Below are 144,179 nucleotides of genomic sequence, written 5' to 3'. Positions count from 1 at the left end.
GGAGAGTGTCCCGCTCAGATCGGAGAGTATTACGCTCGGACTGGAGGGCGTTGTGCTCAGACTGGAGGGCATCGTGCTCAGACCGGAGGGCGTCAAGTTTGGATTGCAGGGAGCCGTTCTCATCTTCGAGAGCCTCTCCCACATACTGGAGTGCGTCTCGTTGTTGTAGGAGGCTTTTTCTTTCTGCTAGGAGACTCTTTTTCTCAGCTAGGAGACTCTCTTTCTCAGCATTAAGACTCTCTCTCTCAGCTTCCAAAACTTTTTCCCTCTCTGCCTTTTCAGCTCTGAGACTCTCTCTCTCAGCTTCCAAAACTTTTTCCCTCTCTGCCTTTTCAGCTCTGAGACTCTCTCTCTCAGTTTTGAGATTCTCTCTCTCAGCTTTGAGATTCTCTCTCTCAGCTTTGAGATTCTCTCTCTCAGCTCTGAGACTCTTCGGAATGGTATTGAATAAGGCCTGATAAGCTTTAGCCAGGCCCCAAAACATTTGTGCCTCCTGAGATCTGTCTGAGCCACAACATTCCTGTCTCAAATATGCAATCAAACTTTCGGGATTCTTCAAGTGTTCAGGAGTAAAGCTCCATGACACTGAAGATGTCTTTCCCTTAAAAATCTCTCCAAAACCTCTCCACACTCCCTGCCATTCAGTATTCTCTGGTTCTGGGGAAGACTTCCTCAGAATGTAATAAATCCAGAAACTGATAAGTAAAATAATCAACAGCAAGTTCAGGGAGATTGACACGATTGACACCATTGACAGTGTGGTCAACTGGGCTTTCCAAAACTGCATAAAAGATTCAAAAAAGGAACGAGGAGCATGCTCGAAAACCACCATTTCTGTAATATTAGTTGCTCCTTCTGGAGCTTCTGGAGCTGTATGCAGGTACCAGGTAAGCATTTCCATAAATGTTTTCAATCGATTGTATATGCCTATAGCCCCATAGATAAAAGTGGCGAGCTTAATTATGGCCCAATAGGTTTGGATCATTACGAAGGAAGAACCAATAGCATGCAATGCTTTGCAAAATAATTCAATTAGAGGCCACATTTTTATTTATTTATTTATCTATTTTCTTCAACAGCGGGGAAAAAAAAAAAAAAAAAAAAAGTAGAGCTCAAGTTTACAAAATATACCGGGCTGTTGGCAGTCTGCCTGGATTTCAAAGTTTACAAAATATTCCTGGGTATTGGCGGTCCGCCCAGACTTTCAAGGTCAAGCTCCCAGGTGCAGAAACGTAAACTTAGATAGCTCCTTAACGAGAAAAAACTCTGTAAAAACTCTGCAGTTCTGTAAGAAGCTAAAAGAACAGCAGAAAAAAACAACGGCAACTTGCCACAGCAGAAAAAAAAAAAACGGCAACTTGCCCGATTCTCCACCAAAATCCTGTCGTGGGTTAGCCTAAAATCTACCTGCACCCAAGACAGGGGGGCAGTCGGCCCGCAGGCCGCTGGCCCAGAAGGAAAAGAAAACAGGGAAAGAGAAAATAAATACAGCGGCAGCGATCTAAGGAGGCACACTATTTTACTAAATACTATATCGAAATACAGAATAGCACAATATAATACAATATAATTGGAATTAAGGCTAACAAATCAAAGTAAAATAAGAGAGAGTGAGTCCCGAAACCGAGAGGCCTACTGTAACTCTAGGCGAAACGGCTGGAACGCTCCCACACGGCTCTCCCCCTGGCTGGCAGGATCCAAGAGAGTGAGTCCAGCACTGAAGTGAGATTATATAGTCCTGGTCATATGACTGACCGTGGTGCTCCCTGGGACATGTAGTCTTCTTTCTGTGAGCAGCAGATTCGTCAAAATTATCTATGCTTAACATGATGTTATGATGTGGAATACTGATAGCAAAATTACAAAGTTGCAAAACCATGACATCTACTGATATCATTAAATGAATTACTTGAGGGTTATAAAACAAATGATGTTATTCACTGGGCCTATGGTGATGAAGTAAAAAAAAAACAGTGCTAGCAATTCTAACAATATCACTGATATGATAACGAAGCAAGACTTACAAGAGGTTTTTAGTGAATTCTACTGCCATAATTATAGAATTAGAAATGGCAATTTAAGGATCATAGAATCATAGAATCATAGAGTGGCTTCGGTTGGAAGGGACCACAAGGATCACTGAGTTCCAACACCTCTGCCACAGTCAGGGACATCAACCTCCAGATTTGGTACTAGATCAGGTTGCTCAGGGCCCCATTCAACCTCATGTTGAACCCCTCCAGGAAGGTGCCTGGGGATTTCTAGGGACAAGATCTGCTGGTGTGGCAAAAGTATGATCTACAGGGGTGTAAGGGAGTCCCAGACAGCTGTTAGTGTTGGCAAATTAGAGGGTGGGAGGAGCATATTAGGGTAGAAAGGCAGGTGGGTGGGTGTTTGAGTGAGTGAACCAGATGCACAGTACAGGAGACCTGAATAGGGCTATGGACTCAAGGGTTCATATGCCCAGATCCCAGCATCTGGGATGAGTTGGATCCAGAAGTAGCAGCTAGGAAGAGTAACTGATGGAGGGATCCACCACGTACATATGTACATACATGAGAGGGAAGCAGGATGAGGATGTTTGTTTTTATGTGATTGCTCTGCGTGTCTGTAATCTGTGTGACTGGCCACATTTAAACGTATTGATGTGGTTTATACCTGTGCTCTTCATGTATGCGCCTGCTGGGAATACATGCTCAGTTTTGCTACTTGCTGAAGCATTAATTTGCAGCAGCCTTTTAAATTTGAATAAATTTAATTAATGTTTTAATCAGTGACAATTTGTTTCACTTTGTTGCCACTGATTTCATGTGTTAGTATATGGGCACAGTATTGAAGTCTGGTAAATTTACTTCGTAACATAAAATGATTGAACCTTTACCCCAGAAGTATCAAATTACTTTTAAAACATTCAGGGTAGGTACTGACATCTCAGCTCACTTATCACTTACAAAGATTAATATCCAAAATTGATTGAGAGTACCCAAATAACAAAGTTACCAGCATTATATTAACTTGACCATCTGATGAGATAAATCTATCAAATTAAGTTTCTTAGCATGTAGAAGGTCTCCATCTCTGGAGATATTCAACATCTGTCTAAACGCCCACCTGTGCAACATGCTGTAGGGAGCCTGCTACGGTAGGGAGATAGGACTTGATGATCTCTGGCAGTCCCTTCCAACCCCTACAATTCTGTGATTCTCTGATTCCGTGAAAGTTCATAAGACAAGATATTTTTTCAAGGAGTTAATTTTCTGGGTAAGTACCTGAAAGTTCACTGCAAAATAAAAGTACCTCTGCCCAATGCTTTGTCTATAATCTATATATTACGGTAGAGCAAACTCCCAACTACAAGACATTATTTTTCAACATAGACATCAACGTTACCTATGTGTTTTCAACAAGAGCATGCATACCACATTTGTAAAAATGAATCAGTGGAGATGACATTGCCACCATCAACTCTGCTGAAACACTGCTCACTGCCTCACTATGCTCACATCCACTGCTTGGTCACCATAAATATTCAGGAAATGTTGATGAATGTCTGTTGTTGCCTGTTTTTCTACATGGAGGAATTCAATTGCACATCTTTGCCTCATATGCATGTAATTATTATTACTGTTTTTCCTTTCTTCTTCTTTACCTTTTCTTCTTCTGACTCAGTAAACAATCTTCATCTCGTTTCACAAGTTTTATGTTCTTTATTGAAGCCTTTTTTTTTTTTAAAAAAAATTTATTTATTTATTTATTTATTTATTTTTGCTTGTCAGGTTAAACCACCACATGTGGATAGGTGGATGGGTGGAGAATGCTTTCAGTTTGCTTTTAGTTTATCACTACTCTAGTTTTTCTCTAGTTTTTTATTACCAGGAAATAAATTAAGCTCCCTACACTAAATCACTTTTGCACTTGTCAGTAATGGGTGAGCAGTGTCACTGTTCTTAACCCAACTCATAAGCTTTTTTAATCATATTTTCTCCTCCTGTACTTCTGAGGAGTGGTAAAGAGAGTAGAATGGTGGTGCTTCAAAGTATTAAACCACAACTACTTTGATCCTAATGGTTGTCTTCATATATATTCAGCAACACCAAAAAACATCAAATAAAGCAGATGGTAAGTTTTCCTCTGAAAACTCACCAAATACCTTGCTCACAGTGAAGACACCCTAATCCCAGTGGCAATAGTGACAGGAAACCAAATCCAAATTCTATGGTAGTAATTGAGCCTTAGAGGTGTTTTCACTAAGTTGATAAAAAATTAGATTTTTTTCCCTGATTTTTGCATAGCTCATGGGAAGTCCTTTATTCCCGAGTCCAGGAAAAATCAAACAAAAAGAAAGAATTTGTTTCTCAGAGATTCAGGACCTCACTCTTTATTTCAGTCAAAAATGCACTTTTGATCACTGTATTTTTATTAAGGAAAATGATCATTTGTCTTTTCTTCCCCTATAGTTTTTCACTTTATTTGTCACTGATTCCCTTATATTTAGAATCACCAGAGAAGCATTTTGTATTTCATACCCTGATCTAACTCCTGACATAACTATTTTTCAACTAGGAAATTTATTTTTACTACTAATATGTTTTTGTATTTTGGGTAAGCACAGTTTTACTTTGGTCTCATTAAAGGTGGGAAATTTAAGTAGCAGAGATGAATAGAATAGAATAGAATAGAATAGAATAGAATAGAATAGAATAGAATAGAATAGAATAGAATAGAATAGAATAGAACAGAAGTAGTTGGAAGAGACCCTAAATCATCTTCTACAACCGCCTGACAATTTTAGGTTTAATTAAAAATTAAAGCATATCAGTGAGGTCATTTTCCAAATGCCTCTTGAACACTGACAGGCATGGAGCATCAATCACCTCCCTAGGAAGATTGTTGCTGTGTCTTATCAATCTCATAGTGATTACATCTTTCCTAAAGTCCAGTCTTTCCTTGTGCTGCTCCTGCATGACTTGTCATCAGTTGCTGGAGAAAAAAGACTGGCACCTCCCTTTCTATTTCCCCACTTCAGAAAGCTGCAGAAAACAATTTGATTGCCTTTTAACCTCCTTTTATTCAAACTAGAAAATCCAAGTATTCACAGTCTCTCAGATCTTAAATGAAGAGCAGTAGATACTCATACAAGCTGAAGGTGTTTCTTCTAGTACAAAATAGTTTAGATAACTTAGATCCTGACCAGTAGATAAACCAACTTTCTTTTAGCATGTTGTTTCTATTGCTATGGTCAAGATGATGGCACTGTGATATCTGCAAGCAAATGATAAGGCTGTCGATGGGGTTTAAGGTAACTGAACAGTATGTGTCAGACATGACAAAAGAAACTGCTAGAAATGACAAATAAAAGTGCAGGAACCTGCAACAAAAGTTGCATATATATTTGTCAGTGATGCCGGGATTGAATAGATGGTCCAGAAAGAGGTATGCAAGAGACAAACAGTCTTTGAGGGAAGCTCAAAGACATCTGCACCTCTTTAATACCACTAGTCTTATCATATTTGATTATCACAGAACTGCCAACAGAAAAAAAAAAAAAAAAAAAAAGATTATGGATGTATAAAACTGGGTCAAATGGGGAAGGAGCAATTAGAGATGGGTTGCTTACATGAGAGCTCTTTGCTTTTCAACCTCATCCTGGATTAGGTGAAAAAGCCAAACCTGTTTTTCTGTTCAAACAATTCAACCAATCTACTTCAGTAGTCAGGAGGACAGAGATGAGGAAGAGCTAATGGTACTAACCCCAGTTAACAAAACAACTGAACAGATAGATCAACCCTAGTATCACCATGTCAGTGGAAGTTCCAGATCTGATGACACTGTCATCTTCCTAAACACTTCCTAGCTGAAACAAAGCATTATCTTTTTTTGTTGGTGAATAGAAAAAAATGTCACAGGAAACTCCTACAGATAATCACTATTATTACTTGCTCATGTTCCTTAGGAAAGAATAATTGGATAAGTATCAGATGAACTATGATAAACTTCTTCTTTAGTCAAATGGATATGAATTAAAACTGTTGGAAATCAATAGTATATTTCTTCTACTTAATACCAACAAGAATGCATACATGCTATTGATTTGGACCTATTAGAAATACGTAATTGAATTCAATAGTATAGTAGACAGAAATACTTTTTATAACATCAGAGTGTCTTGGGTAATTTTCGGTGACTCCTTCTTTTGTAGTACTGTACTGTTTTACAAGAGAAGAAATGATAAATGGAAATATATATATAGAACTTCTGTTTATTTAAACAAATTTCTTAATCAAATTAATTTTCTTATGAGAGAGACGAAGGGAGACAGACTGATTCCAAAAAGCCAACTGTTAATGGATGACTGCTTTAAGCAGGGATGTGGAAGATGCCTTGAAACTATATTAACCACTTAGCAAAAGAAGCAAATTCCTGTACATTTTTAGATTCAGTGAATAATTTATATGAGCATAAGGGCATCAGAAACTCTATAATGTTTCTAAAAGACTATAGTTTGAAGGTCAAGCCATTCAGTTAGGATATAACATTTCATGAGATCTCTATTTTAGGTAGAACAGAATTTCAATCATTGTCTCCTCAAGTGTAGTTAAGACTGCTAAATAGAGTCCAAGGACTGATCCATGCCCCAAGAACAACTGTCACTAATTGGATAAGATAATTGCTGCTTAGGGCCTTTTGAATATTTTCTCCCTTTATCCTGAAGAGAGAAAGGCAAGGGCTGTTCAAAACAGTGGGGGGTGTGAGCCAACATTGAAGCAGTGTAGTCAAACAGCAGTCTTTTGCTTCAGCTCGCTCTCTGCATTTAATAAATATGTTTTGTCAGCCAAAGGAACCTATGTCTTTTGTACTATTGATTCCTAAGTTTTGCCTGTTCTTGAGGAGCTTCCTCTTTACATTAAAAATAAATAAACAAATAAAATTAGTTCTTTGTTTCCTTTTTTTTTTTTTTTTTTTTGGGTGAGAAAAAAAAAAAAACAACTACAAAAACTAGTTATTAATCCAACCCTCTCCTTTCTTTTTGTATATGCAGGAGACAACAAACACAATTAAGTATTTTTTGTGTGCACAGATAAGTGCGCAGGGAGGTGGAGGAGTCTTTGTACCTAGAAGTGTTCAAGAAAAGTTGGTGATTTGAGAATGGTTGGACTGTATGATCTTTTCCAACCATGGTGATACTACAGTTCTATGATTTATACGTAAAAATACAACCATATCTAGAAATTAATTACTATTTCTCTTCATTATCTGAAGAGAAGTTTGACTTCTATTTCTATTGCTTATCTTTTATGTCACGTAATAATAAATAAATATCACATTTAGTAGCTTAATCATTTGACCTTTCTGTTTGTGTATTAATCAATATTTGAAACTGGATCCAAGAAATAAGAAGTTGGTAGAAGAGAAGCTTATTGATTTTCCTCTTGCTATGTTCACAACTGGGCAGACCAGCAAGATCTCTTGTGTTATTTCTCTTCATAACACACCAACTTCACAAATAGCTGATCTCCTTCTAGTAAGAAATCTATTTGTGGCTTAGCACAAACTGTTGTGAGTTGTGACGTATGTGTGATAAAACAATAATTTAATCTTAGTAGCAACATAGCTATCTACTTAGGTCACTCTGACAGTGATGACTCATTTATTTCCATGGAAACTACAGCTGATACAAAAAGCACAATAACATTGTTTGATAGAGCAAATTCTCAACTACAAAACAGCCTTTTTCAACATAGTCACCACCATTAACTAGGCTTTTTTGCCAGTGATTAATAAGGGCACACATCTTGCATTTGTAAAAACGTGCATCAGAGGAAGTGACTCATTCTCACTGTTGCCACTGGTGAAAAGCACCACTCACTGCTTCAGTGCTGACTGTTCAGTCCCATCAATATTCAGGAAATATAGAAGAATATTAAAGGATGCCATCTTTTTTCTACATGGAGGAATTCTGTCACACACCTTTGCTTCATATGTGCTTCCATGTCAGATAGCATATTGTCAGACTTTACCTCTGCAGCCATTTGTTGCATAGAACCTTCACTGAGAAAGTTGAACCTCTGCTACCATATCACCAAAATCCATTTCCAATGTTGCAGGCCAGTTTAATAAAATAGGAGACATTCCTTTTTGAGCAGCCCCCACATATCTTTTATTTCTCAGTCTGAACAAGCCAGATTGTTAAAGAAGCATCTTTTCACTGAAATTGATCTTATTCTGAGAGAACCTCCTAAAATGTGACACGTAAGTTGTGCTGTGGGGGTGCCTGTTTCTCTGCACAGAATATGACGGAAATGTAGGGTGACTAATATGCAGATAAACATTTTTAGAATTCAAGTTTGGTGAGATTAATCCCAGCTAGAATTTCAGAAGTAAGTTTTTACTAGTGAAAAAGCCTATCTACCCTCACATGTACACACTTTAAATATATCACGCTGTGAAATGTTTAGAGTTCTCATCTGGCTGTATATAGTACCAGTGTCCAAAAAAAAAAAAAAAAAAAAAAAAAGTTTCCACAGTGTAAAATGTTTTACTAGAATAAAAAGTAAATATTAAATATATATATATATAGGTAATTTATGACATAACATTGACTTTACAGAGACACCATGCCATCCCAAATAAAATACAAGATCACAAAGTCCCTTATATATCATACTCATATTGTGAAACTATAACTTCTAGGGTTTTCTGGGGATTAGTAACAGATTTATTACTATCAGAAAGGAGTATGACTAAGTGCAAATATATAATTTCAGCACTAAAAATTGACCTCTTCAATATTTATCTAGGATTTAGATCACAAATTTCAGTGTAGTAGATTCATGCCATACTGCAGTCATATCACTTTGGCTGCATCTACATTACTTCAGTTTCTTTCTTAGAGATGTTTGTTTGAAAGTTCAGATGATCTTATACAGCTCATATCAGAATGGTCTTGAGTATGTTTGACTATCACAGAGCATTTTTCCTTCTCCCACAGCTTTACTCTAACAATCAGTAAATGGAATTTTTAAAGTAAATATGGTAATATTTCCCATATTTACTAGCAGACTACCATATTTAATTATATCTTACCAACTGACTTAATATGCTAGATATATTCTTTGAATTTAAATGAGATGCCAAGTATCTGCTCAATGACTAATAAGCTATTTACCTGTCAAATAGTAGGAGAGAAATATTATATTTAATATTTAAACACCCATAATTTAAAGAAGATACATTAAAAATATAAAGAATAAAATTGGACCTACAGACCAATTTAAAAGTAAAATAAATACATAAAATAAAACAAAACCCCCACAAACATACTTTTCCTTTAGCAATTCTTAAAAATCTATTTCAGAAATTTTGTCTAATTTCTTACTTATGCTTGATACTTATTTTTTTCTTAATAATGCTTGAAACTCATTGAATCATAGAATACTTGTTGAAAAGAATATTTAGAATATTTAAAAAGAATAATATTAAAAAAATAAATAAAAAGAATATATACAATATTTAAAAACCATCTAGTGCAACTCCCCTAAAATGAACAGGGACACCACAGGTAGATCAGTTTGCCCAGGGCCTAATCCAGCCTTGCTTGAAAGTCCAGGGATGAGGTATCAACCACATATCTGAACAACCTGCTCCACTGCCTCACTCTAAAGGGCTTTTTTCCTTATATCCAGCCTAAATCTACCATCACTGAGCTTGAAGCCATTTCCCCTTGTTCTGTTACCACATACCCTGCTAAAGAGTCTGTATACTTCTTTCCTGTAGCTCCCCTTCAGATATTGAAAGACCACTATCAGGTCACATAGGAGCCTTCTCTTCTCCAGGCTGAACAGCCCCAGCTCTCTCAGCCTGTCTTCGTAGGAGAGGGGTTCCATTCCACAAATCAGTTTTGTGGACCTCCTCTGGGAGTGCTCAAACAGATACATATTTCTCCTGTAATGAGGACTCTATATATGGGTACAGTACTGGAGGTGAGGACTTTCCAGTGAAGAGCAGAGGGACAGGATCACTACACTTGACATGCTGGCCATGCTTCTTTTGATACAGCCCAGAATATGGTTGGCTTTTTCAGTTGCAAGGGCACATTGCTGACTCATGTCCAGCTTGCCATCCACCAATATCCCTAGGTCCTTTTTGGCAGAGCTGCTCACAATCCTTTCATCCTCTAGCTTGCATTTGTAGTAGATGTTGCCTTGACACAGATGCAAGCTCTTGCATTTGGATTTGTTGAACCTCACGAGGTTCACCTGGACCCTCGTGTTGGAGGTGTTCAAGACCAGGTTGGACGGGGCTCTGGGCAACCTGATCTAGTAAAGACGTATGTTTGGTGGCCCTGCTAGGCAGGGGGGTTGGAACTACATGATCCTTGAGGTCCCTTCCAACCCGGGTCATTCTGTGATTCTGTGATTCTGTGATTCTGTGACCCACTGCTCAAGCCTGTTCAGATCAAGCCTTTCTAAGATGGCATCTTGCTCGTCTGGTGTGTCAACCACACCCTACAGCTTGGTGTCATAAGCAAACTTGCTGAGTGTGCACTTGATTCTATTGTCAGTATCACTGATGAAGATATTAAGAAGTTAGGTTTAAACAGTTATTGAACTGTTAGGCTTAATGGAATATGGGCAAGTTATTAAGTGTTAAGTTCAGTAGGTGATTATAAATTTATTTTATGTTCTAAAATGATATTAAACCCTCAGGGAAATACGCTGAACTCTGAAAATGCTGATCATAGAGCAAGAAATATTATCCAAATATTATTAACAAATGTGAAGCAGTCAAAAACTTAATCTAGAATGCATGAATCATAACAGCTAAAACAAAATAATGAAAATATGCAATGACTACTTTGTTGATTTTGATGCAAACATTCTCTACTATGCTTCATGCTGTATTAAGTACTTTATACAGTTAATAATTATAATAGCTAGATTAATTTCAATTTTAAGGAAAAACATATATATATATATATAAATTGAGTTGGTATGTTACTGAACTGTCAAAAAACTGCTAATGTGACTATGAGTATAGCTGTTTAGACTGAAAAGCACAAAGGAATTCAATTTCAGAAGTGTTCAGAAAAGGCTATGTAAGTAAATGACACATGTAAAATTCCTGTCTCAACTAAGTTCACAGTAAGGAATCCACAAAATTAATTGAACTATTAGTTAAGCTTTACTGTGCAGTTGAAGCAGTCAGTGAAAAAGTTGAGGTTTTTTAGCCTGGACAGGAAAAAGCAGGAAGACCTTATTATAGCCTTTCAGTAATTAAAAGAGGCTCATAAGAAAGACAAAGAAATACTTTTTACCAGAGATTTAGTTTAAACATAAAAAATAAACATTCTGCTATAAAGGGTGATGAGGTACTGCAGCAGATTGCTCAAAAAATCTGTGGATACTCCATCCCTGGAAGTGTTCAGTGCCAGGCTGGAGGGGGATTTGAACCTTTCAAGAGAGAGGTTTTCCTGTTCACAGCAGGGAGTATTATTCTGTTATTCTAAAATGAGTAGGAAGATGTGCACTGTCATCTACATTTACAAGCAGTTGTGCTGGCTTCTTATCCTACATCTGTGTTGTGTTCTTCTAGTGCAGAGGAGGGATGATAAATTTGCAAATCCTCCCCAGGAAAATGAAGATAAAACAATACTTGAAGTCCAAGTGAAATCATCAATTTTAATGAGAATCTCTATGCTACAATTATTATAAAAGTTTTTGCACTCTTACAGTTATATCTATCTCAGCTGTGTGACTGAACTATTAGAAATCATGACTATTAGAAATTGTGACTGAACTATTAGAAATTAGTTCACCCACTAATAGTTAATGTGAGCTGGGTAGACTGTCATGAGACAGGTTAGTTTTACCCTACTGATGATGTGTCGTTGCACTAGTAATCCTGTTAGAAATCAAAATAAGTTGTTCATTAATTAACAACTTTACAAGAGAGAGATGGAGGAGGGGAAGGGAAGGAAAGAGAGAGAGAGCGACGTGGACAGAGAAAGAGATTACCAGTCTGGGGTCCAGCATTAGTCCAGCCAATGGGGGTCCTTCAGTCTGTGAGCACACTTGTTGAGAAGTTTCAAAATACCAAAATATTGAAGACCCCCGATCTTCAAGCAGGCATGCTTTTATGCCTGCTAGATTTAGGATGTTCACCATCACAAGTTTGTCAGTACGTTTGCAACAAGCCAATTTGCCATAAACAAGTTTGCAGTCAAAAGTTCTGCAGCAAACAAGGGAGTTTTGAACAGAAAGTGCTGTCCTGTCTTCTTAGAGTTCCCTCCTCTGTAACAACTTTTCAGCCTTCAGTTTGTTGTCATGGCAATGGTCTTATCTTGCAAGTGCCTGAGACAATTCCAGGCATAGCACAGATGAAATATTTTCCCTTGGTCTGCTACAACCTCTCTGCAACTTATGTAATACATTCTAAGATTCTGACACCTATCTTTCTGAAGCACAAACTTTTCAAGTAAACTGTAAGTCACTTTATCATAAATATGAGTCATAAAACCAGGCATATTAGGGAAAATAGAATCCCTATATTTAGGCTTTCTTTTAACAATATTACAAACAATGGCAATGCTTATGCTTTAATTGTGATTGCTTAAAACTGACAACATATGTTCTTTAGTCCAACTAGTATATTCTAGCTACAATTTTTATATTTAGTTCTTTCAAGTGCAAATTGATCACATCCACATTTAGAGTGAATTGTCACTGACTGGAAAAGATTTTACTCAAAAGGATTTTACATATAATTCACAAGATTTCTGTATTGCAAGAGCACTTTATTGATCTACTGGTCTGAGTTCTTTGCAGCACGACAGTCGGGATTCATGTTATATGTGTGCAAAGGTGGGACAAAAGGAGATGTCAGAAATAGCAAAACTTTATCAGACATATTTGGAGATCTCAGCCAAATAGTGGAACATTTTTATGTCTATTGCCTTCTGGAGCAGTCACTAGATGTACCACACAAATACCTATCATGTCCAGGGAATGACCTCGTGATTTGACAGTGTTTGGAATTTTTCTCAACATTGTAATCATCAGTATGACAGTATTATGTTCTGCATGTTCTTATAAGGTTCACAGGATGGGGAGAAAGTATTTGACGTTTTGTGAGATTATAAGTGAAGAAAATCAAGAAGATAGATTAAATATATTGATTCGTATTGAGACAGGAAGACCTGAAATACATACTACTAGTTTCAGCGTGTATCTAAAGAGATTAGATTTTTTTGTGTACAAAAACAAAATAAAACCTTTTTTCTCTTTATTCTCTTACTGTTCACTATTATGCGTCAGACACTATTTTGTGTTTATCACTGTGTTCTTTTTACCAAACTGTCTTCCTTCAAGTAAAAATTATTCTCAACATTTTTCTTGATCATTGTCCTAAATTATTATTTTCAATAACGTCATATTGTAATTCAACTAGTTAATTCCCCCTCTTCCCTCCCTCCCTCAGATATCATACTTTTATCTTCTATAGTTTCTCACTATTTCTTAGAATATGAAGATGCAAATCTTATAAAGTGATTTTATCAGTATTTTGAACAACTATTTATCATTCACAGCACTGGTTTCCAAATCTAGATTCACAAGTGTTTTTTTGGTACCAAAAGAGTTTGTTAAGGAAAAATGATATTGCCTCAGCTTACTTAGAGTAAGACCTTTAATTTATGTACACTCTCATTTTATTTGATTTATTATCTTCAATTCTAATTATATTGAATTATACTGTATGCATTATTGTATGGTGTGTTATCTTGCATTCTGTTATCTTACTTAGTAAAGTAGTTTTTATTTCATTATTGCTGCTATTTTGTTTTTGGCCTATCACTCAACCCTTTCCCTTACTCCTCTTTTCTCTTTCTTCGGTTATGGTTCTGTGCCCACTCACCCTGCTAGTTATGAAATCAGGCCCAAACAGACCACAAACTGTTCATAAATACCCATTTATTTATATATATGTATATTACACCCTCTTCTTAATACATAAGTTCAGAAAACATTTCCATAGATGGGAATTGCCAGGGGGGATAAATAAATAAATAAATAAATATTAATAAATAAATATTTATTTTCAGTTACGGAAAGCTTTTTCAAATAATGGCCTGAAGATCTGATCACAGAGTTAAAGAACTGCACAATAAATAAATAAATAAATGGCAGTTGTATCCTTGGAAGGATTGGGCTGCAAGTGCACATTGCCAGCTCTTATTCAGCTTTTTGCCTACCAGGACTCTTACATCCTTCTTAGAAGGGCTACTTTCAAAGAGTTCCCCTAGCTTGTGTACATATCTGGGATTATGCTGATCCAATTGCAAGACCTTGCACTTTGCTATCTTGAATCTCATTACGTTCACAAGGACCCACCTTTTGGTTTTATCAAGGTTCCTCTGTATGACATCCCCTCCTTCCACTGCACTGACCACACTGTTCACCTTAGTCATGAGCAAACTTGCTGAGGATGCAGTCAATTTCACTGTCTACATCACTGATAAAGATGTTAAATGACTCAGGACAGATCCCTGGGGACTGCTCAATAGCAGTCTTTACCTGGACATAGAAGCACTGACAAAAGCCTTTTGATTGTGAACTTTCAACCAGTTCCTTATCCCACCCCCACACATATTTCAACTTCTTGTTCTGTACAGTGTTAATGTATTCTCTTTCTGGGGAAACAAGAACAACAAAACAAAACAAAACAAAACAAAAAAGCAAAAGGAAACAAAACAAAAAACCTCTTTTCATTATGGTGAATCACTAGAATTTGTGTTCTGTCACATATCATTTTCAAAACATAGAACTGTAATCTATTCTTTACCATTATTTACTTCTAAAGCAAAACATCATATCTTTAATCTTAGAAGTAGAAAATTCACCTTCTTATTTTTGGAGGATCATTCAAATAATTCATAATCTCTTGACAGATATATATGAGGCTCAGTTTGTACTGGAATTAATCTCCATTAATGTTACTATAGACTTCATCAAGCAAACAAAGTAGCATCTAACTCACTTAACTTGCAATTGTTCACTAATGGACCAAAAATTAATTCACAGAACTGTTAAATCAATGTGTAAGAGCTATGTAGATTGAGAATAAAGTTTCTGTAAGACATGAGTATCTACATACAATCTGAATAATTGTCTCAAGTTAAACTGTTAAATCAAACTCAGATATTTTACTCTTGTATTTCTTTTTAAAAAGGTCAGTTTCGTATTTCTGATAAGGTAGAAGGATTTCAAACAGAATTGGTGAAATACACTAGAAAAGATATCCTTAAAACTCATCAGTATTATGCTGTTTCCACTTAAACAAGATACATGGTGTGGGGGAAAAAAAAAAAAAAAAAAAGAAAAATCATGAACCACGCTTTACGTTACCCACAGGTCAAGAACTGTCAAATTAGTATTAGCAACCAAAATGAAGTACAAGTAGGCATGACTCACTTCCAGCAACTATCAGTGCCAAAAGGCATCTCAAAAAGAAGTCCATGATAACACTATGGCAGTTGCTTTTTTCACTGACCTTGACAAAGTATACTAAGCTATTTGCACTGTCTGCCACAAGAGTATCATTTCAGAAAGTCAGAAAGGATTACTTGTGGCTGTCAGTACTGCAAATCAGGCAGAAAGAATACTGTTAAAAATTTTCATTGCATTACGATATTTGAAGTCTGTGGAAACGTTTATTAATTTTAATATGCTGTTCAGTACTTTGACTTTCCTTATGTCTCATGAATATCAGTGGGGAGAGAGGCAATTAAATTCTGTATTCACAATTGAAAACGTTTTATTTTAGATAAAAATGCACTTCATCCTGTACAAAATTCTGAATGTTTAACTCAAAATAAATTGACCCCATGGAAATTACAATGCACATTACACATAAACCACTACATTGGTATGTATTTTAAGTTTTGGTAAACAGTGATTGACAGTGTTGGACAACAGCGATTAAATCAACATTGCTCAATTGCCACATCTGTCTTTCATGCCATATTAGCTACAAGTGTAAGAGACAGATATTTTCAAAGGAATAAATCTTAATGTGTAATGCTTTAATATGTAAACACTTTAATAAATAAACAAATAGAACAAGCCATCTTACCAAACAAGTTATCTATATATGCTAATCATATGGTTTTCCAGTACTCTCCTTTCAAATCAAAAGCAGAAAATAAGAGCTGTTAAGAACTTTATTTTCATGCTCAAAGACAAATATTCTTCATTTTGTTCTGTGGGAATTTTCCTACATAGATTATTGCAGCTCTGAGGGTTAAATTTATACAACTGAATATTTAGCAATATGATTCTCCTACAGTTGATAAAACACTTGATACTGAAATGAACAAACAGCAATAATTGTTTCCATCTTGCAAGAAAGGAAAATCAAAATCCAATTTTAAGTTTATTTTGAGGCTATGCTTTAGGAATTATAAGGGCATTATCTGACATATTAAACAACATAAAATGAATGTAATCTGTACAGAACTTTTTGTTTTTATTTTTTTCCTGAGAAATCAAAAATCAAAGAAACTTCTGCTCTTACTGAAGTGCTTGAAATATGGTATAGCTATTAACAAATAAATTTACAATGAAAAAACTGCTTTCCCAATACATCTGTGTAAGCTTAAACAAAAATTTTAGAATCAGAGATTAAAATTAACAATGAAAAAGTATTAATTTATTTCTGTAAAAACAGCATTTCTAATATAGAAACAGATGCTTTACAATTTCATATTTTCAAATAATTTATTTTTGAACTTTATAAATATTTTGAGAAATGCTTCACTACAAACCAATTGTATGTTCTCCAGTACCTAACTTGATTTGAAGACTGTTAAGTTCACAATATATTTCTAATGCTAATACTGACATAGTCTGCATTTCTATTACATTTCAGAATATTTCTGTCAAATACTACTTCATTATTTTGTTTCCAGTTCTGGGCTCTCCAGTTCAAAAAAGACAGGGATTTCCTGGAAAGAGTATGGTGAGGGGCCACAAAGATGATTACAGGTCTTAAGAATCTTCCATATGAGGGAAAGCTGAGTAACCTGGGTCATTTCAGCAAGGGAAAAAAAAAATGGAAAGGGAATCTGATAAATGCATATAAATATCTAAAGGGAGTTAGGAGGCAAATGTATGAGGCCAGGCTCTTATTGGTGATATTTAGCAATAGGACTAGGATTAATGGCTTAAACGTGAACGTAGGAAATTCTGCATTAACATGCAGAAGTACTTCTTTACAGTAAGGGTGATGGAGCACTGGAACATTTTGTGCAGAGAGGTTGTGGAGTCTTCTTCTATGGATCTTTTCACAATCGGTGTGGATGCCCACCTGCATGACGTTTTGTAGGGTACCTACTTTAACAGAGATATTGGACTGTATGATCTCTTGAGGCCCCTTTCAATCCCCTACAATTCTGTGATTCAGTGACTTTAAGTAATTCCTATGGATGTTTATACATTTATGTTTTTACTCTGATTTATTGAGTTACCTAGTATCTTTATAGATTAAAAAATTGCCAAAGGAATTGTCTAAAAGCAGAGAAAAGAACAGATAAATGAAGAATTACAGGCAAGAAACATCAAAGTCTGATACATTTTGTAAGGAAATTGTGTAGAAAGGGAAGACAAGAATAAACTTAAGCTGTTGACCATGGTACTCACAACATGTTTGAGCGCTGGTAATCATTAAGAAAGAAACACTGCCAATGTCAATGTCTTCTAATGAAAACCACAGTTATCTCTGAGGAACAACAACAACAACAACAAAAACAAAAAACTTGAAACATACTGAACTGTTAAAAAAAAAAGAAAATCTATCTAAATAGTTTTCACCAGAATATCCGTCTGATAACAATTACTTCCTGAGATATTAACTGTAATGTGCCGCCTTCCACATCATCTAAACCACTTTATTTCACTGTTTTTATTTGTTGTTCTTGTTATTATTATCAGTAAGCCTTAGCTACAAAACAGAGCAAAGAAATTTTCATTTAGGTAGGTTCTCCAAACTACTCTTAGTTCCCTCCTTACATGAGAGTGCAACTTCATGTCACGGTTTAACCAAAAATCTACCTGCGCCTGTGATAGGGGGCAGCTGGCCCGCAGGGCCACTGGCCCAAAAAGGAAAGGGAAAAAGGAAAAAAGGAAAAGAAAACAGCGGCAACGATCTAAGGAGGCACACTTATTTACTAAATACTATATCAAAATGCAGGATAACACAATATAATGCAATATAATTGAAATTAAGGCTAACAAATCAAGTAAAATAGGAGAGTGAGTCCCAAACCCAAGAGGCCTACTGTAACTCTAGGCTAAATGACTGGAATGCTCCCACACATTCCCCCCTGGCTCACAGGATCCAAGAGAGCGAGTCCAGCCCCAAAGTCAGATTATATAGTGTCCTTGTCACATGACTTATCCCTGACCGTGATGTTCTCTGGGATATGTAGTCTTCTTCTGTGAGCTGCACATTCAGTAAAATTATCCATACTTTACATGATGTTATGATGTGGAATACTGATAGCAAAAAAACCATGACATTTCATTCTTTTTTCTTTCACATTACTCAAAATCAATCTTTGTCACTGGAACATAAGGAAAAAGAAAGTTCAGTTGCATTTCACTAATTATGGGAATTTGTAACTCAAATCCTTCCTCCGCATACTTTTACATTTCCTTACTAGTGTCTACTTTTCCATCATTTGTAATTAATATGCATGAACTTATATATTATTTAAATTGAGAGTAATATAAATATGATTGTGAAACTGTAATAAATTTTATACATTTTCCATATATATTAAATTTCATATATATGTATACATACATATATTTATATATATACTTGGGATACATTCAGCTACAAAGTTCACATGGCTTCTTTGATTCTGTATAATTCTTTTTTGCTAGTGTGGAATTTAGTCTGCACAAGAAACATTTAATTTTCTAATATTATAAAACATTTATAAGAACATCTGCTTTAGACCATGAACATGATAATTTCAAATAGGAAATTTTGATTATGTCTTAGTACAGAGCTATCAAGAGGTATATTTTCCAGTTGCTAAACCAACAAAAACAAGCAAGAAAACAAACAAACAAACAAGAAAAACAAAAACAGACAACAACAACAACAACAAAGTGCTTGTGCTGGCTTTTGTTTTAAAAATGTAGCTCACTGGTAATAGATAATACAGAACAGAATAATGTTGCATAAAATTTTTTTGAACATTTTATAATGTATCACAGATTTGAATTAAACTTTAGTTCAAGCTAATTAGTTGTCTATGTTTTAGCCTGCAGAAAAATTGCAAAGCTGTTGAAAAAAAATTAGAGATATTGTTATGAGAAAAAGGAGAAGTATGACTGGGACAAGTTTCTTTTGATTCACTAATAAAAAGCAGAGAAGATTCATCAGAGGTTATACAATACACCATTTCTTCATTTCATAACATACTTATGTTTTCACAGAGACCTCACTCATGATGCTTCTCTACTGTTAGATGCTAATTTAGAGGTGTGCCAGGAAAATAAAAAAAAAAAAAAAAAAATTATCACATATATTATACAAACATTTAATTATATATATATAAATTTTACAAGGAAAATACTTCAGATTTGTATATTTTGCACTGAACCACACAGAAAAGTACTTAATTTTATTTCTCTGAAGAAGTAGGAATAAACCCACTATTAACACAGTGGTAATGATAATCTGACATTAATAACAAACTAAATTTTGTCTGAATTTTCTCGGCTGTAGTACCATTGAGAAGTTAGTACTGTTTCTAGCTACATGTGCTCCTTGAGAGGGATCCTTGTTTTGCTATTTTCTCTTCATTCTAATAATGTAGCTACTTCTAAACATAACCAGAAGCTTTAAAAAATTATAATACTAAGCAGATTTTTGTTTTGTTTTGTTTTGTTTTAAATATATTGTGGTTAAGAGACAATCTCATTAACTGTCTAACTGCAGACACCAAATTTCTAACTCAAATCAAATTCAGGCATGTTTCTGGCTCATATAACACCCTTCTGTTCTAATTATCTTGTAGTGATTCAAATGGAAATACATGTGTGTGATTACTATAAACAAGTATTCATACAGTTTTACATCAAATAAATGAATTCCATAATAGCTTTTCTTGCATCGGTATTTTCTTTGTCCTTCATTTTTTACTCTTGTTTCATATTGTATACTGCACTTGAGCTTTGCTGGCTGAGACTCGTGATATTCATACAGTGTATAAATGTTAAAATTCAGCTTAAGCTTATGCATGAATAATACAAAAATACTAAAAGAGGAGCCTCTGGACACAGCTGAACAGATGAAGTAATAAATTGAATTCAGGAGAGGAAAAAAAAAATAAAAAATAAAACAAAATAAACCTTGAGGGGAAGCTATCAACTACTTTTTTTTCCTAGCTTTATGGCTGAACGTGGCTTTACAATTTTTTCTATAAGCAGAAGCAGCTGTCTGCATATTTTCTGCAAACTTTGCTGAAAAGAAGAAAGAAAGGTATAGAATCATAGAATAGCTAAGATAGGAAGTGTTTGGTAACCACTAGCTCAAGCTATCTAGAGCCCCACACAACATGGCCTTGAATGCATTCAGGAATGGGTTATCCACAAGATTTTTTTCCTAACATCTAACCTAGATCTTCCCTTGTTTAGTATAAAGCCATTCCCCCTTGTCCTATCACAATTAGTCTGTGAAAAGGTTGATTACCCTCTTGCTTATAAGCTCCCTTCAAAACTGCTATCATCTCTCCACAGAGCCTTCTCTAAGCTGAATAAGGTCCAGGTCCCTGTGGATGGTATTCTTTCTTCTTGTTGTGCCAGCTGCACCACTCAACTTGATATCACCTGTGAACTTGCTGAAGGTACACGCATACTCTCTGTTTAGGACATTGATACATATGTTGAAGAGCACAAGTCCCAAGATGGATCCCCTGAGGGACAAGAAATAATGAAATCCTTTATGATTTTCTGATTTTGAAGCCACGTTACACACTCAGCAAATTGTTCTAGAGAACAAACTCTGCACACCTATCTGAAGGGTTACCAAGATATGACTTTAAAGGCATTATCTTCTATACTTCATGAGATATGACAACTTATAATGTAGCATCTTTTTTTTTATTTTATTTTATTTTATTTTTTTTATTTCTTTGCAACTGAATGTCTGATGTATTCAGGATTAATAATTTTTCATTTATAATAGGCTTTGGGACAGTCTTATTAGTGACTAGTAAAAGACAGCAGTTTTACAGACGCAGACTGCACACACTGGTCCTCCATACTTACTCTGGAAAAAGCTCTGTTGTTTTTAACACGTATTAATATATTAATAAAAAAATATTCTACACAATATAATTCATGTCAGGTAATAAACAAGGATTTTATCAGCCTTAAATTATGTGTTATTATTAGTTAATGTAACTCAAAACTTGAATTTTAGCTTTGATTATAAAGTACAGCTAAAGTGTGACCAGCTGAAATAAGTAAACTGGAATAAATAAATAAATAAATCCTAATTTCTGAAATAATTCCTTTCAGAAATTATTTTTTTAATATAAATGTAACACTCAACCTACATTGTCCAGATAACATTAGTACTATGTCCCACTAAAATTCTCTAAGAATAGTTGCTTATTTAAAGAAGTAAAGTTAGTCATCATAATAGGGTTCTCACATGCATATTTATGACAAGACCTTACTGTCAAGTATTTGACAACAAAATCCCATATTTTAGAGGTATAAAACATTGGATAGTCTTATTTCACTGGAATAAAAAACAAACAAGGAAAAAAGAAGTACTGTTTCAGACACGAACTATAGCTAGTCCCACAAAATAAACAAACAAACAAATAAATATTTCTTCTAATTTAGAATTTGAAACCTGGTTCCTTGATAATGTCAAGAAATTTCTCAGATATTGGAAAAATCCTTGCAGTGATTCCAGTATATAATACTTGAAATGTCTGGCAATCTCTATGCCTTTCAAACTGTTTTTTCTTAGGGAGTGTTTTTTTGTTTGTTTGTTTGGTTTGTTTGTTTTTATATTATTATTATTATTATTTAGTAAAAACAGAATGGTAAATAATAAATGTGGCATACAAATGTTAAATATAGTTGCATCTTCACCTCATACTGGGTAAACAATTTTACATAAATCACCATATGCTTTGGCTGGATAGTTTGTTCCTCTGGATATCATAAGTTACTAAATGAACTCACCTTTGCTATTTTTTGTATACTAGGTATTAGGCTCATCAGAGGACCTAGATGCATAGAGTGCATGTTAGCAGAGGTTTTCATCAAACCACAGTTTTTCTTTTAGCTTTTGCCCAAACTGAAGCATCTGTATGCTGTAAGAATGTTCATTTCATTATTCACCTAGTATATCAATGTTTCCTAAATATGTGGATTACACATGTCAAAATGTAAATGTTAGGTCACCTTATTATTCTGCATAAAATCTCCTAAACAATTACTAAATTAAGAAAATTATTTAAAATAAAAAGAAAATTATTTACCAGAAAACATAAAATACATATTTGATGTAGTTTATCATAGTCTTTTATTATTATTATTATTATTATTTTTAATAAGAAAAAGTAGTATTTAGAAGTTTGAAAGGAGTTGTTTTCCAAATTACAAGATCTCCTCAGCTATTATGTCTAGAACACGTTCTACAACCTTAGGATATAAGGTTGCTGTCTATAAGAAATGAATATCAAGGCCAGAATCAGTCATATTTTTATTTTACCTCCAGACAGGGAATTCTTCAGGAATTCAGAATGAGTTTCTGTTGAGCAAATCTGTTTGTCAGCCTGAGGAAGCAGAAATAACATGTTTCTTCCAAAATGAAACTTTTGTCAGGTGGAATCCTGATGAAAGACGCTAAAGCTTTAACAATGTCTCTAATAACAGTCATTTTTCACAGATACTAGGAGTTGACAAGCCCAGAATTTTCAACAATGAAAAAGGTCCTGTAATCACCACTGCTGAATTTAGTGTTTTTAAGACTATCACAACAGAAAAGTAGATCTTCGAGCCTACTATTTAAGAAAAAGATATTTATTGCATCACAGCCTTGTTACAAAGTTTCACTTGCAAAATCAAATTTTTGGCACACCCAATGTAGTAATTTTGTTTTTAAAACAGTGCTGTCCATATAACAGTTATGAGGAATAAATAGTTTCTTAGGCTCTCTGTTTTCTTTTGGGCAGTACAAAAAAGATACAGTGCTACAGTTATGGCGTATCACTCTGAGATATATTTTCAGTAGTTCCAGTTAAGATATAGATGCTGTTCTCCTTTCTATGCTGTTTCTATCTGCTTTCTCAGCAGTCTAACATATTCTTCTTCTTTTTGTTTGTTTCTTTCATAGTGTGTTGTTCTTGTATATTACTATTGGCTCTCCCATGATAATCATGGGAAGTCTTTCCTACAAGGACAACACTTAACCAGTTGATAATAAACTGTACTGCTTATCTTAATCAAAGAGGATAATGAACCAGTTCAAAATTAACAAAATATTTTGGATGAAAATTCATTTTTGTGTCATTATTATTCCATCTTTTTTTTTTTTTTTTTTTTTTTTTTTTTTTTCTTTCCTTCCACTTTCCTGTGGTTGATGTTGAACTATTAAAAAGGAGAAACTGGAAAAAGAAATCCAAACATAGTAGAAGAAAGTAATATAAACATATGATGTTGTGGTTTTGCAGTTTGTTATTGATATTCCACATCATAACGTCATGTGGTATACTGGGAAGTAAAGAGTCAGTGCTATAGCTCTATAGATTATCAGTATTTCTGGAAATATGTAGTGAACATAAAATTTGATTCATTTTGTCAGAAAATAAAAATGTGTGAAACATTTGCTCTCTTTTAAGTATTCTTAAGCAATTGAACCTCCAAAAAAAATATTTCAGTTAACTTTAAAATTACAACTGTTCATGTTGTGTTAATTAAGAATTCTATAATATTTTTTTTAGAACTCTTGTGGCGGCAAAGGAACAAATAGTTTGAACTAAAGACTTCAGTGATCATACCAAAGACTGTGAAAATCTCCTATTGTTTGATTTCACTTTAGCTCATTTTATTTGAATTTTTTTAATGGTTTATCATTAAGATTTGGAAAAAATTGGGGGAAATGTGCCAAAAATATTTCATCCTATGAAGAAAATACAAATGAATCTATCATGATTAACTTGTTCAGCATCAAAATTAATTTAAAGTAAACTTCATATAGTTGAGATTACTACTTCAGTTTGAAGAATTAATGCTTTTTTTTTTTTTTTTTTTTTTTTTTTTTTTTTTTTTTTTCTGTCCTGGAAGTATAGAAATGGCTTTAATTTATGAAAGTGCAAATCATTTATTGATTAAGAACTTGAAATTTGTTCAGAGATATACTAAAGTGAGGAACACATTAACCCAAGTATATTTTGACACAGCAACCTTAACTGTGTGGATGCAGAACAATAAAAAAGCTACAACAGGAAGTATTTTTTCTCATTCTCTCTTCAAATTCTCCAGTTAAAGAACAGGGAACATAAGATCTTGAGATTAGAAAGACTATGAAAGCATGGCTCCAATCCATTTGTTAGGCCACTTATATGGTGGGAGAGCACTTTTCTGTAACCCTGGAGGTGCTCACCAATTATTCTTCATGTTTCTAACCCCGGGAACAGCATTTTATTTTCCTTCCTTTTTTTTTTTTTTTTTTTTTTTTTTTTTTTCCGTCCTTTCAATCTTAAAACATCTTCAGTCTAATCACATTTGCTTTTAATAAATTGGATTATTAAATGTAATAACAACACTACTATGTTTCTCGCTGCATTTGAATAATATAGATGGATTTGTGTGGGAGGATGGTGTCTGTTTCTCTCACTCACTTACTACTCTGTTAATTTCCTAACTTAAAATTTATTTTATCTAATTATCAATTGAAGAATTCACAAGTGAAAAGCATGTTACTTCAGTGTGGAGGAAACATTATACAGATAGTACAAATTGTACAACATTGTACAATCCGAATAAATTTGGGAAATAAGGGGGGAGGGGGGGGAAAGGGGGCTGGGGGAAGAGAGAAGGAGAGAATAACTACTTGAGATAATTGTATTGATGAAAGGTCCATAAATATATAATACTTTTTGCATCTATGCCTGTATCATTTACTCTATCAACAATGTATCTGTAATTTTGTTTTTGGAGTAATAGCATGTTCTTGATATGAATCTTAACTGTCATTTAGAATTTACAGATCCAGTTCACAGTGCACACTCTGCTCTCATAAACTAGTCTGAGTTTGGAGAAATTGAGCCAGAAGATTTACTCTAGTTATTCACTGAGTGCAGTTCAATGCCCAATAAAATAATAAGTAAATGAACAACATTTACAGGAGAAATTCATGCCAGAGCACTAGACAAAACTGCCTAAAACAAAACATCTGATCTTCACATTATATGGATGTGGGTCACTGGCAAAATGTGATTAAATCAAATTAAACAAACTGCTATGATTGATTTTTCTGACAGCATAATTTTAAATGATCAAAAGGTATTTCCTTATGAATGCCTTAAGAATACAACTGCTTTATTGAGAAGCCTGTGTTTTAGTATCTGACTCAAAGTATCTGTATATACAAAATATATACAGCAAAGTACCACATAAATACATGGAGCAGAAATCACTAGAATTGTAAATATACCAATATATACTTTAACATGAGAAATGGATTTAATGTATAATGATGAGAAAAGTAGTGAATAAACAAATAATGTGCTTTATAAATTCTTAGAACTTCAATTATCTTTCTGAATTTCCTGTAAAATAACTAAACCCTTCTGACTTGGAGATCTTTTTATCACATTTCTTTATGTAGGGTTTCAAACTTTATTTCTTGTCACGACTGTGGAACTAGCCTATACAACCAATGGATTTTAACACCTTGACCTGTACATGAAATAAGCTGTACACCAAAGTTATTGCTGCTCTTGACTGACTGCAAATACAGAGTAATTCAATGAAGTCTTACAATCCTATGTACTCCCAAGATCCTCCTATAAGAGGAGATGCAGCTGTGAAAAACCAGTAAAATAAGACTCTCTTATTTACAGTTTTAGTTGATTGTTTCTCATGCCATTTACACATTATTGTTTTTCTTCCAAAATCTTCTGTAATATGGAAGCCAAGTAGAAGAAATTATCCCTGAGTATGAAAACAGTAACAAGTCCATAATTGCAAAGAGATATGTCATCCCCAGATATAAGTAGTCATACTCTAACCATAAAAACTCATATGGTTACTTCTGTTTTATCTCTCTCTGATGCCTCTCTACATCTCTACCTCACATCAGTACCAGCAGGCTAGGAATAGGCACTGCTGTGATGATAGGAGAATGGAATCTCTTGGGCTGTTTCTTCACAAGGGAAAGAAAGCAACCTGTATGTGCATCCTGGTCCTTAAGGCCACAGAAGGAAATTTGACTCCTGGTATTGTCAGTCATAGATTTATAGAATCATAGAAAGATAGAATGGCTTGGATTGGAAGGGACCTCAAGGATCATCAAGTCTCACTCTCCCTGTCACAGGCAGAGTTGCCAACCACTAGATGAAAACTAGATCAGATTGCCCAGGATCACATCCAGCCTGGCCTTAAACTCCCCTAGGGACAGGGCATCCTCATCATCACCAGGCAACCTGTTCCAGAACCTCACCACTCTCTCAGTAAAATACTTAACCCTGACTTCTAACCTAAATCTCCCTTTCTTCAGGCTATCTTCATAGGAGAGATGCTCCAGCTCTTGTATCATCTTCATGGCACTCCTTTCAAAATGCTCCAGATCTTTCCTCTGCTGGGGGCCCCAGACTTGGATCCAGTGCTCTAGTTGGGTCCTCATGAGGGCAGAGTAGAGGGGGAAAATTACCTCCCTTCTTCTCCTTCTTCTACCAGAAGAACTGGTACAATTTATCATTCTCTTGTAGCCACGTTGATGAAACACAAGGCCACCAATCAGCTATAGTTACATTATTTGATTATTACCATTTCCTGATTATTCTTTTTGCTTTCCTTTCTTCACCCTAATATAATTTCCCAGAAATGATCTGTCCTAATGAGCTTTTTTTTTTTTTTTTTTTTTTTTTTTTTTTTTTTTTTTCCTAATTCATACCAGTTTTGATCACACCCAAGTTTACTATTTCCCATATGTTGTCCCAGGGGAATCTCAGCCTTTCAGGTTTTGCTGAGTTTACCTACCAACTACGAACCTTACAAGACTACCTCTCTAGTGCTCCCCTGTGCTCCCCTCCATTTTTTTGTGAAGTCCATTTGCTTCTCACATACCTAATCCTTAATCATCTGTGAGATTCACTGATCATTCAAATAATTAATCATTAATTTGTCAGCTTCTTACTGCTCTGTCACACCCATGAATTTCTCATTACTGGTTCAGTAGTTACTTATTATCTGTTCTGCATTAACCCATATCTTGTTTACAGTGTTTTGCTTCAGGTCAACCCCTTTGCCATTCCTTACTACCTTAGAAAAGAACTGAAAATGAACTGAAAAGAGTAGAAAACTGACATGAACTCATGTCCAAAACCTCAGTCACATAACAAAGACTGGAGAGTTGAGCAGGGAGGACCCTGATAAGTTTTAACAAGAGCAAGTATAGAGTCTTGTATTTGGGGAGGAATAACTATGTGCATGAGTGTAGGTTAGGAGATGACCTGTTGGAGATGAGCTCTGAGGAGGACCTGGGAGCCCTGGTGGACAACAGGTTGGCCATGAGCCAGTATCAGTACCTATGGCAAAGAAAGTCAATGGTATTTCAGGGTGCATGAAAAAGAGCATGGACAGCAGGTCCAGGAAGGTGGGCTTCCCCCTGTACTCTGCCCTGGTGAGGCCACATTTAGGCTAGTGCCCACTTCGGGACTACTCCATTCAGAAAGGGAGGGAAGGGCTCCAGCAGAGGGTAACAAAGATGATAAGGGGCTTGGAGAATCTCCCATATGAGGAAAAGCTGAGTAATCTGGGTCTGTCCAGCCAGGGAAAAAGAAGATGGAAAGGGGATCTTATCAGTGCTCCTCTAAAGGGAGGTGGGAGGAAAATGGATGAAGCCATGATCTTTATGGTGACATGTATCAATAGGACAAGGATTAATGGCTTAAACTTGGACACAGGAAATTCTGTATTAACATGCAGAAGTACTTCTTTACAGTAAGGATGATGGAGCACTGGAACATTTTGTATAGAGATGTTATGGAGTCTTCTTCTATGGAGCTTTTCATGATCTAACTGGATGCATACCTGTGTGAACTATCGTAGGGTACCTAATTTAGCAGGGACATTGGACTGTATGATCTCTTGAGGTCCCTTCTAACCACTGTAATTCTGTGATTCTGTAATAACACTGTTTGATAAAGTCTAATCTACAAAGCACTATTTATGAAAATTGTCACCACTGTTAACTATGTATTTTTTGCCAGTGGTGAACAAGAGCCTGCATTTAGCATTGTTAAAGTATGTACCAGTGGAGGTGACCCACCATCACTGTGACCAGTGCTGAAATGCTTGGTCCCCATAAATTGAGACACTTTTCTGCACTGAGGAATTCAATTACACATCTTTGTTTCATATACACTTTCATGTCAGACACCAGTTTATTAGTCTGCCCTTCTACTGTCATCTGTCACACAACAACAAAATGTAACAGAATATTTGAGGAAAGTTTCAGTTTCTTCTGCTGTACTAACATCTGCCTTTGATGTTGTAGGACAATATATGAAAATAGAAAGCATTATTTTCAGAACAGGTCTTGAACAAACACTTTTTGAAAACCAAGATTATGAACAGTTTTTTAAGCAAGATGGGATTTAGAATTCAGATATCTCAAACATTCTTAATTCAGTTCAACATCAGCATATAGCATAACCTGATACTGCCAGTTTTATTTCAGAAGTACATTTTCCTTAAAGTCTTCATGCACATCCTAAACTACAAATAAGCTGTGATATGTAAGTCAAATCCCTGTGGTAAATTAGAGGATAGTGAATGATTTCCCTAATAATTTTCTGTCAAAACATTTTTTTCATTTTTTCCAGTCAAAACTGGAAAGCTGCGCCTAGCTGGAATATAGCCAGTTTCAATGAGTTCCAAAATGGATCTTCTGTTGGCCAGAGCATAGCAAACCATCAATGACAGTAGTATATCCATGATAAAATATTTAAGAATGACTAAGAAAATACTGAGAAGATGCTGTAAGAGACAGGACTGAGAAAAATGTGAAAGAAAGAAACCTGCAGAGAGCAAGGTCAGAAAAGAAGAAGGGCAGGAGATGTTACACACACCAGAACATTAGATTCTCATGCAACCTGTGGAAAGGCCAATGTTATAGCAGGTGGCTGCACTGCAGCCTGTGGAGAGCACCACAACTGCAGGAGATGTACACACTGCAGCCCATGGAGTGGAGGATGCTATGCTGCAGCAGGAAAACGTACAGCCTGAAAGAAGTTACATTTCATCTATGGGAAGGAGTAAGTTATCTTTCAGGGGCAACTACTTGTGTGGGACCTGCACTGGAGCATTTTGTTCCTGAAGGACTGCCTAGCATGGCACATATCGGTAGGAGCTCTTGAAGAACTGCAGTATTTGTGTATGAAATCTAGAAATCATGCAGTTAAGGAAAGAAATAATCCCATGGGAGGGACCCCATCCAGGAAGAGGGAAAGAGTGAAGGTGTGGAGTGGCAGCCAAATTATTATGAGCTAATCACAGTCCTCATTCCCCATGGACCTGTACTGCTCAGAGGGAAGAGTTAGAAGAGCCCTGAATAAAGTTAATGCTGGGAAGAAACAGAGTGGAGGTAAACTTACTTTTGCTTTTGATTTGTTTCTGTCTTAGTCCCCTCTCCCCTTCCTTTCCCTTCTCTTGAAGGCCTGACAGGAAGAAGTGAAAAAATCACTTTTCACTCAGTAATTTTCAAAGTGACACTGGAAAACAGCAATTCGTAAAAGGAATTTTGTTTAAAAAGTTTGCCACCTGCTAGTGTAGTGGATTCTGTCTATAACCAATTGCAGTCACATTCTTTTGCATCACGCAAAATATCTAGTATACATTATGCTAGATATTCTGTCCTTTTCAAAGGTTTTTACATTCATTTTTAGATCCTCAACTGCCACCAATTTGGAATTAGTCTTCTCTAAGTTTACTCTCTGACTGGTTTTTCATTTGTTTGTATGTTTTGTGTGGGGGAGGGTGGGGGGGTTGTTTTTGGTGTTTTTTATTTTTGTTTTGTTTTGTTTTTCATTTTCTCTACAATTATTCAAATACATAAACCGATTCAATATTACATTACCACAATTAATTTGGGATTCAGGTATGTTTAAGGCCTTTGACATGGTGCCTCAGTGCACACTTTTCTCCAAATTGGAAAGATTTTGATTTGACAGGTACACCATTAGATGGATGAGGAATTAATTGTGAGATTGTACACATAGAGTAGTGGTGCAGGGTTCAATGTCTGGATGGAGATCAGTGATAAGTGGTGTGCCACAAAGGTCAGTATTGGGACAAATGCTCTTTAATGTGCTTATCAGTGACACTGAAAGGAAGTTTGAGTGCACCCTCAGCATATTTGCAGATGACACCAAGCTGAGTGGTACAGTTTACGCACCTGAGAGATAGGTTGTCATCCAGAACCTACACAGGCTCGGGTAGTGGACCCAGGAGAACACCATAAGGTTCAACAGAACAAGTGCAAGATCTTGTACCAGAGTGACAGCAACCCCCACCATCATTAGAAGCTGGGGTGTGAAAGGATAGAGTATAGCCCTTTGAAAGGAACTTGGGGTGTTGTTGTATGGCAAGTTGGACATGAGCCTGCAATGTGCCCTCACAGCCCAGAAAATCAATCTCATCCTGGGCTGCACTAAAAGAATTTTTGTCAGCAGGTCAAGAGAGGTGATCTTTCCCCTTTACTCAACAGTGGTGAGACCTCACCTGGTGTACTATGTCAAGATAAAGAGTCCTCAGTGCAGGAGAGACATGTACCTATTACAGTGCATCCAGAGAAGGGCCAAAAATGATCTAATGGTTGGAATATCTCTTCTATGAGGACAGACTGAGAGAGCTGGAGCAGCTCAGCCTGGAGAAGAAAAGGCTCTGGGAAGGCCTGGTGGCAGCATTTCAACTTCTAAAGGAGGAATACAAGAAAGAAGGTGAAAGACTAGCAGGATCTGTTGTGATAGGAAAAGGGAAATTATTACAAACTAAGAAGTGGGACTCAGATTAGATATGAGGATAAAGTGAGACTGGACAAGACTCCAAACAACTTGATCTAGCTGGAGATGTCCCTGTTCATTGTAAAGGAGTTGGACTAGATGATTCTGTGATTCTACCTAACACTGAACTAAGTTCTTTTACAGTCATTAACCTAAAACATCACACACAGTAATAAGCTGTAGGCCAAATATATAACTGTACAATTATACATTGATAAAAAACACAGTGTAGATTCTAGATGGAGAGGTAAAGGGTAAGGAATATTAAGACAATTTTATGTCACTCCAGAAAAATAAATAAAAAAATAAAAAAGAAATAAAAAATTGGACACTCACAGTGGGAAAATTATTTCTACACCACTAAACAGAAGAGCCTAGAATTGTAAAGCATTAAGATGCAGCTCATCTGTAAGCTATTGTCAACTACACCTTTGAAATCTAGCTATAATGAAAGTTTGTGGATTTTTTTACCCTTTTTATTACCATTCCTCTAGACTAAAGATAAGTTATTCTGTTCCCTGAACTGCTTATGCAAACCCATTTATCTGCTGATAATCCTCACTGAAAATTCAAGCTTGTTAAGTATGTGCTGTGGACAAATACTGACACCTTCACTAGAATATCTACCATGATTTTCTATCCTGCCCCAGAAATCTGCAGCATCCCTTTCCAATTTTGCTCTTAAATTGCTTCAACATGAGATATCTAAAACACTGAAAATGTCCATTTAAAAAATTCAATTGTTTTTCACTGTTCCTATCTCTTTCACTCATTCACTCATATATATATATATTCCCCCTCCCTTTTTATTTATTTATTTATTTATTTATTTATTTATTTATTTATTTATTATTATATCATTCAAATGCTTTCAGGACCCAACATTTCAATATCAGTACATATCATTTTTTAATCAGGCCTATTTGCCTGTGTGTCATGCATGAGATGATGTTACATACAGAGTCAAAATGTCCTTTAAGAATATATTCCATCAACTGTTTCACTCTCCTGTGAAAATGAAAAGCATGAAAAATATTTTAAAATTCTCCTTTAAAAAATTGTTCTCATATGACATAAATATTATAGAAATAAATATTATAGAATAATAATATAATATATAAATAATATAATATAAATATTATAGATATATTATATATCTATATATCTATCTATATATATATAGATATATAATATAGATATATATAGATAAATATTATAGAAATGGATAAGTGATTACAAATAATGATGGTATTTACAACAGTAATCAATAACCAGCAATTTCCATTTTTTTCAGAAAGGATTCATAAACATTCAGTAAAATTTCTTAAAGCATCTGTTTTAGGTTAGATGGGGCCTTGGGCAGCCTGGCATTAGACATGGAGGTTGGTGGCCCTGTATAAGGCAGGAGGGTTGCAGCCTGATAGTCCTTGAGGTCCCTTCCAAACCAAGCCATTCTATGATTATGATTCTTTTTTTTTTTTTTCTTAGTAACTTTCACGTTAGAAGAACAGAGCATTTCCTACCTCTAAGATAGTGTACATATTTTAACTTAATTCTACCTCTGGAACTGAAATTTATTTCTTCACTTAGCTTTCTACCACATGCTGTGGAACCTTGCCTTAATTACCACCTCCTCTAGTTTCATTTTTACCAGAGGGAAATCTTGTACAACAATACAAGAGACTTGTTACTGTGGAAATGTATTTGTCAGCCATACAAAATATGTATTTGTACTTAAGTCTAATTCTGAAATGCAGCAAGCTTCACGTGTAAGTTACATTTAGTCAATCTTTGTTGCAGGTATCTTAGCTGAGCATGTGCAACCCAGCATGTTACTCCTTTTGTATTCATACATTTTTCAATTTCCCACAGTACTTACAGAAGAGTATCTTGTCTAGATACACCTTGTCAGCTTGTAGAAAAATGAAATACGGTTTCCTACAGAGATGGCTTTGTGAGTGTTTCTGAGATTCTGCAGGAAAATAAGTGGCATTGTTATAGTTGAAGACCAGTTCATGCTGAGTCAATGTGACAGAATAGTACCTAAGATGCTTTGCAAGGGAGTTTCGTTTTTGACAGAGTACTACTTTACAGTCTGCAGATATTATTTTAAAACTAAACCTTAACATGCTGTATAGGAAAATCTTAATTTATTTTTCTTTTCATTTTCAGAGCACAATTGAATGCTAAGTTTTTTGATGTATTTGGCCTCACTCTTCATCTCAAATGAAAAAGAAAGGAGAGTAGCTTTTCTAGAACGTCTGTTTTCTCATACATATAATGTATAACATATGAACATATACATATAGTGTATAATATATGAACATATGAACATGTATGTGTATGTTTATTTATTTATCTTTAAATTTGCTTGCTTATTTGTACCAGATGTCAAGCAATAAGCTAAGACTTAAAAGTACAAGATAACCTGTCCACGTCTACACACATCTTCACATCTACTTCCAATATAGTTGCTTTTGCTAGTCAAAGGAAAAAAAAAAAAAAAAATAGTCAGCCTTTAAGCTATCACCATGCATCTGACCTGAATAGGAGTCTGCTTTAAATTGAGGTGAATTGTAATTTTTTTTCCCACTTCTTAAGAAAAAAATATTAATATAATCTAATGAAGGAAAAATATGTTACAAAGTTAAAAAGTAGAAAACTTTTGAGTAAGTAAAGATGTAGGAAACATCTGGAGGCCTGGAACTTCATTTTCTAGGGTCCTAATTATGAACAGGAAATAGTAGATTCCTAAGATGAATTTGGTGATATATATATAGATGGAATGGTGATAAAATTAGGTTAGCAAATATTATCACCTACAAGTCTTATTATTCTTGTAAAATTTGGGAGAACTTTATGTACGTACATTTGTGCATACAGCTTTTCCATAACAAAAAAGCAATTGCATTTTTCACATTGTTCACAGTGCAATGAAGCATGCATATAAACATCTGCTCTGTGAAAGAACAGCACTGAATGTTAATGTGGTTAATGATTTTTTGTCTTAAGAAAAAAATCCAGAAGACAAACTGATTTAAGTATGTGCAGTGACAACAGAGTCTATTCTGACCTATGCTTTATTTCCAGAGAAATCAAAAGAATCAAGATATTCCTTCCCCCTTCTTTGTTTTGTAATTAACAAGAAATATCAAAATATTTATTTGTCCAGATTTTCTATAGTATAAATGGATTTTAAAAGGGTAAAAACAACTATGATTTCATTTCATGATTTTCACAAATTGTCTGGAAGGGATGATCAAATCCTATACTATTAAACAGTATTTGTCATAAATTTATGTTTTTTTTTCTTTGTTACCAGTATCCCCCATCATAACATCATGTAGTGCACTGGGAGTTAAAGACTTAATGCTCCAGTTCTGTGGATCGTGGATAGATCAGGGTTTCTGTCTCAGAAGAGAAGACAAACTACATTTCCCAGAGGACCACTTGCTGATCTGTTACCATTTTCCTCTCAGGGAAAATACAAAAGCAGTTCACAAATCACAAGACTCCCCTTTAGATCTTCTGATTTGTCTCTGTTGTGGGCTCCATACTGCCTCAGCTTATTTAGAGTAAGGCCTTTGGTTCTGAGACACCCTCTCTCATTTTATTTGATTTATTATCTTCAATTGTATTATACTGTATTATAGAGTGTTATCTTGCATTCCAATATCTTATTTAGTAAATTAGTTTGTTTCTCCTCAGATCATTGCTGCTGTTTTGTTTCAGGCCCTTCTCTCTACCCTTTTCCCTTTTCACCTTTTCTCTTTCCTGGGGTTGTGGGTCTATAGGTTCCCCCACCCCACTAGTCATAGGACGGGGCCTAACAAGCCAGTAAACAGTTGACAGTATTGTACTATAGTTTAGAACCTAAATCATGGTAAAAGTAAGGTAGTGTATCTTCCATTCCTTCACCTTTCCACCATTCATTTCTATTTCCCCTGTTTCATTCCTTTAATGACATTTAAATTAATATGTTATAATGGAGAGAGTAATTTATTTAAATTATAAAATACTATTTATTCACTTATTTCATGCTATATTCTAAGCTGTTTTCTTTATATTTCTACTTCTAGGGAAAAAGAAAGAAAATATTTGACAAGGATTAAACTATTTGTTTGAAAAATCATAGTCACCTTTTTATGAAAACCTAGTAGACAATTGTATTATTGGTCCTTGATATTTTATATTTGGAATTTATTCAGTAAATTAACAAGCAATATGAAAACTGTGAAACACACTGAAATGTATTATTAATTGTCTTCTGGATACTAGTTCACAATTTCTTCGGACTGCACTGTTGCTTCCCAGCTATAGCAATCGAGGCTAACATTAGAATTCAGCTCAAAATGAGAAAAGTGAGAAATGCATCTGCAGTTAATTTGAGATTACCTAAGAAAATAAATGTAAAATGTTTTGCTCAACCATGAGATCTTACAAATTTGCAGATGCTATTTCTGGAGTACTGCATAGCTGATGCATTGTGATAGCTGAGTGGTTTCAAAAAAAGTTTGTATTGAAAATGTTACCTATACCACAGCTTTCTGTCATGAAAACCAACATGATCATGTGACTTACATGTTCATTGTATCTACAGAAACTTTTAGACTAAAATCTTCAGCAAAATAAACATCACAACATACTTCCCTTGTGTAATTGCAGTATATAGCTCTTTTGCATTCTTTATTTTCAGTCATTCACCTTAGAAGAATGAAGGAGCAGGACAAAACATATACAGCTACGTAACATTAATTTGTCTTTGTCTTTTCTTCCAAACAAAGACAATGTTGGTACAGTTACATATATCTATAGGGGTTTTTTTGATTGTTTGTTTGTTTTGTTGTTGTTGTTCTGTGTTGTTGTTGTTGTTGTTTTTTAATTTGTTTGTATTTTGTTAGTTGTAGTCAGTTTGTTCCTTGGGTTCCTCACTGTATTAATGCTGCATTCAGATTTTGTTTATTTTTATTCCTAGATTCTTACTTCATTCATATAATGAAGATCACTTCTCTGATTTTGTCTTTATCTCTTTCCTGACTCTTTTCGCCTCCTCTTGAATATTTATGCAGAAATTCCCTTAGTCTACCTTATGATTTGTCAAGTCCCTCATAATTATTGAGGATGCAGTAAGTTTAAATGCTTGGTGTCTCTAAGTGTGATTTTCAGTGACCTACTGCAATCAATATACTTCTATAGAATGTACCACTATATTTCATATTTCATTTTAGAATTTCTTCCCTTCCCTTTTTTTTTTTTTTTTTTTTTTTTTTTACTTAACATTGTGAACCACCCTATTAAAGAATGTCAAATACATGGTCTAAGCATAGGCTACAAAAACAAAGAGGAACCTTTCTCAGAATGCCTAAAGTGTTGTGGGATTATATGCAGATTCTTGTACTGAAAATAAATATTTATATTACAAGTGATATTAGTGTCTGCTGAAGTTCATGATTCAGCTGTTTTGTTTCTTGCTTTATGATTATATAATAGTTCTATGCAAACCGCAGCTACTCTTGTTATTTCTTCTAAGTGTCCTGGATAAGAAAACATAGATTATTGTTGTTGGCTAAGATGAAAGCATAAAGAATATTTTCCCACTAGCTTCTTCTTAAGGGCCTCAGCCCAATAAATAGACAGATATTTTAAAACTGTTGAATGTGTTAGCTTGTTTCCCTCACCTAAGATGTACTCATGTCAGTGATGCATTGAATATTTCTGCCTTGTTTTACCTTACCATCTCACAGTTGACTTAACTGGCTCCATGGAGAAACTGTGAACATGGGACAGTGTCCAGCTGATGAAAAGTCCATATGAAAACCTGTATTTATGAAACCTTTCCTTGATGTGTCCATTTGAAAGTCATCACAAGTAATAAACACTGTAGCAAATACGTGGTTATTCTAAAAATGCAAATGCTGTGCAGAAAATGCTGTATATTTATTCAGTACAGAATGTTTTTATGGCATAAAAAAAAAATGATTAAAAAATAAGTATCATCCATTATCTCAAAGAAAAAAAAAAAAAAAAAAAAAAAGGATAAATAAAATTTTGTCTTGAATGAATCTCAAGAAGAACTATGCAATTTAAAGATTTTTTTTGTATGAATTAAAGAATATAGTGTCTGTACCTTTAATTCTGTAAAAAATATAATTCAGTTTTATAAGATTTCAGTTTCCGCTGATCTGAGTGGAAAGTTAAATTAATTAAATAAAATAAAAAGGCAGCTGTACAGCATAAACTAAACACAGAAAGATTTAAGCACAGCCTCTACTTTATCAGTAGTAAATGTGAAATTCAATTTTGCACAGTGATATGATGATAGAGGCACTGATTTTATTTTACAGAAGTATTTAAAGAAAACATTTAGTTTGCTAGGATAAAAAAATAAGAAGTCTCATATTCACACAGAGGGTGTTGTCACACTGGAACAGGTTGCCCAAGGATGTTGTGGATGTCCCATCCCTGAAAGCATTTAAGGCCAGGCTGGATGCGACTCTGGGCAGCCTGGTGTAGTGATTGGTGACCCTGCAAGTAGCAGGGGGATTGAAACTAGGTGATCACTATGGTCCTTGTCAAGGTCTATGATTCTATTATTCATATAAACTGGAAGAGGAAGTATTTTCTTCCACGGAAATCTCAAGTGTGTTATTCTAATTAAAAAGGGAGTGAATTAGAGAATTCATCCTATCTCCATTCACTAAGGCATTGGAAGATTCTTGTAGATGTTAAACTGTACTTGAACAATTAAGGAAGAAAATGAGCAGATGTGCCAGGCCTTTAGATTATTCTCTCTCATAGCTCTTCAAATCAGTCAGAAAATTGCCTCTCTGTTTCTGGCAGTAAGTACAGAGTGTTACTCTGTAGCAGCAATTTAGTGAAAGTTTTGGTGGGTGCTGTGTTGCTAAACCAAGCTCAGAATCATAGTCAGTTCATTACAAGATGATATGCCAGTTCAGTGGTGTGGAAAACTATACTACCAACCTGAAAGGATCAGATACTGGATACAATATAGAGGGATCTGGGCTGTGAAGCCTGTGTGAGAAGAGAAACTTAGAAATGACAAAAGATACATTGACATAAATGCATCTCATCCTCTGAACTAACCACAGCAAATGGCACTGGCAATAGTTCTAGAGAAGTCAGTTTGTGAATACAGTAATTTTCAAGGATGGGGTTGTACAAGAATTACTAAGAACCTTCTCCATAAATAATCAAGCACTGTTTAACTGCATGGCACTGGTATGGACAGATTCTGATCATGCTAAATGTCCTTTGTTTGACTCCATTGAGTTTTGTTAACTCTTTTATAGTCTATTACAGTACATAGACCAACAGGAAATATTAATTCAAGCTTTTGGGTTAAACCTAAAGGAATATTCACTTGGGGTTCAGCACAGTATAAATTTCATCTTGATTACATAGTGATTCTGATGTTTGTCTTGACATTTCTATGCCTCTGGCACTCGTTTTGTTTGTAAAAGGATAGGATTAGGAATAATAACTATTAAAGTAAATTTGTAGGCATTGAAAATGTGAGATTAGTCTACTTAAGTCAAAATTCAGACATGCAGTTGAAAGAAGAGTTTATGAGGCAAATCCAGTGTTTAATAACAATAATAATAATAATAATAATAATTTTAAAAAAATTAAAAAAAATCACTATCATTTAGTCATCAGTGCAGTGCTGTCTTTTGGATGACCCTCAGAATTTTCCACTCTATCTCCTGTTTTTCTTTCAGGAAAACTGTTCAAGCAACACACTTACTCATCTTAACTAAACTGAAAACAGGCAAACAAACAAAAAAACAATCAAACAAAACCAACAACAACAACAAAAACAACAACAAACAGTTTTCTACTGAGTAGGTGAGTAGCCTTTTGTTCTAGCAGCTCCTACAGTTAACATCTTTGTAAGTGACATGGAATTGAGTTCATCCTCAGCAAGTCTGCAGATGACATCAAGTTGAGTGTTGCAGTTGCAAAGGGATATTATCCAGAAGCAACAGGAGAGGCTTGAGAGGTGGTCCCATGCCAACCTCATGAACTTCAACAAGGCCAACTGCAAGGTCCTGCAACTGTGTTGGGGCAGTCTCAAGCACAGATACAGGTTGGGTGGAGAATGGCTTGAGAGAAGCCCTGAGGAGAAGGATCTGGGAGTGTTGACTGACGTAAGATTTAACATGAGCTGGCAATGTGCACTTGCAGCCCAGGCAGACAACCACAGCCTGGGTTGCATCAAGATAAGAGTCACAAGCAGGAGGTGATTCTGCCCCTCTACTCTGCTCTTGTGAGACTACACTTGGAGTACGGCATCCAATTCTGGAGCCCCTAACACAAGGACATGGAGCTGTTGGAGCAGGTCCAGAGGAGGGCCACAAAGACGATCATAGAGCTGAAGCACCTCCCTATGAGGGCAGGATGAGAAAGCACAGGCTCTTCAGCCTGAAGAAGAGAAGTCTCTGAGGAGATCTTATAGAGGCCTTCCAGAAGCTGAAAGAGGCTGACAGGAAAGCTGGGGAGGGACTGACTATTTGTAAGGGCATGTAGTGACAGGATGAGGTAAAATGGCTTTAAATTGAAAGAGGGTTGACTGAGACTAGATATTAGGAAGAAATTATTTACTGTGGGGGTAGCAGGGGTGTTGGAAATACACGATCTAAAAGGTCCCATCCAACTCAAACTATTCTACAGTTCCATGATTCTAAACCTCATCAGAATCAGTGACAAGCTACCTGAGGAAGGTAGGAATACCTGGTCCTTGTCACTGCAGGATTTGGAGAGAAATATTTATACTTAGTGGGAATAAAATTTATGTTATTGTAAAGCATACTAAGTGCAGCTTGGGCATTGTACATATCCCAATTCCATCTTAAAGGATAATCATATATCATTGTAAATACAACTAAGTTTTGATACAGAAAAAATTCCAGGAACGGTGTTTGGAAATATACGAGTTAGCAATGTTCTGATATGTACTCGTGCTTCAAAGTAGCATTTAAAATTTAGTCCTTCCATTTAGGTCAAGAGGAAGAAAGCTATTTCCATTAAAAAAACAAACAAACAAAAAAAAACCAAATATATTTTACCTTTAAAAGGAGATTCTGTAGAGTTTCTTTTTTACTGAGTTTCCCTTTGTACTCAGCTCTGGTGAGACCACACCTCAAGTACTGTGTTCATTTTTGGGCACCTCACTATACAAAAGGGATTGAGGCCCTGGAGCATGTCCAGGGGTGAACAATGAAGCTGATAAAGAGTCTGGAGCACAAATCTTCCAAGGAGCATCTGTGGGGACTGAGATTGTTCAGACTGGAAGAGGTTCAGAGGAGACCTGATTGCTTACTACAACTACACGAAAGAAGGTTGTGGCAAGATGGAGGTTGGTCATAACTCCTGCATGACTGGACTAGAGGGAATGGCCTCAAACTGCACTAGGAGAAAATGAGGTGGGATTATAGGAAAAAATTGTTTGAAAGAGAGGCTAGGCACTGCAACAGGCTGCCCAGGGAGGTACTTGGGTCACCATCACTGTTCAAGAAATGTTTTGATGTTTTCAAAATTTAGGATGCGTAGGAATATGGTTTACTGCAGAAATATTGGTGGTAGGTGGATGGTTGGACTGGATGATCTTGGAGGTCTTTTCCAACCTTGTCTCTGATTTTCTATTTTTGATTAATCCTTGATATAAATTCACTAGATGATTTGAAATCTTTTAACTGTTAGTGAAGTGAAATCCACAGAAAGCTTATATTTGTTTTATTTGGCAATTAATTACATGATTTAGAGGGACAGAATTTTCTTCTTAGTGTTACTTCTAACCATTTGTTTTCATATAATCTGCCAAAAGACTTAATATGGAGATGAAGTTTTTTTGTTTGTTTATTTGTTGTTGTTGTTGTTTTTCCAATTTTTAAGGAAAGAAGAATCATATATATATATATATATAAATATATATATATATTAGTTTTTCAGCCAGCACTTGTTATATCTGAAGTACATCAATTGTAAAAGTTGAAGTTCTGAGAGTAACCATTAATATAATATATCTGCAAGTGACAATAAAGTCTTTCTAGTACCTTATTAATCACAGAATCACAGAATCACAGAATGACCTGGGTTAGAAGGGACCTCAAGGATCATGAAGTTCCAATCCCCTTGCCTGGCAGGGCTACCAAACTTCCACAATTACTAGATCAGGTTGCCCAGGGCCCTATCCAACCTGGCTTTGAACACCTCCAAGGACAGGGCATCCACAACCTCCCTCACCTTCCTTTTGTCAGCCATTACTCCATCATAGAAGGCCATAAGATTAGTTAAGCATGACCTTCCCTTGGTGAAGCCATGCTGGCTGTCTCGGATCACATGCTCATTCTTCATGTGATCCAGCATGTCACTGAGGAGGATCTGTTCCATGATCTGCCCGGGTACTGAGGTGAGACTCACTGGCCTGTAGTTACCCGGGCCCTCCCTGCTCCCCTTCTTGTATATGGGAATGTCGTGACCCTTCTTCCAGTCATCTGGGTTCTCACCTGACATTCACAAACTCTCAAATATGATGGGGAGCAGCTTGGCAACCACCTCATCCAGCTCCTTCAGGACCCTGGGATGCACACCATCCGGCCCCATAGACTTGTACCCATTCAGTCTCAAGAGGTGCTCTTGGACTTGCTCAGCCCTTACAGTGGGGAAGGATTTACCTCCCCAGTCCCCACGAAGAGGGTTGCAGATGCAGGGCTCAGGGATGTGAGAAAGACTAAAATCCTGGCTGCCAGTGAAGACCGAGGCAAAGAACTCATTCAGTACCTCAGCTTTCTCTTCATCTGTTGAAGCCAGTTCTCCTTTAAAATTTACCAAAGAAGGTACACCCATTTTGGTCTGTCTCTTCTGGCCAATGTACCTGTAGAAAGTCTTCTTATTGTTTTTCACATCCCTCTCCAAGTTCAGTTCTGCCCGCGCCTTGGCTTTCCTGATCCCACGTCTGCAAGTCCAGACAACATCCCTGTATTCTTCCCAGGTGACACAGTCTTGTTTCCAGAGTTTGTGAATCCCTTTATTCACCCTCAGTTCTCTCAGCAGTTCCTTGCCGAGCCATGCCAGTTTCCTACCTCGTCTGCCTACTTTCTTATTCAGAGGGATGGAGACCTCTTGTGCTTTCAGGAGGGCATCCTTGAAGAGCAGTCAGCTCTCCTCAGCATCCTTGTCTTTAAGGACAGCGTGCCAGGGGATCTTGGCCAACAATCTCTCGAGCAGCTTGAAGTTTGCTCTTCTGAAGTTCAGCATCCTGACCCGGCTCTTTGCCAGGTCCACATCCCACGAGATTACAAACTCAACCAGGGCATGGTCGCTGCAGCCCAGACTGCCTCCAACCTTGACACCTTTGATGATCTCCTCCGCAATGGTGAGCAGCAGGTCCAGCAACGCTTTACCTCTGGTCAGTCTGTCCAATACCTGGACCAGAAAGTTATTGTCAGTGGGTTCCACAAGCCTTCTGGACCCCTTGCAGCTCACCGTGTGGTCTTTCCAACAGATGTCCGGATGGCTGAAGTCTCCCACCAGGACGAGAGCCCATGAGCATGACACCTCATGCATATTAATATTCTGTGTTTCATTATGTCTCATTTTTGTTCTTTGGTTGAATATGTATTTAGTCTTTTTGTACTACCTGCCCCTCTGAGATAAATTATGCTATGAAACTCATGTTATAGATACGGATGAAGCATGCTGGTGCCAACTGGTGAAACATGCTGATACAAAATCTGCTTAAATGAAATTTGAAATGTATACTCCAGAAAACAACAAACAAACAAACAAACAAACAAAATAAAATTATAAAAAATTAGTTAACACTGTAAACTCCAGAATCTGTACAACTACTATAAAGAAAAATAAAATCAAATTAGCAATGTGTATTTTTGTAAAGGTAAGCATTTTTAGTTAGAAATCGGCCTAAAGATTATGCAAGCTTCTAGAGAAAATTACTGAAAGGTACATATGCAATTTATTAAAGTAGATTGAAATAAAAGCAATCACATATTCAACCCTAGAAGATCTGGATTTCATCCCTGCTGTTGATGTGTAGTGATAATCACAATGCTTGATCAAATGCTGCAAAGAGATTAAGATTTTGTAGGCTATAAAGATCTTAAGTCTTATAGCACTTAAAGTCAGGAGTAGATGGCTTAAAGAACAAGGAGGAAAAGGAAACATCTCAGGGTTAGACTAATATTTCGTGAAGTGAGGTTATCCATCAAGACAAATCTTGAATACTTCCAGTGAGACTCTTGCTTCTTTTAGGCATTCTACTTTCTGACCAGGGTTGAATTTCTTGTTCTGGATACAGACAAGACAGTAATCTTGACTTTGCTCTGTAGTATGGAGAAGATATAATTCTTTTGGTTGGTTGGTTGATTTGACCTATCACCTCCTCTTCTCTCTAATCCACATAAGAAAACCATCACAAATTCAAAATTTGTATCCAGTTTTTCAACCTCAATCAATTTTTACAGAATTAATTTTGAACACAAAATTACCATCATTTGTTACAAGATTAGGACCTCATCATACTTTAAATTTTATTTTTTACATTAAAATTCTACAGGAGTGCAAATGATATTATAATTACATGTACATTAATCAGTTGAGTTGTCTCTTTAATTGCAAATAATCACATAATATACACTGTTATGTGTAAGGTATTTTAAAATACATTTGCAGTATACTTTTCACCAGCTGGTTATATGTAAAGAAAAAAAAAAAAAAAAAAAAAAAAAAAAAAGTACCAGTGTAACGGTACTTTCTTTCAAGAAGATCAGAACATATGCAGAGTAAATAAGTCAGCCTCTATCTGGCTAATTGTAGGTAGCAATAAAATATATTTATCCTTTCATTTTTATTTTTTTTTTCCTTGTTCTTAAGCCCTGAATAATGGGACTGTATTTCCCACTTACTACTTAAAACACTGTCTGCATTCTTCATTTTTCAAATATCTCACATACTCCTTGTTCTTGGCCAGATGGTAAAAAATGCACATTTGGCCATTCTCCTATTTTTTGTTTTTGCCTGCATTACTTCATATTTTGTTTCCCTTCTACTTATTTGTTTCTGAATGTGTTCCCCTGTGCTCCATCTTTGCCATTAGACTGCCTTTTCTCAAAGTAACAGCAAGCTGTGTGTTCATATTGCATAAGTTTGACACTCTGTTTTCTCTCAGTGGGCTTCCTAGCACCTGCTGTAATATCCATAATCTTAGACTCCTTTTCTTCCAATGTTAGAGTATTCTTTATTTTTGGAATGTAAATGTCAACAGATGTGATTGAAGATAATGAGATGTGGTACTACTGAGAGATTACTGTCACAAGGGAGGAACTGGGTGGAACAGATAGCCCATTCAGGTGTATGTTGTTTGTCTACTGTAATCAGGATGGTTCAGTATACTTTAAATTGACCAGATTGGTTAATTTATTAGATGTTAACACAAATACTCAGATATTAGCTATAACAGACACTAGAGAGAAGACTCATAATTTTCTTAAACTACCATGATGCAATATACATTCACTAAACTAAATTGAAGCATTTGTTCAGAAAGGCTTATGTTGCTTTGAAAACTGAAGCTCAAATTCTACCCATTAAGCTTAGGCACTAACGTGGTGTCTAAATCAGTAGCTTTGTTGTTATAGTTTCTTTTCATAGTTAAGAAAGTAAGCACTTTCAAGTAGCTATCTATGTCTCTTAAGATCTGAATCTGAATGCAAAACTGAAATGGAATACATATAAAGAGAAGGAAAAAGAAACAAGGATTGTGCAGAGGTTCCCAGGGACTACAGTTAGTCTTTGGAATATCTCCTGTCAAAAAGCACAGAACAAGATGAAAATCATTAGAAAACTCAGCTTTACCTTAGATAAACTACTGGATGATTTGGGAACATTAAGTGAGAAGAAAGGATTTGTGTCATTAAGCTTTAAGAGCTTATTCAGCTTATTTTAGATGGAAGTGCTAAATAAAGTGTCCACAACGGCAACATTGTATTTTAGTCAACAGAGAAGTAAATCAGTGCTGCAAATGGAGCCTAGTGTTAGCTAAATAACTCTCTAGATGCCACGGATTATATTCAGAAGTTTTATGGAGTATAATCTGTTCATAGTCTTAGGTTATTTGAATACAGACACACTGCAAACAGCTTCATTTGCAAACTCTATCACACCCAAGGAGTGAATTTTGGATCTTATTAGTGGATATCAACTATTTAAACTAAAGGGTATTAGGGAACATAGTAGATATGATATTAAGTACTGTTTTTCTCATGAACGCTGATGAAAAATAAATGCATTGAACTATTTGATAATCACAGAATCACAGAATCATAGGGGTTGGAAGGGACTTCCAGAGATCAAGTTCAACCCCCCTGCCAAAGCAGGTTCCCTACACCGGGTCTCACAGGTAGGTGTCCAGGTGGGTCTTGAATATCTCCACAGAAGGAGACTCCACAATCTCCCTGGGCAGCCTGTTCCAGTGCTCCGTCACCGTTACTGTGAAGAAGTTCTTTTGCACATTCATGCAGAATGTCTTATACTCCCATTTCTGGCCATTTCCCCTTGTCCTGTCTCCACACACTGCTGAAAAGAGTCTGGCCTCGCCACTTTGCCCTTCACACCTTAAATATTTATAGACTTGTATTAGGTCCCCTCTCAGTCTTCTTTTTTCAAGGCTAAACCTAGTTCATGTAGCCTCTCAAATGTTACAAACAATTACAATTTATTGGGTTATCACAGGGTACTTCAGAGTTTTTATAGCTCAGTGGTTCAAGGCTAAAGTAAATTTCCTAGTTTTCATTGCTATTACATGCATCACACAACTGCAGAGTTCTTGCATTGACAAAGACGGTCCTACTCAAAACAAACTGAAAGTACTGATTAAAAATAGGCATACAATGTGATGCCAGCCTTTATTTCTGTGGAATGTTTATTCTCAAAGTTCCAGTTCATTGTAAATTTGAGCCTTGACATCTATCCTTAAGAAATAATAAAACCATTTTAGACTATGAGCAGTAGAAAATAATAATAGAAAAAAAAACTTTTTCAGATATGTTTTGATTGTGTTTTTTTTTTTTTTCTGTAAGATGTTAAGAAAACTTTCTGGTTTGCTCTGAAGTGTTTGTATTTTTCTCAGAGATATTAATCTAGAGGAAATTCCTTTGGAAACCATTTTCCATGTCTGAAATATAGTCAGAAGAATATGGATATGCTAAAAATACCTTTCAAGTATAAGCTTAGTGCAGTGTCCCTCTCCCCTCAGTGCACACACTCACACATACACACACACTCTCTTTGAAATATTTCACATTTTTAGGAGGAATGGGCTAAAAGAGAAAGACCATCAAGGAGGATGGTCTAGGAACAGAAAACTGGTGTGGAAGACTGTGAATACAATCAAGTGAACTTACAGCTGGGAGTATGCAAACTCTGGAGAGTATAATATAGGAAAAAAATCCAGATCATACATACTGCTGTTTTTCCCCTGTTTCGCAAGCAGAACTTCTGTGTATAGACAACACAAATATTTGGTACACTTTGAAGTGACCTATTGGAAATGCTCTATCCCTCTGCCTTCGTATGGAGGAGATCAGAGCACGGTGAAAACCACAGCATGATGGCATGTTACAGCAGCGTGAACTATTGATAAATGTGTAAAGAGCAGACTGTTGATTCCGTAGTGTGGACTGAGGTTAGTGGTACTTGTATCTCTGCTTCTGTGTCTGTGCTCAGGTTTTGCTTCAGGAATCTCCTGGTAGGTGAGGTAACAAAAATGCTTTTTTTTTTTTTTTTTTTTTTTTTTTTTTTTTTTTTTTTTTTTTTTTTGTTTTGTTTTGTTTGTTTTTCTGCCATGCGTCTGTGGTTATTCTGTTTGTGGTTATTCTGTTGCCTTCCTATGCTGTCTTACACACACATTCACTTTGAACAACACAAGTATTATTATTAATAAAAACTTTTTTTTTTTCTTTTTTTTTTTTTTTAAATTTAATTATGCTTTTGCCTTCTCACATTTTAAACAAATGGAAAATTTTTTGATTGGGACTGATGGTGTTTAAAGTTCATTATGCCAGTTTTCTAATTTTATATTTGAACAAGCCTAATGCACTGGTTTTAGAGTTCTGCAAATGTCCAGTAGGTAAATGCTAGTTGGTAAAAACCTACTGGTAGAAGAACCTCACATTTTAGGTCATATAGGAAAGTAAGGAGATTTTTTCATTCACACTATTTATATTTGTTCCTGTGTATGATTATTGTAATTTATTGTAAAACATCATTCCTTAAAAAGAAAAGGAAGTTATTTATTCCATACACATCACTGCATTAGAACACACTGACATGAAATTTAACTCACGATTCTTCAGAAAAACTTGTGCCATAACATCATTATCATCACACACATATTTAAAGATAGAATCTATAGTAGAAACTCTGTGGAAAATTTTCTCACTTCACACTGTTCCAGACTTCAGACACAAAATGGCTGGAATAACTGGAATTTCTTAATTCATTTTACTTTACCAGGAGCAATAAGCAGAGTTTTTAAAGTATTTATTTAGCATCTGCTGTCAATATTTCTTCCCCTGAAATTAATCTGCTTCTTCTATATTTTGTAAAATTTAATAAATTTTAAGTGTTCACATTAATTATAGCTCTCCATTTGTAGTTATTTATTTTTATCTTGTTTGCTTCTGTATAAGAATCCAAACTGCGTTTTCTAAAATAAGGACACTTTCATATTATCTTATCCTTTCATAATCTTCCAAATATCAGAATAAAAATTGTCCCAACAGAAAATATCCAATGCTGACTATGTTGGAAGGACTGTACCAACATTCAACCCATCACATTTCATTTTTTTTTTTGTGCTCCCTGTCTTACTTTCCTGTGAAGGAGCAGAAGAGGGATCACAGAATCATAGCTCTATGCACCATTTAAAGAGTTTCCCAAGAGTAGGTAGCACAGGAAAGTATCCAGTCAGGTTTTGAATACATTCAGAGAAAGAAGTCAGGAAAAGAAGGCAAGAGTCTGGCATGTCTGACCCAGGACTTTCTGGCCAAACCAGAGAGCAAGAAGAAACTGCACAGTCATAGGAAGCAGTAACATGTACCCTGGGAGTTATAATAGGGACGCTGCTAACCTGTGTAGGGATGGGATCAGGAAGGTCAAGGCTCAAGTGGAATGAGTGGGTGCAAAGAAGAACAAGAAAGGATTCTCAGATACAGCAACAGGAAAAGGAAAGTCCAAGAGGGATTACCCTGACTAGGGCCACACACTTTTTAATGCTCCCCAGGAAACCATCGGCCTTCTTCACCACAAGGGCACACTGCTAGAAAGTAGTCAAATTGTTGTCCACCAGTACAACCAAGTCGTTCTCCAAACAGCTAATTTCCAGCAGGTGAATCCATGTTAACTGATAACCTTTTCTTCCACAGACCTATCAGTCTCATCTTGGTCCCAAGGAAGGTTATGGAATGGAAGAAGGTCAGTGGCATCCTGGCTTGTATCAGGAATGGTATGGTGAACGGGACTAGGGAATTAATCCTGCCTCTGTACTCGGTGAGGACTCACCTCGAGTACTGTGTTCAGTTTTGGGCACCACAGTACAGAAAGGACACTGAAGTGCTGGAGCAGGTCCAAAGAAGGGCAACAAGGCTTGTGAAGGACTTGAAGAATATGTCTATGAAAAGTGACTAAAGGAACTGAGGCTGCTCAGTCTGGGGAAGAGAAGGCTGAGGTGACTCTTACTGCTATCTTCAAACACTTAATAGGTGATTGCAGCAAGTCTTTTCTCAATGGTGACAGATAACGAGACCAGGGGAAACAGGCTCAAATTGAGCCAGGGGAGGTTTGGGTTGGATATCAAGAAAAACTTCTTTATAGAAAGAGTTGTTCAGCACTGGAACAGGCTCCCCATGGAGGTGGTGGAGTCACCATCCCTGAATGTATTTAAGAACCTCTTGGATGTGGTGCTCAGGGACAGAGCAGAGAGTGTAGTATGGTTATGTTGCCATTGGACTTGATGACCTTTAAGGTCTTTTCCAACCTGAGCTATTCTATGACTCTATGATTCTATCATAGCAGCTGTGACAGTAGTTGATCTCTACTGGTGCGGATTTTTACAAGCACAGCATATAGGCATACATTTTATTGCTGCTGACAGTGTGTTGCTAATGGTGGTGACTATGCTGAAAAATTGTGTTCTGTAGCTGAGAATTTTCTTTAAAAAATAGTGTTATTGTGCTCTTTGTTTCTGTTGTAGTTTCCATGGAAATAAGTAAATAAGTAGCTGGCATTACATCCAGAGTGGTGTACATATAAATGTATTGTAGGAGTTCAAAATAATTTATGTATACTTAAAGTTTAAAAGAAAAAAGAAAAAAACAACAACAACAAAAACAAAAAACAAAAAACAAAAAAAGAACAAGGTCTGAAAGGCAGGAAAAGAATGAAAACAAGAAAAAGGGAATGAAAAAAAAAATCTTTTTCAAATTTGGGAAACAGTGGCATGGGGATCAGAATTGGAAAACAACAACAACAACAACAATAGCAACAACAACAACAACAAAAAGTTTGAATTAAGATAAAGACAGTTTGGTAAGGCAGATAAAAATTAGAAATAAATCATGATATAGGAATACTCAAAACAAATGATACACAATGTGATTGCTCACAGCCTTCCAAGCTCATCCCCAGGCAACAAAAACTCTCCCTGTTTTACTGTTCAGCATAGCATATGTTGTGAGATATCCCCTTGGCCAATCTGAGTCCTGATTCTGTCCCACTCCCGCATCTTGTACACTCCCCGTACCATGCTGGGAGGGCAGTGTGAGAAACTGAAAAGTCCTTGACTTAGTGTAAGCATTCCTCAGCAATAACTAAAACATCAGTGCTATCAACATTATTCTCATCTCAAATCCAAAATGCAGCACCATATCAGCTACTAGGAAGGGAATTAGCTCTGTCAGCTCAAGCCAGGACAGTTTATCTTGAAACAACAAAGTTATTTAACAAAATCCTTAGATTTTTCTGTTTCTGTGACAGAGTATTTTTTGCTACCTTTATAAATTACACAGTAATTGACAATGTCTTTTGTCTTTTCTAAGACAACTTGTGAAATTGATGAAGGAAAACAAACAAACAAACAAACAAACAAAAAACAGCCATAAAACAGAGCAGTTTCCAAAGCAGAGATTACCAAAAGGATGCAATACTAAGGTTCTGATGAAATTCTAATCTACTTGGTCACAGAGACTTGTTCAAATATAAGTTATCAAGAGAACAATTCAGAAAAAGTATGATGTATAGTATTTCTAGGTATTTCACATCAAGTACCATGCTTATCTCTTTCTAAAACCGAGATAGATAGATAGATAGATAGATAGATAGATAGATAGATAGATAGATAGATAGATATCATATATATATATGTTTGGTTTTTTTTTTTTCACTCAAAATCAGGCAATGTTTTTAGTTTTATTTTATTTTATTCCATAGCATTCTTCCAATTGCAACTGGCAGCTGTCTATGTGTTAACTTGCATATGGGAGATCTGTTGTGTCAATTGTGAAAAAAAAACATGCTAAGAAAAAGTTTTGTTTTGGAATGGAAGTGAACTCCAGCATTTAATGATAAGCAGCTGAAGGCTGAAAAGGAAAAAACAAAAACAAAAACAAAACAAAACAAAACAAAACAAAACAAAAATCAAACAACACTTCTGTGTAGGGATTTTTGTCCTAGAAAACAGGAAGACCAGCAGAGATTCAAGGTAATTTGAATAACTTCAAGAGTCAATATACAGACACAGATGGGTTGACCACAAAGAACTCTGCCCTCCTCATTCAGTAAGCCTCACATAATAAGGAATTACAGCACATCTGCTATGAGAAAAGGCTGAGAGCTAGGACTCCTGCCTAGAGAAGAGAAGGCTTAGGTGTAATGAACTAGCAATGTGCCTTGTGGCCAAGAAGGCCAAAGGTGTCCTGGGGTTAATTAAAAAAAGCGTGCCCAGCAGACGAAAGGAGGTGATCCTCCCTCTCTGCTCTGCCCTGGTGAGGCCACAGCTGGTAATCAAGTAATGACTTGAATGAGTAAATCAAAGAGTTAAATTGATTTTTCAGGAATAAACTGACAGAAAACACTATTCATAGAGAGAACTTTGAATGCTTTTTTCCACGTTCAGGTGTCAATATATCTTTCTGCATTGTTGTCATGAACTTATATAATAAAACAACAAAACAAAACAACAAAAAAGTTGTTTCTAATACCATTGCATAATAAGAATAAGCATATACAAAAAGAGTAGCAGTAGGTCACCTACAGTTTATTTCAGGCTAGTACCAATCTTATGTAAAAAAACTAAATTGTTCACCTTAAAGATACAGAGAAAAAAAACTTGTGAGCATGATCATTATTTTATAGTTTTTGTCTCAAAAATCATGTGGTAGGAAAATGCTGTGTAGGATAGAACTGATCATGCTGGGAAGGTGATTTGGTTTGTGCTGTGATGGCTCAAGGCTATGTTATCCTAAAACAAACTTGACTGTCTTTTCCAAGAACACGTCTCAATCTGCCAATTTAGCAAGTGATATGGGACATAATTTTCCTGTCCACTTTCTTCTGGTACTTACTCTTCCTTTCATTCTCCTCTCCAGGATGGGACATTCTCTTCCCGCAGTTTATTCTTTCATGCACTCATCAAGGCCATACATACATATTCTTTCCTAGTTTCATGCCTCCCTATTTCTCTGCCCTAACTGAGGGTATAAAAGTCAGTAAAGAGCAGGGCCGAGGTAGTACCTAATACCTCCAGCACCTGTTTCTTGGTAAGAAAAAGATTCAAAAGATTCAAACAACCTACAACTTCCCACTTCTGTTGTTGTCTTGGAAGAACTGTTACAAGAAGTAAATGGTGTTGTGTCACCCCCCTCCACCTCTCAACAGAGCCTGTATCTGAAATCAGTAAACCTTTATGAGCATCCCCAGATTCAAAGAAATCATCAGATGTGCTGTAATTATTTTCAGGTATTTCAGGGTGCAATAGAGGAACCTTAATTTTATATGGACTAATAGCAATAGGACAAGTAGGAATTGTTTTAAATTAAAAGTGAAATTTAGATGAGATATTAGGAGGATTTTTTAATATTATTATTATTATTTTATTGAGGGTGGTGAGTCACTGGAACAAGCTATACAGAATAGCTGTGGATACCTCATCCCTGGAGGTGTTCAAGGTCAGGTTGGAGGGTGCACTGGGCAGCCTGATGTAGTGGTTGGCAACTCTGCTCATGGCAAGGTTAGTTTGGAACTAGATGATATCTAAGGTCCCTTCCAACCCAAGCCTTTGATTCTATGATAGGTTTGACTGAAGAATGGGTAAAGTATTGAATGGTCCTCTGAAAGGATTATTGAGTCTACTGTCACCATCAAAATCTTGTTATTGACAAAAGAGAGCTCACCACCTGTATGGAAACAGAACCTCACAGTCAGTCTGATGAATGTTTTAAAAGAAAGACCTTTTCCCAGGCTACTGCTGCGAAGGGGCCCTCAGCACTGCAGGCTAAGGGAATGTAATCAGAAATTAAAATTATGTTCTATTGCTTGTAGATAGAGTGTAGGATACTGTCCTCCTAAAATGCCAAATCTGTGTGCCCCAAGTTATGTGGCGTTAATTTAACCTAAAGTGCCTATAATCTAAATACCATGGGAGATGGGATTTATTATTTTGCTTAGTATTTGGTTTTGGGATTCTTTCTTGCTTTTTAAAAATCCTGTTAAAATGACTGCATTACAATCAAGATGTCCTTTCTATTGAATTTGAGGTACCTTGTAGTTTAAAAAATATACTTTTCTTTTTTTTTAAAGGAAACTTGAGTTTATTGTAACTGCATAAACTGGGCAGTATGGTAGATGAAATGACAAGAATTTGCTGTCCTTGAAATTAGGTAGAATTTAGGCAATATGCATTGTGAGCAAGGATTTCAAAGAAATGGTGCAAATCTCCTAAGATTTAACTGAAATAGCTGTGAGCTTAGCACTTTTTCTTTTTCCTTTTTTTTTTTTTTTTTTTTTTTCCTTTTTTTCTTTTTTTTCCCCTTTGACAATTGAATGATTAACCAAGCAAACTAAGTGTTCATGTTCAGTTATCACATATGAGGTGTGGAGTAGTTTTACATCACATGTACAGAAGCTTTCCTTGGAAAGCTAGTTTTGGCTTTTCCTCTCATTTGCTGTGACAGGTGGAATGAGATGCTAAGAACACACATGAGCAACTCAGGAAACCAGTCAAGTTTCCTGAGTTCCCTTTGCTTTGTTGCTAAGAAACACGACAAGCATACAGCTGCTGCTCCTTTCTCTGAAAACCATTACACCTAAAATATCATTAAGAACTGTCTGTTTTCACGTTGAGGAATTGTAAGTTTTAAAGTCTCAAGTCCAGAATTTCTGAAGCATAATGGAGCAAGGAATAAATTACACACAAGGAAAAATAATCTTACTAAAACGGTTCAAGTAAACTGCTGCTCTGTTAATTCATAGCTACATGTAAATGCAGCTATTTATAATCTGCTGTTGCAATCACCACAGCAGAATACTCAGTGCAAAATCTTTGCAAATAATGCTGTGACTCAAAAAATGAAGAATATTTGTCAAAGGCAGGCACCATAGAATTTGAACCTCCATTATGTGTTGTTCTACCTCCTCTGCTCTCTACTTCTAAGACGGCCATTGGTTTCCAAATTTATAATTGTGAAGTGCATAAGTGACAATATGTCCTATCATTGCTGACACTTAGAATACATTATAGACAAAAATCTCCTAATGCTGTCATACTAATGACCCAGAACTTTTCTTGCCACATATAGTTTATAATTATGAAAGATGTAACAGACAGGTTGTTACATAGCTTGGTAGTTGAAAAGAAAGGCCACAGTAAAGCTGAGATTTTTGCTTAAGTTCTTGGGTTCATAGTCACAAACATGGGACTGTAGACAAGACTCTCTATAGGGACAACAACTACAATTTCAAATAACAGCACTCAGAACATAAGGACAGGAAAACCAGCATTAGAAAAGAAAACACTGAGGTTATATGTTCCTTCATAATTCTTATTTGTTGTCTAGTTGTCATTTATTATATAAGGAATGTATTGTTACATAAATGTATGTTAGACATAAACTATACATTGTATGTATGGTCACCATTACTGTTACATATCTGTTTGCATTCATAGGTAAGAACACACATGTACAAATGACTTCATGTGTATACTAAGGTAGACTTAAATTATTCTACAAGGTAACTTATTTTGATAAGTGCTCCTAGAGAGGGGAAAAAATAAACAAATAAAAAAAGTAAGCCTGATCAGTAAAGAGAACATTTGAATGTGCAAGAACTCCTGAAGTTTTTGGAATCTGTATCCAGTGTAGATATGTTAGAAAAAAATATTTCACTACACATTTGTGTCCTCCAATCTGTTTTCACCAGCAATGAGGACCAATTAAGTTCCCCTATAAAGTCTCATAAAGCTTTATGGACGGCCAGTCTAGGTATTAGACATACACATGGATTTCACAGTCATAAATCAGGTGAAGTAAGACTAGTCTGTAAAGCTCCATATTGTTTAATACTAACTAATGATCTAGTCTTACACATGATTTTTTCATGAAACAGATACAGCAATACATTTCTGCAAATCTTTCAAATAAAACAAATTGGAGGCTTATTTATTTATTTATTCAATTTTCCCCTGGAAGTATAAAACAGACATCTTCCAAGCATTAAAGATTTTTATTTTTTATTTTTTCTCTGTTGTTTTGGTAATCTTGACCTTTTGAATAGGAGCTGTGATTTCATTTAAGAAATTACTGTCATTTAAAACAATCTTGCAGAAATGATAGAATAAATCCAATGTGAACAGTACCAGTAGATGAAATAAGCTTTTATATTACATTTACTTTAAAAAGGAGTAAATGAAAGCATTCCTGACCTGAAAACTAATTTCTGTACTTTATGCATAAAATAATGAAAAATCAAAGTGTCTCTCACACTAAGTATTTTTAAGGATGGAACTACTACATCTTTTAAGAACTGTGATTAGTTACGGTCTTCCTCCATGATAACTGTTGATCAGGGAGCTACCTTTTCTGATGCAGTGTTGATGAGTCTCAGTTTGTGTTGTTATGGGCATGGAATAATAACACATGTCAGCATATTTAAATACACTGTTAAATAAAGTTTAGTTTAGATTGTTTATTTAGATTTTTTTTTATTATTATTATTATGAATTGATTTTGCACTATATTGTTTCTATTATAATCTGTTAACGCATATGACTTGGAAGTAGGTACACCATCAATGTCAAAGAATTAAAGAACATTACTGGAATTATATCTGGTTATGTGCACAACTTAAAAGACCTACAGTATTTTAGGAAGACTTGACAAACTTTCTAAAATCTTTATTGCCACTTTCATATTTCACGTCTGCTAAGGTCACAAACTATTTCAAATGCTACTAAATGGATACCTGCAGTGGTCCTTTAGTCCTTCAATAAAAGTCTCTCATCAGTGACACATCACACAGAAGAATATATCTAATATCTTTCCTCTGATATTGGATACAGTTTCAGACAGATTAATCACAGATTATCGCATAGCATTAATTTCACGTAGGAGCTCAGCATCTCTAATACATTTTAAAATTGTATTTTAACAGTCCTGATACTGAATGTGCTAATGCTGAAAATAGAAAACTAGTAAGAATTATGAATGTCTCACATTCTCCATATTAGAATCATGAAATCGCCCAGGTTGGAAAATACTTTCGATAATACCTTAACTACAGTTATAATTTTAGTATTTTACTAACAATCTCAGTAGTATTTTACAATTAGTATTTACTAGCAAAATAATATTATTATTTACTTCTTAATTGCTGTATGACTATATTTTCTACAAATTGACCATGTCTTTACTAGTGCCTACTTTTGTCTCCATGTTCAGCAAGTCAAACATGTATATCTGATCTCTACTCAGGTGTACGACTGTGGGAGAAAATCTGTCCAATAATTTAAGAACACCATTTCTCCAGGCATTTCTTGTCTTTACAGTTACCAAGTTGCCAGTTATCAAATTCGATAATCTTACATCCATCCGTATGTAATGTGATGTAATTCTACAGGTTTCTCCAACTGATAACGTATGATTAAATTGACACAGTGCTTCTACTGCATTTTCAGACAGAGATGCATTGCTTTGAATTGCTGATTATGCAGCTACTGATAAAGAAGTTCCACTTCAGCAGTTTCAGAATCAATAGCAAGAAATGCAACTACATGCCATGCGCTTGCTTCCTTATTATTTTCCTTTTTAGTATTATTGCTGTCTGGATCTCCCAAGACATCTAACATGGTAGGTTTTTTTATCTTCTAAAATGTCAAACCTCTGCCAAGACACTGTTTGAATGGGTTTAGTATTGTCGCTTCAGAGGGATAGCAATAGTACAGTAAAACCTGGAGATAAAACATTCTATCCTCATTGATTTTTGACCTGAAGGGTCCACACAGCATTCATCTGTTATCCATGAAAAGCATCAACTTATTGATTGTTTGCTGTTACTTTTTTATTGTATGCTGGGCATAAGTGAATATATATATATATATATATATATATATTCATTTTTCCCGAGACATGGTTGCATTTTGCATTTTGCAGATATAGATTCAGTTTTGTGTTGCAACACGAAAGCTTACTCTATGCCTTGTGGTGAAATCATATCCACAAATGTTATAAAACCCAAAACTCCAGAACCACCTTCAACTACTCTTGAAGACTGCTTTAGATAGTTACATAAACTGATTTTATAATCCATCTGCTGAGAATTGCTGTCTAGCTCTTATCAGAAGTATTTCTCAGTGTACCTACTTTGATAGAACCTTTCTATTTCTTCCTTTCTTCTTAGATGACACTGTCACTCTCAGCAAACCATGATAACCCCTCTAACTTTAAGTGGACCAAAGCAAAGTTGTTGGGAGAGGAACAGTTACCAGTAAATTAAACAAACAAACAAAAAAACCAAACCAAACCAAACCAAACAAAAAACAAAAACAACAACAAAAAAACAACAACAAAAAAAACAAAAAAATATACTAAACTCTACATAAAATTATTTTCATCTTAAGTAATATAAATAGCATACACATTGTTTTCAGAGTACCCATTATTATGAGCAAACAAAAGTACTATTCATGATAACTGAAAATTAAGATCTATTAAGATATATGTTGTGACGTACTCTGTCATAACCGTTAAGATTCAGTGACAAAGTCCTAAATAGTTATATTTTAAAACTATATATATTAAAAACAAACAAGCAAACAAACAAAACAATAAAACAGTAATAAAATGACATAAAATGTATTAACAGAATTAATCAAGATAAAATATTTTAATTTTGCAGGGAAAAGTAATTTTTTTCTCTGGAGAAAGTGACATTGTAGTCATTGCAGTGAATATCTCCTGAAGATCACACCATGGAAAATCCAAAATTCTGACAGACCTGACAGTATTCTGGAAGCACTATTGCTTTTTGTTTTGTTTTGTTTTGTTTGTTTGTTTTTTGCTTTTTTTTCCCCCTAAAAAGTAGGTACATTTCTCTTTAGCCAAGACTGACCTGGATCTACAGGCTTACATTAGTTTCTTAGGTATAAAAGGAAGTAACACATAACAGATGGTACGGTAATAGTATCATGTAGAGTTTAAAATGTAACCTGCAGGTAATTCTCCCTGTGGCACTTTTCACTATGATCAGCTTACAGGCATATATTTGCATGCATCTAAATATATTTAGATTTAGTTTAAGGAAAAAGTCTTTTCTTCACCATATTTCATCGCTGCAAATATATTAAAAAAATAAATAAATAAAACAATTAGAGGAAATAAACTAAAATTTTAAAATTAAATATCAGAACAGCTGAACAGCATTACTGTTTTTTCAGTGACTAAAGTAAGTCTATATTGTCATGTATGGAAACCTAACTGATAATTCATGCAGATATTAAGCTTTTTAAATGGGAAAAAAGCATTATTAAAGAACTGCTCCAATAGAAATTATTTAGAAACCCATTAAAAAACAAATTAATCCTAACTGTAGTGTGCATGATTGATGATTTATACATCAAATATAAGCAAAAATAGTCTTACCAGGCATCTCTAAATTATATTTCCTGAACAGTATTTTCCTGATGCACAAGATGAAACTGATAAACATACTATATGCTCAAAGACTTAGGCTAGTAAAAGATTTATCAGTTTCAGTGGTAGAAATTTCAGTGGTGTTAAAAAAAAAATACAAAAAAATAAAATAAAATTGATAGATACCTATTCCAAAACCTTTGTATTGATACCTTTATTAGTGATAATGCCTTAGATCTAAGGGGCAGAAAGTATGTAGGAGTATTTTAAACAAAAGTGAGGAGGTTTTGCTTACTCAGAGCTAGAACTCGCTATGTAAGGTTTCTTTCTAAAAAGTAGCCCTTCGGCATATGTGGAATACAAATTTAGATATTTTAACCTAGTCCTTGGATTTTTTAGTGTTACTGAATGCATCACACAGACTGAAGATACTCCTCCACCTTCAAACATAAATTGAAAGAGAGGACCTAAGCAAAATTTTCATTTATTGACTTCATCTAGATAACAAGTTTTTTGTTTTTGTTAGTTTTTTGTTGTGGTGTTTGTTTTTTTCCCCCTAGAGTACCAGAAAATCTTCATATCTGCATTTCTGTTTGGACCTTGCTTTTTAGTGTCCTCCTAAGTAATAAAATACAGATGCAATTCCAGAATTCACAAATCCCTGTTGCACTGACAAGTAGCAATTATATCCCTCATCACAGTTATGACAATACGTTCTCCTGACATTATCTTCATAAAATTCAAAAAAAAAGCTTCAACAAAAAATCTGCAGGCCTTGGTAAAATAATCTAGTGGGGACTAGTAAAAATTAATCCAATCATTGTGTATTAGGAGGAAAAACATTTATGAAAACATTGCCAGAATTGATATTCTTAGGGAAGTTTACTATCACGAAAGAGAAGAAATGAACATCTGGGAAGACATGAGCAGGGTGATGAAGGTAATGCTTGCTTTAGAGTGTCAGAGTTATTGCAACTGATTTGGAACAGCAACAAGCAAAATTCATGACAGTTTTCTTATAACAATTTCTTTTTTGTAAAGTAAGTAAGTAATGACATTTTTCATAAATTTCACCCCCTGGAATTTTTTCGAGCTTAAGAAAATAAGATAAAGAAATTTATCTTTTAGTTGTCCTGAGGATATGATCTAAGGATTTCAAATGGAAACATTCAACATATCACGACTGAAAGGGCTCACTGCCATTTAGTAGTATATTATGTAACAGCTAATTAACATATATTCTTCATTGCAAAATTACTTATATTTTTAAAATAAAATATTAAATTCAGATATTTTAAACAGGAAATGTTTTTAACCCTTGACAGCCTACATTTCTAATATAAAACATATAAATATATACAAAGCATGCAACAACTGTGTTGTTCTTTGTAGAGACCTCAGTTAAATGCTAGCATGTTTGCCACACCTTATTATTTATTATAAGGTAATATTTAGATTATTTATTTCGTGAGATAGCTGCAAATTATACTATGCAGTACAGATTTATACATATTTTCCAAGATAATGATGTTTTGAATTTCACTTACCTAAGTGAGCTTTGGCTTTCTGAAACAGAAAAGACTGATACAATCACATGACAATATGCTGAATATAGAGACAGTAAAAATTCATAATATATATTTAAAAAAAAAAAAAAAAAAAAAAAGCAAACACACACACACACACACAAAAACAAACAACAACAACAAAAAAAAACCCAATGAGTCTGTTGAAGACTGTTTTTAATGAATTTTCTTGTATGGTTCTTGTTTGAAATTTTGCAGTCAAGGATGAAATCTTCATCCTCAAAGATCTGAAAAGGGAATACCTGATGACGCATGAAAAGATATTTTTAAGTTTGATAAAATATTTTTTATATTTAAATAGGAACAGCTGCTTTCTACTCCTATGCACAAACCTCAGCTTTTTTCATTGACACAGGTAAAAATTCCAGACTTGGATTACAGAGATGAACATGTACCTTTAAGTGGCATGAAATCCACTGTTCAGATCATTTATCCAAGGAGGTGGTAAACTGAGTTTTAAGTATACAGTGTAAGAGAAAAGCAGAAAAAAAAATGTCCATTTTAGTATTTATTTTTAATTCCTGTTCTTCTGAAACGAAAATATACCTTCAAAAAGGACTTCAGAAGCACTGAAGTTATTTCTCATAGATGTTTTCTGTCATTCACCAGCTTGTAGATGTCAACTCCTGGTTGATTGGCTTGCCAGTGTGACTCCCATCTACAAGGAGGGTTGTAAGGAGGATCCAGAGAACTACAGGTCTGTTAGCCTGACCTAGGTGCCAGGGAAGGTTATGAAACAGATTGTCTTGAGGGAGATCACATGGTATGTGTGGGACAGTCAGGGCTCAGGCCTAGCCAGCATGGGTTTGCAAAGGGCAGGTCCAGCTTAGCCAACCTGATCTCCTTCTATGATCTAGTGACCTGTCTGGTGGATGAGGGATAGGCTATTGATGTAGTCTACCTAGACTTCAGCAAAGCCTTTGACACTGTCTCCTGCATGGACAGGTATACCCTTGGCAGGGTAAGGAACTGGCTGGATGGTAGGGCCCAAAGAGTGGTGGTGAATGGAGTTAAATCCAGTTGGCGACCGGTCACGAGTGGTGTTCCCCAGAGGTCGGCGCTGGGGCCTGTCCTCTTCAATATCTTTATTGATGACCTGGATGAGGGCATTGAGTGTAACCCCAGTAAGTTTACAGATGACTTCAAGTTGGCTGGAAGTGTCGATCTGCCTGGGGGTAGAGAGGTCCTCCAGAGGGATCTGGACAGGCTGGATAGTTGGACTGAAGCCAATGGGATGAAGTTCAACAAGACCAAATGCCAGGTCCTGCACTTTGGCCACAATAACCCCAGGCAGTACTATAGCCTTGAGGCAGAGTGGCTGGAAGACCGTGTAGAGGAAATGGACCTGGGGGTATTGATTTATGCTCAGATGAACATGAGCCAGCATTATGCCCACGTGGCCAAGAAGGCCAGTGGCATCCTGGCTTGCATCAGAAACAGTGTTGCCAGCAGGAACAGGGAAGTGATTGTCCCCCTGTACTCAGTTCTGGTGTGGCCACACCTCAAGAACTGTGTCAAGTTTTGGGCCTATTACTTCAAGAAAGACATCCAGGCCCTGGAGTGTGTTGAAAGAAGGGCAATCAAGCTGGTGAGGTGTCTGGAGTACTGGCCTTATTAGGAGCGGCTGAAGGAGCTGGGATTGTTCAGTCTGGAGAAGAGGAGGCTCAGGGGAGACCTTACTGCTCTCTGTAACTTTCTGAAGGGAGGTTGCAGTGAGCTGGGGGTCAGCCTCTTCTCTTGTGCAACTGGTGATAGGACTAGAGGGAATGGCTTCAAGCTGTGCCGGGGAAGACTCAGGCTGGACATTAGGAAATTGTACTTCTCTGAAAGAGTGGTCAGGCAGTGGAATGGGCTGCTCAGGGAGGTGGTGGAGCCACTGTTCCTGGAGGTGTTCAAGGAGTGTTTGGACGTTGTGTTGAAGGACGTGGTTTAGAGAGAACTATTGGTGATGAATGGATGTTTAGACTGGATGATCCTGTTGGTCTTTTCCAACATTGGTGATTTTATGACACTCCCCCAAATCCTTCTCCTTGGGGCTTCTCCAAGCCATTCTCAGCCCAGCCTGTATCTGTGCTTGGGGTTGCCCTGACCCAGATGCAGGACCTTGTATTTGGCCACATTGAACTTCATGAGGTTGGCATGGCAATGACACATTATTTAAAATTAATCATTTTTTTCAACACTGACATAGCTTCTGTTGTTCCTTGGTCAATGAGCATGGTGCTAAAAGAACATGGATATCTAATGATAATGTAAGAACATATGCCAAGTTTCTATTTAGAACAGACACAGAGGCAGATGATAATGAGGAGAACAGTAACAGGAGGGGGAGCTAATATAATTTTATTACTACATATAAGTAATATTACCCATCTAAATAAGACAGTCACAGAAGTCAGACAGTTAAGCTTTTGTCTGCAATGAGAAACACATGAACAAGATTGAAAGTGTCCTGAATGTTATACAGAATAAGGGGATGCTACTTCATAAAGCTGTATAAGACCTATTAAGTAACTTTGGCGTAAGAAGTATTTAGGGACTGAGAAGGAAAACTTTGGAATTATACGGAACTTATAAAATGTTTAGGAAAGTGTTTAATAAGATGTTAAAGATCAAAGCAGATCAGGAAAGAAGAAATAGAGTAAATGGAGAGAAAAAATGAATAAAAAGAGTTTGATTACTCATATGCAGAAAGCTAGTCAGTGTGCTCATCTGACTGAGCCCTGTGCCTGATGCTTACAGCTCATCCTGTCTTTGTAATAAACTCAATTTCTCATTATTTCCCGTGTTAGTAACTAAGCACTTACATAGAGACTCATTCACTCCCTCCCAAGCAGGACAGGGAAGAGAAAACCCATGAGTCAAAAAGACAACTTAATTAGTGAGGGAAAGATGGAGCGAAATAAGCAATACAAAGACAGCCTTTTACCACCTCCACAGGCAGGGCAGCAACCAGTCACTTCCCAAGCAAAAACTAACTTGGAAGACAACCTCCCACTGACACCTCAAGTTTTTTATTGTTGAGCACAACAGGAAAATAAATAAATAAATAAATAAACAAAAGGAAAATAATTAAAATAAATAAACAATAATAATAATAAAAATAATGATTTTAAAAAATAGAAGCCCTGGATGTTGTGCAAGCACTACTCAGCAGTATCTGAATAACAAAACAAAGACACTGTATCTTTTTATGTCCTTGAAGTATGTGGGGTTTTATTTATTTATTTAAGGTCAGATTGAATGGGTTTCCAGCATTAATTTTGGAAGCATACTTCTGTCCCAGCAGCTGCAACTAGTTGATGCAGTGACTCCAGCAGTCTGTAATGGAGCAGGAAAACAGCAAATCTTTACAAAGATCTGCAAGCCTGAAACTTTAGCAGTATGGTTATGGAGAGCAGAAAACAGATGGACAGCTTGTTTTGGAATCAGGGGGAATTAAATTACTTGCAGTTTTTATAATTTATGAAGCTTTATATTATAGCTTTATATATTTATTTATAATTTATTCTTGTTTTATTGTAATATGCATTTTATCCCAGTTTTTCCTTTTGGTTTTATTTTAAAAGCTTCTTATGTCTTCACTGAGATTCTCACTGTGAGAAAATCTTCAGTCATATCAATCTCAAACTCTGACCTCCCACAAAGTTTTGTGGAGGGAGCCTGGCTTGTTCACCTTGAAAAAAAGGCTCCAGGAAGAGTTTATAATCAGGGGAGAGACTAACTTTTGCGTAGTCTGACACTGATAGGACATATGGGAATGGTTTTAAACCTTCAGAGGGGATATTTAGATTATATGTTTGTTGAAACATTTTCACTCAGAGGGTGGTGAGGCACTGGAACAGCTTGTCTAGAGAAGTTGTAGATTCCCTTTCACTGGATGCGTTCAAGACCCTGAAGGAGAATGACACCTTGGACAGCAGCCCTACCTATGGCAGGGGGTGTGCAACTAGTTGCTCTTTAATGCTTCTTCCTAAGCCATTCCACTCCCTTCAAATGTAGAATCAAAGTAAATTAAACACTGAGTTCTATTATGTGCACTTGTTGAAAGATATCTATGAACCAGTGGAATATGAAACTTCCCCAGACTCCATCCTACTATTATGCCTAACACTATCATTATTTTAGAAGTAGTTCTCCTCACATTATTGGGGAGATTGTAGGGTCATTTTCCATGGAAAACTAGATTCCTAATCAATTCTTCAGGGTTTTTTGTTTGTTTGCATTTTCCTATATCATAAAGCAAATTTATATCAATGAAAACTGCACTGTTTGGTAGTAGGGAGATAGTCATACAAAAGAGTCTATTAAGAGATGAAATATCTGTTATGCAGATTATGCTACTATATACTATAATATATAGTATATTATAGCTATAAATTATGCTACTCCTTTGTCACACAGGAAAAAAAACAAAAGCAAAACAACAACAACAAAAAAAAAAACAAACCAGAACTTACTTGTAATTGCATTTTATCATATGTTCAAATTTGCAGTAAGCACAGATTTCCTGTATATTAGGTATTTTAAAAGATATACATATTCATTACAAAGCCATTTGGCCAGCATATATAAATATAGATCTTGCAATAAACATAAAATGAAAAATACCTTGCTGCCATGAAAGTTTAAATTAATTTGTATGGAATGATAGACTTGTTTGAATTTGAATATGAAATATTCATTTCTGTAATAAATGTGATTCATGATCACAAATATATTATCTTCCACTTTTCAATATGAAAATGAAAACTTCATATTTCTGTCTTGCTGCTTGATGATGTGGCCTTTCCATGAAATGTATATTTTTGCCTCTGGCAGAAGAAACAGGTCTAAAATAAAACTAAAGAACAGTGAAGTTTCTTTCCATCCTTCTAAGTTAAACAGTTCTTTTCAACATCCTCATGCTTTTAGAAACAAATATTACAATTAAATTCTGACAAATTATTTAATTTTGCAATTCTATAAATTAACTGAGGAATTCCTTCAGTGTCAATAGATTGTTTCCCTAATATTAAATATTCTGTTGAGAAAGATTAAGGTCTGAGTGTATCACAATCCACAATGTAACTTTATCTATGATAACTGAATATTGCTGTGAATTTATAGGTACATAAGCATATGTATATAAGCACATTATCAAATGTGCATATTGTAAACTCTGCTTTTCCTTCATCCTCTAAAGTAGTTAATTTGTCAGAGAAGACAATTCAGTTGTTTCAATATAAGTTTTTCTTGGCTACCAGATTAACTAAGTTTATCACAGTATCACAGTATCACAGTATCGTGCGAGTTGGAAGGGACCTTAGAGATCATCGAGTCCAACTCCCGGGTTTCGAGCCCTCTGTGTAGCGAAGCGGCACTTCTACCCCCTGCACCACAGGGGATTCGAACCCTGGGCCACCGGTGTTGCAAGCAGCACCTTATACCACTGTGCCACCGGGGCACACATGTGTATTATGTGTATTATGTGTATTATGTGTATTATATCCACTAAGAGGTTCTTTTAAAATGATTCTGTAGTAATTTATTCCAAATTATTACAGAGAATGATTAACAGTTTACAGTTCTCCTTTGTATCCTTTTTATTTATTTGTTCATTTATTTATTTTCCTCTCTTTCCGTAGAGAATATTTCCATTTTCCACTTCTCTAAGATATCCTTTGTCCTCCAAAAGTTAAGGAAGAAAATCATACAGAATTCTAAGACTAGCATTTCTTAAAATGTAAGTGGTCAATATCCTCAACATAATTGACTTCATGTATATATCCTATATAAACATATATACTTCCCCTAGTATGGAGAGTATTTCTGTTTCATGTTTAGTATTGTTAAGGACCTAATCATGATTAGTCTGAGTTTAGTGAAGGAAAAAGCAAAGAAGGGTAATGATGCCACAGACTTTAATTGCTGTATGTTCTATATATCTGATCAATAATATTTTTTATTATTCCTTTATCTTGTTTCCTTCATAATTATAATTTACTGATGGATTATTTAGTTGCTGTTCTTTACATTCCCATTAGTTAAAATACACCTTGCACAATATTATTTTCATGTTACTGCTGTGGTAATTCTTTTTCATTAAGTTAAGTTTCTTTTATCTTCTTAATTTTCTTGCATGCTTTTATTTTGATTTTTGAGTCATTCATTCAAAAAAAAAAATTCTGAATACTTTCTGTCCTTAATTAATATATAGCTAATTTCCTAATGAGCAGCCTGTTACTCAAACAGTAATTGTCATCTGTTCTAGGTTTTCTTATTTGTTACATTTCTGAAAGACTATCTTTTAACTTTGCTGAATTATAATTATTTTGCAATTCAGTGTCTTCATTTTTTGCCTTCTATGTTTCTTGTCTCACAGTACTTAACTCAGTTATTTTATGAACACAGCCACCTAAATATTTATTTAATAGTGCATTTTTGCTCAGTACTTCATTCATCTTCCAAAACAAGAAGTTCTATCCATTACAGCTAAAATCTGATAGATAGCAAGATCAACTGTAATACTTTCGTGAGTTGCTAAGGTGGATTCTGGTGATTACTAAACTATTTTAAATTCCTTTTCTTAGAAAATCCAGTTATATTATTAAAATAAATGCCTTGTTTATTTATTTATTGTCTGGATGTTCCAAAATTAGCCATCCTGTACTTATTATCTTGTTTTATAGTTTTACACAGAACTTCTCATCAAATCTGTATCAGAACTATCAAAATTTCAGTGTAAAACTATTTTTTTTTTTCACTCCCAGTTCTTCCTCGGTAAAGTTTTCTATTTGTGTCAGGTCTCTGTGATGCAAATCTGGATGTCTCCCCACTATTCATCTAATTTATACCTAACTATATTTTAATCACCTGTTCTATTTTCCAGAATGGCTGGTGTTTCCAGGCAACAAAGACGGTGAAGAGTCTAGCAGGGAATACATGATGAATGGTTGAGGTGATTTGCCTTATTCAGCTTAGAGAAGTCTGAGGGATGATCTCATTGTGTTCAACATTCAACTTCCCTGATATATTTGTTCAACATATATATGTTCAACTTCCCTGATGTGTTGGGAATATAATAAAGTGCAGATGAAGCAGTCCTTGAGGTTTCTAGAGTGTATGGAAGACTGCTTCCTTACGCAGCTGGTACAGGAGCCTAACAGGAGTGGTGCCCTGCTAGACTTGCTCTTCACTAACAGTGAAGGACTGGTGGGTGATGTGAATGTTGGGGACTGTCTTGGGCAGAGCAACCATGAAACTGTAGAATTCTCTGTTCTTGGAGATGTCAGACGGGTGACTAGCAAAACTGCTCTTTTGAACTTCCAGAGGGCAGACTTTGACCTGTTCAGGATGCTTGTTGCTTTTTAGAGAATGAATCATCCAAGGTATGCATTTCTAAGCATGTATATAGGAAAAAGAGGTGATTACAGAAACAAGTGCAGTAAATGCACTAAACTGTTTCACAGAATCAAAACATTCAATCAGAAGTTAATAATTAGTGACTACTTTTTAGTAAAACTGTGATTATCTTAAGGAAAAAAAAAAATCTCTTTAACTACAAGTGGAAAAATGTCTAATAGGCCATCCTTCTACGAGGCCAGAGAGGCAAAGTTTAATATAAGTGGGAAACAAAATGATATATTAATTGCATTTTTTCCTTCTGAATGTTTTATTATTTATTTATTTATTTATTTATTTTTTAAAGTGTGTGTTTATGCCTCAGAATTACTCTTTGTTTTCTAATTATATATATTATTTCTAATAATACTGCTTATTATAGTGACTGGTACTATATGCAGTGTAAGATATTCAAAAAGCAATTGAACAGTATCAACATCATGAATTTGCCCTAAAGAAGTGAATTTAAAAGTCTACAGTTCATTTTGCCTTGAGAATATTTATTATTCATCTAGCTGTTTTCTATCCTGAATCCAACTTGCACATTTACTCAATAGAGGACATGAAAGGACAATATTCATTTGGCAGTTTTCTCTCAAACTTCCTCCCATGCATCATGCATTTTGTATACTATCCATTTTGAGGTTGGAGGCACAGAGCTAATGTGAATGTTGTACAAAAGCCAACTAAACTAGAAAGAACAGTGCCAGCTACATGCCAGTGTTTTCATTTTATGATCAAATGTCTTACAGTTCCAGAAAGCAAATGGCATTTAATAAGCTTGTCTGGCAAGAAAGATCAATTTGCTTGTTTAGGAGAGCTAGCAAAAAGAAGAAATGAATAGAGACTCATATATCCATCTATTCATTGAATGAAAGTTGATAATTATGCATAAAATTGTATTAATGAAAGCTCAAATTCTAAAAATTAAAACAATACTTTTGTTCTACATTTTAGAACGTAAAACTAAAGTATATTTCAATATACACAGTTATCCAAACAAGAGGAAAATGAACACTGATAAAAGTAGGCTAACACATGCACTTTTGTTAGGTTTCTACTGCAGGGGAAGAACAAATAGATGGAACCCCTCTCCAGACAGAGACCATCAGTCTCATGTTTGAAGGTCCTGGTGCTCATGAGAGACCTAGACCACATCCATGTGTATTGTAGGGATAAAACAGAACAAAAACAAATCAGGAGTTTCATGGAATGCATTGACACAGGCTGAATAATAAGTAGCAGTTTCACTCCTGGAGCCATCTGGACATTGTCCAGGGCATCCTTCTTTAAATGACCTTGCTTCAGCAAGAAGAATGGCCAAGATGACATACAAAAGTCCTTTATAACCACAACTGTTCTGTGATTCTGTGATTTCACTACTCTAACAGTGTTTTTCAACATAAACTGTTGTAACTTATAATTTCCTTCACTAAAGATACTTACATTTTAAGCATCTAAAAAGAGCCCCCTTTTTTTTTTTTTTTTCCTTTCAATCTATCTATAATGTGCTATTGATAATTTTACAGCCTTAGTTATGCTCTCAAAATTCTAGTTGAAAATAAATAAGTCCTGAGTGGAATAATTAAGAAAAATCAGTACTGGATCCAAGTGATTATGAAGACTTCTAAATATTTACGCTGTTAGCAATTTATGATTGAAAAGCTTTTTTTGCTTGTTTGTTTTAATTTTGAAATGGAATATAGTTAAAAAAAAAATCGGAGGTCTGTACTCAGTTATCTAATATTTAAAGACATGTTTAAATAATCTTTCTAAAATTAAGTGGGGTTTGGAGGTGTACTATACAGACATATATATACATATATATAAAGAGACTTACTTCAAAGGATTTCCAAGAGCTAATATATATCTTTATCTCCCTCCATATTTTATCAAGAATGTTTGTCTGCTCTTTCACTTAGGAATATAGTATCTCAAATAATTACAGTGGTAGTCTGAAACATCATTTCAGATAAAATAAGAATTACCTTTCATTCTGCAAAAGGGAAGATAGGTTAGTTCTCTTAAAATAATTGATTCTGCTCCCCAGAGTAAACTTTATTATTGCATGAAAAGACAGGTCCTCTCCCCCACTTTCAGTCTTTACTGAATTTGCATAACAAAACATCTCAATGAGGTCAAACACAGCTTATGACCTGATCAAAACAAACTGGATTTTATTTTTTTTTCTTTTCCAGAGGATTTTTTTTTTCCCTGCACATTTAATAAGTTCTCATAGGGTGCATCGGTTTAATCCAACAACTTTTTTGACTGACATCCACCCCCACTCCAGTGAGAATGCATTAGCATTTATAACACTATGTGAAATATGTTACATAGAAAGGAGCCTCTCTAGAAGCTGTTTAGAGTAGTTTCATCAATATATGATGCACCCTCTCATGCAAATCAGAAAACAGAACAAGTGAAACAGCATGTACAGTAGTAGTGCTAATTAGATCTGAAACACAAAACAGTTCATGAAGGAAAACCAATTACACTAGTTTATAATGTAAAAGCTTTGTATGCATTTACAATCTGAAAGAAATGAAATGAAGTTGTGGAATCTCAGAAGGCATTAATTGAGAAGCTCAAGCACATTTAATTTTAACAAAGTTAAGTCTGAACTATGTTCATGAAGCCATACTGCCTCAAATTTATTAATGGTGCAATGTGCACAATTCAAACTGTGGGCAAATTCCCATAATCCAGGTGCAAATGCTTTTAGTTCTAAAAACATCTGAAAACAAATTCCTTCATATATATATTATTTTTTATTATATTATTTCTTTTTCTTCTTCACATTTTGGTCAGTTTCAATCTGAAATCTATGTTGCTTAATTTTATTAATAAAAATTTGGAAATATCACAGCTAGTCCAGGACATATTCCATATGTCTCAAGGTTATGCTATTTCTTAGGTATTTATTGACTGAAATAAAATAAACAGACTCTAATTAAAAACATTATACATTAAAATATCCTCCAAATCCATTACAAAGAAAGCAGGGCAATTAACTACTCCTGTCAAAGCCATGAATTACTCAATAATCTTTTATGAATTAAATATTATTTATAAGAACTGCTGCATCATAAAAATGGAATATTACTGATAATGCAGAAGTGAAGCAGTAAGTGAAATGTACAACCATGAATGAGTTAAGCTCAAACCAAAAAAAAAAATGAATTGTGTGTAGTGTATATACTGTAATGTCCTGGGGAAAATAATCTGAAGCAATAAATAAATACTGACAACCCATATTTATGAATCTTGTGGAGAGACAAAGGTGGAGTGAGAAACCCTTCTGCTGAATATAAACAGCTTTAAAATCTTGCAGAGAAAATGTGTCTGATATTACTTAGAAAACTTTTTTGAACAATCAAAAAGGACCACTTTACTAACACTACAGGAAGGAAGAGAAGCGCTGTAAATATGTCATTTCTTTTTGCTTTAGAAACCATAACAATATGTCATTCATTTTAGAAATTGACAGAAAATTTAAATGTTTCACAGCTAGAGCAAACAAATTTCTGTTAAGATCAAACACTGTAATGAATGTTGACTACTTAAAAACAGTTATAAATTTGTCTAATGAGAAACCAGTGTAAGAGAAGGGACTGGAGATTATTATTTTTTATTGTTGAAGAAAAACTACTGTGTAGTATCTTGAACTCTTTTAGTTTCATCACTGGAATTTTGATTTCAACTTCCATTAAAGTGTGTTATTGATTACAGTAAATGGAAGGCATGATGTCAGGAATGCATGCAGCAGAAGACATAAAGAGCTTCAGTAAGAAGCAGTTTTTGTCTTAGTTTTAAGTCCTTTTGAAGAAAACTTCTATATGAATTCCAGTACCTCTCACGTTGATGATGTATTCTAATGTATTTAAACCTTCTTGGTTAGAAATTTTGAGAAACACAGACACACAGAATTGGAATACATACAACTTATCAAAGTTTATTTAGATTATACTATTAGCAACACTTTTGCAAGTTTTGCATTATTTTGATATCCTTTTACTTTCTAGTTGACACGAGATCCTTAAAAATGCTCAGCCCTTCTAAAAGCTGAGGCTAACAATTTCCAGTAATAATGAAGCATGAGGAAGAAATAGTTGTAGAATATATTGCTATTTCTATTTATTTATTTATTTATTTTGAGGTATTCACCTCAGACCTGTCAGTTTCAGTGTTCCCAGGAAGCTTCCAAAGAAAATAGATCCTGATTATAATTTTAACATTTTTTCCAGATGCAAACACCACACAGATGTGCTCCAGATGGGTGCACAGACCTACAATACAGGCATAAAGCTGTTGAATTGAAAAGTTGTATTAAAAAGAATAGTTTCAAGGCTGGAAAAAGGAGTCAATTGTTTGAAAAATCACAAAAGTAAAGCAAAACAAAGGAAAAACAAGTTACAAAAATACTAGCAGAAATATTTTAAGTTCATTTTTTTCAAATAAAAATGGTGAGTGATAGACATACTATCAGGAGTAGTTCTAGGCTAAAAGCTGATCTTGGCTGAGCCTCCTTCTCTACTAATCACTTTAATGACAGTACACACTTTATGCAGTCTATGGCATTTGATGATATGTGAACCACACCTGTTGTTGATCTGCAATGCTGGCACTCCCAAATTCCTCAGAGTCCATCTGTACCAGTGCTGTAGTATGCAGCAAGTCTTTGTTGAGTTGTTAATTTCCCTTGCTGTGTATTCTATATGCACTCAGGTTTGTTGCTGGTGCACTTATAATGGTTTTCCCTAGATGTACTACCAAGTCTGAAGCTGTTCACCCAGGAATCTTTGGAAATGTCTGTGTTGCAATGGGAAACCTCAGTAGTTAAGTGTTTAGCTGTCTGTGCATGAGAAGCATGCTTCATACCAACAACTGTCATGAGCTTCACTGCTGGTAAAGTGTGTTTGTGAATGTGTGGAACAATAGTGGATCACAAAAAAGCAAACCTTAGTCTTCCTCTCTTTCCTGTGATTGGTTGTAACTGAACATCCAAAGTGCAATGTCATTTAGAGTTCAACTGGCAGCAGTCAGCATTTTTTCCTCAATGTTAAATTACTGACATGCTTTTCTGATGCTGTGCATTCTATTTAGATTAAAGCTGATTAAACATAGTTTACTGTGTTTAATTTCAACACTATGAACCATGTCTTTTTTATTTTTTTAATTTTTTTTTTAATTCAAATGACTTTATTTCTATAGTTTTTGTTAAATGAATGCTAAAGACTAGACATATTTTTAATTTCATTAGCACCATTTTAATCTCAAATTGCTTATTAGGGCTGACAGCCTCTTTCTCAAAATTCATTTGTTCCTGCTCTCAGAATGGAAAACTTCATCTGCATTGCCCTCTTTCTCCTTTTTTTCTCCAGAAGTCACAACTTGAGATACTTGCATCCTTGAGATCAGTTAGAGTCATTATATACGTGGAAGCAGATTACTGTATGGTCTGAATGTGGAGGTGATGCTACACATAATTATTGGGAAGTTTGCTCTATATAAATCAAACACAATAAATTCCACCCACTGCCAGTAGCTGCAATGACAGATTGTTGGCAGAATATCCTGAAACAGCACAAACAAAGGGAAGTATTTATGGCATCACAGAAATATAAAGGTTGGAACAGACCTCTGGAGGTTGTCTGGTTCAAACTCCCTGCTCAAACAAAACCACCTAAGACTGTTTCCCCAGCACCGTGTCCAGACAATTTTTCTCCAAGGAAGAAAACTCCACAACATGGAAAACCTGAGCCAGTGCTCATCATGCACATAATTAAATAAGTGCTTCCTTATGTTCAGATTGAACCTCTTCTGTTACAGTTTTTCTCCATTGCTTCTTGTCCTGTCACTGGAAAGAGCCCAGCTTCATTCTCTTTGTACCTTCCCTTAAGGTGTTTGCTGAGCTTTATGAGATCCCTTGTGAGCTTCCTCTAGGCTGAAGAGTCACAGCTTTCTCAGACTTTCATCTCATATACTGGAAAGTCCAGAAATGTACACAACATGTCCCCACCACTTCTGAACAGAGGGAATCACCTCACTTGAACTTTGACCAATTCACAAAGAAAGATGAAGGACCATCTACAGGTAACAGGTAACCTTTCTTATTGACTAGGAGTTACTAGGTAGAAAAATCTCTAGAGACTTCAGAATTTTACTCAGTTCTCTGATCTTTCGGTTGCCTACAATATTCCACAGGTCTGGAGGACTCATATAGCTAATTATTTAAGGACTTTAATTATTTAAGGACTTTTAAACACACACACACATATATATGTATGTATATGTATATAAACATATACATGTATGTATATACATACATATATATACATACATACATATAGAGTAATTACGCAACCTGTTACATTCAAACAGTAGTTGCTCAGCAGAGCTGATGAACTAGATGTAGATCTTTGAAGTGCCTTAGATATCAGAATTTTTTTTTTTTTTTTTGAAACCAATTATTTTGTTCATATGGTCAGAAGTCTAGAAATTAGTTATGCTCTTTCCTATCATGTAGGTTCTTATTCACATGCATTTCTTTCATCAGTAGTGTGAGTGCTTGTTCTGCTTTTCATTGGTTGTCTGGGACTCCCATAGCATTATTGTGGGATCTCTGTATAAAATCTCCATGGATTTTTTGTAAGTTCTTTATGCAGGTATAATGCATAGTAATAAACCATCTTTCCCAGTTGAAAGTTTATTCTCTAAATCTGAAGGAAATAAGGGTAAAAGATATGATGGATAGGACTAATCTGGAGATAAAGATTTAGCGTGCATGTGTCTGCATATAGGCATCTATATCTAGATGAGCCAAGTTAAATAATAATAATAATACATATAATATATATATATTATATTATATAATAATAATAATAATATATCATGGTCTGAGAAGATTCTAAAACACCTCATATAAGGTATTTGGTATATATGATTTTCAGTGAGGAAATGTATAAGAGATCAGAATCACAAGCTGTCAGTTTTGGTGACCTGTTAATAGTACAGCTCGCAACACAGCAATTGTGGAACGTGATAAGCAGTCCTACTTTGTTTCTGGTTCATCTATTGTTGCATCCAGACAAGGCCTAAGAAGCACAAAAAATATATAGTATCACTAAATAGTCAGAATAATAGAAATCTGAGTAATAAATGCTTTTCTGATGCTATTTGTCCTTTTTATGTAGGGAAAGTAGTTAATATTTCTATTTCTGATACTAGCAACAGACATTTAAGCAATAAATTCATTAAAAGATATCACAACTCCATGCTTAGAGGAAGATAAGCCTTTCTGTGTCTGAATTTGAGTGTTTTTTTGTTTTTTTGTTTTTTCTTTCAACCCAGATTTTTTTTTTTTTTTTTTATTTGTAAGACACTAATTTGCCTTGAGAAATAATTTACCTTTTGAATTTTTTCCTGAATCTTCATGAATAAAATGCTATTAATTTTCACACATAAAGCTGTACCTTCAGAGCTGCAACTTGGAACTATCATATTATGTGATTTCATAATCTATGCTACTTGTAAGGAATATGTTTATTTTAAATTCTTTTTGTAGTAAATTCTATATGTTTTTCCATTAACTTAAATAATGGTTTTCCTATTATAAAGATGTGACAGCATAATTTGAAATATAACATAATTTAACATGACTGAAGTTTACATGTACAAAGTTTTATATCCCTAGTAGGAAGATCAGTTATTTAGAACCATGAAGAGTATACTAAAGACAAATCAGACAGAAATTCTATGAGAATAACATTCAAACTCTAGAAGTTCATCAAGGCTTCTGGAGGGTGGAGAACTTTATTTTCTCCTTTTTAATTGATATTCAGTGGGCTACCATGGTAAACCAATGGAGCATCTGCTGTTGGTCCATCTACAAAATATTCCATATGACACCTTAATTAATTGGGATGGGCAGGCAAAACAACACACTTTTACAAGTTAACAGAACAAAATAATAAAGTAGATTATTTTTCCCCTCATACATTTTTCAAGGTTTTTTTTTGTTTTGTTTTGTTTTGTTGTGTGTGTGTATGTGTGTGCACTATTGTTTTTGATGCTAGTGTGAATTCTTGCTAAGACCAAATTTATTTATTCTCCATCTTGTGTGGAATCTACTGACTTGTCTGTATCTTCTACATTACTTAGGAGTCTAAATTGCTAATCTTGTCTAATCAGTTTATGAAAGAATGAAGTAAATTACAATTAGTATGATCACATAAGCAAACAATGAAACCAAAAATACTCCTGAAAGGTGTATCTGTGGTGCTAACAATAGCCAAGCAATCAAGCACAGTCATCTTCTACCGTTATAGATTTAACTTAAAAGCCTGTCATCAAGTGACAGTGACAGTAACTGTATCAATTACAGCATAGAAAAGAACTCATTTTAAACAAGTGCAGAATCAAAACATTCAGATACACAGGCTCTTCTCATTTGAACTGCATTTGATAGCCATGCTTCCTATCTTTTTTTCCCCCTTTCTTTAATAATTGTCATGGCAACATGACACCTAACAAGGGATTCTGAGGGCAACTTGGTCACTGAGGACTGGGATAAGGCTGAGGTACTTAATACCTTCTTTGCCTCAGTCTTCAATATTAACACTTGTAACTGCCTGGGAACACAGCCCCCTGCACTGGTAGATAGGAAGGGGAAACAAAACAAGACCTGCATGATCTGCGATGAGATGGTTCTGGACCTGCTTTGAAAGCTGGATGTTTATAAGTCCATGGGGCTGGATGGGCTGCATCACAGAGTGCTGAGGGAATTGGCAGATGTGGTTGCCAAACCACTCTCCATCATTTTTCGGCAGTCTTGGCTGACTGGCGATGTCCTGGTGGATTGGAGACTGGCGAATGTGACGCCCATCTTCAAAAAGGGCCGGAAAGACGATCCTGGCAGCTACAGGCCCATCACTCTTACCTTGGTGCCCGGGAAGGTTATGGAAAGGATAATCTCAGGTATCATCATGGATGAACTAAAGGTCAGCCAAGGGATCAGGCCTAGTCAGCATGGGTTTATGAACGGTAGATCCTGCCTGACTAACCTGATTTCATTCCATGACAAGGTGACCCGCTTGGTAGATGAAGGTAAGGCTGTCGATGTGGTCTACCTGGACTTCAGTAAGGCCTTTGACACTGTCCCCCATAACATTCTGGTAGAGAAGCTGGCTGCCCGGAGTTTGGATGGGTGCACGCTCCGCTGGGTGAAGAGCTGGTTGGATGGCTTGGCCCAGAGATTTGTGGTCAATGGAGTGGAATCCAGTTGGCGGCCGGTCACAAGTGGCATCCCCCAGGGCTCAGTGCTGGGACCGCTTCTGTTTAACATCTTCATTGATGATTTGGATGAGGGGACTGAGTGCACCCTCAGTAAGTTCGCAGATGATACTAAGCTGGGAGTGTTGATCTGCCTGAAGGGGAGAAGGGCACTACAGAGGGACCTAGATAGACTTGATTGATGGGCCAAGGTGAACGGAATGGGTTTCAATAGGGCCAAGTGTCGGGTCCTGCATTTTGGTCACAGCAACCCCAGGCAACACTACAGGCTTGGGAAAGTGTGGCTGGAAAGCTCCCAGACGGAAAGGGACCTTGGTGTGCTGATAGACAGTCGTCTGAATATGAGCCAGCAGTGTGCCCAGGTGGCCAAGAAGGCCAATGGCATCTTGGCTTGTACCAAGAATGGTGTGGTGAGCAGGACAAGGGAAGTCATCCTGCCCCTGTACTCAGCATTGGTGAGGCCTCACCTCGACTACTGTGTTCAGTTTTGGGCACCTCAGCACAAGAAAGACATGGAGGTACTGGAACAGATCCAGAGAAGGGCAATGAGGCTTGTGAAGGGCTTGGAGAATCAGCCCTACGAGGAGAAGCTAAGGAAGCTGGGGCTGTTTAGTCTGGGGAAAAGGAGGCTGAGGGGAGACCTTATCGCCATCTTCCAGTACCTGAAAGGTTCTTACAGCGAGAGTGGGGCAGGTCTATTCTCACTAGTGACAAGTGACAGGACGAGGGGAAATGGCCTAAAGTTGTGCCAGGGAAAGTTTATGTTGGATATTAGGAAGAACTTCTTTACAGAAAGGGTAGTTAGGTACTGGAATAGGGTCCCCAGGGAGGTGGTTGAATCACCATCCATGGATGTGTTTAAGAGCTGTTTGGTTATGGTACTCAGGGATATGATTTAGTGGAGGGTTTTTAGAGTTAGGGTACTGGCTAGGCTGCGTTTGGACTTGATGATCTTCAAGGTCTTTTCCAACCTGAGTAATTCTATGATTCTATGATTCTAACACTGACTGTTTCTCCCCTTCTCCACCTCTCCTCCTCCTCCCAAGCCACGTACAGGAATTTGATATCCACTCAGCTATAGAGAAGAAGTATGATATACTGCTATTATGGAAACAAATTCAAAATACATTGGGTAACAGCAGTGAAGAAGTTCTCAATGAATAAGGTCCAAAATCTTTATAAGAATTTTAGGATTTATTTTTTTTTTGTATTATTATTATTCCATATATTTGAATATGAATTAGCCATGTAACTTATACTAAGTAGAGCAAAAATGGACTCCAATTCCATTCATATTACAAACATTGAAACTGAATACTATTGGTTTCATATTTAAGGAATGCTCACTGAAGTTCTTGATCCAGCAAAGCATTTTATTTACATTATCCTAGGCACATAACAAAACCCCCCCAAATCATTGTAATGTCTGATTCATGCTTAAAATAAGCTTTATTTTTGCTGCAAACACATTTCTATACAAGTTAGATTTAGCAGTAAATTAGGATTTATTAATACTTCTACAGTCAATCACCAGATTAGATCATACAAACAGCACTTAATCAGCACTTAGTCATCAGCCAATTTAAAAACAATGATTCAACAAAAATTGTTGCAATCAAAACAGTTTCTTAAAGATCTGAAAATGGTAAGGTTTACACAAGACCCGATGCAGAACAGTGAGAAGCCTGTAAATTTAGTTGTGCACCCAGAGAGTTTCCCCTTGGTATGTTACTCACCCTTCTTCCTCATCAACATTTTTCATCAGATGAGCTTTGATCCTGGAAGAATCTCCTCTGATAGGTGTTCCAGCTCAGGGGAAGAACAAGGCTCATAGTCCAGCGTTATCCTGGAGAGTTCAACAGGGTTTTTAGTTAGGACCAGTATTTATGATTGTCCTCACTCAGTAACTTTTCATTCTGGCCACAGTTTGAGGATCCTAGCCAAGGAACTGGCTGGACTCACTGAAAGGTCTTTAAACTAGTTATGAAGGGGGAAGGGGACAAAATGAGGGCTTCTGGGGTTGAGTGTGTAGTTTGAGACCTCGTACCAAATTTTATGGGCAAAGAGGGTGGAGTACAAAGGGATGGAATAGGGAAGGGGGATAGTGCTGTTCTAGGGCATTCTAGATCCTCTTTAAAGGTGGTGAGACAGAAAACCCAGCTGAAGTATCTTCATACCAACACATGCAGCCTGCGGATGGGTTGGAAACCATGTTGCACTTGGGAAGTTATGACCTTGTTGCTCTCATGGAAACATGGTGGGATGACTCCCATAACTGAAATACCACCACTGAGGGGTATCGGCTCTTCAGAAGGGATTGGCAAGGTAAGAAGGGTGGGGAAGTTGCCCTCTGTGTCAAAGAGTGGATAGACTGTGAAGAGCTGTGTCCGAGGAACAGCCATGATCAGGTTGAGAGCTTGTGGGATCTGACAGTAAAGGGCATCTAGTGGGTGGGGTCTGCTACAGCCACCTGATCGGGGGAGCCTTTTTATAAGGCCTTCTTGCTTCAGCTGCAGGAGGTGTCATGCTCATGGGCTCTTGTCCTTATGGGGAATTTCAACCACCTGGATATCTGCTGGGGTAGTGGCATGGTGGGTGACAATCCAGGAGATTCCTGGAGTCTGTTGAGAACAACTTCCTGGTCTAGGTAACAGATGGACCAATCCAAGGTGAATCCCTACTGGACCTGGTCCTCACAAATGTGAAGGAGAGCATTAGAGAGGTTAAGATTGGAGGCAGCCTGGGCTGTAGTGACCATGCCTTGGTGAAGTTTGTGATCTGGAGGAATGTGGGCCTGGCAAAAAGCAGAGCTAGGACCTTGTGCTTCAGGAGAGCAAACTTCCAGCTGCTCAAGTAACTGCTCAGTGGGATCCCCTGGGAAACTGTTCTTAAGGGCATGGGTGCAGAACAGCACTGGCAGCTCTTTAAGGACACCCTTTTGAGAGTGAAATGGCTCTTAATTCCCCAGCAAACGAAATCAAGCAGGGGAGGCAGGCGACCGTTGTGGTTGTGCAAGGACCTGTAGCATAAACTGAGGGAAAAGAGGGAAATGTACAGGAAGTGGAAACGGTTCTGTGGCCTGGGAGGAATACAGGGCTGTTGTCTGTGTGTTCAGAGATAGGATTAGGAAAGCAGATGGAGCTGAACTTGGCGAAAGATGTGAAAGATAACAAGAGGGGGTTCTACAGATATATAGGCAGGAGGAGACAGGCCAAGGAGAGTGTTCCCCTTCTGAGGAAAGGTAATGGGGAGCTGGCTTCCTTTGATGTCGAAAAAGCTGAGGTACTCAATGAGTGCTTTGCCTCAGCCTTCACCAGTGGTCAGGCTTCTCATGTCTGCCAGGACCCTGAGCCTCTAGGTGAGGGTGTGGGGATTGGTTTCTGTCCCACTGTAACAGTGGAACAAGTCTGTGCCCTCATCACGAAAGTGAATGTGTGTAAGTCCATGGGACCAGATGATATCCATCCTAGGGTTCTGAAAGAGATGGTTAATGTAGTTGCTGAGCCGCTCTCTATCATATCTGAAAAATCCTGGCTGTCTGGTGAAGTCCCTGGAGACTGGAAAAAGGGAAACCTCTGGACAGCTTGGTCTAGTGGTTCACGACCCTGCATATGGTGTGGGGATTGAAACTAGATGATTATTATGGTCCTTTTCAACCTAGGCCATTCTATGATTCTATGATTCACAGTTCAGTTGAGGTAATTCTGGAACTGCCCACCAGTCACACAATTCCAGTACTTCCCAGGTTGTTCAGTTCTGGCACTGTCGAGCCAATGTCCATGCAGCCAGAGTTCCAGGTACAGATAGGGAGCACTTGTCCCATCTCAGTGCATGTGTAAGCAAGAGAAGAATAAAATGCTGGCTTATCCTGAAATGGGAAAGTAGTCCAGAGAGGCTGTAACACCTCATTCCGCAGTCTGTCCTGAGACTGAAGTCAGTCTCTATCCTCAGAAGCATGATGTACCTAAACAGGCAATGCTTATTTCTTTGATTTTGCGTGCTCAATATCATTAACTGAAAATTTAAATGGTTCTATACACAAGAGAGATGTTTCAGGAGATCCTTTTACTTTACTAGTTTAAATAAGTGTATCTATGGACGTATTATCTTAAAAGGGAAAAAAAAAAAAAAAAAAAAAAAATTATCTTTATCTTTCTTTACTCCTTTTTGGTTTTCCTTCACAAATATTGCTCTTGAAAAACTAAGATTTCTTTTTCTCCTTGTGACATTTTTCTTAGCTTTCTCATTTACTAGTAAAAGGAAAAGATTTTTCCCCAAAGGTACAATAATTTAACAGTACTGAATATAAATCCATAAAGAACAGCTTTCATTTTGTAAAGATTTTTTTTTTCCACATTTTGTCTGAGATGTGTTAAATCCAAGGGATTTAGACCATTATTCATTTACCATTTGAGACTATAAATGTGGAAAAGGCCATAACTGTTCTGTACTCAAGAACTTCAGTGCAGCAAAAGAATGGAGATTATGGATGTGTGAGTGCACTCCTAGACATTTTTGGGATTTTCAAGCATTTTAAAATTTGAGAAACAATAAAGATTAAAAATAAATTAAAAAATATATTTAAAAATATTTAATTTATTTCTTATAAGCGGGAATCATTCTCTAGACAAATTAATAAATTAAAAATGCTGGCAATGGAGAACACTGCAATTATGGTACAACTCTTGATGTGTACAGAATGTATAGTGATAGAATGATTTGAAAATATTAAGCATCTGAGAAATGGATTGAAATAAATACATTTGCTTTTAAAAAACAGAACTACACTGTATTTTGATTTCCTCTAGACATGTTTCAGATAGGCATTATGTTGTCAGATACACAAATATTTTTGATCAATATTTTGATCTCAATAACATTTACACAGTCTAATAATTTTGACATTCACTGGTCCTAACAAAGAGTAAGAAAGTCTTGAAGGACTGTATATTAAGAAAATGTAATTCTGAGAAGAATGCAGCATCTCCTCGCTACACAAGCTTTGAAAAGTTGCCATGTGTGTAACAGGTGAAAACTGAAATGAGTGAATGTTCTTCAAACACCTACAGTCAGTATGTGTAACTTGATGCTAAATGGAAATCACAAGAGAATCACACTTCATTGGTGAATTGAGTCATGGCTGGTAGAGAGGAAAATGAATGTATGACAAAGCTGAAAACCAGAAACTGTTAAAAATGTATGTTTACCCTCATATTAATTGTGTAGTTATTAGACTAAGGGTGAGATAATAGAGATAACACAGTTTTAATATTTTTTATTTTTTAGTTTTTCTCTCTTACGTAAATGATTTCTTAGTTGCTGGGTTTCAAATATGCAGGTACAAATATTAAGATACAAATGCATCTTAATATTGCATTAGTAAATTTCTCAAGTATGTAATCAACAACCAAACAGTTATTTTATATATTTATTTATTTATTTATTTATTTATTTATTATTATTTTTTCTTCAGTAGGTTAAAAAAGATTAGTATCAAGAGAGATCATGAGACAAAAAGTTACATTTAATAAAATAAACCTTTTGGAATATGAAAGCTTCAGTATATTTTAATAGAGGTAGGATTTAACATGTTTTCATATATAGCATATCCGAAAGTATACAAGCCTTCAATCTGCTGGTAAATATTCACTTACTGGATTTCACACAGTGCCAATGCAATTCTAACATCACAGTGGAGGAAAAAAGAGAGAAACTCATTACTCATTTCTAAGAAGAAAAAAGAAGTAAAGAAAAAAGGGATTAAAAAAAAAAAAAAAAGGTGAAATAATAGTTTGGGAGAATGTTGCTGCTAAATTCTCTCAAAAGAAGCTAATCATCTAATTACTTCCTTATATCCTCTATCAAATAAGTCAATAATGCTAAATTAAATTAAACTAATTAAACATGGTCTTTTGGTGCTTAAAATTGGTAAATAACATAGTATTGTTGACAGGATACAAACAGACATTATTTCATTAACTCACAATTAGCTACTCCCTCAATCTTGGATCATGCTTGATCACTCCTTCTTCACACATTTGTTTTATATTACACTGTTGGTAGAGAAGAGTAGGAAAAAAAAGAATGAATCATAGAGTATGTGAAAGAACTGTTTTTCTTTTTTGTCTGAAATGATGCTTCAAGAGGCCTTTCTGATGATAAAACTCTGACAACTGCTAATTATCCAGGGGGGTGAATGGTAGGTGTCACTATGCCACACTACCTCTGTTTATGATTGCAAAGATAAGCAGGAGCTGGACAAGCAGTCTTTTTCAGGGGTGTGGCTTGTAGAAGCTGACCACTACAAAAGGTCATAATGCTCGTGCATGGCAAAGAAGGCAGCACTTCCTGCTGGCTTATCTGTTGGGCCTGGAATGCCACAGTAAACTGAGAAAAAAGAAGAAGAAGAAAACAAAAAACAAAAAACACAGAAATGGGGGATAAAATGCCCTCACTAAACTAGGGACTTTGAAGACAAACTCCCAAAGACACCTTTGACGGAGAATTCCCTGGGGGGAAAACCTTGTCAAAGGAACCCCCCACCCCGAGGCCTGCTTGCAGTGGATCTTCCTGGCTTTCTCACATTCTCTGAGGTCATCAGACAAGTTTCTGAGATCAACGGATCTACCACTTACCTCGCTGGACCCACAGTGGTGACTATCTCTTATGCTTTCTACAGAGACTCCTTGCTTATGTTTTCTATATTTCCTATTGCTCATTTTCCCTTCCCCATCTTCTTAAATGGATAGGGCTTGTAATAAACTGGTTGGACCAACATTTGAACTGTTGTTTCTTAGTATCACGCCAGGTATACATATATCAAAGAATCTCCCCTCCCTCCTTTAAATTGGAGCAAGACAGAGCAGGAATGAAAAAACCTATAAGCATTATCTCCCTCATACTTCTGGCCATGCTTCTTTTGAGACAGCCCAGGGTACCGTTGGCTACCTGGGCTCTGAGGGCACATTGCTGGCTCATGTCCAATTTCCCATCCATCAGTACCCTCAGGTCTTTTTTTGGTAGGAATTTGCTCAATCTTTTCATCCTCCAACTTGTATTGGTAGTGGATGTTATGGGGTACTATGTCAAAGGCCTTGCTGAAGCCCGGATAGATGACATCAGTGGCTTTCCTCCATCTATTGATGGAGCAATACCATCATAGAAGGCCACTAGCTTGGTTAAGCAGGATTTGCCCTTGGTGAAAGCAAGCTGGTTCTCCCATATCACCTCTCTGTCTTCCATGGCTTGGTGACTACACCAGCAAATTTCCTCAGGAGTCTGGGGTGCATCTCATAGATATAAGTCTCACATCCAAATATCTTCTAGTATGCAATACACTATGTATGAGAAACACACCCTCTTATTTATCTGAATAGCCAGAAATATTTTGATTTTTTTCCCTTTTTTTTTAATTTTTTTTTTATTATTATTAGTCTTTATTGTCTCCGCATCAGATTAATTCAGAATTTCCATCTGCCATCCAGCTTCAGATTATAAGTGTATGAATCAGACAGTCATAGAATCATAGAATCACTCAGGTTGGAAGAGATATTAAAGATCATCAAGTCCAAAAACAACCTAACCATACTACTCTAACTCTAACAACTCCCTGCTAAATCATGTCCTTGGGCACCATACCCAATCAGTTTTAAAAAAAATCCGGGGATGGTGACTCAACCACCTCCCTGGGAAGCCTATTCCAGTGTTTAACTACCCTTTTTCTGTAATGTGTTTCCAAATATACAACCTAAACCTGGCGCAACTTAAGGCCATTTCCTTTCCTGTCACCTCTCACCAGTGAGAAGAGACCAACCCTGCTCTTGCTGCAAGTACCTTCTAGATATCAGAGGAGAGCAATAAGGTCTCCCCTCAGTCTTCTTTTCCCAGACTGAACAGTCCCAGTTCCTTTAGTTGCTCCTCATGGGGTATGTTCTCCAATCCCTTCACAAGCCTTGTTGCCCTTTTTTGGACCAGCTCCAGCACCTCAATGTCTTTTCTGTACTGAGGTGCCAAAACTGAACACAGTACTCAAGATGAGGCTTCACCAATGCCAAGTACAGGGGCGGGATTATTTCCCTAGTCCTGCTCACTACACTATTCCTGATACAAGCCAGAATGCTATTGGCCTTCTTGGCCACCTGGGCACACTGCTGACTGTCCATCAGTACATCAGTACAGCAAGGTCCCTTTCCATCAGGCAGTTTTCCATTGTCACAGTTTAACCTAAAATCTACCTGCACCTGTGACAGGGGGGCAGTTGGCCCGCAGGCCGCTGGTCCAAAAAGGAAAGGGAAAAAAGGAAATAAATACAGTGGCAACAATCTAAGGAGGCACACTTTTTTCTAAATACTATATTGAAATACAGGATAACACAATATAATACAATATAATTGGAATTAAGGCTAACGAATCAAGTAAAATAGGAGAGAGTGAGTCCCGAAACTGGAACGCTCCCACACGGCTCCCCCCCTGGCTGGCAGGATCCAAGAGCACAAGTCCAGCCCCAAAGTCAGATTATATAGTGTCCTTGTCATATGACTTATCCCTGATCATGATGTTCTCTGGGATATGTAGTCTTCTTATGTGAGCTGCACATTTAGTTAAAATTATTCATTCTTACATGATGTTATGATGTGGAATACTGATAGCAAAATTACAAAATTGCAAAACCATGACATCCATGCACTCCTCCCCAAGCCTGTAGGGTTGCCTGGGGTTGTTGTGACCAAAATGCAAGACCCAGCACTTGCCCCTATTGAAACTTACGTAGTTAACTTTGGCCCATTGATCCAGTCCATCCAGGTCCCTCTGTAACATTCCTCTCCCCTCAGGCAAATCAACACTCCCTTCCAAATTGGTGTCAACTTCTGTAATGATCCCTAGAGGTCAGTCATGATTTATGTAAGATCTCAAGTAGGAATTGTTACATTGAATCTTCTTTGCTGAAGAGTTTTTGGTAGTCATTATCACTAAGAACTTGGTAATAACATAACGCAGAAGGATAGCCTATTTCTGGCTGAAATGGTTTGTGAATATTGGTTTTTGTTTGTTTGTTTGCTTGTTTTTCTGCCTGCTAAAAAATAATCTTCCCTTTTTTGTTGCTATGTGCAGCCTCGTTAGCATCTACAACACTTTTTCTAATGTTATAGTGTTGATAGAACATGATAAGTTAGATTATTTCTATTACAGATTAAGAAAAAATTTAAAAAATAATGTAACATGACATGAAATCTAGGTCTGCACATTTATTATTAGATTTGTAATTGGCATTGGTTATGGCTCTTAGAAAGTGTGTAATAGCCAAACGACTGAAATTTGGTATTTGATTTGGGTAGGAATTCATCTAGTTTTTATAGATTCTTGTTTGTATAATATCTCTTTGAAAATCTCATCTAATAGTGTAGAATTATCAAAAATCTGCACATCAGTAACTTAACAGTCATATGAAGGATTCACAGATTTTAATTATCAGTACAGACACCCAGTCATGGGCATGTAATGTCAAAAAAATTAATTGTTCTTTCTGTAAACTGATGCAAGGCACTGCGTCAAACACTTCTACACACAAGCAAATACGTGAACGGTCCAAATATTTTCAGTGAGTATAGAAACTGATTTTAGCAATGTAAAATGTTGGTTTCACTTTAATGCTCTTTCAGTTTGGCTGAAGAACTTGGAGAACTGGAAAAGATATTGATGTGTGGAAAGCAAACTCCATAACCACAAAGTAGTTATAAAGCAGGTATGTTTAATGAGTGATGTGCATACACTCTGGTGCAAAGGGGATAGCTCCACCTCACTTGTACGCTGTTAGAAGAAAGTGTACTACAGATATAAGCTGAACTAATACATAACCAACAGTTTGCAGGAATTTGGATACATATTCATTACATTCCTGGGACACTATTAGCATGCGGTCCCTCCCTACTTGTGCGTGCCTAGTGAGCTGTGAGGGTGGTTGTGGGATGAATGCTCATCATCTTCCTGGTGAAGGCTCATCATCTTCCGCTCTGTAAACTTTTGACCCTGCAGGAGGGGCACCCCCCAAACCAGCTGCTGCTTGCCTCGTGGACATCTAATCACCCTACTGCCCTTATCTTTATGGCCTTTATCCCCCTTGTTGTTCCAGACCCAGTGTCTGCAATCCCCATTCTTCTAACAACTTTTACATAAACAAAAAACATCTTTTCACTGCCTCTGTCCCAGTTTCTGTGATGGTTTCTTTCTCTCCCTTACTATGGGGCCCTTCTCTTAACCTTTAGCATTAGAGAAACATAACTTACATGGACTGGATTCAAATGAACAGTATAATGCCTTTTATTCCACTCAGCCCCAGCAAGCTCTTCAAGTAATAATATTTGGTTTGGCTGATAACTCAGAAATAAGCAATTTTGATTAAGATAGAAATGTGGCAGGAAACTGCCCAAGATTCTACTAAATTTCTACTTTCATTTAATAACATGTGAATTGGAATGATGAACAAAATCATTTCATCAAAAACTTAAGACAGAATTCTGTAATTCTTCAACACATTGAATAACAATGTGAAAATTTGCAGAATACTATAATGCATTCTCTCTATGTAGATCCAGCATATAACTCAAACATTATTTATGTTTTCAAATATTTACATACCTCCATTATGGAGGTATGATATACAAACTACAGAAACCATAAATCAGGCTATTTGGTTCTGAACTGATACTGGCTCATTCATTTGACTGCAATTTAAATTTGTTTCCACTAAGCCAAAAATTTGCTGTTAGCATTAAGCATAAGTCAAAAGGTTGATATTCCAACTTCACTTACATTGTGTTCTGTTAATGTACAATCTGTAAGCTATTAAGCTGAGATGTGCCAATCAGAGTTAAAAATCATGAACACTCCAACTCCTGGCTGGATGCCATTTGATTGCAATCAAGAATCATAATGGCCATCTAACCAACAGTGCTGGAAATAAAATATACTTGGAATTTTTTGAGATCTCACTTATAGATGTATAATTCTGTTCTCCTTCATTCTGATGGTTTTGGTTTTCAGTTTTGTTGTTTTACAACTCATGAAGTGACTCTAAGTGAAAAAGAAATTATGCCCATAAGTATATATAGTTTATCAATGTTGAAATACAAAAAGTAAATCATTTAATAAATTAATTTTGACATATATAGTATGATTTAATTCATGTAATAAGGAATAAAATACATTTACAACATGCTTTAAAATAAGTTTATAAAAATTCTGATGTATTCTATGCCTTCTGAAGGCATAGAAATAGCAACTAAAATATTTAAATAAAATATAATTTTAGTATACAGGCATCATGATGTTAATTTTGCTACCTATTTTGTCTTTCTGACTTTGAAGTGCAGATTTTTGTTATTTTAAAGACTTGTTACATAAAAAGGATATTTTTACATCACAGCTGCTTCTCTCATCTATAATGATGCTTTGCTAGTCTGAATAAGGTTTATGTGTTCTTATGATTAGGAAAATTAATTCTTATAATAAAATACTGTGTTAATATCAATCTTCCTTTAAATAAGGTTAGCAAAATTATCATTTAATGGATATTTTGATACATATTTCATCATGGAGTAATAGAAGCTACTCAGACATGACACCACTTTTTATTTCTGTAACATGAATTTCAGAAAGAAGAGGGAATCTGTAAAATAGAAACTGTTTAGTCCAAGGTGGCAATGCTTTTATCTTTGCAGCATTTGTACCTTACCATGGAATCATATAGGTTTAATTTAAAACCATTACCCATTGCCTTATCAGTGCACACTCTAGTAAAGATTTACTTCCCATTTTACATGTAGGCCCTTTGTTTGTTTTATAAGACCAGAATAAGGTGTGCTAGGAGCCTTATCTTCTTGAAAAAAACAAACTCTCTCAAGCTTCACTTCATAGAATAGGTGCTCTGGTCAACTGATCATTTTTCTGACTCTCCTCTAGTCTTGTTCTGATAGAATCATAGAATGTCCTGAGTTAGAAGGGATTCACAGGGATCACTGAGTCCAGCTCCTGGCTTTGCACAGGGTCACTCAAAAATCAAACCCTTTGTCTGAGAGTGTTGCTACTTGAACTCCAGAATGCATGGTGCTGTAATAATTTCCCTGAGGTGGCTATTAGGCCCAACCATCCTCTTAGGGAAAAAAAACATTTCCCTAATGTCCAAGTTGACCTTCTCCTGGTGTCCCAAATTGTATATGTATCCAGGGTTCTCCCAGCCCAGATGCATTTACATTTGTTAAATTCCATGTGGTTTGTGAGTCTATGTCTCTTTTCTGTTAGGTGCCCCAGATTTGAATGGATATAATTATAAAGATGTAACAAATACAACATTTTTTATTTTATTTTTTTAAGTCTAGTAGACATATTTCCTGTTTTAAGCAAACGTGTAAACTCTGAGGAGCAAAAAGTCACACATGATTTTAATTCATGCTAACATCAACTCTTCATCACATCAATTACTGTATTTCCAAGTGTACAAAAGAATACCTTTTAAAGAAGCATTGATAATGATGCCTAATTATGAATATTTTAAAAACTTATTTAATACTTTTGCTAAGATTGTTTTACTATTCCTTTTTCTGAAAACTACACTATGTCTGTTTTATCTAGCTACCATGAGCAATGATTCTTTACAGACACTGTAAAAAAGACAAGTAGCAGAGGGAATTAACTTATTAAAGTTCCCTTGTTTTTGTTAAGCAGACTGCTATAAAATAAATGCCATCCATGACTCTTATCATCCAGGCCTAATAAAATTCCCTGAACTGTATCTCCTGCAAATGACATAGAAAAGAAAGAAATGTCTAAAACAGCAAATGTAAAAGATTATGTTTAAAGGCAGACAATTGAAAAATAAATAAATAAATAAATAAAATAAAATAAATGTTGCTCTAGCTTATGTCATACAGTCATGGACATATAAAGTAAACTTATGTTAAATAAAATAAAATAAAATAAAATAAAATAAAATAAAATAAAATAAAATAAAATAAAATAAAATAAAATAAAATAAAATAAAATAAAATAAAATAAAATAAAATAAAATAAAATATATTACTTCCTTATCCCAGTGTGCTTTTTATTTCTCTTCCCTCAAGACCAAAGTAATAATAATGTGCTCTGATCACAGAACTAATATACATTATAACTCTCTTCTCTATGTATGTTGTCTCTATGTATGCCAAGTTTTTAGCTCAGTTCTGGGCTGGTTCCATGTCTAAATGAGGTGGAGGGACTCATAGACCTATGTCCTGGAAGAAAGGGAAAACGTAGGGAGATGATAGTTCTAAAAACAAAAATGGAAGCAAGTTAAGGGAGAAAATTAATCTAATGATGAAGATGAGATGGCTAGAGAGCACACAACCATAGAGATGAGCAGTAGAAAAGAGGATCTCGTGACTTGCAAGCAGTTTTATCTTTTCCTCTGAAAAGAAAATGGAAGTGGAACAGTAAAATCTTCTGGGATATGTAGTTCTCTTCTGAGAATATGGTACCTAGAAATATCAGCAATCCATGGAACTGAAGCAGTGACTAACTTCCAGTGCAATACATGATTTTCTGATGTGGAATACCAATATCAAAAATCATAAAACAATTTCAGTTCCTTTGGGTTGGTTTTATTCTCTAAAAGTATCTGCTTTTATCCAAATTTGAAAAGAAATCAAGGAGATTAACTTAGAGGCAGAAATCCAAATTGTGTACTACTTTGTCTGGTCAAATGATTCTTACAGATATTAACTGGAGATATCCCTATGCTTTTTATTCTCAGTCCTTCATGAAAGGGCCATTGACAATTGACTGGCAGTCCTCCATCAAAAGGAAACCATTACAGACTTCCATTGCAACCTCTGATTTGAACTAAGTAATTGCTGTCTCTAGATGAGACATTAAAAATCTTGAGCCTAAGCAAAGTGTGTATTTAACTTCATGCTTTAAACACAAGCATAAATCCTTCCATTAAGGATAAATTAAAAAATAAACAAACAAGGAAAAAAAAACAAACCAAACCAAAACAAAAACAACAACAACAACAACAAAAAAACCTTGAGAAAACAGAAACCATATATTAAGTAGTTCAAAAAATCACTCTTTTGGGGAATATAAGATTTTATTCTTCAAAATTTTCAATAAGTCGATGAATTTTCAGTGCACTAGACTATTGAGAAGTTAATCTTTAGTCTTTTTCATTTATATTTAAATCTTCAATCAGTTTATCAAAAGCCTCGGAGTTTCAGAAATGTACAAATCTGCACATTAAGTTTGAAATTTTTTAAGTGCTTTTCTAGATGCATACTACAGCTTTTGTGTATGAGCAGTACTCAGTCCTTCACAAATTACTGGCAAAATGCAACTATAATTGTTGAAACACCTGAAAGATTTTTTATTTTTATTTTTATTTTTATTTTTTTTAGTAGGAAAACAATATTCAGCATCTATTTAGAAGTGAATTTCACCTCAAAGAAATAACCTGCAGCCTTTTGACAGTTCCATCTGAATATAAGTGAGAAAATTATTTACTGTGAGTGTAAGGATATGTAGGAGAGTGCCTGCTTTCATAGGAGTATCTGGTCAAGGACCTTTTCCAGTGCAACTAGAATTAATGAGAAAGGTAGGAAGTAATGGGAACTAAGTATTGACAGTCACATTAATCAGTGAGGGCATGTGAGAAGTTAGGAATGTTTATTCTGATAAAGTTATCTGATTGAAGACTTCTGAGTTGTAAGACAACACCCAGGAAATCTGGTCAGTTGTACTAATTGATAAAGAAAGGGACAGAATGTGGGAATGTTTATTCAAGCAGGGTTATCTGGGTGAGAATCTCTGATCAAGTAGTAAGAAGCAGAGAAGGGGAAAACAAACAAACAAACAAATAAATAAATAAATGCAGCAACACAGTCCTGAGCAAGTAGAAACTGAGACAATGATAAGAAACAAACCCGCAAGTCATACTAGCTGATCTGTCTAGTCAGCCCACCACCAGGAAGATCAGCTTGAACTCTGGAACTGATAAGTCTGTGAAGGGAGTGAGGAAAGGGTTTTAACTGGGGGGGTGTAGAAACTGCAGAGTGCAAGCTGTGAGGGGGTGTGCAGGAGAAAAGGGGAGTGAGAAAGACAAAACTGTTGTTTTGTCTCAAATCTTGCTTCAATCTGCCTTTCTGGTGATAAGACTCTAACTGACAACTGCTAATTATTCTTGGGGGTGAATAGTGGGTGTCACCATGCCACAGTACTTCTGCTTATGATTGCAAAGATAAGCAGAAGTAGGACAAGCAGTCTTTTTCAGTGGTGCTACTTGAAGGAGCTGACCACTGCAAAAGGCGATAATGCTTGTGCATGGCAACGGAGGCTCCACTCCCTGCTGGCTTATCTGTGGGCCCAGGTATGTCACACTAAACTGTGATAAAATAAGAAAAAAAAAAAAACAAAAAACAAAACACAGAAATGGGGAATAAAAGGCCCTCACTAAACTAGAGATGTTGGAGACAAACTCCCAAGGGCACCTTTGACAGAGAATTCCCTGAGAGGAAAACTTCTTCGGAAGAACCCCCCATGGCCTGCTTGCTGCAGAGCTTCCTGGCTTTCTCCCATCCCCTGTGGTCATCAGACAAGTTCCTGAGATCAACAGACCTACTACTTACCTCGCCAGAGCCACAGTGGTGACTATCTCTTTTGCTTTCTACAGAGAATCCTTGCCTACATTTCCTATTTTTCCTATTGCCCATCTTCCCTACCCCATCTTCTTAAATGGCTAGGACTTGTAATAAACTGGTTGGACCAACATTTGAACCAGGTATACATATACCAAAGAAACTTGCCTCCCTCCTATAAATTAGAGCGAGACAGGGAGATAGATAGAAAAGCATATAAAACTTCTGTTCATGAGTAAAACTGGATCAGTCGGTAAGATTCTTTGTCTGAACCCCATGCCTGGTCACTGAAATCTGTTGTATCTTCCTTTTTCTTTCACTACATATTTTCTTAATTCTCTCTCTGTGTCTCTGCATATTCACACACTCTCAACTGTGTGTATTTGTACAGAAAGATCTACATGGCAACTACTGGTAAGACCTGTGTGTGTGAAGGCTGTTGCCGGCAATAGGAGTCAGGCTAGGGGAGAGGGCACCACAACCTGTGGTGTCAGTTACTGGAGTGAGCATGGGGTCTAAGCATCACATGCTGATGGGATCTGTGTGTGTGAGTGGAACTGGAGCCAGCTACCAAAGGCAAACCAGAGGCATAGAATTGCAAACTACGGTGCTGTTTACTGGATCTAGTGAAGATCCCAGTGTCAGCAGCTGGAGGGATCACAGATCTCTTGATCTGAAAAGGTCCTACAGTCTTTGATCCTGTAGTACCAGATACTGAGGGATTCCTGTGAGTAGAATTTAGTGCTTACTACTGGAGTTAGACTGGGGATGTGGCCCAACAAGTGGAGGTGCTAGTTACTAGAGGGAGTGAGGGGTCTCAAATGCCAGCTGCTGGAGTGACTGAGGTCTTCTGCTTCTGTGGTGAGAATGTTTTATGCTTCCAAATTAGCTGCTGAGGAGAAATCTAGTATGAATGTGGTCATCTGTGTGCATGTATGTAACTTGGAAGGGCTAAATAACAGTTACAGTAGGAGATGGGGGAAAAGGAGCAGGATTTTGTGGAGTTATTACCAGCTACTGAGGTAAACTGTGGGCTTATGGACTATGGCGCCAGCTACACAACTGAGTGAGGGTTGTATTGTCAGTAGCTGGACAGAGGGGAGAGTCATAGACCTATGGCTCTAGTAAGGGTTCTATAGACTTTGTGGCTGGAAAACTAGCTACTGGGGAACCAATAGGAGTGATATTGGTGCTGGCCACTGAAGTCATACTGGAGCAGGTTGGGGGTCTCCTACTCCCAGCCAGTGGGATCAAATATTGTGTCTTCCCAAACCAACTACATGTTGAGGGGACAAACCAAACATGAGTGAACTGACTATGAAACTTTGTGCCAGCAGCTGAAGTGGGACTGTAGATCAAAGCCCTTGAGCCTGACTCTGACAACTGGAATGGCCAAGTGTCCATATCTTCTCCAAACCTAGTGTACATGGAATGTACACGTATATTCACCAAAAAAAAAAAAAAAAAAAAAAAAAAAACCAAAACAAAAACAACAACAAAAAAACTTCAAATTATTATCTGGCAGGTAGAAGGAGGTATGAGGACAGACAGAGGAGTTATGGACAGCACTCAAAGTATCCACAAATTTGTGCGTGCTTGTAAATCTGGAGTGTGTGCCTTCACTAGTGAATTTCTGTCTCTAGCAGCTAGAGAACAAGGGATCTCAGCTGTCCATATGTATTTTGATGTTTAATGCAAGTCATGTTGAAGACAGCTCTTGGATGGGGCAACCTGTGTTATCATTCATATCAGTGTCATGTCTTTGCCTATGTGTGTCTTTGTGTTGCTGGGATACTTGCTCAACTTTGCCACTGGCTGAACCTGCAACAGGGAAATCTGTAGTCACGTTCCCCAGACTTAGGTCTCTGGGCACCAGCATGGACCCCAGCAGACGGACGGTAGCAGTACTGAGTTTAGTGACCAGAGGAAACAGCTGCATGCTTCATTCTTTATTTCATTTAAGTAAGATGGACTGAGGGTTTGCTTTGCTACAGGTTTACCAGAGAGGTTGTGGAGTCTGTAACCTCAAAGATACTATGAAGGGCATGTGAAGGGGCATAGCGTTCTAGGTGACCCTACTGTAACAACATGAACTCCAGAGGTCCTTTCAAATTTCAACCATTCTGTGATTCTATAATTCTGTAATACTCCAGGACAGAGCTGTACTTTTTCATTTAGCCATGACATCCTGCTTAACTGCAAGACTATAAAAGTCTTCTTTTGTGAAAAATGAATTGTGTTGAAGTTTTATTAGGTATTTTTTAGTTACAGTATGTGTGGAGTTTGACTTCATACAGATATCAAAATAGGCTACGTATTACAATCAGAAAAAAATCTCTTTCTGTCTTTGTTAATAAAGTTACCAGAAATGGCCAAACTTAAGGTGCATCTTACTAATCTTCTATGAAATTATAAGAATAATATGTTAATAAAAAAATAAAAGATGCCTCATTCAAAAATGAGAAATAATAAAATTTACACAAACACATTCTATTAAAAAAAAAGTATTTTTTTAAAATTAGTGTTGACAGAAAAATCTCAGAATGTGAGAATCTCTCATACTTCATAGATAAAAAAGTGTATATCCTTCAGTAACCAAATTTAACAAGATGAATCATGGTTGTCTTGGACATACAGAAATTCCACTATGTTCAAGTAAATTAAAGGAAACTAGAGTCTAAAACAATTAGACTCAGAACTACTGAAAGAGACAAACAAAATGTCATCTTTTATTCAGATATCTATCTATCTATATTTCTAAGTGAATGCAATACATGAATACAAAAATTAACAGCATTCTTCTTTATGTCATTCTTAATTATTTTTTTTTCCTTACCACTGCTTCTTTATTCTAGAAACAACATTTATCTTTTTTAATTTTTATTTTATTTTTAATTAAAAGATGTCCTGAGATCTAGATAAAGTATTCAAACATCAGACATGCTGGAATCAGTTCTTTACTATATCATGTGTTATCTACTATGTGTGTGCAAACTGAGAAAATAATAGCTTATACTAAATACTTAATTAAAATTTTCTTAGAATCATAGAATCATTGATTGGAAAAGACCTCCATGATAATCTAGTCCAACAATTCACCTACAATCAGTATTTACCCTCTAAATCATATCCCTTAGAAACTTATGTAAATGTTTTTTGAGCACCTCCAGGGTCTATGACTCAACCACGTCCCTTGGCACCCTGTTCCTGTGCCTAACATGCTCTTGCAGAAGATTTTTTTTCCTAATATCTAGCCTCCTCTGTCAAAACTTAAGGCCATTCCATCTAGTCCTATCACAACTTAAGCTGTGGGACAAGAGGTGTTACTTCTTCACAATTGCCTTTCAGTTAGTTATAGAGAACTTACAGTAATAATTATGAGCATATATAGTTAAATGGTTATAGCTTATAGTTATAGTTATAAGGTCTCCCCTAAACTTCTTCCAATAAAACTTCTTCCCCCTAGAGTCTCCAGTGTTATAATTCCTGTTTTGTTCTGGAAAAGACAGTCACCTGCAATAATAAAAATACACAACTTACAATTTTTAATTTCTGTAACTTTAGAAGAGCTCTTTAGCTTTTCTGAATTACTGTCTTGTCCAGCATAAAACCTCTGAATACTTCTCTACTGCCATAATTCAATCAATATGCCTGACGGTTAATAGTTAAAAAGGTACAGTGAGGCAAGTGAAGAAAGAATATTATTGCTATTTTTCAAATCTACTTCACCTAAAGGTCAAAAAAGTTTCATTGTTGGAGTTAATATACTGTATGTGTAAATATGACATTAAAAGTTTCAAGAGTTTCATGCGGTACTCGCGTATGGGCATTAGTAAAGAAGAAAAACAGAACACTAAAATAAGTCTGTCTCTTGAATGAAGACAGATTTTTCCTTAGTTTGCCAAAAAGATCTTTTTGTAAGGTTTACTGAAGAAGAGAGAAACCTAAAACAAAACTCAACTTTTCATAAACCATTTATTAATTTTATATATAAAGATAAGCTTGATGTAAACCAAGAATCATCAACTTTTTAAAAATAACACAGATTTCTTTTTTTTTTTTTTTTTTTTTTTTCTCCAACTGCTGTCACATCAGAACTGATTTATCTATAGCGTAAGAAAGAGCTGAGGCAGACATGAACTGCACTGCTCAGAACTGTTTGTCCTCAATAAGGATTATTCAGTCCTCTAAGCACTACTGGCTGCTCATCACAGAATGAAAGTTGTGCTGATGTGAAAGTCGTTCTGATGATGGCTCACATATACATTCATGCAGTTCCCTTTCATTTTGCTACTGATTGACTGCAGTTGCTTTATGCAATTTGTCTTAAAACTGTTAAATTGATTGATCAAATTCCAGTAATGTATTGCATCATACTTACAGATGTTAACTTCTTTCATCCTTCTATAAAGCTTTTTCTTACATCTTTTACTATTAGACATTTTAAATTTCTTCTCTGTTGTGTTTCGAGAATATTTTCCTTAAGAAATTAATAGATTAAGAAAAACAGAATCAGTTTTCTCCTAGTTTTGATGATTATTTTTCTTCTGTCTCTCTCTTTTTTTTTTTTTTTTTTTTTTTTTTTTTTTTTTTTTTCCCGCACTCCATCTGTATTTTTCAGAAGGACAATGTAAAATATTTGAATATCTGTTCTCTTTCAAATTAATTCACTAAAAACACGACAAGAAATTTATGGGCAAACATGAATCTGCACATTCTGTCTATAATAACATTTATTTTCAGTTAAAACAATAAATAATTGTTCTTAAAGCTCTTTGATGTGTTCTCAATACTGTGAAAGTCCCTTCGTATATAAATATGTAGAAATATATATTAAAAAACAACTACAACAACAAAAACAAACAACAACTGAGTTTCAGAAGTAAGCTTCCACTGGTTCAACTGGGGGGAAAACTGACCAAAGAACATAGGGTACAGTCAAACTTATACACATAATGTTAATAGTTGAAATGCAAGGTAGAAATACATACGTTCATCTGATATGAGGCAAACTTGAAATTTTTTTTTTCCTCTTTTAATATTTTTTTATTTTCATTTTTACTCTCTCAAAATAAAGAAAAAAAAATTATTTCAGAGACACTGAGGGTTACTAGAAAGAGTGCTATGGAGATAGAACCATTCTGTTATGTAAACATGAGTAAGCACTCATGTATTTATCTACTCATGAGCCTTTATATGAAACCTCTGTCTCTCTGTATATATCTGGTAAAGGAAGAGATGTGTTACTGGAGGCCCATGGAAAAATTGTTCAAGAATGAAAGACAAGACATCCAAAATAGTACCAGATATCCATTTCTTATCATCTTCCTCACAATCCACAGTTCCAATTTCCAGCTGCCAAAATGAGGGAATGGTATAACTAAGCTGATTTCTGTCTCAAAATTCATTTTATTTGCAGATGCATCATGTGTTGTACTAGCAGATGTGCAAGTGCACATTTTTGCTTGTTTGACAGTTTTGCTTCACACCAATGAGATTTTCACAGGCACATCACTGAACATCTAGTAGTTATCTAATGCTATAACTAGAATAAAAATGAATACATTAAATATAAATTTTATGTTATATATTTAAGGAAAAAGTCAGCGTTTTTATTGTATTTGTCATTTACCAGACATTTGCCTAAGCCCACAGTAGCATGATGAAGCTGTTTAGAATTATTGTACTTCTAATTTATGAGTCATAGAACCATAGAATCATAGAAACATAGAATATCTCGAGATAGAAGGGACTTTAAAGATCATTTAGATCCAGTCCCCCAGCTGAGAGCAGGGTTGCCAGACACTAGCTCAGGCATTAGGTCAGGTTGCCCAAGGCACCTTCCAGCCTAACCTTGAATACCTGAAATTCTAGCAAACAAAGATGTGCACAGGTATATAAATCATTCAAATTTGTTCTAGAGGTAAAAATCTATCTGTAGTTATTCTGTCTAAAAAAGTATATGGAAACAAACAAATAAAAGAAAACAAAAAAAATGTATATGCCTCACTGGTTTGAGTGACATGTGTATGCATGTGTTCAAAATGCAATGTAGGCAAGATCCGTGGGAAACCAGCTTCATAAAATTGTTCAGGAAAATAAATAAATAAATAAGTAAATAAATAAATAAAATTATTTGCTTTATTTTACATTAGATTGTGCACTTCTCAGCTAAAGTGGTTGGAAGATCTACAGCTACGAGAAATGAAATGTATGTGTGGATTTACCTCTAAGTAATAATTGCTAAAGAACTTTAAGCAAAAGACAAGGATAATTAACATGTATCTAAATAAATGCCACTGTCATACTGAAAGCAACACATCAATGACAGGTCTGGTATAGAATATACAGAAAGTAATTACATGCTTCACTTTCCACTTACTTGTAGTTTTGGATAAGCAATTAATGTCCTTCCAGCTGTTTCAGAATATTGTAGTTGCTGAGAGAATATTGTGTATATCCAACCTAAATTAATAAATTCAGCAAAATATTATGTTTCTTGAAATTAACTTCCGGAAACAGATGTAAACAGTCATACTGATTAAACGCAAAGGTTTATCTAGGTTAGTATCCATGAGTAGCCAGTGAGGAAAATCTAGAATGATCTCATGATTTTATTTATCTAGAAATTCTCATAAAACTACACAGAGATTTTATGAGTTAAAAGTTTTGTCTTTCCAGTTAATCTCAATATATACAGAAAGGGAAAGAGATTTGCAAGGAAAAGGAAAAAGTCTTATAGGAACTGACATTAATTAAATCAAACAGTACAATCCCTTCCAAGAGTGGCAGAATCTAAATGTTATACAAGTACACAGGGTACTGCTTTTTGTCTTGTAACAGATTTTGGCAGAATACGTAGTTTAATTAGAATGGTCATATACCTAAAACATACAATAATCTAGGCTGACAAAAGAACTGATGTTTCTGCACAACCAACTACAGTAGTGTGATATAACTGGATATATATATATACATATATATATATATAGTATCATTGAAGATAGAATTTTCGTATACGTATGTTTCTTTTGTTTGTTTCCATAGAACAGCATGCAACAGCTAATAGGAATTAATACCGCTGATTCCCAAACATTCTCTGCATTTACTGTCCATGAAGCTCAGAAAAATCATCTGTCTTGTATTCCCTTTATTGATTTTAATTTCTGAGCCAAGACATGCAAATATGCTTAAAAATGCATTGATCCTATAGCTACACAAGCAATAAGTTCATGACAGAGGAACTGACCTCATTGCTATCAAAGAGAGAAAAAAGGAAATGCTGGGAGATACAATGTCTTAAATAAATAAATAAATAAGTGCCCACACTGTGATTCCTGACAAGTAAAAGTAGATGTATACATAGATTAAGTATGGAAAGTATGGAGCCAAGTTTGTACTCAGATATGAAAAAGTGTGAAAAAATACAGAATGTTCTCTTCCTGCAAAGCCAGAGATTAGTCAACAGACTGAATTGTGATAAAGGAGATGTTAAATATGGAGACTCATTACATTTTGTTTGTCAGTTTGCTAGAATTAGTGTAAACTAAAGGAAAAAAAAAAAAAAAAAGTATTTAATGCTAATTATTACAATGCTTCAAATTTACTTTGCCCAGCATTTAGAAGTTTTCTTGTGATTTAATATCTGATCACAATTCACTGAGAAAACTGGCTTAAGTTAGTATGTAGAAACAAACTTAAATGTGCAGCCATTTATCATTTTCATTATTTCTACTTGTTATCTTTATTTCTTCTTTCCTTATCTGTCATTCTGCAGAAAATGAGCACTTTTTCCGTAAGAACATTTTAAATTTTTGTAATCATTGACTCATAGACACAGAAAGTCTCTGTCACCAAACTTGAGTCACCAAAAAGATGTGAAATTGCTGTCTCTGATGAAATGGTTAGATTAGATTAAATGTTTCACGTACTGCACTACAAAATTCAGCCTCATCCCAAGAGAAATAAATAAATAAATAAATATAGTAGGCTAGTACTGAGCTCCAACATCAGTATCATGACATGCAAAGTTTACGTTTTTTGGGAAAAAAACTGCTTTTCAGTCAGCCATAATTTAACTATACCACTTTCAAATGTAGCCCATGTATTTTTGCTTTCAAACAGATGATTGCACAAAAATATACACTGATAGGAAAGGGAGAAAAATAGTGAAGGAAAATTCTTTGACGGGAAGAGTGAGATAAGAATTCTTTGCTGAATGTTGGTATTTTGTGAATCAAGACATTTTCTCCTTTAATGTTTGACTTCATTCAGGGTAATATTTCATTCTTCTCAGTCTCAGTCATAACACTTGTCAAGTAAACTTCCATGCACAGATTACAGTGCCTATCATGCACTTATTTTTAGATGCAAACAATGAAAGATTGTCAGAAACCTGAAACTGACTTGAAACAAGGCATGTGTGACATCCTTTAAATAAGCTCACTTAACACTTGACAAAATCAATAACTGGCTAGCTGCTAACGTTTACATTAGAAAAATAATGGGCAGGAATATGAGAAATATGACAAAAGAAGTAAACTTTTTAGTTGTCTTGCCAGAAATGATATTTCTAACTTTCTGTTTTTAAATGGAACAACACTATAGCACATAGAAGTTCCTGTAAAGGGTCATAATCATAATTTACTTCCACATGTCCACTAAAAATCTTATCAGCTTACAATCAAACTTTCTTATTTAGCAGAAGCACAGAATACTATGGAATCTGAAATTTCACATAAGGCCATGAGGTACCTCAAAAATATGTTTTCATATGTTATGTAAACATAATGACTTAACAGACCTCTAAAGAGTAATGACATCAAGATATCCAAATGCAACAACACAATGTAAAAATGCTGTTCTTTTTTCCACTGTGCTAAAGCACAGTTAAAGCTTTCTAATAAAAAATAATGTACTAAAACTTTCAGTTTTAGGGGTGATCAAGTTTTAAATCTTAATAATATTTTAAATAAATAATGTAAAATTCTGAATAGATGTGACTCAGAGAAAAAGATAATAATTACAAGAGCATATAAAGCTGTTCTACCATTCACTTCTTATTTCTGTGCTACCTAGACCTATTTTGTTCACCTCAGTGTATCATTAAGTCAATTGCTTTTCTTTTAAAGGCTTTCTTAAAATGAACTCTTTGTGAAGAGCACCATTGTTAATTTAGGTAAAAAAATGACATTTTCATTTCGCATTCCCATTTTAGTTCTTTATTTTTTTTGTATCAATTTCCAGTTAAAAGATTGAGACTTCTGGGAGTAAATGTTAAAAATGCATGATTATATAGTCTATGACCAATAAATAAAAGAAATAAAAGACCATCAGAAAGCCAGAGACTGAATAAAACTGGCAATATATATATATGTATACATATATCCTCTCTACTCTTCCTTTTTCCTTAGTTGTATTTATTTCAGACCAGGGTTATATTTCATTTGATTATTTTAATCATGCCAAACCTACACAAGAAGCACCCTGCAGTGAACATAGCCAGAATGATTTACAATTGTAAGAAATCACCATATTGGCTTAAAATGGACAAAAAGCAATTTTAAGAGTTCTTTATAAGATGCAGGCAATATAGATTTTCTGTTTTAACCTAAAAGAGATAGCAGATGCATCTGCCTATACTAAACCTGTCTAAGCAGCCATGCAGTCTCTTGGGAAAGGAGGATTTTCTTCTTGTCCAGTACTAAAAACTACAATAAGGTGTATAATATGATGATGAACTTGGTAGATGTTTTTGAATTTGATTTGCATGGTAATCCCCTGAGGTCAAAAACATGAAGAGAAGCTATAGAAAGCGATAGAATTGTTGAATTCATTCATATTATTTGAAGCAAGTAGTTTATACAGAAGTGATCTAGAAGATCTGTCAGAAATGTAGAATAGAAGAAACTAATTAAATATTATTAGTACTTAGGCAGATAAAGGTTGTGAGGACTATGGATTAAGCATGACGATATAAATGTTTTAGAAAGATTAATAAATGGTAACAAAATATTATGATAAACTCATTTATATTTGCCAAAAATTATAAAATTCTTTCTCTTAATAAAATTTCACTGGACTGCCAACTCCTTGTCCAAATGGAATAAAAAATATTGAACAATTATTATGTAAATGAAAACTTTCATAAATGTAATTGGAGCTACATTTTATAATAAATGCTTCAGTTGAAGTTGGCACTTCTTGCTGTAGTTGGTCAAATAATGACAATTTAGTTTCATAACAATGTTCTGTGTTTCAAATCTGATTAATATTTCATATTGAGCTGTTGTTTATAAAAGAGAATTACATTGAAATGACCCATTTGAGACATTTGCAGGTAAGTTTTCTAAGTGTTCTTTACACTGAAGCCCCATCTTAGTGTTGAACCCTTAGCAAACTATTTGGAAACACAGTAATGAACTAACTAAAACAAAAACACAAGCAAGATTCTGCAGTTCAGTTTAATGAGGAAAAACATTTCAAGAAAAATCAACATTTTAAAAATATTCTGAGCAGTTACAACTCTTCTTCATTTAGAAGTTATTTATGAAGCAGAAAAAGAAAAAAAAAAAAAGAAAAAAAAAAAGAAAAAATATCATCAGAATCCATATATTATTTCTCTCTTAAATTTCCTAATGTACAAGGACTACAAAAATATTTACTTTGTGTGAAAGATCAGGTGAGTGAATGTATCATTCTGTGTAACATCTTTTGGGATGCTATAAATACATCTAGCCACAATAACCTGTTTTTTTTTGTTTGTTTGTTTTTCCCACCCAAAAGAAAAAAAAAAATAGAACATTAGGTCTTCTTATCAGTGCAAATATATTTTTTCATTATCAGTGCAAATATATTTTTTCATTATTACATTTTCATGCAAAATGCAGATGAGATGTGCAGCTGCTAAAATAACTTAAGTAATGGCAATGATAATGGCTGTCCAGCTAATGATTTACTGGCTAATAATGCTCAATATAAATTACTTCTTTGTTTACACTTTAAAATGTTTAACAAGTGCAAATGCATTGTATTGATAATAAATAATGTTAATATTTTCATCAAGAAAGCAAAAAATGAAATTTATGTGTATGTTACTATTATGTTAATTTGATACTGTTTTGCAGAATTAAAAGATTCCCTTTTGAAAAAGCAGATAAGTTTTGTTCTCATTGCTAAATGACTGATAAAGCCCATTTTCCTACAGTTTTACATTCTCTGTTTCCTTTATGCTCTGCTGCAGTCAAATGTATGGCAAAATGTTGTCCCCAGAATACTATTTGTTCCCACATTCCTCAGTCTTAGGCACAGAATTCATGTCGAGTTTTCAAGATTCTCAGCTGCTAGAGCAAGAAACTGATCTGACTCTGCTTAAAACTTTGATTCTTCTGTCTGGTATATGTCTGTGCAAAAGAAAATAGAGTAGGATTTATTTCTCTTAATTTATTTCTCAGTATAATAATAATAATGCCTTCATAATCTTCTTTAGTTTTGTTGACACTTGAAAACAGAGTGACACTTAAGTCTCTAAATGTTCAAACCTTAAGGCAGATAATTACTATCTACTGAAGTCTCTAGGCTATCTCAGAAATCAGAACACATTTTACACAGAACATACAGGAAACAAATGCATTTCTGGACTAGTATCTGGAGATTAAGGAGGATAATTTACGATACTCCGGGTGATACCACATCCTTTGGGAATATTTAAAGAAAACACTGAGTGTAGGATTTTACTGAGATGGTCAGGAGGGTAAAAGAAGTAGCCACCTTTTACATGAGAAACAGTAGATGTGCATAATGCACTGCCCAGGGACAGGCAATTAGCTAGCTGAGAGCTTATGGGTAAGGACTGGCAGGCAGACCAATGTGTGGGATAGCGTTATGGATGTCTACTATAGACCACCTGTTCAGTAAGGAAATGATGAGGCCTTCAGACAAGAGGACATTCTCTTAAATTTTCTCTTAAATCTTCCAAGTGTCAGAATTCAGAATTACATTAGCAATAGAAGGTCTGTCCTCCAAACACTGAATAGTTCAAGCACCAATTTGATAGTTCCAGATTAAAATCTTGCCTTTTGTGAACACATTTGACAAATACAGAGAGCCCTATGGCTTATTATTTTCTATCACATCTGTTTGCATGGCATCATGCCCATTTACTAGCTCATCAAACCCTTGCCCAAGGGCAAAGCTGCCAACCAAGCAAGCACTAATTTAAAAAAAAAAAAAAAAAAAAAAAGCCAATCAAGAAGAAGCCGTAGACTAAAATAACAATCTAGGAAATAAGGAAATAAGGAAATTCCATTGATATTTCAAATTTAAAACAATTGTTGGTGACAATGAATGTGAAATTTGGTATTGGAGAGATGTTTTCCTAGATTTACTGCAAATCTTGTATTGTGAACAATATAGTACTGTGGCCTGAGCATATATGTGCAAATAAATACGGAAATAAATTATTAACTTTCTTAACAAATTGTTTGGAAAACACAAGGACAGTTATACTAGTAAGAATAGTAATCAAGCAGAGGGTAATGTACATATCTGTTCACTTAGCCAGCATTTGAAACACTTGAATTATTTCACCTGTCCAGCCTTTTTGTCCCCTGTGTCATTCTTCATATATAATGTCAGCAGGCAAGGAAATACTAGAATTATTATTCATATAGTAGAGATGGGAAAAGTGGGGCAGAATGATACAGAGGTCATAAAACAGGACAACAGAGATGCCGTAGACATAATAATACTTTGTTTCCAGTCATGGAATATAATATTGGAGGAAAAACAAAAGAAACAAATAAAAACTGTTTAACAGTGTGTTTAAAGCTAAATAAATAAAATAAGACTGAATATGGTACCTATGGAATTAACAAAAGCAGAAATCAGGGGCATTTGATATAGCAAAAATAAATTGTACTTTATTAAACAAACAAACAAACTCAGAACTATTACAAAACAAAATAAGCAAACAAACAAAAAACTAATCAAACAGGTATTTATCAAGAACTTCCAATTAAGAAACTATTTTTGAAGGAACTGGGTGTAGATGCTAATAAAATAATAAAATAAATATTACCTGTACAAAAGGTAAAAATGGATAGAAAAAATCATTCAAGATTTGACCATTTCTATTAGTTGTGCAATAATTCTTATACACACAGTGTAAAATTCCATTTCTTACATCAGTTTTTTAGACCTTGTTATAAATGTTAGAAATGTTTTAAAGAGTCTATTTATTTATTTATTTGCATTAGAAAAAAAGAAAATGAGAAACTACATGCATGTTTTCTGAACTCAAAATTTGTATGCTGATTTGGACTAGCAAAAATTCTTCAAGGCACAAAACTCTAACAGTGTGATTTAACAGACTGAGAAACCAGTAGTAAAATGAGAAAATGAATTGTAATATTTTGACAATTTAGGTAACTCTTAGCCTAACCAAAGTGAGTATATATATTTCGCTGCTTCTTTTAAAATTTCAGCTACTTTGCTCTATTTTACTTCACTGTGGAATTACCGAAAGAGTAAGCGGAACATTTCTGTTTTTTCTGGTAAAATCACTAGCCTTTTTCAACATGCTGTTTATGTGCCTATGATGTTCTGCTCAGCTGCAGTTTTTGTGGATTCTTTGCCAGGTTGTAAAATAATTCCACATTTATTGTAGCATGTGCCAGATCAAGTGCTGGCTGGTAACCAGATTAGTTAATTTTCATACTTGCTTCAGTGATTTTCTTCAGAAAAATATTTGCAAGTTTATTTTGTAAGCAAATCTGTAACTTTTTTTTTTTTTTTTTACTTTTTTTCTAAATTAACAGTCAAAACAAAAATAATATTCTGCAATAATCAAAAGTAAATCTGCAGTCTATTAATGCATGTGTTTAAACTGTATCCACTACAGTTTGTGTGGTATAAGAAGACTAATCCCAGAAAACAATGATAAAGTTAAGAACTTTTGATTCAAGGTTTTGTCTAAATAAGTAATGTTTGAGCAAGTCTGTTATCTTTGGTAACACATTCAATATCATGATAAAATGAGAAGATTTATTCTAATTGGCAGGCAAACGTACATATACTGTTACAGATTTGACTTTAACCCATTCAAGTGTAGCCTATACAATAAAATTTCTAGTTAGAACTCTAGTCATCCTTGACAAGTCAGTGTGAATATGTGGATATCCCAAGAAGATAATCATACTGCCTAAGCAAAAACAGGACTGAGAGCTAAACCTAAGGCAAACAGCACACACAGTAAAATGTCTTAATGTAATGATTATAGATGGCTCACAAATGAATGTGATCTCTGATCCATGCTTCATAGACTACAAGTTTTAGTACAGAAAACCACAATGAATACCATTATAGGACATATAGGACATATAGATATTTGACATATCTAAACATAGCAAGAACATTTAGATCCATATTGATACAACTTACCTCTGTGAGATAGGTGGCTTCATAATCAATATTTCAAAATATGTGCATAATCAATACCATCAACAACATCGAAAGCAATCCATCTAATCATAAGATATTATGGGTCAACTGTGTCTCTTTAGGCTCTGATATCTAAATTCACTACAAGTATTTTCATTTAGTCTAATGAGAATTTAAATACCCCTAGCACATATATAGTCATCTTCATCAAAGTTGCCTTAAGTAAGAATGAAGCAAATTTGTCAAATGTATTAAATCTGTAGGCTGGCTAATCTTACTGCATCAGAAACTGATGTAGCACATTTTCAATATCTAAAAAATAGTGGCTGAGATTTATCTGGACTAGGAAACAGTGTTAATAATTGTCATATAGAGCAAGACCTAGATCCAGATAGGGAACTAAATGCACATACTGTGTTTAAATCCCAGAGAATTTGGATGACTTAGCTTTTATTGACTGTATAAATTCCATCAGCTCAGCTGAAACTGTCTTATGTGGACTGATTTTTTTATTTTTTTTTATTATTATTATTTTTTAAATTTCAGTCTATGTTTCTGAAATATTTGGAAAGCAAGAAGAAAATCAACTCACATTTTACTGTGATCCAGATTTAGATGAAGAGTCACTCAAAAAAATTTGTCAGAAAATTAAATTATGGTCACACTACAAGAAAATCCATCCCACTGTACAGGAATATAGAATTTAGGATGTTTATTTTATTAAGCACTTGACTATGTGTAAGAGATGCCTACAAAACAAGAAATGTATAGAGTTCAAAACCATAGCTTATGACTTTCAGGATATTACACCAACCACTCATATACGTAATATTCTGGATGAGCCTGTCTGCTTTAAATTGAACCAATAGGCAGTTAAGAAAACAAGATGTATTGCTCTGGAAGTTAAGTAGTCAAGGACAAACAGATTAAGCTATCTTGACACCTATAGCTGGGAGATCTGTAGCTCTGTAATATTTTCCCAAGTTATGTGTTTTATACAAAGTTAGATGAAAATCTCAGGCAGCAGTGATTGGAACTCCACAGCTCTGTCCAAGCAAGAAAAGACTCCAAACTCTACTCAACTAATGGTATGATTATGTTTTTCCTTGTTAGCATCAAAATAAAAGACACTCTTCCTTTATTAATCCAATCTTGGGAACAAACAATGACTGTAGGAGGAAGCCTCATCAAACTACAAAAAAGAAAGGTTACAAAGTGATACAGCCAACTAATAGGAGGAAACAGAATCCTATGTTACCTCCTTTGAAAGTAGTACCTCCTATTACTGTGTTGGCTCATAATGTCAGAGGCAGATGTTGGTGGTATGGCAGTAGAGAATGAAACTTCATGCCAATATGCTATTAAATTCTGTTGCTGTGTGGCAGATGGCACCAAGAGGGGCAGTCTGACAAAATGGTGACATTAAAGCATGTATAAACGAAAGGTGTGTAACTTAATTTCTCCGTGATGGAAAAAAATGCACCCATTGACATTAATTGACACATGGTGAATATTTGTGGAGAGAAAACTGTGGATGCTTGTGCAGTGAGGTGATGGATGGTACATTTCAAGACTGCTGGCAATGATGTGAAAGAGAAGTCACGTTCCACACAGCTATACATGGCTGTCATTCCATGAAAAGAGCTTCTCAACCATCTCATCGATGCAAATCTGCAGATTATAACCACAGAATGTTGTTCAGAGCTGAATACTGGTTTTAATGGAAAATGGGAAATTATGGTGATAACATTGGAATATTGTGAAGTTTACTCCATGTGGGTTCCACAAATGCTCACACAGGAGCAGAAAGAACACCACATGCAATTTTGTCAGGACCTGTTGAACCAATATGAGGCTGAATACCAGTGACGAGATGTGATATCAACACTATGAGGCTGAATCAAAAAATCAGTCCCTAGGGTGGAAATGAGAATTTCTCATCAAAATAAAAGTTCAAAATGCAGCTTGCAACAAGTAAAGTTATGTGCACTGTCTTTTGGGGTAGGGAAAAGATGATTCTTCTGAATTTCCCAGAAACTGCACAAACCACCAACTTTGACCACTGTGTTGTGACAATGACTAAGCTGAAGGCTCAAGTTTCCAGAGCCAGGCCAGAGAAGACAACAAACCATTTTTTTACAACACTTTAATGCCAAGCCCCATGGCAGATGGAAGAATGGAACATATTGTCAGTATTGGCTGGTCTGCCATAGACTCATAGAATCCTTAGAGTTGGAAGGGAGCTTTGATGGTCATTTAGTTCAACTTCCCTGCAATGAAGGGAGACACACACGCACATCTCTATTAAATTACACAGGGCTAGACCCAGCCTTACTTTGAAAGTCTCCAGGGCATGCTCCCATTCCCAACCGTACAGCCCAGATTTGATGCCTTCATAGAATCACCAATGTGGGCATCAAGGTTGGAAAAGATCTGTAAGATCATCCAGTCCAGCCATCCATTTATTGCCAATATCTCCCACTTTATTACGTCCTTCAGTACAATATCTAAACATTTATTGAACACCTTCAGGGACAGTGAATATACCACATCCCAGAGCAGCCCATTCTAGCACCTGAACAGTTTCTCAGAGAAGTATTTCCTAATGTCCAACCCGAATCTCTGGTACAACAGGAGGGCATTCCCTCTAGTCCTATTGCTAGACATGGGAGAAGAGTCTGACTCTCACCTCACCACAGTATCACTTCAGGTAGTTGCAGAGAGTGATAACATCTGACTTCCATCTGATTAGGCCAATGAGAGATGAACTGCAGGTGCAACATTTTCCTAGCAACACTGACATCATAACACCTGTAAAACAGTGGGTCATCTCTGCTGGTGCAGAATTTTACAAGCACAGCATTCATGCTTTTGTTCATTGTTGTAAAAAAATTGTTGCTAATGGTGGTGACTATGGTGAAAAATTATGTTTTGTAGCTGAGAATTTGCTCTATCAAATAGCGTTATTGTGCTTTTTGCACTTGTTGCAGTTTCCATGGAAATAAATAGGGGATATTAATTTAGAGCAATCCGTGTATGTTAAATTTCAAGCCTTTGAGGGCAAATCCCTCTCATTCACCTTTTAGATGAACTACCAGAGGAAGACAGTAGAAACAGGTGCACAATGGTTTACTCTTTGCCTGAATACATGGAACAGATTTTCAGGCAGCACTCAGATGTATTCTTAATTTCTTTTTATTTTTTTACATGAAGTTGTAGAGCATATTAAAATCTAGCTCAAGGAGTTATTTTAAGGGATAAGTTGAACAGTGATATGCAGAAAGGATCCATGTCCTTCCTTTCAAATATCAGATTGGTCTTCTGTGTCTACTTGCAATTTTATATAAAGTTCTTAACATGGAAATACGACAAAATAATAACTTTTAGCATCAAGTTCCTAGAATACATCTGCATGCTGATGTTTCATTAATTTTTCTATTGTATTCCACAAATAATCTCTTTCTAGTCTTTTCCTTCAGCTCATGCAAACACACTGTCAGTTCCTCTTCAGAATGGTAATATCATAGAACCATAGAATTACTCAGGTTGGAAAAGACCTTGAAGATTGTTGTAGCAGGCATTTCCGGGGAAACGAGTTGTGACATGGATAGGACCTCCCTTGCCAATGATTGACATATGATGTATTCCTAGGGGGTGTAGATGAAGTAGATAGCGGCTTATTTAAACTGCTAACACACACAATAAAACGCCATTTATCTATTCACCATATTGGTGTGAATGTGTAGTTAAATGGGCCCCAGCTGGACCAGGTCAGATTCGCGGAGGCTTAATGCTAGAATCCTGACGTGAAATGAACTGCAAGTAACAGAAGATCATCAAGTCCAACCATTATGTGTGACATTAAAAAGTTTCAAAAGGAAAAGTAATAAACTGTAATTACAGATGGGTAATATTGATAATAGCAAAGCTTAATCCAGGATACCTGAACAAAAATCTTTTAATAACACAAATACTTAAAGTTTTCCAGCTGCTAAAAAAAAGACAGTTAGGTCAATGGCATTTTATGTGTTTTAGAGTCCTCTGGGAATTTTACAGAACCCTCTTCAATCTTTTACTGTAAAACAGAATACAATTAAAAAATAATAAGCAATGCACACATATACACACACATCATGAATAACAATGTTCATTTTGTTAGTCTTACTTATACTAAAAGTATTTACTTGTGTGGAGTCATATTATTTGTACCAGTATTTACATAAACATTATAAGATTGAGCTCTGTACTTGGGATATAATGCATTTTTCAAAAAATTTCCTATAGAAAAAGAAATGTGTTCTCCATCAGGATGATATTAAGGGAAGTCTATCTAGCAACACAATCTGTACAAGATATTGGAATTCTTGATTCTTTCTTTCTTACTTTTTTTTTTTTTTTTTTTTTTTTTTTTTTTTTTTTTTTCCCAAGATTTTGAAACTAATCTACATTCTCATAAAAACAGTCTGCATCAAATGCTGATTATCCATACAAGAAAGGAGGGAAATTTGATTTTGTCTGTTCCTCCAAGAGCAATTGTAATGCATTATTCATGAAATTATTAAATTGCTAAGATTATGAAATTAAGTTACATGACTCATACTAAAGTTTATTCCTTAGCTGGAATGTGATTGGATATCAGTTCCCAGTAGACTAGGAACTCCTCAGCTATTAAAATGCACAGATGATCTAATATATTTTGTATAATGGGTGGATACAAAATGAGGTGATCAGTGTTGCTCCTAGATGCCTCCACAATAAAGGTTTGGACTGACTGGCTCTGGACCTCTTGTGATGGGAACTTTGAACTGTCCTGTAGATTCCTCCACAGCAGCTGTACCTAGTCTAATCTGAATACTTTCAGTATGTTTCCATACTGCACGTACAGGCAGTTTCTACTGCAACAGACATGAAACTGAAATGGATAAGACATGTACTTAGTCACTGTTGCACAAACAGTAGCCACTGCTGTCAGTAGCAGATTATACATACAAGTAAAGCAGTCAGTTGTACACAGCTAAAGTAGGTAAGTGATGTTTTATATGTAGTTTAAATAAATCAGTTGCAGTGTGTGAAAAGTGTGTTAACACAACAATTTAATGTAGCCAGTAGTCAAAAGGATATTCAAATAGTGTCTACTTACTTACCTAGGCTGTTAGGAAAGCGTAGATATGACCTCTGTGGCAAGGGGCCAGTGGCTTCCTCATGATGGACCCAGCTGGTTCTGGCAAGACAGCTCCAACAGACACACCTAAGGATACACAGCTGAGCCCACCAGCCAAGCTTTTGGCACCTTCTGGAAAACATATTAGGCACAATCAGAAACCATTAGAAGGAGAGAGTGAGAGTGAGAGTGAGAGTGAGAGTGAGAGTGAGAGTGAGAGTGAGAGTGAGAGTGAGAGTGAGAGTGAGAGTGAGAGTGAGAGTGAGAGTGAGAGTGAGAGTGAGAGAGTGAGAGTGAGAGTAGCAAACAGCAGAGGGAACTCCAGGACCAGACAAGAAGGACAAAAGGAAGTGATCAGATGTCATAGTAAAGAATCCACTGTAACCCATGGGAAAGTCAGCATCAGAACAGATATCCACTCTCAACCCTGGAGGACCCCATACTGTAATAGATGGACATTCCATGGAACAGCAGAATATTTCATAAAGTAGTTGTGAAAAACCTACACAAAATACACAGAAACAGACTCTCTCTCTCTCTCTCTCTCTCTCTCTTTTTTTTTTTTTTTTAATTTTTTTTTATTTTTCCTTTCTATTTGCTTCAAAAAAGCTACATACTGTGGGGACAGACCATGCTGAAGCACTGAAGCAGGAGAAAAATGGAACTGAAAAGTGGTAAAGAGAAATAACTGCTAGAAGTGTTACCACTCCCATCATCTGTGTACAACTTGTATCTCTTCAGTAGCAGGAAAGATAGTATGAACTGTCTTACTAAACATCAGAAACATTCTGGCACATCAGCAAACAAGGGTGCTGAAGCCTCCATTTTTCAAATAAATGTAGAAACCCACTAGGGCCACTGTGGTCACTGATGCTTCCTCAGGTCCACCTCAGCAACTTTCTTAAAATGTCAGCAGAAGGTAAAAGGGATGGAATGCTCATCGTGACTAGAAACTAAGAGAACTGCTGTAATGTTATTGCAAATGATAATGTTAAAATTATGTTACTTAACTCCTTTTCTAAACATTAATAAATTCAATTTTTTAAAGTTAACTTTCAAGGTTGATGTACTTCAGTAACAGATCATATACTCAGTACAATTTATTTATTATACAAATCCAATAGTTTACTGTTGGTCTTCTTAACATATCTACACTCCATTTACAATGATATCATTGTCCAGAGTCAAAAGGGCACACTGAAATTTCTGAATTTCTCAAAAAAATTCTGAATTTCTCAAAAAAATGAAATGTTTTTTGAGAAATTTCTCAAAAAACACTCCCTACAACAAATTTCTTACTTACTCTTTCTTCTCTTATTCACAGACTCCATGGTGCATTCAAGATTTTTTTCTGCATGACATGTTCCAAAATTAGTTTGTTCTCCTTGTTTACTCTAAAACTAGTTTTGGTTGTCTCCCAAGGTTGTGTTCCTTTAGTGATCAATAATTAATCATTAGTGGTTTGTGTTTTTAGCTTGGGATTTGGCAATTGTCCTATCCTTTCAGTCTCATTGCTGTCACCCTGTGCAAGATCTTTTGATAACCCATGTTACACTTCTCTATTTCTTCAGTAACCTTTAACCCATGGTCTTATTAGCACAACCCACTTATTCATGCGTACACTTCCAAGGTCACTGAAAGTCTCATGAAAGCAGACAACTCTATTGAAGACAAATGCATTTGAATTTTCACAAGAGCAGAGGTATTACCCTTAATAACACTTAAAATCACTCATCTACTAACTACAGTCACAACACTGGCATGATATTAATGTTAATCTGCAGTGTTAGCTACTGAACTGAAGCCTTTGCACAGGCTGGAAAGCCTAGCATTCAGTTTCAGACATTGTAAGATTAACACAAACTTTTTCGGGATTTTTTAATGCGGAATTAGGAAGCTGGGAGCTCACAGACTTGCAGTTGCTAAAGAGCAGGAAAATACATTTTCACAGTACTTATAAAAAGAAGCATTCAGGCATTTTTAATATTTTTCATTTAAGAGATATCTAAAAAAATTAAGTTTTATTACTGCTAACTATGAATCAGTTCAAATTCTCAAAACCTTTCTGAACTATTTAACTTATCCCTAATGAGTAATCTACAAGGCAAATTTGTATAACAAATTGTGAACGATGCTTACAGGGAGAGCAGGGTTGGTCTCTTCTCACTGGTGAAAGGTGACAGGACGAGGGGAAATGACCTTAAGTTGTGCCTGGGGAGTCTTAGGTTGGATATTAGGAAAAACTTATTTACAGAAAGGGTTATTAAGCACTGGAATAGGCTCCCCAGGGAGGTGGTTGAGTCACCAGCCCCAGATGTGTTTAAAAACAATTTGGGTATGGTGCTTAGAGTTATGATTTAGAAGAGGGTTGTTAGAGTGAGGGTAGTATGGTTAGGTTGTGGTTGGGCTTGATGATCTTTAACGTCTCTTCCAACCTGAGTGATTCTATGATGCTATGATAATTTTTGCTGTCCATATTTTTAAACTGCTGTCCTCATTTAATTTTGTGACCTTCTATGTACTCAGCACTTGGGTACTACTTTATTTTCTGAATAAATTTCTGAATGCTTTGGTAAAACATACATACAATTATTCATGTCCCTCATTTTTTCTTGGAGTTTTGTGCAAATTTCTGTACTATTTCTATAGCAAAAAGGAAAATTTATATAAACAATCTGAAAGGTTTTTAGTGTTTTTTGTTGTTTGGTAGGTTTGGTTTGTTGTTTGCTTGCTTGTTTGCTTTGTAAATATTATAGAAATTCAGAATTCAAGGTTGTTCTGATATTTTTTCCTTCTTTTTAGTCAGTGCTTGAAAATGCTACTTTGTATGAAGCTGCTTTGGTAAATTAAAAAATACTATCATCTCATAATTAAACAGATATTTAGGAAAAAACAAAAACAAGCCAACAACACAGAGTAGATCACTAGGAGTTGCTGAATCTGGTATCTGAGTAGAGGCAACTGTCACTTTTTTATAATTTTTGCTTACTTGCATTTCACGTCATAACATCATGTAGTACACTGGGTGTTAAAGTGTTAATGCTCCATTTCCAGGTACCTGTCTGGAAAAGAACTACATTCCCCAGGGGGCTTTGCAGTCAGAGAGGAGGTAGATATAACTACTGGCAAAGTCACCTGATCACTCACTTCTCTCTTCTCCTTCACCTCTCCTGGCTGCTGCCCGTCCTGACTGTGCATCACTTCAGTATTACTGTAGGACCTAAAGCTTTCTGATACTCTATCATTATATTTGATTTATGAGCTCCAATTCTAATTACATTGCATTACAATGTGTTGTCTTGCATTCCAATAACATATTTAGTTTATTAGTTTTTTTCTCCTCATATTGTTGCCACTGTTTTTATTTATTTTGGGGTCCCCTCTTTCCCTTTTCTGGAGGTGTAGATTTTGCAAAATCCCTCTGCCCTACACTACTCATGGAATCAGGCTGAACCAGCCCATAAAACCATTGACATCTCCTAATTCCCAACTTATTGAAGCACAGAGAATCATAGAAACACAGAATAGCTTGGGTTGGAAGGAAGCTCAAAGATCATCAGTTTCCAAATGTTCTGCCACAGGCAGGGTTGCCAGTCACTACATCAAATACTAGGCCAGATTGCTCAGGGCCACATCCATCCTGGCTTTAAACACCTCCAGGTACAGGGCACCTACAGCCTCTCTGGGCAACCTGTTACAGCACCTGACCATTCTCTGAGTAATAAATTTCACCTGGAATATAATTTATTGTAAAAAAATGATTTCCCTCCTGCTTATAACCTCCCTTTAAATATTGTAAGGTCACAATGAGGTCTCCCCACAGCCTTCTCTTTTCAAGACTGAACAAGCCCAGTTCCTTCAGGCTATCTTCATAGGAGAGGTACTCCAGCCTTTGGATCATCTTTGTGGCCCACCTTTAAACCTTCTCCAAGAGCTCAGTAGGGCTGTTCTCAAGGAGTTCTTCTCTCAGCTGGTATACATATCTGGGGTTACTTTAATCTGGGTGCTAAACCTTGTACTTTATTTTGTTGAACCTCATTATGTTTACAAGAACTCCGCTTTTGAGTTTACCAATGTCTCTCTAGATGGCATAACTTCCTTCCTCTGTATCAACCATACCACTGAGCTTGGTGCCATCTTCATACTTGCTGAGGGTGCACTCAATCCCATAATCAATGACACTGATAAAGATGCTAAAGAGTACTGGACCCAGATAGACCCCTTGGGGACACTGCTTGTTACTAGCCTTCACTGACGGCTTTGCCTGATAGACATGACTTTTCAAATATGATGGAGAGTAGCTCAGCAACCACACCAGACAGCTCCCCTAGGACCCTGGGATGTGTGTTTTCTGCCTCCGTTGACTTGTACACATTCAGTCCCATGAGCCAGTCTTGGATTTGTTCCATCCTTAAAGTAGATGGGAGTTTACTCCCCAAGTTCCCACCTAGAGATTCAGACTCAGGGATGTGAGATTCGTGGATGCGAGAATCCTGGCTTCCAGTGAAGACCAAGGCAAATAGCTCACTGAGTACCACATCCACTGCAGGTTATCAAAATATTCTTTGAATAGCCTTTCAAGAGATGAAGCATATTACATGATTATATTACAAGAGATTCTTCAAAAGTAACTCCTCCTATTTTATTACATAGGACCATGATATCAGAGGTGGATGTTGATGGTATGGCAGTAGAAGTGAATCTTCTCATGAATATTCCATTACATTTTGTTCCTGTGTGGCAGATGGTAGCAGTGCAGCAGTCTGACAAAATGGTATCTGGCATAGAAGTACATATGAGGTATGTCATTGAATTTAAAGTATCATATAATTGTGGAATCATTAAGGTTGGAAAAGACCTCTGAGATCATCTACTACAACTATTCCCCTACCACTAATATTTCTCTCTAGACCATGTCCCTCAGGACAGCATCTACATGTCTGTTGAAAACCTCTGGGAACAGTGATTCTTCCATCTCCAGTGCCTGACCACTCTTAATATCCGACCTGAACCTCTCATGGTGCAAGTTAGGGCTGCTCCTTCTAGTCCTATCACTATTTACGTGAAATAAAAGGCTGATCTACACCTTGCCACGTCCTCAATGCAGATAGTTGTAGAGGGCAATAACGTCTCCCCCGAGACTTCTCCAGACTAAACAAACCCAGTTCCCTCAGCTACTTCTCCTAAGACCTGTACTCCAGATACTTCACTAGCTTTGCTGCCCTCTGGACACTCTTGAGTGTCTCTATGCCATTCTTGTAGCGAGGGGCTCAAAACTGAACACAATACTCAAGACGCAGGCTCAACAGAGCTGAGTACAGGGGGATGATCACTTACCTGGTCGTTACTGGCTATGCTATTTCTGATTCAAACCAGGTTGTCACTGGCATTATTGACCACCTGGGCATACTTCTGGCTCATGTTCAGCCAAGCATTGACCAACATCCTCAATCATTTTCCTCTGCCCAGTCTTCTAGACACTCTACACTAAGCCTGTTTCATGGCATGGGATTATTGTGACCAAAGTGCAGTACCCAGCACTTTGTCTTAATGAGCTTCAGCCGAGTAATCCAGTCTGTCTAGAACCCACTGCATGGCCTTCCTAACCCTAGGCAGATTGACTTCCTCCCAGTTTTTTGTCATCAGGATACCTTTTTTTTTTTTTTTTTTTTTTTTTTTAAATGTGATTTTCCACAATAGTGATTATTTGAAAACTAATCAATTTAATCTCTGTTTCAGACAAATTCGTGGACATATAAATTGTTTATATCTTTTATAAACTATCCATATATAAAAAGCTTTACATCTATCTGCCAAAATGAAATGGTGAAATAAATTATTTTTTTTCTGATTCTTTTTTTCCTTTTCAAGATAAAACCACAACTTATTTTCTTTTGTGTTTTTCTTCTTCCTTTTTTTTTTTTTTTTTTTAATCTGATACAAGGTAATCTAGAAAGTCACCCTACCCTAGTCTTCCTGTTAGTAAATTTGACGTAATGCTTTCACAACTTATAATAATAATAATAACCAACATCAGTCTTCCTCGTTTTTGAAATAACTTATTTTCCATCTCTAAAATTAGTTAGATTTTACTTTTCTTTGACTGAGATAATTTCCAAGTATCAGTAGTCTTTGCTGAAAGTAGTAGAGATAGAGCGATCAGTCTTCTACTACCTGCTGGTAAAAGAATTTAAGCTTTCAATGATGATTGTTCTAGCCAATGTTTGCTAGGAAGGACAAATTTTAATCTAGAAAAATACTTCATTTTTTTTTTTTTTGTAATTTTCTGATGAAGCAGATTATAAGAAATTATTAATTTGTTGATGTTCAGATAAATTTAAAAGCCAATGATATACTACAAGGACCAGTCTGTGCATGCAAATGCAACTATTATGTTTTCCTTGGGTTTTAAGCACGAATATCATTATAATCCTTTCAAGATGTGCTTCTAAAATCAGAAAATTCCTTAGACATCTCTAAAGAAATGGTTTGGGGAATAAAAGTTTATCCTCAAGAGATTTCCTTGAATACATATGGATATGTAATTAGTCACAAACAAAATTAATATCATTGGGACAAACAAACACACAAACCCACATCAGAACAAGCATATTCTTTTTTACTTTTACTTCTGAAAAACAAATAAAATATTATTTAATTTTCTCATTTCATTGAAGCTTGGTTCACCTATTAGAACCGTAAGACAATCAAGTAGAAACAATATTAAATGAAGAGGTAAATACCATCATTGTATCAGTCCCACATATCTATCTAAACTGGTTTGTGTTCTGTGTAGCTTATTTTTTTGTGAGCCAAATTCCTTCAAAGACTATTGGTCTCACTCCTCACATCCTTGGTGTGCATAAGAACCACGTGTTTGACATTTTCAGGGCATTCTGGATTTATTCAGTTTATACAGATTGTTGGCATCATCAGCAGACCTAGCTTACAAAAAACATACTAGATATTACTTCTAGTATATGGTCCCAGTGATTTGTGTACTATAACATGTTTGACATTTCTGGTTGTCCTGTGGCCTTTTCAAAACTGGAAATTCTAAATAACATGTCAGAACTCCTCAAGCTCCAACTGAACAACATATATAGTATATTTGTAGAAGGGAAAAGAAATATCTTGGCAAATATGATCACACAGTAGACTGAGTCTTATTTTCTGCAGTGTTATTGTCTGGAAAAAGATAAAGTGGCAGGACTTTGAGTATGAATCAGCTTCAGAAGCATTACTCAGGAAACTCTTCTAGTCAGAATTTGTAGTTGTTCCATTCTGCTTATTTCTATTTGTATAGATGTATTTCACCCCTTATCTCCACAGCACAATCCCAGGCCAACAACAGTTTATTTATTTATTTGTTTATTTATTTGTTTATTTATCTATTGCCTCCCCCCAACCCCGTCCCCATCCTCTCCCCTTGTCCAGAACATATTTAAAGAAAACTTCTAAGTGGTGAAGTTCAAAACATTTTTGCTGCAAATACAAATGCAATTGGGGTAGTATTTATTACATTTTAAAGGATTATTGTGTCATTATTTTACAATTTTATTATTCCAAAATAGACTATCCTCTTGTCACGGTTTTGTAATTTTGCTATCAGTATTCCATATCATAACATCATGTAAAGTATGGATAATTTTACCGGATGTTCAGCTCACAGAAGAAGACTACATAGCCCAGAGGACAACACGGTCAGGGATAAGTCACGGGACAAGAACACTATATAATCTCACTCCTAGGCTGGAATTGCTTTCTTGAATCCTAGGATCCAGGGGGGAGCAGTCCAGCCGTTTCGCCTAGAGCTTACAGTAGGCCTCTTGGTTTTGGGACTCACACTCTCTCTCCTATTTTGCTTGATTCATTAGTCTTAATTTCAATTATATTGTATTATATTGTGTTATCCTGCATTTTGATATAGTATTTAGTAAATAAGTGTGCCTCCTTAGATCATTGTGGCTGTTTTCTTTTCCCTTTCCCTTTTTCCTTTCCCTTTTTGGGCCAGTGGCCCTGCAGGCCAGCTGCCCCCCTGTCACGGGCACAGGTAGATTTTCGGTTAACCCGTGACACCTCTTAATAGTGACTTCAATAGCTCCAAATTTTATGAGTATGTGGAAGGATGCTGTCTGCTTTTTTGAGAGAATTTGGTCAAAAAAGCCAGCAACTAGAACTTGTAGGGACAAACCTGACCAACACTGTAAGGGAAGCCATGGTAAGAACAGACCCAGTCAGTGGTACTAGGTGATAAGGAAAGTGTTTAATTTTATTCCACTGGGAAGTAAAGAAAGAGAGAGAGATAAATACATAACATAAAAGTTAACTTTATCAAATATAGCAACCAGTAACAAAATTGGCTAGTGTCATTAATTAAATGGCTATCAAGAAACCTCAGGCAATGTTCATGACAAGGGGGAGCTAGGAAGAATGGAGCTGCAAAAAGGTACAAAAGAGACTTGATAAAGAATGAGGCTGGTCAATACATTTTTTCTGGTTGATCCTCACACCTGATCACTGCAACCTGTCCTATCTTCTTATTGAACCCTTTCTTAATTATCTCTGTAATTGCACTCTATCTGGTGTTTGTTTGCTGCAGGGACTAAGTGGCTAATACTGGTCAGATCTGTGTTTGTGTGTGAACTGTGTGCCAGCTACTGGATCCAAACTGAACTGTTGATGCCCCTGGCCCATGGTGTCATCTACTGGAGTCAGTGGGGCCTTGATGTGAGCTACTGGACTGGGGTCTTAGACAGCATTCCCTGGGGGGGAAGCAGAGTGTGTCCCAGAAAAAGCTACTCAAAGGGACAAGGTGAGAGAGGTAAGTGAATCTACTGTTAGTCCAATCCATATTTTAACAGTATAATAATGCAAATTGTTAGTCCAATTACAATAATATATAATCATGTTCTAAATTAAAGCAGCAAAGTTCACTTATATAGATAATACTGGTATGCAGAAAAAGTCCCATGGATTTTATTACTTTTCGGTTGCATTACGTACTCTTTGGTCCTAAGTGTCAAGGGGCAAGGCCCACACAAAGGAATGGATCCAGTAAATGATGTATTGACTATATCTGAATGGTTTTAGCTGACCAAAGTAATCCAAAATGATCTGCAAATACAAAAATGTTTCAGACAAATCTTGTTATACACTTTCTGGTAACTTCATGCTTTTGTCATGCATTTGGGGCAGGAACCCTGTCAGTGGTTTATGGGCTGGTTTGGCATGGTTCCGTGACTAGTGGGGCAGAGAGATTTTGGAAAATCTACACCTCTGGAAGAGGGAAAGAGGGGACCCCAAAATAATTAAGAACAGCAGCAATGATCTGAGAGGAAACAAACTAATACTAAACATAGTATCAGAATACAAGATAACAAATTATAATGCAATATACTTACAATTGAAGCTAATAACTCAAATATAATGAGAAAGCATCTGAAAGCTTTAGGCCTTACAGTAATACTGAAGTGATGTGCACAGTCAAGACGGGCAGCAGTGAGGATAGGCGAAGGCGAAGAGCGATGAAGAGAAAAGCCTGATCAGGTGACCTTGCCAGGAGTTAAATCATCTCCTCCCTGACCGCAAATCCCTGACAGGAGCCTCTCAATATCTAAACGGTAACTATAAGAAAGAAGGGGACAGACTCTTCAGCAGTGTCTGTTCTGATAGGACAAGAGGAAATAGTTTCAAGCTTAAAAAGGGTAGATTTAGATTGGATATATGGAAGAAACCTTTCACAGTGAGGGTGGTAAGGCACTGAAATGGGTTGCCCAGAGATGTGGTTGATGCCCTGTCCCTGGTAACTTTCAAGGTGAGTCTGGACTGGGTCTTTGGCAAACTGATCTTTTGTTGGATGTCCCTGTTTATTGGAGGGGAATTGTACCAGGTGACCTTTCAATGCCCATTCCAACACTAAGGATTCTGTAATCTATGTCTGAGCAGTGTGTTTGCTCTCAGACTCTTACCTGGTAAAAGAAACTTGAAAAAAACAATGATCTCAGGATGCTGGAGATTTTTCCTAACACTTCTGTTCCTCCATTTTCAAGTCAAAATTCAAGTCTGTCTGGAGGAGCAAAATTTCAATGGAGTCTTGTCTTTTTAGCTTGGAGGAGTGTAATGCTGAAACTGATGTTTGCAATTAGTTTCTCCTCCTGATGTTCCACTCCCAGCTCCTTCTGGATATCCTGCTGAGGCTGAGTGGCAGGTGCCTTTGTATTGTGACACAAAGGTCTGTCCCATCTAACCAGCCTGTTGCTCTTTGAGAGAGCTGTTTTACCCTTTCCAAGGCTTTTGAAATCTTCTGTAACATTCTTATTTGTCACAAATAATAATACTCACAAATTCATCTCCTGCATGGAAGGAGAATAAATACATAAATAAATAAACACTTATCATTTCAAGGCCTCGTCTACTCATTTTCTAGAATTAACGGTCTTTTTTGTTAATGTTTTCTTTTCCATACCAAACAGAAAGGGAAATGGAGATCTGTTTCTATGGAAATAGATCAAATGTGTTAACAGAATTTGAGGTGTCGTGAATTTCTAGCATCACTACACCAGTAATAGACTGATTTTCTAGTACCAAAAAATACTCACGGAAATGATGAATGTACACAAGTAATTTTGGAAAGTGATGCATCATCTCTTGTGAGGGTGGTTTTAAGTACCCTGTATGTTTCATGAGCACAGGCTTATGCATAACACCCATAACACCATTGTTCAGAAAACTGACTAATTCTGGCTATAAAACTCTTTGAAACATCTCTGAAGCTGAAATCATTCAAGATTGTCTTGTCTGCAGCTGCATGTGCCTTATTCTGTGAAATCATGCAGTGGCAGTTCAATTACACAATTCTGATGCAGAGAAAACCTACTAGTTTCCTAGCAAATATAGTTACATGAAACTATTTCTCATTTCCAGTCTTATCCTATGGGCTGTAACTTTTACACAGAATTATTTCTGTTGTCTCAGGGAGAGAAGGAAAGCATTTCTCAGTGGCACTGCAGTATACATTGCAGTGTACTTGTAAAGTCTGAAAGCTGGATATACAGATAGATTCAATCACATTCTAATGTGCAACATATGCGTTATGAATTTATGATTATTGTTTATCATTTATATATATATAATATATATATAATATATATATATAATTATTATTTTTTGCACCCTGTGTATATAATTGAAGGTCTGTACTACTAACACAACAAATTGCTGTAATTTCAAATTTTAGAATTACTAATTTCACAGATTTTCCTAACTGAATCACATAATAACAAAGGATTCTTTGCTGAATAAAATTTTCAGAAAATACTCTCATCTGGCACTTAGTACCATTTTGCCTAGTGATGTGGTTGGTGCCCCTTCCCTGGAGATTTTCAAGGCAGGGCAATCTGATCTAGCTGTGGCGTCCTTTTACATTGCAGGTGTGTTGAACAAGATGGCTTTCAGAGGCCACTTCCTACTTTAAGGATTCTATTATTCTGTGAAATCAGAAAATCTTGCAACAATTTTTAAAAAATGTTGAAAATGGTTAAAATAGTGGTGAGATAGTACAAGGTTAGTTGCAGATGGTTACAAAAGCACTGTCTGTACACATTTATCTGCATGACTTCTCAATGATAATATGCTTTTATTAAAATGTTAGCAACCTTTGAATTGTATTAATGAATAATTGGGTTGTGCTAATAAAATGACAATTTAAAGATTGTTGAAGAAATACAGGAGTTTAATAGGAACTCTCAGAAAAGCATACACAAGGTAACAATAATGGCCTTAAAAGAACAAGCCTGGGACAATAGCCAAGGCCCTAGGCACAAATTATTAATGATTAGCTTCTTATAATTAAAGGAACAGATCCTTGGGAATTAGGTGAAAACTGTTTCATGGTTAAAAACTGAACAGAAGAAATCTCAAGTGTTTGTAAAACACACCCTGTAATGAAAAATCTGAGTGAGTGAGGTTTGTGGATTGGAAAAGAAAGGCAAAGCAAGCAATTCTTTTAGGAAACATTTTTAAGAAAAGGGCCAAACAAAACCAAAAATGACAAGAAAAAAACCTCACTATCCTACTAAAGTTGTGTTTAACAGATGTTGGCAAATTAGTAATTTAAAGATATTCTTGCAGGAATCAGTTTGCCTATAAATGTAAACTAATGTTTTTTGCATCTACATTTGTATTTTTCAGTCAACATAAATCAGTTCACTGATGAAAAAAAATAAATTGTTTAGGGCTTTTACATAGATTTATTACTGGATAAATATTTCCTAATATCTCACTAAAGAGACTGCTAAATAGAACTTTTGAAGCTGACCTTTTGACACAGCTCCTGGTACAGCTGAAAATAAAGTAAAATAAAATAAAAATTGTAAAGTGATTTTTGTTTTTTGTTTGTTTGTTTGTTTGTTTTCTCCCCAGCTTTGTAAGAGCTTCAGTCTTTATTGTTTCCTTCTTATTTTCTTATCTGTAATTTTTTTTCTTTAACTGTACTTTTGTGAACCCCTGTAACATCTGTCTGTGACACTTCAGGAGGTATTCTTTAAATGAGTTTTCAGGTCAAGGAAAGTGCCAGTCATAATGCTTGAATTTAGTGTTCTTGTAGAAACAGTGCCTGTAGTAATATTTCACAGTTTGCATGGATATGTGAAAGTGGTTGCTGATAAGTGTCATATCTTCAAAAGAATTAGTTTTATTACTCTATTCCTTCTCTAAGCTAGAACAGGACATATTTCAACATAATTAATGTCTACTATTCCTTTGCCTATAGTCTTCAGAATTCTTATTCTAAAACACTCAGTACTGATCTGGAAGTCTTTTACCTAATAAGATTATTATTATTATTACTATTATTATTATTTTTATTCAGTAGGTGACTTGTAACAACACACATTCAAACCACACCCTCATTTATTTTTTAATGAATGTAATATATTACACAGCTTGGGAAGAACAAAAAGTATACTAGATATCATTAAAATAAATAGCATTGCTCTTCATTATACAAAACAATTTAGAGTGTTATATGTGTTGTGATGTTATAGCTTCAAATAGTGGGAGATGGTATCTCCCACTAACACGGAAAAATGCCAGAATCTGAACTCATTTGTCTCATCATGTACAAAAAATATTTGTTAAAATTACTTGATAAGATGTCAGAACCTGTCCTACACTATCTTGAAGATTAATATTAATGAAATGTGTATCCAAAATATGTAGTATCTTCTGGAGAGGGGAAAAAAAAAAGAAGCTATGAATTGTCTTTATATCATTCTGGAGTTATTTTTCATTAAGCATTGGTATTCATCTTTAGTTTCCTCTTAGTTCTAAATTATTTTCAATTAATCCAGATTACTTCACCAAAGAAATATGAATCATAGTATTTTAGAGGTGATACTGATACCGTGCAGAGCAGTCTGCGCTCTCTTAGGAACTCCATTAATAAATAACATAAATATATATATATATACACACACACATATGTATATTAATAGTATATAGCTGTTTCTAAATTGCAGTATTGCAGTGAATTAAAAAAAACAAAAAGCAACAAACAAAAAACAAACAGAAATACAGAATAAGATGATAGAATTTACCTCAAAGAGAAGAATTAGATTTTAGAGCCTCCTCAGTTTAAAGTGTACTGAGTCTTCTACATACAAAGAAAGTAAAAATGTTCTAATAAAAGCAATACCCTTTTCAGTGCTCTAGTCATTTCAATAACTGTTTATGTTGCTATCAGGTAATTAAAGCAAACCCTCTCTGGAATGACAAACTTGATTCCTGAAAATCCAGTGACATGATTTAGTGTTGGGTAGTTAAAGTCAGTGTCGTATGGTTAGGTCAAGATTGGACTTGATGATCTTCACTACATGGTGTGATGACATGGAATACTGATGATCATAAAACCATGACAAAGGTCTTTTCCAACCTGAGCAATTTTATGATTCTGTGATTCTCAGCACTCAAAAGATGTATCAACCTTGCATGGCTTGCTATCCGGTTCTTCAATTTTGTCTTTCTCAGCCAATCTGGAATGAAGTAAAGAACGCAATAAGATTTTATGTTACAGTGAGGACTCTTACTCTACTGGATGGATTCCTTATCAAGTAATCAAAAATAAAAAGCTGATTTCTGATTCCTAACTATTTTTTTTATTTGATAGTAGGTTGTGTCTGGAATTTAAAAAACAAAAACAAAAACAAACAACAACAACAACAAAAAACAGGTTACAGACTGGTATATTTTCTTATGATTTGCCTTCTCCTGGACTCTGAAATTATGTGTTCTTTATTTATCAGTAGTCTGTTTTCCACTGGATGCTTGGGACTGCTTATTCTTAAAACAGCTTTTCTACATGAGTGGATGCCATCCCCCGAGTTATATTAATCATAGGTTTTGCACTACCAATGAGAAACTCCGTATATCAAATGCCACAGTTCTGAATGAATGGTCTCTATTCTAAGCTAAATTCATACAAAAATAAACAGACTCAGATATCTAGGGCCAAAACAATAGTTTTAACAATAAAAATTTAGTGGATAGATGTACACAGCTAGATTACCGACAAAGAATACAGAAGCTCAAATGTATCATTTCATGGTAGCAAAAAGATCCCAAGCAATTACCAGCTAGATTTTTGTTAAGCCCTTCTAAAGGCCCAGCACTTCCATATATACTTTGTAAAGATTTATAAGGATCTAAATCAACCTTGTGAATTCCATTTTTGAATCTGGGCCAGCAACATTCAGATACTGAAAAAGTAATATTTATAGTGCCTATTTTCCTTCTGCCTATATCTAAATTAGAAAGGGCTGCTTACTGAATTCTGGTCTGGCCTGACTGCCCACTTTTCTTTATTGTTAACATAATAACTGTGCACTTCTACATGACAGAATTTGGCAAATAGAAGTAGTAAAGAACAATTAGAATAAGAGCTAGTTATTTCCATTTAAGACTGCTTTGAGGAAGGAAGGGCACAAACAGTTTGTGTCTGTATTTTTAATTATAACTAAGAAAACATTCCCAATATTCACACTGCTAAACGCATTGACTTTAACAACAATATTCATGAGTAAGATAAAACAGATTTGGCTCTTCATGCTTCTAGATTAAAAAATAAAATAAAATAAAATCATTCTTAGCAAATACTTGAGGATTTTGAACACAGAGAGATGTTCTGTAATTTCAGTTACACCTATTCATCTGGAAATTAATGAAATTAATAGAAATGCTCTGATGAAATGGTGGGAAATTACTCTGGACTGTAAAAGCTGGCCATTCTTGTGAAGAATTCTTTAGCTTTTATGGACTGAATCTGCTTCTCTTTCAAATAGCAGAAATGATTGTGAGAAAGAAAAAATTCTTGACATTCATTTTTGAACATAAGTTCTCTTGTAGCTAAATAGTTAAAAATACAGATAATTTGTATATGAACACTTATAATAATTTCAGACTTACCTTGAGTCTTTTATCGAAATTTTAAGAGTTATATTGTGAAATTTAAGGTAACAGTAGGTACTAGGAAAGTGACTGAATGTAAGAAAATATACTCAAATATTAGAGTTTGTATTTTTATTTTTTATTTTTTTAACAGTCAAAAGAGACAGCATTAAGAACCATAAATCATTTTAAAATGGATCGTAGGAGGCTGTAAGGAATACTGGTACAAGCTTAATCAACAGTCCTACAGATATACCAGAATAGAGTGGGAACCCAAAGCAGTGAGGTTTTTTCATCTGTAAATTTTCTGATTCTCTGGCATAGTTACATAATTACAATTATGTACAATTACATAATGTATAATTAAAATTATGTATAATTGTAAGCGTATGTGTGTAATTACAATTATACACAATTACATAATTATAATAACATTCATATTTCTGAATATCCAGAATCAACTGCAATGAATTCTGTTTCTTTATTGAAGGAAAAAAAGTAGTCTTCATGCAACAGGAAGTAAATCCAAACTAATCACATAAAAAAAAATTAAATAAATAAAAAATCCTTGTGGTTACAAAAAATCTGTCCTATATAGAAAAAGACTTTTAGTACTAAAAGATATGAAAAAAGATTAATGTGATTAATTCAGGGTGGACAGCAACAAAATGTTTATACATATATATATTTTTTTAATCCAGTTCCTTTGGAAATGTTTTTGAACTTACACATATTTTCAGTCTTCAGCAAATAAACCCGTAGAAAAGAATAGAAAAAGGGAAATTCCAAAAAATAATGTCCCATATACAAATGTATATTTCATTAGCAAAAAATAATAATAATAATAAAAAGTATATGTATATTAAAAAAAAGTAAATACAGATGACTGCTGTTTGGTCTGGTCAAAGTTTTGTGTTTAGTGCTATTTAATTTGTTGAAATGCTTCTGAATAAGAAGACATGACTAACTGGGTGATAAAGTCAATATGGTCCTCAAATATGTATATGCATATATATATATTCCATCATATTTTCAGGTAAAAATGTCTCAGAATTGGAAGATTTTTTAAAATAGTACAATCCAAGAGTTCTAACAAAAGATTATTATATTTTTTAATGATTGTATCTGAAATTCATTTTTGATCAACATCTAATTTTGATGCATTTCATTTTTGTCTTTCAGTAGCTGGATAAGTTTAATGGGGAGGGGAATAAAAAAATCTGATCTGTTACTGTTGCCTGAGCACAAATCTCTAGTATCATTTGAAGCATGCTATTATGTCTCTGATCTGATACGGTCAAATGCACCAAAGAACTTACAGGATGTTAGTACCCTTCTGCATCTGCACCTGAAGGACAGTCATTTTAAATGGCACTTGATGTCTAAAATTAAGCAGATGCATCAACCATCTGATTTTTTGAATTATTTTTATTTTTTAATATATTAATACTAATATTTTATGGATATCACAAGTCATTTATAACCATGTGCAGGAGGCATCAAGTCTGAATGTGTAACACATTATGGTTAAACTCTCATCTGAAATAGAAGTCACAACAGTAGTTTTGTATGTTTTTGTCATTTACATTACTGAGTGTAAGTTACTTACATTTTCTTGTTTGATTTTTACTTTAATTTTGAAAGTCTATATATGTTCATAGTTTTCATTGAATAATCATGAATACTTACCAGTCTCAAGCAACCTTTTGATCCTTGTCACTTCAAAAAGAGACTTAAAGGAATAGTAATGAAATCAAATAAATAAATAAATAAATAAATAAATAAAGATAGATCGATAGATAGATAGATAGATAGATAGATAGATAGATAGATAGATAGATAGATAGATAGATAGAAGATTAGATGTAGGTGCTTACAGTATGATGGGTTTCTATCCTCACCCCTTAACACTAACTGGAAAGATTCTGGCATTATTTCTCTATTAAAACTGTCTATGATTAGCAAATACCACCCATAGCAAACAAACATTTCTAGGAGGCATCAGATATTAGAAGATCATACTTCAGAATCTGTCATGAGGACAAAAATAAATGAAATGCACCAGCTCACTTCTTTACAAATAAAGTCAATGCACTTAAAAATGGATAACCAATAACATTATCTTGCAGTACTAAATAAAAGTACTTTGTATATAAGATGTTTAAAAAGGATTATTTTTCTGGGTTATACTAAAAAAAAAAAATCTGAGAAGAGACTATACTTCTGAAAGGTTGAAAATACAAAAATATATAAAGATGAATTAACCTTCCAAAGAAGCAACAAATATAACTAATGTGCATATAACTAATGTGCATATATTAATTCAATTAATGTGATTATGTTTGTCTGGACAGACAAACTCTTCCATATCCAATTCCGGAAGCAGAAGGTATTTCACCACCAGCTCCTGAATGGCAACAAAAACCTCTGATGCCTTGGCAATACAACCCTAAGTGTCAGCACAGACAAGATATGCAGTAATTGGGCAGAAGAATGCTAGAACTGACCAAATGGCCATGTATGTTATGGAGCTGTGAAAACAAGGATTACATCTGCTGATGAAGGAGATTTCAGGTTGTTTAATTTACAAGATATCTTCTGGGAGAAGAACAAGTAGTATTTCCCCATCATTTCATGGGCAGAAAAACATTAAAATCTTGTCTCTAGTATGTTCTCATGGTTATACTTGAACATATCCCTTATTTTCTCCTTGTATCCTTTTAAAATAGCAAAGCAATTTGATACCACATCCCTCTCATTTCCAGTCACAAAATTTGATCGCAGCAGCAGTGTCAATGAATTTTCAGCCTTAACATGAGTTCTCTGTAACACACTTCAGTCAAAAGGAATAAGAGTAGCTACAGGGTTTCAAATGGGAGGTCTTTGTGAATACAGCAAACAGGTTTAAAAGTGCTTAAATAAATTGGTCTGTCAGTAGTGATAATGATAGGCACTTTTAGTAAAGAAGAATAGATAACACTGTTTTCTCTTTCTCACTGTAGTCTTAATCTCAAATATTGATCCACTCTTGATCATTACAGAACTACACATTTACATGGGAATCATGTAATCATTCATTATTAACAGCTGTTTTCCAAAGCTGAGCCTAAATACCCAGTGCTACCCAATGAACACAAACCACAGTTAAAGTTTTGGGTTGTTTTTTTGTTTGTTTGTTTTAATTTTAATTTTAATTTTTAAGTAATTTCACATATTGAGCACTGTGCATCTCTTGTACTTTTAAACTGGTTAATTACATTATATATATGCTGAGCACACATTCAGATGCCAATCACTAATTGTTTTTTGTTTTGTTTTTTTTAATTAAGTCCCTTTTACATATATCAAATTATCAGTTTATACATTTTCTGCTTCATTTTTAAAACATCAGAGGTGTCCTGTGTAGGCTTTATTAGTTCTGAATGTTTTCATGCATCACACTCATTTAGTCTACTAGCTACTAGTCAGCAGCAGATGCATGCTTTTATGTCACATAAATAAATTGGGAAAATAATTCCTATTTTTTCATCCTGTATTTCAGAGGGGAAGGTAGAATGATTTTGGCTTACCTTTTTCTGGTTTAGCTGAATGTATATAATGTAGATTTCCGGCCTAAAGATTCACAAACACTTTCAAGGGTGATAAGTTTTTGTAGCCTTTTGACTTTTTCAAATTATCATGAGGAGTAATGAGATATAAACAAGAGAAATAGTAGTGATACAGCTTGCCATGCCGCTTCCTGCAGACAAGTATCATTGCGGTGAAACAAAATAAAATGAAGGAAAAACTAAAATGAAAATCTGTAGCAGAAACTGGAACATGAAAGAGATCATGAAAGATTTACAAAAATATGTTAAAAAATCCATTCAATCGATTCACCTTCTATTTATTTATTTATTTATTGTTAGCCACCTAAGTAGATCAAAGTGAGATGTACCAAGTAGGATTTACATTCGACCACAGCCTTTCTCCCAGCCTGTCAGTCTGTTAAATCATGATAATTTTACTGGCAAAACAACTGAAGTTGCTTTTAGCAAAATGTTATTAAGTTTTCTCAATAAGATATTGTTTTTGAAGAAACCACCAAAACTCTACTTAGATCGTGTGTTATGAGAACAATATTTGAAAGTTAACAGGTACACAAACTACTACTGAATCTGAATACTGAAGAATTTCAGATTCAGTAAAATAGCAGAGGTGAGCAGAGCTGTTCCATCAACAATCCATCCACCAACATACCTGAGGTATCTTCTGATGCCTAAACTTCCCATAATACAACAGAAAAGTCAACAAAATAGTAATATCATATGTAAAATATCAGTGGGTAGGAATCATTACTTTTCTGGAAAGACAGAGAACATTAAATACTATAATTTTAAGCATAAAGCTAAAATAAAGTTTGCATAAAATTTGTTACTTGACAAATTTCCAAAGCAAAATTTACAAAATTTATATGGTAATAAATATTGTCCAGTCTACCAACATACTCACAGATCTATGTCTGAAGTAAAATATTAAGAAAACTCTGTGTTACTCTAAGCACATAGAACCTAGCAGAACTAATTTCATAAATCTGTTCCTCTGTCTCAGGAAACATGTTTAACAAAGCAGAAGATTTTATGCATGTTAAAAAAGATAAATTCAGTATTAAAGTAAGTGAATGGAATACAAAAAAAAAGTACAATCTTTCACGCACTGAAAGAAGGAAATTGTAGGTGTTTATTTTCAGTTATAATTATAGTTACTAACACTTTAAACTTCAAAAATTATATCCAGCTTAGTGTCAACAACTTGACAAGTATTCATTCCTAAATATGCTATTAGCAAGGTTTCTCCTTCAAATTAAATGCGACTTTCCTAACATCTCTATTTTATATGGTCTGAATTCCCAATGGAACTTTAGCAATAATTAAACCAGTTACAAATCAGTGCATACTTAATTGTAAAAAAAAAAAAAAAAAAAAAAAGCAGTTTGCATATGTATTTATTTAAGGGTATGATATTAAGTGAAGGGGCTCACGGCAATACTCTCTGGCAATACTCTCCAGAAATAAAACTCTGAATAAATGTTTTACTCCCTTTGGTTGTAGCATCAGTTATGATGCTAGAAGAAGATAAGTCCATAACATTAATATTATTAATATTAATAATGTAATATCCACCATACTAATGGTGGCTGTGAATCTTTAGTAGCACACTGTCATTTCTTTTAATACCTGTGCTAAGATTTCAAAATCAAGCAATGAAAAGATCAGTAACAGCAGTTCTCTGAGAAACCTGATCATCTGTATAAATTCTGTTACTTTTTACTTGCATTATATTTTTTCCCATGACATATGATTTTTTCCATAATAGGTTATTACTCAACTCTTATTATCCCAACACTAAAATAAATGACTTTAAGCTTTTTTGTGTGTGTTTTCCCTTCCTTCCTTCCTTCCTTCCTTCCTTCCTTCCTTCCTTCCTTCCTTCCTTCCTTCCTTCCTTCCTTCCTTCCTTCCTTCCTTCCTTCCTTCCTTCCTTCCTTCCTTCCTTCCTTCCTTCCTTCCTTCCTTCCTTCCTTCTTTCCTTCCTTCACCTTAGACTGAACTAGAGCTGTTCTAAATTTAAGATTAGCATTTCACATGTTTTTTTAAATTTGTTTGTTTTTATTTGTTTGTTTGTTTTGTTTTGTTTTCATTTTATTAAAACAGTGTGGAAATAATCTGTTAATTAGGCAGAATACATTTTGACAATAGTACTGTGAAGAGATACTGCTGCCCTGATTTTACAAGAGTGACAGAACAAACAGCATTACCTTTAGTTTTCCACACTGAGAAGGCCATTGCATTTTCAGAATACTAAGCTGAAATATTCTATTTGTTCAAAGTATGTTGTCAAAGGAATTTCTGAAGTAAACTATTGCTTTCTATTAGGATGTGTTTATATATTGATGTATATATATATCAAACATTAGAAAGTCACAATTAATTGTTTGTATTAGAAGAACAGATCTGAAAGTAATGTCTCCTGTTTTATTCTGTTGGCCCACAATGTCAGAGGTGGACATTGGTTCAAATTTTGTTGGTGTGAGACAGTTGACAGCAGAGGGTCAGTCTGACTAAATTGAGTCTGACATGGAAATTTCATGAAGGTGTGTAACTGAGTTATTGTAGAAAATACTGTACCCATTGACATTCATCAGCTGAATGTTTATGAAGACCAAACAGTGGATATGAGGACAGTGAGATGATGGGTGGTGCATTTCAGTAGCAGTGATGACTGTATTAAAGACAAGCCATATTCTGGACAGACATGCACAGTCGACACACCACAAAGAGTAGAGGTTCTTGATCAGTTCATCTGCTCAAATTGGCAGATTATAAACATGAAACTATACACAGAGCTGAATATTGGCTTCATTACATTGGCAACAATAGTAAAAACGTTGGAAAATCATTTTGTGCCAAGTGGATCCCATGAATGCTCACACTGGAATAGAAAAAAGCCTGCATGCAAGTTTGTCAGGGCCCATCAAACCAATATGAAGCTGAAGATGATGGCATCCTGGATCACATCATTACTGGTGACAAGATGTGGTATCACCATAATGAGCTGGAGTCGAAACAGCCACATGTTAATTCCCCATAGAAGAAAAATTCCAGGACACAATCCTCAGTGGGTAAAGTGATAATGCACTTTCTTTTTGGATAGGAAATTGGTGATTCTTCTGGATTTCCTGAAACTCAGGCAAGCTATCAATGCTGACTGCTAAGTTGTGTCAACCCCCAACTCTACCTACCATGTTCAGAACTGTCGGACTTTACACTGTCATGGACAGCAAAGCTGGGACAAAAGTAGCACTGGAGTTATCCTTGATCCACAGCTCAACTGACCTGAGGGAGAAGCTGGCCCCTGACAGAAGTAATTAATCCCTATCCCTGTATTTTTGGCTTGCTTTTCCTGTCTTAACTTTATGCCTTGAAACCTGTAAATTTGTCCTCTAACATTATCTGTGTCGGATTGTTTTCTCTTTCATACAGTTTATCCACCAGCAATAGTGAAACTGTAAGGAATGAGCTGGAAAAATAAGGACTAAAAGCTTTACTGATTATTGTCTATTCAAAGAAATAAGATAGGACAGGTACAAATGTGCTGTGAGAGGCTGTCATGGTTTTGCAATTTTGTAATTTTGCTATCAGTATTCCACATCATAACATCATGATAAAGCATGGATAATTTTGACAAATGTGCTGCTCACAGAAGAAGACTGAATGTCCCAGAGAACATCATGGTCAGTCATATGACAAGGACTCTATATAATCTCACTTCAGTGCTGGACTCACTCTCTTGGATCTTGCCAGCCAGGGAGAAGCCCTGTGGGAACGTTCCAGCCGTTTCACCTAGAGTTACAGTAGGCCTCTCGGTTTCGGGATTCACTCTCTCTTATTTTACTTGATTTGTTAGCCTTAATTCCAATTATATTGTATTATATTGTGTTATTCTGTATTCCGATATAGTATTTAGTAAATAAGTGTGCCTCCTTAGATTGTTGCCACGGTATTTATTTTCCTTTTCCCTTTTTCCCTTTTCCTTTTGGGACAGCGGCCCTGCAGGCCGTCTATTCCCCTGTCATCATGGGTGCAGGTAGATTTTAGGTTAACCCACGAGAGAGGCAAAGGACAGATTAGGAGCTTTCCCTACAAAATAGTCAATGGCATAATTTCTTTGGTCTGTTTCTCAATCTTCTTTTTTTTTTTTTTTTTTTTTTTTTTTCCCTTCTGAATTTGTTGTGTGTGTATAGAAGAGTCTGATAAATTTCAGGTGAAAAAATAAGTTGGAAACCACAAATACACTTCTAAAAGCTTGAGATGTACTATAAAGATAAAAATGAACAGAAGGAAGGGGAAAATGTATGAAGTACCCAAGTAACTATTAGGCATTATGAAGCCTTGCTTTCCTGGAAATGTCTATCAGTCTGCCCGCTAATGGGAAATGGTGAATGAATTCCTTATTTTACTTCACTAGTATGCACAGGTTTTCCTTTGCTTCTTATGCTATCTTTATCTCAACAGAAGAGTTCTCTCATGTTTATCCTTCAGATTTTCTTCCCCGTTCTGCTTGGAGGGGTGAGCAAGTGGTTGTGTGGAGCCTGATTTCCAGCAGGGGTTAATCTACAACATGGATAAGCAAAAAACTGCAGGCAACACTTCCATGAAGTGGAGTTTGCAATTGTGAAATTGTAAATCAGAGAAGATCCCAGACACTAAACTGTGAAGGATTCCTTTGGAATAATTTTAATAGGTTTATGTAATGACTTTAAGTTGTGCCAGGAGAGGTTCATGATGGATATTAGGGAAAAAAAAATCTTCTCAGAAAGAATGGTGAAACATTGGAACAATTTGCACAGGAAAGTGGTAGAATCACCATCCCTGGAGGTGTTCAAGAAACCTGTGGATGTGAAACTGAGGTACATGGCTAGTGATGGGCTTGTGTTTGAACTAGATGATCTTGGTCTATTCGATCCTTATTGATTCTACGATTCTATGTTCTTCTATTGTGGTGCCTCAAAATATATACAGTACTTGAGGCCACACCAGTGAAGAACAGTGTGGGACAAGCACTTCTCCTGACTAGGTCGTACTTCTGTGCTTAGCATATCCCAAGACATACTTGGACCTTTTGGCTTTCAGGGCATGCTGTTGACACAGGTTCAATTTTTCATTGACCAAAACCCCCAGGTGTCTTTATGTGGAGCTGTTCTCTAGTGTGTTATCCCACACTGAGGCCAGAAGTGGTGTTTTCTTTCTTCATCAGGTCCATGCTGGGCACAAAAGCAATGAGTGGGGCTGTGGCATTATCCCAGAATCTGTGTCACAGTGCTGCCAGCTAGCAATGCATAGTCACAATGGCCACAGTAGGGTAAATGTAGGGTAGAAGCATAAATACAGGTTAGGGGATGACATACTGGGGATGAATTCTGAAGAGAAGGGCCTGGTGGACAGTGTACTGGTCAATAGCCAGCAGTGTGCCCTTTTGTCCAAGAAGACCAATGGTATACTGGGGTGCATTAAAAAAGTGTGGCCAGCAAGTGGAAGGAGGTGATCCTTCCCCTCTAACCTGCCCTGATGAGGCCACATTTAAAATACTGAAACCAGTTCCAGTTTCCCTAGTTAACAAAAGATGAGGGTCTCTTAGAAGGAGTCCAGAAAAGGATCACAAAAATTATTAAAGTCTTCAAACATCTCCCTTATGGAAATGTTGAGTAACCTGGTTTTGTTCAGCTTGGGGAAAAGTAGACTGAGAGGGGATATGATAAATGTTAATAAATATCTAAAGGCATATGGGAGGTGAATGGATTAGGCCAAGCTCTTCTCACTGGTATGTAGCAATAGGAGAAGGATTAATGGCCTAAAACTTTAACATAGGAAGTTATGTACTAACATGCAGTAGAACTTCTTTATGGTAAGGGTGAAGGAGCACTGGAACAAGTTACCCAGAGAGATTGTATAGTCTCTCTGTGGAGGGACTCAAGACTCATCTGGCTGCCTTCTTGTGTGACCTGTTGCAAGGCTCCTGCTTTAGCAGGACTTGATGATCTCTTCCAGCATCTGTGATTCTGTGACTTGCCTTGCTTCTGTGTGCCAAACTCTACTTGGGTCTTATACAGTTGCAGGCTTAAGACACCATCAGAATCTTCTACTTCTCAGATTACGTAGAGGTAGAAGGTTAGCCAAGATGGGCTAACTCCATGAGCATAGCAAATGAATTTAAAGGCTCTTTATATCAGTGTTTTGAGATATGGATATGTTTTTATGCTTTGAAAAATAGCTCATGGGCTTAGGCAGAAGTTAACATCTCTGGCAAAGGCAGATGACAGAAATATTACCTGTAAAATAAATCTTTTCTTCCAGTCTTTTTCTTCATCTTCAACCTATGAAACTTGGCATTTGAATGAGAACATATAGTTTTAGTTTTGAATTATTTAACATAACTCATTGTCCCTACTTTCATCTATATTTAAGAATACACTAGAATCTGCTTGAAAAATAAATAAATAAATAAATAAATAAATAAATAAATAAATAAATAAAATCAGCAACCTTTAAATCACATTGTCCCAGGTGCATTCTACTGTATTTTATGCGTATCAGTACACAAATCTAGTCCCCTCACATAATTACATTTCTTTAGTGGAATCCTTTATTCTTTTCCCTAAAATAAGGTAGTCCATTTTCAGTTGTGATTAAATGTACTAGAGCTTTTTATTTATATATTTGTCCCCAAGTCCTGTCTTATTAAGCTTTTAGGATAAGAGTCTGTTCAAAAGCCTTTAAAGCTCAGACTATATTTGTGTATTTTCCCTTCCTATTGAGCCACTTTATTCTTCTATGTGGTAAGCCAAAATAGTTTACCTGCTGCATCCTTAAAGCAGTTTCCTTACAGTCATCTCCCTGTCTTCTTTCATTCATTATGTTCTATATTCTGATACACATCCTTGAAAATTCTGCTATATCTTTCTAGCAGCCCTCCCCCCCCCAAAAAAAAAAAAAAAAAAAAAATCTTTCCTGACAGCAGACAATCAGTCATATCCTAATTCTAATAAGGAAACTGGAAGAAGGAAGATCACCAGTTCAAGGGAAGTACTTGCTACAGGTTTTTCTTCTGTCTTCATTTGTAGAAGAAAACATCCTTCTTTTCTTACCAGACCTATTATTCTAATATGAAAAAAAAACAAAAAAAAGAAAAAAAAGAAAAAAAGACATATTTAACCCTTTAACACACATACAAAAAAGTTCATTACAAGTCATTTTGAAACACCACAGGATTTTTGACTTTTAGATCAACACTCCTAAAATGTAATTCTGAAAGCTATGTTTGTACTCTAATGAAGTACAATATTAGCAGATGGAACAATAAGATGTTCTAATGCATTAATTATCACTATTGAATGCCACATTTTCTCCAGCTCCTGCAGAATTCAGAAAAAACAAACAAAAAAAACAAACAACAAAAAAGGCTAATTCAGTTATTTTGAATTGCTCTCTGGAAGACTCTGTGTGTTTCTTTTTCCAACAGGGACTAAAATTCTAACTACACGGGTCTGCAAGACACATCCATCTCTAAATTAGGACTGAAGAGGTGATTTTCCTTCATTTCTCTGCCATGTTTCAGAGAATTATTAAAGTTGGAAAAGACTTCTAAGATCATCTGATTCAACTGTTTCATGATCAACTACTTTCAAGTCTGAAAAAAAAGTGGACAAATTACAGTGATTTGCTGCAAAAAGACAGTCAGAAAAAGATAACAGGCAGAGGAAAATGAAAGATAATATTGGGAAAGATAGAGGCTGTGAAAGAAAAACACTGACTGTGACTACCTTAGTAAACCAAAGAGAACAAGCACACTAGCCAAAGTGTATTGCCATATATTTGCTAGCATTTCTCTTGGAAGGCTTTTGGCATATGCCAACCAGTATTCTCTCATAAGAAAGCAACAGAGATAACTGGAATCTGGGGAAAAGTGTTCAACCATAAGGAAGTAGACAGTGTCATGCAGACAATAGTCCATGACCTTTCTCATGTATTAAAATAGTTAAATCCTAGATGTGTTCTATTATTTATTCTTGTTAAGAAGGGATTTTTGTAAAAGAGATAACCAGCAGTATCCCGTACGGGATCTTACAAGACCTTCAGAAAGTCCAAGCAGACATCAAGTATGATACAGACCTTCTGTATCATCAGACCTTCCTGATCAAGCAGACATGTGGTCTGCTCCTAAAGAGCAGCAGCTCACACTGCCTCCTTTGGCTCTTTCTTCGCAGCAGTTGAGATGAAAGTATTAGAGTAATACCAGGAAACAAATCCTGGGCTGAATTACCAGGAATGGAGCCTGTTAGGCCCTGGATTTGCAGATGGGCAGAAGTCTTCCCCATTATGAGATGTCCAAATACAGATCTTTGGATTGTGTCCACAGCATCCTCTAGTACAAACATGACTACTGAATATTGTCTTCTATTTTAGATTAAATCATAGAAACATAGAATATACTGTATGTTTACTTTTCACACGATAGTAAAGCAGGCTTAAATAACTCTTAACCCGTGATGCACTAGTAAGAGTATAACCAATAGGTGTTGGGAGGTGATCCTTCTTCTCAACACAAGTGAGGCCAAATCTAGACTGCTGAGTCTAGTTCTTATCTTCTCAGCATAAGAGAGACATGGACATACTAGAGAGAGCCCAGCAATGGTCCACAAAGATGATAAAGAGACTGGAGTGTGTATTGTATGGTACATATTATGATCACATGTATTAGGATTAGGTAGCAAAATACTGGTAGCAGGAGTCTGTGGGAGTAGACTTTGTGGGAAGACAATAGGTACCACCATGCCAGACACAGTCAGTTCCAGACAGCTGCAACAGCCCCACTACAAGGCAGAGCTGAGTGCAGCAACCAATCTGGGGGTGACTCTGGAAAAAAGAAAGTAAAAACTCACTGGGAAGAAGATTAGAGAATATGGAGGATATGAAGGAAATAAGAAAAGAAAGGGAATCTGAGAGCTGAAATCAGTAAGATAATGGGAAAACAGATTGGATTTATAGAAACATATAGAATCACTGAGGTTGGAAAAGACCTCTAAGATCATCTAGTCCAACCATTGTTACCTGACATACAGGCATAAACAAAATATTGTGATTTTATCAACCTGGTAAAAAGATTGCTCACAAATAGTGGGGTTAGAAAAATAATGCCCACAACAAATGAATGAAGTTCTTCCTATTGATAGCTGGTCTAAGTTACCTTACAATAACATACAAGGGCTACTCTGCTGCCATTTTCTTGTATTTTATTATGCTGGCACACAGCATCAGGGGTTGAACCTTTCCTCCAATATTCTCTTAAATTTTGTTTCTGGGAGACTCTTGTCAGCAAAGGGGCCATCTGACAAAATGGAGTCTGATGTGGAAGTGAACACAATGCAAAGGAGTATAATTGAATTCCTCCATGTGGAAAAAGAAATACACCCATTAACATACACTGACTCTTGCTGAATATTGATTGAGACCAAATAGTGTGTATGAGCACAGGGAGGCAATAGGTATTGCATTTCAGCAGTGGTGACAGCAAAGTAAGTGACAAACTATCTTCTGGGTGGCCCCACACAGCTTCCACATCACACAGTTCTCAGATAACAAGTACAGAACTATGTACAGAGCTGAATATAGGCTACAAAGCACTGGGAACAATGGTGTGAAGATGAGAATATTCCAAAGTTTGCACCAGGTGGGTCCAGTGATTGTTTACACAGGAAAAGAAAAAACACTGAATGCAAGTGTGTTAGGATGTATTGACCCAATATGATGCTGAAAGTGACAGTTTCCTGGATCACATCATTACCAGTGACAAGACATAGTATCATCACTGCAAGTGTAAGCCAAAATGGAAGTCCATTAACTGCCAGCAAATTGGGTTGTTATTAATTTTGTTGTTTGTTTTTAAGGTGAATGAAAACAGTTATACATTTGGAAAGGTAACAATGCAAAATACTTCTGCCAAATATGACATATATGAAACTGAACTGCAACCCTTACAATTTATGTTCAGGTGAGATTTACGTTCACTGAAATGCTTTTGGAGGTAGGAGTTTACAACTGATATGGTAAGACAGTTGTTTTGAATATTCTGCACTGATACTTGGGGTCTGAAAAAAAAATGACCTGTCTTCTTAGGTCTAAATTTCCATGCAAGCTCCAACTAAACTATATTGGCAAGAATTTTCTGAATGCATTTATTCTTCACAATATTTTTTTTTTTGTTTTGTTTTGTTTTAAATACAGATCTTTTCTTGCTTAACTTTACAGCTGAAAATGAGTATTTACCTGCAAGTTGACATTGTTTTGAAACTAGGTCTGTTACAGTGTTTGAAGCAGCCTGATAAAATCTTAAACAGATAGCTAAGCACATGACTCAACAAGATTGCTTTATAAAAGCTCAGAAATACAGCAGCCACCTAATAATTTGAAGTGCTGCAACAACTTTTTACCTCCACTATTTTAAAATTGTTTTAGAGTTTTTCAGTGAGTGAACTGAAATCTACCACCTACCTAAAGCACTTAACTAGGTGGTGTCCATGTACATGACAAAAATGTCAACTGCATAAATTCTCTATCCTATTTGCTTGCTTTGACAATTTCATACAAGCTTCTCCTTTAGAGTTGAAATGACACAACACATCATAGACCTTTTGTTTATATATCTATATATATATTTTTTTTGGAGATGAAATCCAGGTGGCATATCAAAAAAAGAGAATAAAAGAAAATAGAGAGTATATGACATAAAATTCAGTGTTTATTTTATTTTATTTTCAGAAACAAATTATTACACACAAAAAGGTTTTCAGTAACAACCTCAATAAAATCTTCAAATTTTAGAATTTCTTTAATAAAATTGTTTACAAATAAAGCTTGTACAAATCCTCTGACTCTCTACAATAATGTGTTATGATTTAATGACTGAGTTGGTGTCAAAAACTTTTAACTCACTGTTGATATTCTAACAGTAATCCTTTTTTAGATCAAGATGCTCAGATTTAACAACCTCTTTTAAATTGTCTCAGGAAATAGTAGTGGAGAACATCATTTATATTAATGTGAGGTCTGCCAGTTATCTTAAGATGTTAAGAGTAAAAAAATATACTGAGACTTACAAAATATGTTTGATTTCACCATGCAAATACTTGAACTGTGAAAAGAATAATTTTAGTTTCAGAAACAGTGGCTTATTTAACAGTAGTGAAGGTTTAAAAATAGTATCCTGTAACAATAATTTCAAAATTTTAACATAAACAGCTCCATATTTCTGTTGTAAAATAGAATTTTTAGGTCTTATAGTTTTAACTGAGTTACATGTTCATGTTTTTCTCCTGCAGAAGTTCTTTTCACATATACATCAATTGATCACCAGTATCACATTTGCCTCTCTAACCATCTTCACATTTACAGATTGAAAACAAATGCATTTTTCTCCAAACAGTATGTAAGTATAGTTATATGCTGGATTGCTAATATGCATAGGTAATAATAGGATTCAGAACAGTAAACTTTACTTACAAAAAAGAGTACCCAAACATATAAGATTGAACATGTGAATTTTAAGTATGATTATAGATAGTAGAAGTCATTTAGACTACTTACACTCTACATTTTAAGTATGGGTGTGTGTCAGATGAAATATACTTACTGTCCAAATTATTGTATGTAAATTGGTGTTCAGACATGTTTTTGGAAAATTATACAACACTGGGAATGGAAAGGCTTTACTGTATTGTTTTAGGAGAACAAGAGCACATTTGCAAGCATTGTCTGTTTTGCTTTAAGCCATCAGCACATACTCTGAATGCCTTGAGAAGTATTTTGTGATTGATAGAAATAGACAAGTTTTCTTGCACACACAAGTTGACAAGGGTGCAATATGCACACTTTGAGTTATGGGGAACATAAGTCATCTATATGAACAGATTGAACAAAGGTCACAGAACATGCTGTGTTTCAGCTGGCTTCTGAACAATCTCACTGAAGACCTAAAAAAGATATCTGTGTGTGTGTATATATATATATAAACTCAGTGAAGCCCTGTTTTCACTGAGCTATCTGTATCCTGATTTAATATGTATTTACAATTTGATAAAATTAAGAAGAAAATCAATTACATGAAGAACAACAAAAAAACAGAAATGGTAATTTAAATCAATCAAAACTATAATAAATATATTACAGTTATTAAATAACTACAGTCTATTTGTAGTAGCTATATAAAAAAGAATCAGACTTTCAGAATCGACCTGTCTTTCCTCTGATGTAAATGTCTCTCTCCAATTAAGGAGAGAGGCAAGGTTCTTTTGATAAATTATGCTTGGCGTGAGATTAAGAAGAGAAACATTCAAATGTTGATCCGACCAGTTTATTAGGAATAATAGACGGCTGAGGGGATGGGGAAGGGAGAGCGGCGGATATCAAAATTAGGGTGATGGGGAAGGGAAAGTGGGCGATAGGAAAGGTGGAAAAAGGCAAGAATTATGGAAAAGCGAGGAAAGTCACCTCCTGGATGCAGCAGTGTCCCATTGCACGTTGTTTCGTTGGTCCAGGCAAAACAAGTGTAGGAGAGAGCAGCAGCAGAGTGGCAGGCCGCAAGCAGCAGATCGGTGCAGCGCAGAGCAGGAGGTAGAAAGGGCAGCAGGGTCTCGGGGAACAGCGAGGTCTCATGGAGCAGAGTCTCGAGTAGCAAGGTCTCACGGAGCAGAGAGGTCTCATGGGCAGAGTCTCGAGCAGCAAGCCCAGGTGAATCCATTGTCAGCCGTAGGATGACGTTGGAGGAATCTGAGGCCAGAAACCTAAGAGTTCTTCATGCATGCATCTTCTTCAGCATGCAGGCGTTCACGTAGTGAGGCATCTGATGTCAGACAACCTCCTTGTTCACGAAGAGAGGCATCTGATGTCAGAAAACCTAAAATCCATGGTTTGTCCATGCTCTTTTTATCCTACTTCTTCCCAGCCTACGTGACATTCCTGGCAGGTTTGGGTCAGAGTGATGTAAATACCTCGGAGATGGCCCTCTTCCTTGATATAGGCCCACACAAAAAGACCAATTTAGGGCCATGCATCTGTATCTTATCTCCCTTTCGTA

Source organism: Excalfactoria chinensis, chromosome 1 (genome assembly GCF_039878825.1).
Source record: "Excalfactoria chinensis isolate bCotChi1 chromosome 1, bCotChi1.hap2, whole genome shotgun sequence".
Classification (NCBI taxonomy): Eukaryota; Metazoa; Chordata; class Aves; order Galliformes; family Phasianidae; genus Excalfactoria; species Excalfactoria chinensis.
The sequence above is the reverse complement of the archived record's forward strand: the minus strand, read 5'-3'. Positions refer to the sequence as shown.